Genomic DNA, 144,179 nt, shown 5'->3' on the forward strand with positions numbered 1-144,179 from the left:
CACCCGCGATGGAGCCAAAAGCAATGACATGGGCAGCCAGTTTTCTCTTCCTCTTCCCTGTAAAGTTCTTAACAAAGGCAACACATGGGCTGTGTGTATATTGATGCCATAAACTGCATCCAGGTTATTCTGACAGGCCAAGGCCCTACTCACATGAATGGGTTAGTCTACTGACAAGACTTTGGATCAGAGGGGTCTTTTGTAAAGTGATACACATGCCCGGGCCGATCCTTCAGGAAGTTTACAAAGCCTTTTTAAGTATAGGTCTGTAATATAACTCCAGAAGAGAGCAACATCATGGGGGCGGGATGTTTTCTGGTACAACATCCCCCTTCACCCCACCCTGAGAAGGCTTATAAAATGGCGCAGGAGTGGGATTGCGAGGTATTTTTCTAGGAACGAGGTGAAACTGTAAAGCTCTCTTGTTATTTTTGCTATTGGATGTTGTTTATAACACTGCTATGTTTATAAAACTGGAATTTTTTAATGTTTTTATATTTGCTGCTGTGTTGTTTCGCTGTTTTTCTGAAATGGATTTTGCACTGTTTGGTTTTGAAATGCATTCCTGTTTCCTTTGTTGGAAGCCACTTTGGGCTGAGATCTTTTTTGTTGCTGTGGTAGAAAAGTGGCATGCAAATAAAAGAAAAGAATGCATTATCACCTCAAGAGAGCCAAACCACCCCCCACAATAAGACTCTTACACCCAGAGTTTGAAAATACATAACTGCACAACTGAGTACAATGTCTTTTCATAGTGACTAATCTGTGTCACGGGGTTCGCAAGAATGGACGCTGCTGTCAACGAAGGCTCAAGTCCAAAAGGTTTCAGAGCATGAGAAGGAAATGTTGTGTTTTTCCCCAGTTTGGTAACTTATGAGGGGATTTCCCTGTACTGTAATCTGTATGGGCTCACCGTTCCCACCCACTCCCTGCTGTTGATTAGAACTGTTTGTTTAGTTTTTTTCTGGAAACACTCTTGGCCTTGTTCTCTGGAATTTCAGAAGCTGGCATTTCCCTTCCCTGTGATGGAGGGATAAGAAAAAGCATTTTTCTTAAAAGAGAAGGAAAAGTGACCAACTCCATATGCAAATGAGGGACCTACTTTGCAAATGACCAGAGGAGATGCAGAAGGCATGTGAAGCGATAGCAAGGCATGGTGATAAATGTAGAGAAATTCATGTATGAATAAACTAACCTGCAGCAAATACACCATGGGTATGCAAACTAAGTCCTGGGGGCCAGATCCTGCCCAATTGCCTTCTAAATCCGGACTGCGGACAGTCTGGGAATCAGCATGTTTTTACATGAGTAGAATGTGTCCTTTTATTTAAAATGCATCTCTGGGTTATTTGTGGGGCATAGGAATTTGTTCATTCCCCCCCAAAAAAATATAGTCCGGCCCCCCACAAGGTCTGGGGGACAGTGAACCGGTCCCGTGCTGAAAAAGGTTGCTGACCCCTGGTCTACACGCAATTCATAAACATGCAGATATAATAAATTAATAATAATAATAATAATTTTTTATTTATACCCCGCCCTTCCTGGTTCAGAAAAGCAGGCTTAGAGCGGCTAACAACAAATTTAAAACACGTAATTGTAGAAGCAGCATAAAATACAGTATAAAAACATGAATAACAATAAAATTCAAAGTTCAGAAATCAATTTGGGGGAAATCCATCTAATAAGCATTAGATAGTCACCAGGGCTAGCTGGCTGAATTAGTCCTACTTGGCCCAGTGAGGAGGCCAGGGGAGAATTAGCTGTGGGGTCTCAGAGCGGGTGATCTTCATAAAAGGGGAGGGGGAGCGAAGAAAAGGGAAATAAAAGATCAGGCTGAATTCAAATTAAAGGCCAGGCGGAATAGCTCTGTCTTACAGGCCTAATGGAAGGAGGTTAAATCCTGCAGGGCCCTGGTCTCATGGGACAGAGCATTCCACCAGGTCGGAGCCATCACTGAAAAGGCCCTGGCCCTGGTAGAGGATCTGATTTCCTTAGGGCCCGGGACCTCTAAACTATGGTTATTCATGGACCTTAAGGTCCTCTGTGGGGCATACCAGGGGAGGCGGTCCCGTAAATATAGATATGCCAACACCAGTCACAGGAAGGGTGCTGACCTGGACTGCTTCTCTTTTTCTAAAAGGCTGCTATTATTTTTTTTGCAAAATGCAACAAGCTGTTCTCTGATGTCCCCTCTCCTTTCTCCAGCTCTAATCAAAAGCACAGCCATCCCCTTTTAGCAATCAAAGGTCACTTGCTCCTGACTTTATCACGATGTCAGCGCATTATTTGCTATGACACTCTGATCTGCATCTGCTTTAGAAATATCTCTTTCCCCGTCCCATAGTGGGAAGGCTACCAAAGGACGGGTTAATGCTCCCAGTCCATGACCCGGTTCCAGGAATCTTGAAGCTTGGATATCCACTGCAACATTGTGCAAGCTGCATAAACAACTCCAGGGCCACCTCATGTCAACAAACAGTGTCTTTGCAGGGAATTCAGTGTAGCCTTATGGCAATTGTTCCATCAGTGCAAACATTTCAGCTTCCCAGACAGAACAACTGTCCTCTTCTCCCAAACCTGCCTTCCCCCAGCCTGTTAGAGGGTGCCAGGGGAGGAATGGGGATGGGGAAAACCCCCTGGGCCAGCAGAAGTCCTTGTGTGGGCCTCTGCTAACAGGTGAATCCAACCCTGAGTGCTATGGTGTAACCTGTTACAACATTTTATGTTGTATGCTTTTATGTTACATGCTTTTATACATGTTCAGTTGAGGTGTTGGGTTTTTGTTTAAGTCAGGGCCTCCAGTGGAACTCGCAGCCAAGAACTGGTGCAAAGGCGAATAGCGTGTAACAATCACACAACCTGGATTGCTCGGCTGGTTAGAGAGTCCTGCTGATAATGCCCTGGTTGCAGGTTTGATCCCTATGTGGGACAGCTGCATATTCCTGCATTGCAGGGGGTTGGACTAGATGACCCAAAGGGTCCCTTCCAACTCTGCAATTTAGTGGTTCTATGATCAGTCAATAACCTGCCTTGATTATACAAATGTATGTGGATTTTAAGGGACGTGGGTGGTGCTCTGGGTTAAACTACAGAGCCTAGGACTTGCCGATCAGAAGGTTGGCGGTTCGAATCCCCACAACGGGGTGAGCTCCTGTTGCTCGGTCCCTGCTCCTGCCAACCTAGCAGTTTGAAAGCACGTCAAAGTGCAAGTAGATAAATAGGTACCACTCCAGCGGGAAAGTAAACAGCATTTCCGTGTGCAGCTCTGGTTCGCCAGAAGCGGCTTAGTCATGCTGGCCACATGACCTGGAAGCTGTACGCCGGCTCCCTCGGCCAATAAAGTGAGATGAGCACCGCAACCCCAGAGTTGGTCATTAATGGACCTAATGGTCAGGGGTCCCTTTACCTTTATGTGGATTTTACATAAATGCAATGTAATAAAACAATCAAAGATGTATGTTTTTAACTTTTTATAGTTTTCTTTTGTGGCTTTATTGCTGCAATCTGCTTTGTTGTTGTTGTTTTAATGATATAGCCATATACAAATACTTTTTGTGCTCTTAAGGTTCTGTCTCTTCCAGACTTTTGCCACAGAATCTCTTTTACACGGGTCTCATCCACACTCCAGCTTGTCCTGTGTATAGAGACCCAAAACACTTGGACCTGTGCTTAGAAATGCAGTGCAAAAGGTAAGTGTGGATAAACCCTTGGTTAGCACCATAAGATGCCTTCAACTACAGCTCCTCAAGAGAAGTACCTATACGGAAGGAATTTAAAACTCTAATGACACTGGCACATGTAAAAGCAGTGCTATTTTTCCAGAAAAAGAGGTGCTGGAACTGAGTTTCCAGAGAGTTCCGGATGGGGCGAAAAAAAGCCCTGTGTAAAAGCACACTAAAATATAATTTTGTCACACCCTTCTGTGTCGGTTCATTATAACAAAATTGATGGGGATTCACATTGCATACATATTTCCCTTTAAATGTTTTTGGCTCATCTGGAGTAGGAGTCCAGCATTTGTGCAACGTGAAAACACTCATCCTCCTCTGTGAAAAATGACGGATCTTGATAAAGGTATTTTTACATTGCTGGCTCCATCAATTAAAAAACCACAATGCAGTAAAGTGATGGAGCTGGAGCTGAATTCATTGAATGCTGCACCTCCTTTGAGGAATTAGAGACCTCTTGAAATGCCCTTGGGGCCTCCTGCCTCTCACCTGCAGCACCTAGAGCCATAGATCACTTCTCACTCCCCGTGTTAGGACACTTGCTTTTGAGCAAGCTGTACTGAATGTTTGGCTGAAGTAAACACGCAGACATGTTGCGAAAGAATGTCTTTGGAGATTGTCCAAGCTCCGTTTCTGTCCAAATACCGTTGCCAAGAAAATAAACCTGTTACTGGAATCCAGCTGATGACTAGAATTTCCTGATTAACTCTTGATTGATTTGCATGGATAATTTGTAAATTGCTGTTTGTTTGACATCTTTTTTTATCTAGGAACTTTTATCTGCAAAGAGTCATCATAACCCATTCCATTTATTCCTTTGGCCTCCAAACATTCTTAAGAAAAAGCATAAAGAAGCAGTTAGAGCATGCGAGAAGATGCTGGTCTTTGTAACTTGCAAAGAGCTAGCTGCAAGTCTTCCACTGGCGAACTTCAGCAGAAGGGCCAAAATGTGTTTGAAAAACACACCTGACCATTCACAAGTTGTGATTATGCAGTTCCCATTTGCACTTTTAAGGAAATGGATGTACATGGGATTTTTGGAGCTCCCCCCACCCAAATTGTTCCCTAGCCATGGCTCTTTGCAGACATGATTTTCCATATGAGATTGCATTTAGGGCCAATTTAGGGACTCGCTTTGGACTTGCAGGACATTTGTGCACTCCCTTCCAGGTTATTTATTTAATAACTTTACATTCTGCACCTCCAACTCCCTAGAGTTTCCATGCTCACCATTATATATATTTTAAAAATAATAAAAGCAGAATATTCCCTGGCCATGTATGAGTAAACCCTATTAAAGAGATTGCCATCTCCACAGCTGTGTGTAACATTGTCTCTCAAAAAATGCCATTGTGGTGACTAGACATTGTCTTCAAGTTAGAGGACCTGGTACACGTTTTGTTGATATGCCCTCGGCATGAACATCTGAGGACCTGATATATTGAGTCTCTTGTTGCTGGGATTAGTAACAACTCTCCTTTAAGCAAACGTTTTGTTCATATTGGCTGGGAAAGATTGTTCTGTGTCATATAGGACTGACTTTAGGGAAACAGAAGTTGCTTACCCTATTATTATATGTTGATATCTGTAGGTAAGTTACTGAAATGGCATAATCTTTAATCATATTTTTGTATGGTTTAATGTATTCTAGCTCTGAGGGCCTCCTGGCGGTTCCCTCACAGTGAGAAGTGAAGTCACCAGACAGAGGGCCTTCTGGGTAGTGGCACCCACCCTGTGGGACACCGACCTGTCAGATGTCAAGGAGATAAACAACTATATGACTTTCAGAAGACATCTGAAAGCAGCCCTGTGTAGGGAAGTTTTAAGTGCTTGATGTTTCATTATGCTTTTATATTTGTTGGAAGCCACCCACAAACCCTGATTTAGAGAAGCCATCCCGGTTTCTGATTTGATCCTATAATGTCCCGCTTTTCCTTAAGATGTCCTTATTTTCATTGGAGAAATGTTAGAGGGTATGGAGTTATTTGATCTCCAAGCCATCAGAAGGCAATCCTGTATAGGGAAGGTTTTTAAAAAACGTTTTCTTATGTTTTTATATATGTTGGAAGCCAACCAGAGTGGTTGGGCAACCCAGAAAGATGTGTGGGGTATAAATAGTAAAATTAATCATTATGGAATGGGAAGTCCTTATTTTCTTTGGAGGTATGTTGGAGGGTATGCACCCAGAGAGGCTGGGGCAATCCAGTCTGATGGACGGGGTACAATGATGATGATGATGATGATGATGATGATGTTTGTATCATCTGGTAGACCTGTTGTCCCTTCCGCACACTTAACTTTTCTTTTTCCCAGTAGTAAGATAAGTGGGGGAGGAGAGGGGAGGCAATGGGTGAGCCCAAGGCCCACCCGCAGTCTCTCCCAGGTAAATAAATAATTGTGTGTAATAAGTAAAAAAAAATAACATTTGCATAGAGCTCTTGTGATACAAGTGTCTCAAGCCAAGATGCCAAGATGCCAAGAAGTTCAAAGCAATTGGAAAGACCTCTTGTTGCTATTGAGCATGCAAGGTTTCCTTCTTAGGGGATAGATACTGGTTGGGAAGCTGCGCCCCAGGACTGGACTCTTCAGTGGTGTGTGTGTGTGTGTGTGTGTGTGTGTGTGTGTGTGTGTGTCAGAAAGAGAAAGTTTTCAGTCGGCCTTTTGAACCTAGGATTGGCCCAGATCATATTTGCATAGTATGCCAACCCTCACCAGGATTATCAAGAGCAGGTTGCACAAACATACTGATTTAGCTGTTGCTGTAAGAAAAAAAGGGGAGGAAAAAGACAAATCGTGGTCATTTTTGACAGCCTTACTAATTTATTTTGAAATTCCCAGGTTGCTCAAACTCCTCCCCATTTACTGATTAAACACAGAGAGATTGCAAAAGGGCTTGGACAGGGGCTCAGAGGATAAATACTGAGACGGTAACCTGCCTCGCTTGTTCCTCCAGATCACCATGGAGGGAACTGCTCTCTACCTGGTGGCTGCCCTCTTGGTCTCTTTCCCGACTTCTTCTCACAGCCAACTGTAAGTACATGTCAGATGTCAGCAGTTCACACCAGCACCACATTTCTTAAGCAAGGGGAGTTTTCTGTACAGGGAAGCTGAGGAGATCCATCAAATTCAGGAATCTGGTCCTTCTAGGGGAGATTTAAAGTTGCTTCAGATGTAGTGTGAAGAGGTTTTTTTGTGAGGGGGGGGGGATTGCCTGCAGCAGAAAATCCAAATATCATTCTCCCCCTGGCCCCTCACCACCATAGTGATGGAAATATCATTTAAAATAATCACGAACCGGCTGCTTCCAGCCATACCCCTAAGTCTGCTGCCTGAAGCAAGCCACTTCACTGCCTACTGGCAGGGCCGGCTCTGAATTTCTGACATGCAGAAATGTTCTTTGTACAAGAAGTGTAGAAGCCATGGAAGGACAGAAGAATCCTGCTTTAGCAAACTGTGTCTCTGGGTCCATCTGATCTCGCATTTTGCCTCCCTGGAGTGGCCCACCTTTGGAAAGCTCTCCATCGGGGCATGAAGGCAACAGCCCTGCCCTGTTGCTCACCTCCAGTTTCTGATCACCTCAGAGCATGACATTTCCATTTAGCCATCCTGACTTAGGCTTCATGGTATGTCTGACAATTACATGTGTGTTTGCTCTGTTGCGTGTACATGTGTTGGAATGGTAGTCAGTTGTGGTGTAAAATGACTAATTACCAAGACATTTTATTTACCAAGATGTTTATTATGTTTTTATGGGACGCGGGTGGCGCTGTGGGTAAAAGCCTCAGCGCCTAGGGCTTGCCAATCAGAAGGTCAGCGGTTCGAATCCCTGCAACGGGGTGAGCTCCCGTTGCTCGGTCCCAGCGCCTGTCAACCTAGCAGTTCGAAAGCACGTCAAAGTGCAAGTAGATAAATAGGGACCGCTTACTAGCGGGAAGGTAAACGGCGTTTCCGTGTGCGGCTCTGGCTCGCCAGAGCAGCGATGTCACGCTGGCCACGTGACCCGGAAGTGTCTCCAGACAGCGCTTGCCCCTGGCCTCTTAAGTGAGATGGGCGCACAACCCTAGAGTCTGTTAAGACTGGCCCGTATGGGCAGGGGTACCTTTACCTTTACCTTATTATGTTTTTATATGTGTTGGAAGCCGCCCATAGTGGACAGGGTATAAATATAATAATGCAGTGGTACCTCGGGTTAAAGACGCTTCAGGTTACAGACTCCGCTAACTCAGTAAAAGTACCTCGGGTTAAGAACTTTGCTTCAGAATGAGAACAGAAATTGTGCGGCGGCAGCGGGAGGCCCCATTAGCTAAAGTGGTACCTCAGGTTAAGAACAGTTTCAGGCTAAGAACGGACCTCCAGAACGAAGTAAGTTCTTAACCTGAGGTACCACTGTAATAATAATAATTCTACCTGAGGCAAAGGGCAAGGTGACATCCCCTCTAGTTCTGTGTAGAGAAGCTTGCCAAATTGCCAGGGTTAATCTTATTTTTATACTAGTGACTGGACCTCCATTGCGCCGAGGGGCAGCAGGCTAGTTTAGGGGTTACAAACAGCTCCATCTTCCAACATTTTGCCATTGGCACTCACCCCCTGCCATCTGATTCCAGAGATGGCCACTTCCCTCTGCCTAATGACCAGTCCTGCATTTATGCACAATCAAAAAAGAGGAAACGCATCACCTTAAAAGAGGACACAGGTTTATCATAAAATCTGTATATGCTGCTGTCTATATAGAGATGCATCTTTAGCAGTGATTACTACAATTTATATAGGAATGAAATACCTCTCACCATAAGGTGGGAGAGGAAAGTGTGACCAGGTGAACTGCGTGCCTGTTTAAAGGTAAAGGTAAAAGGACCCCCGACCATTAGGTCCAGTTGTGGCCGACTCTGGGGTTGCAGTGCTCATCTCGCTTTATTGGCCAAGGGAGCTGGCATACAGCTTCCAGGTCATGTGGCCAGCATGACTAAGCCGCTTCTGGCGAACCAGAGCAGTGCACGGTAACACCGTTTACCTTCCTGCCAGAGCGGTACCTATTTATCTACTTGCACTTCATGCTTTCAAACTGCTAGGTTGGCAGGAGGAGGGACCAAGCAACGGGAGCTCACCCTTTCACGGGGATTCAAACCGTGACCTTCTGATTGGCAAGTCCTAGGCTCTGTGGTTTAACCCACATCGCCACCCGTATCCCTTGTGTGCCTGTTTACTATGCTGTTAATGGGCGATCTTTGCAAGGTCCTCGCTCTCCCTTGTTAGGTTCATTATCATTAAGTCAAACTTTGAACAGATAGCTCTTTGTATAGAGAACTCATTCAAATAATAGAGGGTTGTCCTCCAACAGCCCTTCAAACAGAGAAGTGTCCTTGGCACACTGTCACCCTTGGATAGAACATGAGACTCTTAATCTCACGGTTGGGGGTTCAATCCTTTCGTTGGGCAAAAAGATTCCTTCATTGCTACATTGCAGGGACTTTGGGCTAGAGGAGCCTTGTGGTCCCAACTCTGCAATTCTATAATTCTGTTGTACGCACAGCTATATGTCATTGATGCCACATGTGATCAACTCAGCAGTTAGGTGAGCTGACTTCTGTCAGATGCCACCACTCTGTGTCTGTTGTGATGGGATGTGGGGAGGGTATGGAGTAAATGTGGAAATCTCCTCATCAGGCATAAATCAAAAGTTAGAACATCCAAAAAGGGAAAAGTTACAATCAAAAAGTCGCTGAACCTGACCTGGACTCAAATTTATTGGTTTAGAGAGGGTTTCTTGAAAGTAAAGTTGAATTGAATCCAAACCTAAAATCTTTTTGTTGTCTTAGACTGAATAGGAACCCAACCTCTAATTCTAAAAAAAAGGTACACGAGAGCACACACATTAGGGAGCCAGACCCTCCCCCCCCTTTTTTGTTGACCTTCTTATGTTTGGCTAACATTGGAAGGAGTCAGGGATTTCATGAAGGGACCCCAACCTTATGTTTTTATACCGTGCTTAGAGGCAAAACCTTCTCAAAGCAATTTACAAAACTTAAAACAATAAAACATGCATCATATACAATCAACTAAAACAACAGCATTATCTAGAGTGCTGGTAAGTAGTAACTAGTTCCCAATTGGTGATTACAAATTACAAACATAAGAGGAAAAAACGAAGTGCAGTATCTAATGTCAAGACTTATGCATCAAATGACAGCTGGTGTTCACATCCAGATTACTGTTCTGCGACTCTGGAACAAATTGTGGTGTGGTCTCATAGGAGGAAGTAAGATGTTCACTTCACATTATGGCTGAGGTTAGAAAGTAATGATTGACAAGGGCCCTACAGTCATCCTTGCATAGGAGCCAACTCTTAAAGGCCAAGGTCCCTTTGCCCGCCACCCAAGTTGTTGGGCATTGCCATTCAAATGGTATGTGCGTGCCGCATCTTGTGATCGATTATGTGGGGTGGGGCTTACTCCCCAACCAGTATTTTATTCAAGTTGGCACCCCTGATTCCTTGGAATTTTTAAAACACTTCGTATACATGCCTAGGAGGTCACCTACATAAGTCTCCATCCTCTTCTGTTGTGAGTAATTTTGTTGTAAAACTAATTCAACCAGGCTTGTTTTCCTATTCAATGCAAGTGGACAGAGGATTGCAGGCAACATATATCATTCACCAATATAAAACTACAGCAATTACCCCAGTGTAATATGAGCTTCATGGCTGTGTGAGGTTTTGAAGCCAGGACTGGACTCCCAGGCACTAGCCCAACAATCTTATCTCTAGACCTTCACATAGGACAGTTTGCAATTTCAACAGAAGCCTCCAGAATTCTCTCATCTCCCCCACATGCCATTTCTCACAACCACCTAAGCAAAGGAAGAAAAACTGGGCTGCTGTATGAACTTCCATTATGCAGTTTTTTCACCCTAATTTTACAACAAAAGCAAAAACAACAGAAGAAGAAAAAACCCTTTTCCTCATTCTTACCTCCATCAAGAAATGTGCCTGGACAAAAATCCTTCCTCCTCATTCTTTCTGGAACTGTTTTCTCTTGATGGGGACAGAGGAGGGATCTTCTGCTAGTGGTTTTTATGACTGGCTAAGCAGAGAAGATGGATGGAAGCCTCTCTGTCACTGGAAATGTATTGCTATTATTCTAGGTGACAGGACAAAGACTGGACCATAGCTTTGGAGGTTTGGGGGGGGGGGATTCAGAATCTTGACAGGGTGATGCCCCACCCTTTTGCCCATAAGTGAGGGCCTCTTAAACCATTTGTTTCTTGAATATCCCCAAGCAAGAGGAGTCAGCAAATGCGGCATGGAGGAGCTGTGGTAAGGTATTTAGATGCAACAAACAGACTCACTGCAATGAACTTTTTCTCCTCTGTAGCCACTCCCTCATCACCCCAAGTGTCCTGCGGGTAGAGACCGATGAGACGATTGTGGTGGAGGCTCATGGAAGCAACTTTGACACCGAGGTCACCGTCTCTGTCCATGACTTCCCACAGAAGAAAAACACCTTGTATATGGTCAAAGTTCCCATGAACCCAGCAAATGGCATGATGGTGACGCCAGCCATAAAGGTGAGTGCAGAGCGATGGTTAGGGACAGTGCCATAATGTATGCAAAAATCAAGCTCCAGACCTGTGCACACTCAACCTAGGAGCAAGTCCCATTGAACACAGTAGAGCATGCATACAATTGCGCAGTTTGTCCATTATGTTTGGGGTGGGTGGGTTAGCATATAAAAAGAGAAACTCCGGGAGGGGTAAGGGAAGGGCAAATCATCTGTGCTATCAAGCCCGATGATGGGAAATTTAAAGTACAATGCTGTCTGATCAGACCTGAATATAACATAGGCTTCCTCAACCTCAGCCCCCCAGATGTTTTTGGCCTACAACTCCCATGATCCCTAGCTAGCAGGACCAGTGGTCAGGGATGATGGGAACTGTAGTCTCAAAACATCTGGAAGGCGAGGTTGAGGATTCCTGATATAACACATCAGAAGATCCAGATTGTTAGTTCCCAGGCCAGCTTTAGAGGTTAGTAAAATATATTTGTGAGGATTTGTGTGATCATATGCAATGGTCATATTTCAGTATCTGCTTTCTGGCAGGGTCAGCAGTAAATTTGGCCTGAAAAATGTCAAGGTTGACAACCCAGATAAATACCAGTCTCGCCCACCTTTGTGCCTTGATCTGCAGAAACTCACCCATGAAACTCATTCTTCGCACAAGGTCTAAACATAATTTGCCCATTGCAGGTGATCAAACTGCTGTTAAAAGTCAGAACTGCAAGATTCTTTTGAATGACTGCACTGTATAGTGTTGCCCTATAGCCGATTGGAGGGCAGTGTTTCTCAAACTTGAGTCTCCAGCTGTTGTTGGACTACAACTACTATCATCTCTAGCTGGCAGGACCAGGAATGATGGGATTTGTAGTCCAACAGCAGCTGGAGACCCAAGTTTGAGAAACACTTTTATAGGGTGTTATTCCTAATACTTAAGGAAGGATTCTAAGAATAGTGGTTTACCATTTTGATGTTTCATCTTAATGGATTTGACTTTGCTAGTGGCTGGATGCAGAGGAGTGGGGGGAAGCACCAGCTGGGGAAGCCCCAAGGTAAGAAGGCTCAGAGCCAGGGGGCTGGTGGTGGGACGATGATGAGTGGCCAGAGGGAGAAGAGGGAGGTGTCGGAATATGAAGAGGTAGAGCTGGAAGAGGCTGTAGCAGAGAGCAGTCCAGACTCAGAGGCAGAAGCGGAGGCTGAGGGAGCCAGGCTGTCTCCCCTTCCTGCAGTGCCCAGCTCCCCTCTCCCCTGGTATTTCAGAACCCAAAGAGGCATGAAGAGGGTGGAGCAAAGATAGACAAGGTGTTGGAGTCTCAGATTGCTTGGGAGGAACCAGCGGGGAAGAGAAGATTTAGAGAGCTGTGGGAAGCCAGGAACCTTCTGTCCTCACAACTGCCTCATTGGGGCAAGATCTACCTGGAAGAGTTGCTGTGCTCAGTGGGCCTGGCCTCCTGAGCTGTTTTGGCTTTTTGGTTAAAGAGAGTTAACTTCACCAACAGCATATGAGTTATTTTAGACCTGATAACATCTACCCTGACCTTGTGTTATCAAATTATAATCCCAGCATTTAGAAAATATGGGTATTCCAGTTAACCGCGTACAGTCGTACTTTGGTTTTCGAACAGCTTAGTTCTCGAAAGTTTTGGCTCCCAAACTCTGCAAACCTGGAAGTGAGTGTTCTGGTTTGCGAACTATTTTTGGAAGCTGAATGTCTGACGGGGCTTCCGCGGTTTCCTGCAGCTAATCAGGAAAGTTTCGGAAGTTGAACGGACTTCCGGAATGGATTCTGTTCGACATCCAAGGTATGTTTGTATAACTAGTTAAAGCAGAAAGAAAATAGGAACATGTTGCTACCTTAGGTGGAACATCAAATCTCCCCCTGCCCCCCAAACAAGTCAAAGTGCTTACTATCTGAGTCAGGTTGAGATCCTTGGCACTTGATGTAGAAAAATATCGGAAGTGTTTCTCTGTAAGGGGGAAAACACACACCAAGACGTTAAATAACAATTTCCTGCCTTTTAATGACACCCAAAGTCATATTCGTGAGCCCTGGAGTCTAGTGGAAGAGAGGAAGATAGCTTCTCAAAAGAGGCCAGATACATGAAGGTTTGTAGCATTTTTAAATCCATGAGTAACAGTAGTTTTGTGTCAGCATCAGTGCAGGATTTATATATAAGCTAAACAAGCTATAGCTTAGGGCCCCCCAAAAAATTAAAGAGGGGAAAAACTGGATGTACATTTCCTAAATATAAGATAAAAAACAAATAAAATTAAACCTACATACAGCAACAGTGGCAAATGGCTTTAGATACCTATTAGGTCCCTAAATTACCACATAGCATATATTCAACACAAAAAACAGCGACAATTTGTTGTTGACAAAGGACAGCTGGACATATAAAGAGCCCCATTACCTTCAGTGGCTTAGGCCCTCATCAAACCTGAATCCGGCCCTGGTTGGCATGGTGAGCAGCATGTATCTTGGTCTTTTATGAATACATACTTCAGGCCTTCTTCTATGATTAGTCACAGTTTGGCTCTGCCTTACGGTTTCAGCTGAGGGAACCCGAAATATCTGAATTCTATTTTTAACGTGCCTCTTTGGCAAGTTTATGTATTGTCTCTTTAGTCTGGAGTTAATGAAGTGTGCATCCATGTCTCTTGGCTTGTTTGCATTAAGAGCAGAAGAGAATGTCAGACTATGGACAAACTCTGTTGTCAGCACGTCCACAGGCATTTATTTGAAGTGTTCAGTGAGTCTGTCATGCAAGAATCACTCCGAGCTGCCATCTTCCAAATGCTCTGGGAATCATCTGAATAATAAATTATAGTAACAACTTATTTTCTTAAGGTCATCCAGCTTACTTATGCGCTCCTTAGTTATATCTCTTGGACACTTTAGTTTTACTTGCCAGTCAGCAGCTATATTTGATGCTGTGCCAACTGTTTGCTGAATGATCTGCATTTACCTTGTCAGAGGAAGGAGTTACACTTCAATTGGGCTGAGCTTAGGGATGTTATAGAATTCTGTCAGACACAGAAATGGAAATAGAAATTCCCACTATTTTCACGTTTGTCCGAGGTCAGGAATGAATATCATGCAATAGTACTCACTATTGTGGTGTGTGTTTTTAATGCGTAAACATTTTGTAAATAACTATGTTGTTTTTTTGGCATGTCCCTTCCACTGAAATGCATTGAAATTACTTATGTAAGTACAAGGCAGAGGAAGCTGCAGCTGACAGGGTGTCTCTGACCCAGTGACATGTGGCATCCTTCTTTCACTCACGTTAGTAAGTGATGTAGCAGAGCAAATTCCCCTCAATATAGCTGGAAGCTAGTTTGCAGATTCATTTGAATCTCTTAGTTAAGATTATTTCCTGGTGTCCCCTTTAATCCCTCTTAAAACAATAAAGGCACGAGAGTCTTTCTGAGTAAAGTAACAAAAGGTTTACTCACATTTCAGTTCACGATTTGATCCCTGAAAGGCAGACTTTACTTGGTAGTTACACAAAGAAAGAGTGAGTTTATCTCATAGGGAGACTGAACTCATGTGCTGCTGGCTGAGAGCCAGCAGACAGCAACATTACATTTAGATAACAAAATGGCTGCAGGAGAGCAGCATGGCAGCAAAAGATCAGCAAGAGAGCAATAAGAGACAAGACGAACTGAGAAAATGGCTGCATGGCTCTTTTGTGGAGTCAGCCAGAGCGATGCCCATCTCCCGGGTCACATGCAGGGAGAGGAAGCTCCAGACCAGTGGAACAGGAAGTTACACTGACTGGATGTCCCCCTGCATGTGCCCACTTTAAGGAAATAAGGAATGTTGCGTTTGACCATACCAATGGATTACATCCCACATGACAAAGTGTCAAGCAAACAGGAGAGTTAAACATCTGAATGAGTTTAGCTGCAGGGCAAGGAGGTCAGGGCATTCTATTCTGCCCCCCTCCAGCTCTTTGACCTAAACAAGTTTTCCTGATTCCCTCACGCAGGTTCCTGCCAAAGACATGAAAAAGGATTCCAAGCAAAACCAGTATGTGGTTGTCCAGGCCAGCTGTCCTCAGTTCACATTGGAGAAGACGGTTCTGGTCTCCTTCCACAGTGGATATCTCTTCATCCAGACAGATAAAACCATCTACACCCCTGGATCTGCAGGTGATGCCTTCTGCTAGCCCCACCTTATCTGGGACCACAGTAAGGGGGTATAGAGTGGATGACCAGCTTGGGATCAGCCTTTGATTTATCTTTCAGAACTTTACTATTATTAGATGCATCCCTAGGTACAACTAGAGCTAGACAAATATTAACACCCCCACCATACACACCTGACAACTCAAGTTGGTCTGAAAAAGTTCTGTGTATCATCACTCAGGTATTGTAGGGTTTTGTGTTCTTTAAAGAACCAGCAGCCTCTCTCCTGCAAGAGGCAACCGTGGGACAAAGCAAATGGATGTGCACCCCATGGGATGTGAGAGTAACAGATAGCTTGTTGGGACTGTGGCACTCGCCTGACCTCCCTCCAGCTGAGTTGTAGCTGCATAGTGCCCCAAAGAGGAGGAGAGGAGAGGCTGACACAGTGCAGACTACCAGAAGGAGCACTGGATTGGCTTTGCACCTTCCTCCCTCTGCTGCTATGCGGCAGTGACTCAGCCAGAGGGAGGTCAGGTGAGCAGTGCACCTTCACCATGCCATAGTCCACTACCAGAAATTGATTTACAGTGGTGCCCCGCAAGACGAATGCCTCGCAAGACAAAAAACCCGCTAGACGAAAGGGTTTTCCGTTTTTCGATGCGCTTCGCAAGACAATTTTCCCTATGGGCTTGCTTCGCAAGACGGAAACGTCTTGCGAGTCTTGCGATTTTTTCCGCTCCCCCCCCTTTTCTAAGCCGCTAAGCCGCTAATAGCCTTTTAGCCGCTAAGCCGCTAAGCCTTTAATAGCCGCTAAGCCGCTAATAGCCTTTTAGCCGCTAAGCCGCTAAGCCTTTAATAGCCGCTAAGCCGCTAAACCGCTAATAGCGCTAATCCGCTAAGCCGCTAATAGGGTTGCTTCGCAAGACGAAAAAACCGCTAGACGAAGAGACTCGCGGAACGGATTATTTTCGTCTTGCGAGGCACCACTGTATCTTCTGGTATTTTTTATCTTTAAACAATAAGAAGGAAAAACTTGCAAGATTTGTACATCTCAAAATAGGGATGTGAGCGCTAGTGCGCGCGCACGCACACACACACACTCAGACAAAATGTGTAGGATGGATGTAGTTGATGTTTTCCCCCCCTATTTCTTTTCAAACTTGAATACCTCTCTTTTATTTCTCAGTGCGCTACCGTGTCTTTTCTGTGGGCCACAACATGGAGCTTTTGGATAAGCCTGTGATTGTTGAGTTTGAGGTGAGAGGCATATATTTGTGTGTGTGTTGAGTACAGCATTGGCCTCCTGAAACTGCAGTGATGGTTGGTGCTTCACTAAACGTTCTGCAGCGATTTCGCAGAAAGAGTGATGGCCACTCAGTGTAGCTTTTCTTAGGAAGCATATTGCATGGGCATTTTTCATAACTCCTTAAATGCCATTTCAGACCTTGGCAGTGAGGGCTCATCCCAGCAGTGGAATCATGGGAAACTATCTCACCAAGATGAGAACTGGGATGAGGGGGGTGGGGCATCATTATTTCTCCTGCTCCTCCTTTAATGAGCCCAAAGTGGCAAGATGGGGGTTATCCTCTTCTGTCCTCCTGCCTGTATCTTAAGTGCTAGTTCAGAGTGCCTGCTTCAGTGTTTGCTAGTAAAGGCAATTGGACTGGTGTGGTGAGCGCACACACAATAACAGGTCTGGCGGAAGACCTTTTGGCGCCTGAGGTCAACCACAAAATGGCGCCCCTCCACCAGGGAAGAAGGGGTGAGAGAAGATCTGCATCAGAAACAAGGAGGAGAAAAGAAAGATTTACTACGGGAATAAGGGCGAAGTCCTATTTGCCAAGAGATCACTGTACAGGGGTAGATCTGGCCTCCAAGGAGCATCCCACAGCTGTAGCTGCCTCTGTGGCTGCAGGCAATACATTCCTTGGAGACTGGATCTGCTGGTCCTATAGATCCTGCCTCCTGAGGCAATCACCTCACCTTGTCTCATGGGCCGGCCCTGTATTGTTTTTCAGCCGTGCTGGAATATAATTGCTGCAGAGATTAGGTTGGCCCCATCTTTTGTACTACAAGGATAGCTAATTGAGGCAAGGCTGGAGATTCTTAAATGTACTTTTGCTTATTGTTACTGGTTTTGTGTTTTCAAAGATTGGTATTTTTAAATACGGAAAGCCACTTTGTGGAGGAGTTCCTCAAAAAACAGTGTGTGAATCTCCTAAACCAATTAATTAAATTAACTATCATCACAACGGTTTAGGCCAGAGCCATCCTGGAAGCTCTGTGGCTAAACCGAGGTCAAGGACTTGGTAGTGTAGAACTAAAGCTCTACCTATCTAGATAATTTGTTTTTCCACATTATGAATACTGAGTGCAATCATTTTTCATTCCTTCAGCAACCATTGAAACATGTTTTTCTCCTTCACAGACACCAGATGGCATTATTGTCAGCCAGAGTTCCATCAGCCCCACTTCAACAAACATCCGGCCTTACAACTTACCTGAGATTGTCAGGTATTTGACCATGAATACTACCATGCAGCATATTTGTACAGAAAGTGAGCTGAAACAGCAACTGGAGAAGAAAGCTCATCAATGTGCAAAGTGCCCTTTATCCTTCTTTTGGGGGTTTCATATGAAACAAAAATACACTCCAAGCTCTCATCAATATTAGTATATATTTACCACCCACAACCAGGGGACACGGGTGGTGCTGTGGGTTAAACCACAGAGCCTAGGACTTGCCGATCAGAAGGTCGGCGGTTTGAATCCCCACGACAGGGTGAGCTCCCGTTGCTCGATCCCTGCTTCTGCCAACCTAGCAGTTCGAAAGCACGTCAAAGTGCAAGTAGATAAATAGGTACCGCTCCGGAGGGAAGGTAAACGGCGTTTCCGTGTGCAGCTCTGGTTCACCAGAAGCGGCTTAGTCCTGCTGGCCACATGACCCGGAAGCTGTATGCCGGCTCCCTCGGCCAATAAAGCGAGATGAGCGCCGCAACCCCAGAGTCGGTCACAACTGGACCTAATGGCCAGGGGTCCCTTTACCTTTACCACCCACAACCACCCTGTGACATACACGTAGATGGGGTGTGAGAGTGTGATCTCATCCTCCACATATCCACATCTTAAGATTTTTGGGGCAGGCATTCTGCTCCAAGCTTAACAGCACAGTCCTTTGCATGTATGCCCCATTGAGCCCAATATGGCTTATCTCAGGTGTGTATGACTAGGAATGTGGCTGGGCAGAGTATGCCCACCCTGATCAGGAAGCAGTGATGTGGCAGATCCAACACTGCACCCAAAGGCCTGTCACTCACCCTGACCAGGGCGGAGGATGGGGAGTGGGTTTTTACACATATTTTGCTGAGCCAGCTCTAGACTGGCGCAGAAGAAGAAGAAGAGTTTGGATTTGATATTCCACTTTATCACTACCCGAAGGAGTCTCAAAGCGGCTCACATTCTCCTTTCCCTTCCTCCCCCACAACAAACACTCTGTGAGGTGAGTGGGGCTGAGAGACTTCAGAGAAGTGTGACTGGCCCAAGGTCACCCAGCAGCTGCATGTGGAGGAGCTGGGAAGCGAACCCGGTTCACCAGATTTTGAGTCTATCGCTCTTAACCACTACACCACACTGGCTCTCAAGCTGAGAGACTTGAGGATAGGACCCCTTGAGTGGTCCTTGGGGCTCTGGGTCCAATAGGCACGAAGTCACCAGTGCTCCACCGTGCCTCAAAATGGCGCTTTGGAGTTCTTCACAGAGTACTGCCAGCAAAGAGAGTTGCTGATGGGATCTTGCTGCCAGCTTTAATAATACAGTAATAATAATAATTTATTATTTCTACCCCACCCATCTGGCTGGAACAAGCATGGGAGGAAAGCTCTACATCGGGAACAAGAAGGGGGAAGTCAACAACAACAACAATTTATTATTTATACCCCGCCCATCTGGCTGGGTTTCCCCAGCCACTCTGGGTGGCTCCCAATAGAATATTAAAAACACGATAAAACATCAAACATTAAAAACTTCCCTAAGCAGGGCTGCCTTCAGTTGTCTTCTAAAAGTCAGATCGTTGTTTATATCAGTGACATCTGATGGGAGGGAGTTTCAGAGGGCAGGCGCCACTACCAAAAAGGGCCCTCTGCCTGGTTCCCTGTAACCTCACTTCTCGTAGTGAGGGAACCGCCAGAAGGCCCTTGGAGCTGGACCTCAGTGTCTGGGCTGAATGATGGGGGTGGAGAGCTCCTTCAGGTATACAGGACCGAGGCTGTTAGGGCTTTAAAGGTCAGCACCAACACTTTGAATTGTGCTCGGAAACGTAATGGGAGCCAATGTAGGTCTTTTAAGACCAGTGTTACGAGGTCTCGGCGGCTGCCCCCAGTCACCAGTCTAGCTGCCACATTCTGGATTAGTTGTAGTTTCCAGGTCACCTTCAAAGGGAGCCCCGCGTAGAGCAAAGTGGCACTTTGGCACTTTCTCCCCTCTAATGTATCATAATCATCCCCCTCTCTCAGCCATGGTGCTTTTCTCTGCTGGCCTCTAAGCACCATTTTACTTCCGACCACCATTGGGGGGAATGAGCATTAAGAGACATAGACTATATTCTAACCTTACCCATGGTGAGAAGAGACCCTGCAGCCCATTCTGATTTCACATTTAATATCATGAGTTGACAAAGCAGAAGCAGTGAAGATTCCTTCCTTTTCCTTCTCTAGTTTGGGGACCTGGAAGATTGTGGCCAAGTATCAAGACTCCCCACAGGAGACCTTCACCACACAATTTGACGTCAAGGAATATGGTAAGGAGGACCACCTCTGCTTAGCATTTCCCCTGGCCCATTACAGGCATTGTTTCCTCTTTAATCCCTTGGGTTGGATTCAACAGATGAATCTTGCCAGTGAAAGCCCTGCCCACTTGTGCAACTGGGCCTTCCCCCCTCTCTCTGCTCCTGAAGTTGGCTTGTGAAGGGGTCGCGAGAACCCCCAGAACAGTGCATTGAGAGGGATTGTTGAATTGCTCCCCTTGACTGTTTCCCAGGGAATACTCCCATTGGTCTTCCACCATGACACTTGGAATTGCTCATACTATTGAAATTGCTGGCACTGACCTGAAAGCTCACTACAATTATATATTCTCATCTTTCCATGAATGTTTATATGTTCATAGAATCATAGAGTTGGAATAGACCACAAGGGCCATCGAGTCCAACCCCCTGCCAAGCAGGAAACACCATCAGAGCACTCCTGACATATGGTTGTCAAGCCTCTGCTTAAAGACCTCCAAAGAAGGACACTCCACCACACTCCTTGGCAGCAAATTCCACTGTCGAACAGCTCTTACCGTCAGGAAGTTCTTCCTAATGTTTAGGTGGAATCTTCTTTCTTGTAGTTTGGATCCATTGCTCCGTGTCCGCTTCTCTGGAGCAGCAGAAAACAACTTTTCTCCCTCCTCTATATGACATCCTTTTATATATTTGAACATGGCTATCATATCACCCCTTAACCTCCTCTTCTCCAGGCTAAACATGCCCAGCTCCCTTAGCCGTTCCTCATAAGGCATCGTTTCCAGGCCTTTGACCATTTTGGTTGCCCTCCTCTGGACACGTTCCAGTTTGTCAGTGTCCTTCTTGAACTGTGGTGCCCAGAACTGGACACAGTACTCCAGGTGAGGTCTGACCAGAGCAGAATACAGTGGCACTATTACTTCCCTTGATCTAGATGCTATACTCCTATTGATGCAGCCCAGAATTGCATTGGCTTTTTTAGCTGCCGCGTCACACTGTTGGCTCATGTCAAGTTTGTGGTCAACCAAGACTCCTAGATCCTTTTCACATGTACTGCTCTCAAGCCAGGTGTCCCCCATCTTGTATTTGTGCCTCTCATTTTTTTTGCCCAAGTGCAATACTTTACATTTCTCCCTGTTAAAGTTCATCTTGTTTGTTTTAACCCAGTTCTCTAATCTGTTCTTCCCCTGTTTTTCCCTCTAGTACTGCCAAGCTTTGAAGTAATAGTGGAGCCATCAGATAAGTTTTATTACATTGACAGCGACAAGGATTTCAGAGTGGATATCACTGCAAGGTGGGTGTCTGCAACTATGGGAAGGTAAAGATGAGGTATTACCTGCATAACATGAAATTATCACGTCCAGAAAAACAAGAATTCACAGTATGATTTTAAACACGTTTATTTGGAACATTTTGAATGTTTAGAAACATTAGAATGCAAAATACAAAGAAGCAAAACAGAAGATATTGTAAAGGGGGAGAGAATAAGATCATGTTTTCATTATATTACAGAAAAGAAAATATACGATTTTATACTATCCTGAAACTTATTATTCCAGATTGTAACAACCAATAGCTATATTTCAGTAGATTTGCTTGGCTAAAAGGAACCTATAATTTTCCTGCTTTGGCTGCTAGAACACATGTCACATGTAGTTGGGTTGCTATGTGAACCCTTTGAAAACTGTCAATAGCAGCCGCTGGGGGGGCCCATCCAGTTGTTTTTACCTCACTAGGAACTTCCCTCTTAGAGTTTAGAACAGCTGGAGAGGGGAGGGGAAAGATCTGTTGGGATCACAGGACAAAGGCTAAGAGTAAAAACCTTATCAACACCCTCCATGGTGCCTGTCCTGATCAGGCTGCCCAGGAACTGCTATTTACAATTTTAAAATATTCACTGGGTCACAGCTACAAGCGATGTGCGTAGTGTCACAGGTAGCTTGGCCCTTAGGGCAAAAATAGATGTGAGAGGGACAGACACATTTGTTCGTGTACAAATCTATCCTGTTCTTTTATAAAGGGAAGAAATAGGAAATTCTATTAAACATCATAGGAGGCAGATAGGTAAGGGAATTGAACCCTTCCCCTTCCCCTTCCCCTTCCCCTTCCCCTTCCCCTTCCCCTTCCCCTTCCCCAAGTTGATCTCATTGTCATTCTTGTCACTGCTGTTATAAATAGACTATGTTTTCCACAGGTAAATCTGTATTCGAAGTGGTACATACAAAAACCAACATTCTAAGTACAGTACAGTCGTACCTCTGCTTACGTATCCCTCTGGATACGTAAACTTTGGGCTGCGAACATGGCAAACCTGGAAGCACTCTATGTGCTCGCACATGAGCAGAAGCACTCTATGGCACCACGCACATGTGCAGAACAGGCGCCCTTGGTTGCGAATACTTTGGGATACGTCCGGAGCTCCGGAACGGATCCTGTTCGCAACCGGAGGTACCACTGTATCAGAATAACCACACATAAGACATATAATATCACTGCAACATAATGCTAATAATAATAATAATCAGCAATTGCAGTTCCTTTAATATATCTAAACATACATCTGCCTATGGTTCTGGCACCGGTCTCCTGCTTTTCGCAGTCCTCTGATCCCTCACACACTTACCCCCATTTGACGTTGAAAACAGATCTTTAATTTCCCAAGAAAATAAGATAATAGGTTAATGACACTGATATTGATATTGATAGTTTTGCTTTCTCATTTGGTGAACTAACCAGAAATTTTATGTTAGGAAGAAAAGCAGATGAACTTAGGACTATAAAATATATGTTGGGTGTCTTACATTTGTCACAAAAAACACATACTTCATCTCTCCCAACAAATGAAAGGGAAATTCAGTATGTTTTAACTTTATTCTCTGCTTTGAGGTTCTTAGCATTAAGGAAATGTGGTATTAACAGAAATGTGTTTTACATGCATTGTGACTGATGTACACCACCAGGGTGCGACCGACATAGTCAGGAAAAGGGGAAACAAGCCTAAGCTGCCCGGTCCTGTGACTGAGCTGAACATGCAAGTTACAGAGAAATTTTGGAGTCTGCAAAACAGTTACATTTTTCTCAGCTTTTAAAATGCAATTACAGTGGAACCTCGGCTTACATTACCCTTGGGACGCGGGTGGCGCTGTGGGTAAAAGCCTCAGCACCTAGGGCTTGCTGATCAAAAGGTCAGCGGTTCGAATCCCCGCGGCAGGGTGCGCTCCCGTTGTTCGGTCCCAGCGCCTGCCAACCTAGCAGTTCGAAAGCACCCCCGGGTGCAAGTAGATAAATAGGGACCGCTTACCAGCGGGAAGGTAAACGGTGTTCCCTGTGCGGCTCTGGCTCGCCAGAGCAGCGATGTCACGCTGGCCACGTGACCCGGAAGTGTCTCCGGACAGCGCTGGCCCCAGGCCTCTTGAGTGAGATGGGCGCACAACCCTAGAGTCTGTCAAGACTGGCCCGTACGGGCAGCGGTACCTTTACCTTTAATGTAAACTTCGGGTTGTGAAAACGGCAAACCTGGAAGTATTCTTTCGGTTTTCACTGCTTGCGCATGCATGGGTGCTCTGCGTGCTCTGCATGGCGCACATGCGCAGAAGTGGCACCTTCGGTTGCGGAAACCTCGGGCTCTGACTGGAGCTCTGGAATGGATCCCGTCTGCAACTGGAAGTACCACTGTACAGGAAAGCATCTAAACTGTCAGTATTTTTTTTTTTTTTAAGGGAAGATCAGGGCAGTTAACAAAACAGTATACAGTTGTACCTGGAAGTCGAATGGAATCCATTCCGGAAGTCTGTCCGACTTCCAAAACGTTCGGAAACCAAAGCGCAGCTTCTGATTGGCTGCAGGAAGCTCCTGCAGCCAATCGGAAGCTGTGGAAGCCCTTTGGATGTTCGGGTTCCAAACAATGTTTGCAAACCGGAATGCTCACTTCCGGGTTTGCTGTGTTCGGGAGCCAAAACGTCTGAGTACCAAGGCGTTTGGGATCCAAGGTACGACTGTAATGTTAACTGAAGTTAAATAATATCAGCTAAAACACAAAACGTTAAGTAAAAAAGCTTACAAGAGTTATATTGGTCACTAGAGAATCACCCAAGGGCAGTCTCCCCAGTTGTGATTCTCTGAAACTGGTAGTCATCTTTATGTTGCCCCCAGAAAGTGGAGGTAGAACACGGCTTTCATGGCTAGTAGCTGTTGAGAGCCATGTCCTCTGTAAATTGACCCCTGCAATTCATTTTTGTTCTTTTAGGTTTCTCTATGGGAAGAATGTGCAGGGTGTGGCCTTTGTCCTCTTTGGAGTGAAAACAGATGATGTCAAACACAGTATTCCAGATTCACTCAAGAGAATTGAAGTAAGATAGGTGCCTGTGGGTGTGTTCTGTTGTGCGTACACGCATATGTGCCACATTGGTTACACTCTTGCTTTCCTTTCTTTCCAGATTACAGATGGGGAAGGGGAAGCTGTGCTGACAAGAGCAATGCTGCAGAAGCGATTTCAGAACCTCAACGAGCTGGTTGGGCACTCCCTCTATGTCTCTGTGACAGTGATGACTGACTCAGGTGAGCTATGATGCAAACAGGGCCGGATTTAGGTTTGATGAGGCCCTAAGCTACTGAAGGTAATGGGGCCCTTTATATGTCCAGCTGTTCTTTGTCAACAACAAATTGTTGCTGTTTTTTGTGTTGAATATATGCTATATGGTAATTTATGGAGCTAATAGGTGTCTAAAGCCATTTGCACATGTTGTCACGCAACCAGTCCATGCAGAATGTAAAAGGTAAAGGTAAAGGTACCCCTGCCCGTACGGGCCAGTCTTGACAGACTCTAGGGTTGTGCGCCCATCTCACTTAAGAGACCGGGGGCCAGCGCTGTCCGGAGACACTTCCGGGTCACGTGGCCAGCGTGACAAAGCCGCATCTGGCGAGCCAGCGCAGCACACGGAAACGCCGTTTACCTTCCCGCTTGTAAGCGGTCCCTATTTATCTACTTGCACCCGGAGGTGCTTTCAAACTGCTAGGTTGGCAGGCGCTGGGACCGAGCAACGGGAACGCACCCCGCCGTGGGGATTCGAACCACCGACCTTTCGATCAGCAAGCCCTAGGCGCTGAGGCTTTTACCCACAGCGCCACCCGTGTCCCAAATGCAGAATGTAGGCACCCTATATATAGAAATGAGCAAACCAGTGATATTTTAGGGAGCAGGCTAGGATCACAGGAGTTTTATTTGTTTTTTATCTTATATTTTGGAAATGCACATCCTGGTTTTTTTCCCTTTACATTTTTTTGGGCCCCCAAGCTATAGCTTGTTTAGCTTATATGTAAAATAAAGGAAAGGGAGCAAGGAGGGGGAAAAGGAAAAGAAAGAAGTGGACAGTTTCTCCAGCCAAGTTAGCAATCCCTTCCCTGTAGGAGCAGGGGCAGGTATTTGGAGAGAATCCCAAACAAGAACGAAACAGAGAGAGAGAGAGCATGCAGCAGAGTAGAAATACAGGACAAACTGTGTCCTGTATTGAATCAACGCAGGACATTGCATTCTGCATTGAAATACTGGATGATCCTGTATTACATGGGACAGGTGGCAACTCTACTCTCAGTACATAGAGCATTGTGTATGGAGGGGCTGACCTGTTCTTTGGCAAGGATCCTACGGCCAATCCGATGCACTGTCAAGCAGTCAAGCAGGTGTGTAAAGGATCACCTGGAGGGCAGGACATTTGTGTACTGGAGCTATTCCATTTGGAGCAAATGCTGAGGCTCCGAAACACTGTGAAGATTTCTCTCTCCCCGCTTGGCTACATTTCTTCTCTGTGTCCCCTCTTCTCCTTTCTGCAGGCAGCGACATGGTGGTGGCTGAGCGATCTGGCATCAGCCTTGTGACATCGCCCTATCAGATCCACTTCACGAAAACCCCCAAGTACTTCAAGCCGGGGATGCCCTTTGAACTGATGGTAATGTTCACCTGAATCTTTCTTCCTCTTGTGGCCCAATCCCAGGCTCTTAGAAATCCACAGTGGCAAACATAAGGAGCTGTGGGAAATCTCTTAAATCTATGGATGTCTTGGGGAAAAGTGGTATTGGCTCGGCAGAGGCGGCTGCATCTCATACTCATTCACCTCTTCCTTCTCAATTGCTTAGGTGTTTGTCACCAATCCTGATGGCTCCCCAGCGTCCCGTGTACCTGTGGTGACAGAGCCAATTGCAGCTGATGGAACCACCCAGGATGATGGGACGGCCAAGCTGATCCTGAACACGCCAGCAAACAGCCAAGAGCTCAGAATCACAGTGAGTCCCCCCTGAGGCCATGCCAAGTTCCCTTCAAATGAATTGTGCTATTGGCAGTTACTGTGTGTATCTTCTGCACACAGGACCCAAAGCAACTGAATTGTGATTTTTTTAGGGAGTGGGGATCTGTAGCTCAGTGGGAGAGAGCATGCTTTGCATAGAGGTCTCAGTTTCAGTCCATTTTTGATGGATATACTCTGTTTCCATGGTCAAAAGCTATATGCTTCTGAACACCAGTTGCTGGAAACTGCAGGAGAGGAGAGTGCCCTTGTGTTTGAGTCTTACGTGTGTGGTGCTGCGGTCTAAACCACCAAGCCTCTTGGGCTTGCCGATCAGAAGGTCGGTGGTTCAAATCCCCGCAACGAAGTGAGCTCCTGTTGCTCTGTCCCAGTTCCTGCCATCCTAGCAGTTTGAAAGCATGCCAGTGCAAGTAGATAAATAGGTACTGCTGTGGTGGGAAGGTAAACGATGTTTCTGTGCACTCTGGTTTCTGTCATGGTGTTCTGTTGCACCAGAAGTGGTTTAGTCATGCTGCCACATGGCCTGGAAAGCTGTCTGTGGACAAACGCCGGCTCCCTCAGCCTGAAAGCAAGATAAGCGCCGCAACCCCATAGTCGCCTTTGACTGGACTTAACCGTCCAGGGGTCCTTGACCTTTACCTGCTTGTGAACTTCCCACAGGCATCTGATTGGCCACTGTGTGAACAGGATTGTGGATTAAATGGTGGACTTGATTCAGCAGGCTCTTCTTATGTTCCCCTTGAGAGCAACACTGACTTGGTTCATGTGGTTTATTGGGACTTCAGTAGCAGTGTTTACTCTTCAACCTTAGATCCCAATAAACTATATTCTAATTTTCTTGTTTCTTTTGATGGCAGTTCACCAATTCCATCTCACCTGCACCTTTGGCGTGTTGTTCAGCCATCATTCACACTGCAGACTGGAGTTCACAAGTTACTTAAGGTGGCTTTCCCTCAAGAGCCAAGATAACTTGTGCTTTAAAGAAGTCTATAATGTCAATCTCCATTGGTCTGAATAGGGTTGAGAGACCACACTGTTCTCTTTTTATCCTGAGGTACTGAAAAGACCCATTGATGCCAGGCACAGTGCAGGACCCGACCTGAGCTTGTGTGGGGCCTGGTAGCTGGGAACGCAGTGATATATATACAGTATATATATAATTTCTCCACAACCTCTACATCCTATATTTGAGGAAGGGTGTTCTGAATTTCAGTTACTTCAAATATTCATATTAAAATGGAGTTATTTCTGGAGATACAGGTTACGTAACAGAGGTGTTTCATAGATCTTCATAGGCCCAAGATTCTATCCAATTTCTCCCCACTGGGGCATTGCCACCCCAGGCAGGATATAAATATGAATATAATAATAAATAAATACTCAACTGTGCTCCGCGTGGACCTTCTCTCACAATGTTGGATGTTAAAAGGACTAATGGATTCATGTCTGAGATCTGATCAACACTTTCAATTTTCTGTAGGTAAAAACCAGAGATCCCCAACTTTTAAATGAACGTCAGGCAACCAAGACCATGTTAGCTACAGCGTACCAGACCCAAGGAGGATCCGGAAACTTTCTCCATTTGGCAGTCACAGCTACGGAGCTCAAGGCTGGAGACAACTTGCCTATCAATTTCAACGTGAAGAGCAACAACCAACAAGTACTGAATCAGATCCAATATTTCACCTATATGGTAAGTACTGGGCAGAATGGAAGCCTGAGGGCCAAGTCTCTATACACCTGTTAATATTGAAGGTGTTGGTGAGAGAGGGAAGAAGGAAGTCCTCAGCCATGTGCCTAGTCCTCATGGAAAAACAGAGAGGTGATATCTAATGAAATGAGGGGAGGTATTTAAAAGGTATTTTGTAAAAAGACTGGAAGCCTTTCTTTTAGGAATAATAGGGTCAGATGTACCCAGAGATCAAAAGAACTTGTTTCTCTATGCAACTATGGTAGCCTGAATGATATATGCTCAGAAATGGAGGGAGGGAACAGTACCAACAAGGGAGAAGAAGCAGCTGAAATTTGTGGAGTATGTAGAATTAGCAAGCTTTAACTAAGAAGAGACCAGGAAGAAAAGACTTTTAAGGAAGATTGGAAAGTGTTTGTAGCATATCTGAAGAATCATTGTAAACAGGTTAAGGCATTAACAGGATTAGAGTAAATTCAGCAGTATAAATCAAGTAGAGAAATAATGAGAAAAAAGAAAAATGGGAGTAATTAGAATATTCAGTAGTAATTGATAACTAAAATGAACCATGTTGAGGGGGGGGGGAGTCAATGGTCAATGTATTGTTGTATTGGTTAATGTATGAATGTGGAAAATCTGTACCAGAAAAAAAAATATTTTAAAAAATTAAAGGATAAGTAGGGTTCAGCAATCTTTCCTACAGCACTGGCCCTTTGTGGGTTGAGGACAGTTTCATGTGATTAGGGCACTTATACGGAGCCCACAAAAATAAGTAAACTCTTCCATGTCACAGTTCTGCATGAGGTGGAGAAAAACATTTGTATGACACATATTGTTGAATGGAGCTTCTCCATGGCAGCATCACATTGTTCAAACAAATCAGTGCTTCTCTCCCCCCCCCCCCCCCCCGCAATTTTTAAAATTAATTTTCCACATTTTTAAACAAACAAACCAACACACATCATAACTGAAATTGGTCCAATGTTAATATCATAATTAAATGACTTCCTCAAATTCCCTTGACTGAATTTCATTGTATTTCATTGTAACGGTTTTCCAAAATACTGTCTCATAAAATTTACTTAATCCTCTTAACATCTTTATCTATTTTCATCTTAACTTTAAACATATTGTTTTATAATTTCACATATTTAAATCCGTAGCCTATCTGTTATTTCGCAAGTATTTCTATTTAATTTATCTCAGCATATTTGAATAAATAGTCTTTAAACAAATCAGTGCTTCTTAGCTCCCTTCATGTTAAACAATAATGGCTTCTTCAACCATCAGATCTTGACTAAGGGGAAGGTGTTCAGGGTTGGAAGGCAGCCCAAAGCACCAGGACAAAATCTGGTGACCATCTCCTTGCCCATCACCCCGGATCTCATCCCTTCCTTCCGGATTGTGGCTTACTACCAAGTGGCGAACAATGAGATTGTGGCCGACTCCGTCTGGGTGGATGTAAAGGATACCTGCATGGGAACGGTAAGTCGCTCTTCTCATGGATTCCTACAACATCAGCGCAAGCCTTCTTCCTACAGCCATATCAAAGGTGTAAAGTAACTCTTCCCCTACTCAAAGCTTTTCAGAACATATGACTTGAGAGTTTCCTCCACAAAACTGTTTGGTTTCTAGTTGGAAAATGAGTAGAACCTAACATGCATGCAAATATATTCACCTTTAATAACTTGTAAATAACCTGACACTAGGGAAGGGAGATGAATTCTGTTCTTATTTTAATGCAAACTTACTGAATTTGCACTTCCTAATACGATATGAGAACCAAAATGCAGCTATCATTGGAAATGCACATTTCTCTGAATTTTGTGAGGGAGTTTTCTTTTTAGAAACATAAATTTTATTAGAGTTTATAAAGAAAACTACAAAGATTATTGTCAATATAACATTTTTGGGTCCAAACTAAAACATTAATCCAGGGGCAAAAAGACGAGAGAGATAGAGGAAGCAGTGGCGTAGCGTGGGTGGTTGGAGGGGCTGTGGCCCCAGGCACATTTTTTTGAGGGGGCGCAATGAGGCGCCCCCATGACTGGCTCCTTCATCAAGGCCAGAGCTGTGGGGAGGGAAGCTGTGCCCAAGTCAGGCCTTCAGGGCCCAATGCTGCCAGCTGGCCTCAGTTCCACTCCCAAGTCAGGCCTGATCCGGGGGCAGAAGAATCATCCCAAGTTTTCTTGACTTATTGCTTAATTGTCCCTCCCCAATGCCTGGGTAAGGGAAATGAGCTAGAATGACAAGTTTATATTGAACTGTGGAATCCAGGTAGCAAGAGTGGCTGCAATCCTAGCCTCACTTAAGTTGGAGTAAGTCTCGCTAAATGCAATAGGACTTCCAAGTAGACATTGTTCGGTTTGCCGCCATATATGGCTTTGCGATTGGGCCCATAGCCACTAAATAAACTTTGTCTGTGGTGTGCAAGGCTCTTGTTGTTGGAAAAATACTAAAAGGGCTATTCCTTTGGGAATTCATTTATTTGGAGATGTGCAGGGAAAGTACCGTATTTTTCGTTCTATAAGACTCACCAAACCACAAGACGCACCTAGTTTTTGGAGGAGGAAAATTTTGGCGCAGTGAAAGCAGAAATCCCTCTTGCTGTTCTGGCTTCTGTGATAGCTGCACAGCCTGCATTCGCTCCATAAGATGCACACACATTTCCCTTTACTTTTTAGGAGGGAAAAAGTGAGTCTTATAGAGCAAAAAATACGGTAATTGATTTGTAAATAACTGTTGATGACTGAGATATGCATGTTTATTGTGTGCTACATATGAAATAGTTCAAAGTATGTATATTTCCACATCAGCAGAATACAAAACAGAACACAGATTTGTGCAAAATATACTAATTGCAGCTGAGCGGAAAATCCCAGATGGAAATGGGAATGAATATCTGAATGGATATGTATGAAACTAAACCACCTGGTTGTCTTTGTCCAAACAGCTGGTTGTGAAAGGTGCAACTGAGGCAGACAACCGGATTCACCAGCCAGGAACTCAAATGAAAATCAAACTGGAAGGCGATCCTAATGCTCGGGTTGGTCTTGTGGCTGTGGACAAAGGCGTCTATGTGCTGAACAGGAAGCACAAGCTCACCCAAACGAAGGTGAGGCGAGAAATTCCTTGGGGTGGGAGCAGTGGGATTTTGATCCTCCCCTTACAACTGGAAACATGCTGGGCATATACATTTATTTTTTCTATCACCTTGTGCCTCCTCCATACCAGATATGGGACTCAGTGGAAAAGAGTGACATTGGATGTACAGCTGGCAGTGGCAGGAACAATCTGGGTGTGTTTGAAGACGCTGGACTTGCCCTGGTGACCAGCAATAAGCTTTCCACGCCACAGAGATCAGGTATTATTGGGGAAGGTGTTGGCGCTGGTGAGATGGCAATGGAGTTCCAGTGTGAGAAAGACCTTTCACCTTTAATTTGAATTCAGCCTGATCTTTTCTTTCCCTTCTCTTCCCTCCCCCTCCACTTTTATGAAGATCACCCGCCCTGAGACCCCACAGCTAATTCTCCCCTGGCCTCCTCGCCGGCCCAAGTAGGACCAATTCAGCCAGTTAGCCCTGGGGATTAGCTAAAGCTTATTTCCCCGCGGCGGGGTGCGCTCCCGTTGCTTGGTCCCAGCATCTGCCAACCTAGCAGTTCGAAAGCACCCCCGGGTGCAAGTAGATAAATAGGGACCGCTTTCTAGCGGGAAGGTAAACGGCGTTTCCGTGTGCGGCTCTGGCTCGCCAGAGCAGCAATGTCACGCTGGCCACGTGACCCGGAAGTGTCTCCAGACAGTGCTGGCCCCCGGCCTATAGAGTGAGATGGGCGCACAACCCCAGAGTCTGGCGAGACTGGCCCGTACGGGCAGGAGTACCTTTACCTTTACCTATTTCCCCTAAACTGATTTTTGATTTTTGAATTTTATTGTTATTCATGTTTTTATACTGTGTTTTATGCTGCTTTTATAATTAAGTGTTTTAAATTTGTTGTTAGCCTCCCTGAATCTGGTTTTTGAACCAGGAAGGGCGGGGTATAAATAAAAATTTATTATTATTATTATTATTATTATTATTATTATTATTATTATTAGGGCTTAGACTCTCTTCTGGCTCAAGCACTAGCATGACATTGTCTGCAGATTATGCCCCAGGATGCCAGGCAGGGGGTGGGGTGGGGTGCAGGTTCTTGAACTGAACTGTCCCACTACTCCCCACTTTGTGATATGCAAATACACGTGACGAATCTCAGAAGACTGCTATTTCTAAGAAAGAGCTTCAACAACCAGGACAATCGGCAGTACTCCACATTGCACTCCCTGTAAGATATCTTAATGAGAAATGGCAGCTATCAGGAGTTCATTGTCACATGTGTAACATGTAGTTAAGCCTTACATGGGAGTAAGCACCGTTGGACTCGGTGGGAGCCACTTTTACGTCTACACGCATAAAGTCAGTCTCCACAAGAATTAGAATACAGTGGCGCTTATTTCAGTTCCAAACAATTACTTCCTGTTCCTCCCTTTTCTACTCCAGATTCAAAGTGCCCTCAGCCTGCAAGACGCCGCCGCCGCTCTGTACAGCTCATTGAATCCAAAGCAAGCAAAGGTATGCGATGCACGGCAAAGGCTCCATTTGCCACGGGAAATCAAAATAATTTGAGCCAGATTGAAAAGGTAACATCTAATGCGCACAAGAGTGGAAGAATATTGTGCCTGTTCAGCTTTAGCACTGGGGATTGATTGTTGATACTCATGCATGGTCCCCACTGTGGGTGGATTTTCTTCTCCCTTTGAGGTGGCTTCCAGTTCCTGCTCTCTTAAGGAACAGGCTAGTGTCTGACAGAGAAAGATCACTGTCCATCAAGCAAGTATCTCATTGTACCTCAGTATCAACAACAAGAGGAAAAGCCAAGTTCTCCTGTAGAAATTATTGTGGAGGACCTCATTGTGTAGTGAAGGAGCACGCACACTGCATGCAGAAGGAATCAGGCTCAATCCCCAGTAACCCCAGTTTAAAAATATCTCAGTAAGGCTGGTAAAGACCTTGAAGAGGAGCTGCCAGTCAGAGTTGACAGTGCTGTACCAGTGGCCTGACTCTCATTCTCTCTAATATCACACTAAGCAATCCACTGCCTATCGGTTTGGAAGTGAATTGGGCAACACACACACCCCTCAATGGTAGTAATTTCTGCTTACTCGGGGGACTCCCTAGGTATGTAGGAGTATAATAGTTGGCATTTGAAAAGGAAATGGAAGTTTGAATTCCTACCTGCAAGATGGCCTATTAAGGACATATATGTAGAAACATTCAGGACTTATGGAAATTGGGAGGCTCCTTGGAGTTGAGAGAAAGAGGTTGTGGAAAAGAAGGGAAGGGAATTAGCCTGCCAAGGGCCCTGATGTAAACAATAAAGCAGTATCATAAAATGGCAATCTATAAAAACTAGCAAAAATTCGAAGCACATTTCGTATCTCCCTGGAAGCAGACCAGAATAGGACGTGGTAATTAGTAGCTTATTCATAGCATTTATCTGTATTTTAGCTTTCTTCTGGCTCCTGTTATGAGCAGTAGAACAACACTGGTGTGGGGAACAGACATTCTTTGATATTTCATGATGTTTGCATGTTGCAGCCGGCCAATATCAGGATCGGGTGCTAAGAAAGTGCTGTGAAGATGGAATGCACGACAACCCCATGGGCCACAGCTGTGAGAAGCGGGCACAATACGTTGTAGATCAGACTGAGTGCCAGAATGTCTTCCTGGAATGTTGCCGCTACATCAGAACCATAAAGGATGCAAACAGACGGGAAGATGAACTGCAGTTGGCAAGAAGCAAGTAGAATTTTTGTGAATAATAAAAATTCAGGGGCGCAATATTGGGGAGATGGACAACTTGGTTAGCGAGCTGCAAAATCCTTTCCTACGAGGGTGCCAATCTGGCTTGCAGTACTGAGACCTGGGCAGTGTTGAGCTGACCCACCTGCGCCCACCAGAATTCAAGTTCTGGGTCCATTTTTGTCACCTCTTCAAGAGACATAGCTTGCTCAAGTAATCATAGCTTAGTTACATAGGGACACGGGTGGCACTGTGGTCTAAACCTCCGAGCCTCTTGGGCTTGCCAATTGGAAGGTCAGTGGTTCGAATCCCCGCAATGGAGTGAGCTCCCGCTGCTCTGTCCCTGCTCCTGCCAACCTAGCAGTTCAAAAGCATGCCAGTGCAAGTAGATAAATAGGCTTCAGCAGGAAGGTAAACAGCATTTCCATGCGCTCTGGTTTCTGTTGTGCCAGAAGTGGTTTAGTCATGCTGGCCACATGACCTGGAAAGCTGTCTGTGGACAAACACCGGCTCCCTCGGCCTGAAAGCGAGATGAGTGCTGCAACCCCATCATCGCCTTTGACTGGGCTTAACCGTCCAGGGGCCCTTTACCTTTAAAAAGGTAAAGGACCCCTGACAGTTAAGTCCAGTTGCGAATGACTCTGGGGTTGCAGAGCTCATCTCACTTTACTGTCTGAGGGAGCCAGCGTTTGTCCGCACACAGTTTTTCCAGGTCATGTGGCCAGCATGACTAAGCCGCTTCTGGCTAACCAAACACCGTTTACCTTCCCACTGGAGCGGTACCTATTTATCTACTTGCACTGGTGTGCTTTCGAACTGCTAGGTTGGCAGGAGCAGGGACCGAGCAACGAGAGCTCACCCCGTCGTGGGGATTCGAACCGCTGACCTTCTGATCGGCAAGCCCTAGGCTCAGTGGTTTAGACCACAGTGCCACCCGCGTCTTCCCTTTACCTTTACCTTTACCATTGATAAATCTGTGTCTCCTGTTTCCCCAGGTGACATTGACGATGAGTTCTTATCGGATGAAGAGATTGTCTCTAGGACTGAGTTCCCAGAGAGCTGGTTGTGGCAAACAGAAATTCTGACTGCACCTCCTAACGATCATGGGTATAAAGTTTTTTATGGCTGCATTCTCCTTTGGAGAACACTGTCTGCTCTATAGACTTAGGCAGCATTCCTATACTCCCTTACAGGAAGTAAATTCCATTTAGCACAATGGGAATTGCTTCTGGGTAGACATGTACAGGATTGTGCTGTATATCTAGTTTGAAAATAATTCCTTCTTCCCAAAGACTAGGAATCTTGAAAGGAATAATCATCAGTGCCTTCACCAAACTACAATTCCCAGGATCCTTTAGAGAATGCTATAAGGGTTAAGAACCTAGACAGCATCTTAAAGAGCAGAGACATTACCTTGCCAACAAAGGTCCGTATAGTTAAAGCTATGGTTTTCCCAGTAGCGATGTATGGAAGTGAGAGCTGGACCATAAAGAAGGCTGATTGCCAAAGAATTGGTGCTTTTGAATTATGGTGCTGGTGGAGACTCTTGAGAGTCCCATGGACTGCAAGAAGATCAAACCTATCCATTCTTAAGGAAATCAGCCCTGAGTGCTCACTGGAAGGACAGATCGTGAAGCTGAGGCTCCAGTACTTTGGCCACCTCATGAGAAGAGAAGACTCCCTGGAGAAGACACTGATGCTGGGAAAGATGGAGGGCACAAGGAGAAGGGGACGACAGAGGACGAGATGACTGGATAGTGTTCTCGAAGCTACCAGCATGAGTTTGACCAAACTGCGGGAGGCAGTGGAGGACAGGAGTGCCTGGCGTGCTCTGGTCCATGGGGTCACGAAGAGTCGGACATGACTAAACGACTAAACAACAACAACAACATCATAAGGGCTAAGATGGGATAAAGCTTATGTAAACGCATCATGTAAATTTAGCTTTCAGTTTATCAAAGAGCAAAAGCAAGGATGATGCAAAACTTAATTGCTCTGCTTTTGAGGCAAATTTGCCTGTCTCACACAATGCAAGCATGGATGGGAAATCAGTCTTGTCTCTAGAGATGGCTCTGCTTCCAGGTTCCTCATCCTAGAAATGGAATGAAAAGGGAAGATCCTCCTCCCTGACTACGTGAGCTCTTGCCTGCTAGTTTGAACACCAAGCTTCGGAAAGGGTGGATTTCAGTTAGGTGTGAGGAAGAAATTTGGTTCAGTTTCAAATTAAAACCTACCTACCATATTTCAAGAGGTAATAATCCAGACACAAAAAGAACCACACCAGAACCACACGCAATAAATTGAAACCAGGACATTTCCTTTAAAATTCCCCCCAAATGGGAATGTAGGACCCCCCCCCCACCCGCCAAGAGGACATGTCTGGGAATTCCCAGGTATATGACAACTCTCCCTAATTCACACTTCCTGAAACAATATGGAAAACAAAGAACAGCCTTTCTTAGCGATTCACACTTCTCCAAATTGTGCTTGCGGTTCTCTAAACAAGTAATGTGTACACGATGCACATGCTAGGTGAAGTATGCATAAAAATCCCTTTATGAGGGAAAAATGGTTGCAAAAATGTGTATATTAGAAGTTTGCATTAAAATACTGATGAGTTTTTATGGTGACTTAACAACAGGACTGTACAAGGGTCCCCGATTATAAAATCATAGAAAACGGGAAATACGTAGCCACTCCAGCAACATATCTCTATTTCCTCACATCCAGAAACGCAAGAAGGGCTTTCACTCTTGCTAGAAGCTCGGCCTTGCCCTCACCGGTTCTGGAAGGCTCCTATAGAAGAGTCCCGTACGCACAGTGACTTTACGCCTGCCCATTCGGGGAAATAGGAAGTCCCGAACATATATATTTTTAGATGTCCTTTTTATGTTGAGATTCATAGAGACACCATTGATCCTTTGCTGAAGAGGCTTGCCAATCTTTCAGACAAGTCTAAACTTAATTCTCTCCTCTTAGGCAAAGATCACAAGATAGCTGGTAGCCAGATTCTACACCCAGATTTGTAGGCACAGATCATCCTCTAGAATAAAATAGCTTACTAGGGAAATGCTGAAGTCGCCCTTTGGGGTGCCTCAGGGTCAAATTTTATGGTAGCCCAAATCTCAGTTGTATATATCTGAATTTTAACTCATGAGCTATTGCTGCAATCTGCTCTGACTGTATATTTTATCTTTATGAACGCTGTTTTTATTGTGTTATGCGAGCTGGTCTTTGACCGTAATAAATTATCTGGTGACTTAAAAGCAACAACAATAAAGGATGGTGCGGAAATGTGGGCAACTGAGAGATCCTGAAACTGGTCGATTTGCCCATCCCTAGCTTCTACTTGCTGGTTAAAAGCCCCTGGGATCACAGGGCACCTGAGCCACCATGTCCCTTCCAGCTGGAGGGCGCCTGAGAAGGATGCAGTTGCCCCCTGTCCCACAACGTGGTGTGCACCCCTGCCCAGGCAGCCTCCTGTGTTCTTGTTCCATCTTAGTCTTCAGCTACACAGAAATATAACGTGGCACCTTTCTCTCTGAATCCAGGGTCTCATCCAAGACAGTGTCTCTTTTCCTGAAGGATTCCATCACGACTTGGGAGGTGGTGGCTGTGAGCGTTTCAAACACAAAAGGTGAGGAATTCTCGACAGCAGGTGGAAGGCAGGGGCTGGGGAGATGAAAGCAGGCTATGTCCACCTCAGTAAACACCTTAGGTAGGTGTTGTTCAGCTTCTTTTGATTCTCAACCTCCTTCCTTTCCCATTGGCTCTCCTTGCAGGGATCTGCGTGGCTGACCCTTACGAGATAACTGTCATGAAGGACTTCTTCATGGATCTACGGCTACCTTATTCAGTAGTGAGGAATGAACAGGTGGAGATCCGAGCTGTTCTCTACAACTATAGGCATGAAGATATCGTAGTAAGTGATTACCTTTCAACAGGGTTATTTGATAGTGATGATTTTATGTTTTGTTTTGTGCAGTTTGTTTTGTGGTGTGTTGTGTGTTTATTTTTACACTGTCGGGTTCTTAATGAAAAGTGGCTTAGATATACTCTAATAGGTAAGTTTGTACTACTACTGATATTTGTGGTAGTGCCCCATCTAAATGTTCTTTTTTATTGTACATTCATAATTTGTGTTCATGATGCTATCACGGCAATCATATGTTAAAAAGTACTTGTCAGAGCTGCCCAAGGTCCCAGCTCACAAAGGACCAATGCCCGTTCGTTGTTATATACAAAAGTCTTTATTGAAGTTCAGTTTTGCTTTCACAGCCGCGGCGCGCAGCTCTACGTCTCAAACTCTAGACCGCTGAAGCTCCGTCTGAGTCTCCTCCCCCCAGACACCAGTTTAAGACTCTAGCCTTGCTCCACCTCTTCCTTTGCTCTTTCCTCCTCTGGTTCCGCCTGTCCGCTGGGGTCTTGCCCTTCCTAGACTCTTCTGACGCTGAGTCCCCTGAGTCTTCCCCCTGCCTCCGGCGGGCTTTAGGACCTGGTTCCCAATCCGGGTTTTCTGCTGTCCCGCACGCCTGTACATTCGAACTTGGCGCGCGCGCCCAGCCGGCAACCTTCCTCCTGACCATTACACTGCTCCTGTCACTGCTCTCCCCTTCGGGGATGCTAGCTGGACCTGACCTCCCCTCCGTTCCCCCACTCTCCGATAGAGGCGTGGTCAGCCCTGACTCATCTTCTCTCCCTGCTGGAGGAGACGCTGGCCCTGACACATGGGACTCTTCCCCCCCACTACGCTCTGGTGGGGAAGCTGGTCCTGATCTCCCGCTGCTGCTTTGGGAGTCCCCGCTGGCCCCTTGCTTCTGGTGCGTCCCCCCTGGGACCCCCCTTGCCCTGACAATCGGCGCCCCCTTCTGGGAATCTTCTGATTCGCTGGAGAAGCTCATGGAATCTCTCGGGTCACTGTCATACTCCCCTACGCTGCCCTCAGATTCTTCCCCTTCGCTCTCCATTTCCTCTCTCCCCTGTGCCTCTGCTCCTGAGCCCCTGACAGTACTGTTTGTGCCTGCAAAGATTTCAGGGCGGTCACACTGATTCATTTCCAATCAGAGCCTGTTCTGTAACTTCTCCTTTTTTTACTTTATTCCCCCAAGCATTTGAGAAATTCAGTTAAGATCCTATAGCATATGAACTGAAGTAAATGATCTTGCTAGCTTTAATGTGGAAATGTGGAAAAGTCCATTCTTCCTCTGCCAGTGGTGAGGATGTTAATAGTACATACACTATCCCACCTCCTGCCAATCCCTAAAGAAGGTTAAAAACACAAAAAATAAGATGAGCGCTTATGCAAAATCACACTTATGTGGTGTGTCTGTACATCAGGCAGCCTCCTGGCAAGACCTCGGAGGACTGACTCACTTACTGATCCAGCATTCAGTTTGGTGGCGAGTGTGTTTGTAGCACCAGCTGTGAAGTGGTGGTACAAACATGGTAGAGCAGATGCGGGTGGTGCTGTGGTCTAAACCACGGAGCCACTTGGGCTTGCCGATCAGAAGGTTGGCGGTTCGAAACCCCATAACGAGGGGTCTCATTGCTCTGTCCCAGATCCTGCTAAACTAGCAGTTTGAAAGCATCCCAGTGCAAGTAGATAAATAGGCACCTGCAGCAGGAAGGTAAACGGTGTTTCCATGTGCTCTGACTTCCGTCATGGTGTTCCTTGCGCCAGAAGCGGTTTAGTCATGCTGGCCACAAGACCCGGAAAGCTGTCTGTGGACAAACGCCGGCTCCCTTGGCCTGAAAGTGAGATGAGCCGCACCCCATAGTCGCCTTTGACTGGACTTAACCACCCAGGGACTTAACCACCCGGGGTCCTTTACCTTTACCTTTTACAAACATGGTGATTCATGGTGCAACAAAAGAACCTACAGTGGTGCCCCGCAAGACGAATGCCTCGCAAGACGGAAAACCCACTAGACGAAAGGGTTTTCTGTTTTGGAGGTGCTTCGCAAAACAAATTTCCCATGGGCTTGCTTTGCAAGACGAAAATGTCTTGCAAGTTCCTGCAGGGGTTTTTTCCTCCCCCCCCCCTTTTTCCCAAGCCACTAAGCCACTTATCAGCTGATCCGCTAAGCCCGCTAAGACGATAATAGCGCTAATCCGCTAATGGGCTTGCTTCGCAAGATGAAAAAACCGCAAGACGAAGAGACTCGCGGAACGGATTCTTTTCGTCTTGCGAGGCACCACTGTATAATGAAAACAATGTGGTTCACTAAGGGGAAAGCAAAGGAGACACAGAACCGATCCAAGAGGGAACACTGCCTTGGCAATGGACCTAGTAATGGATCACCGCCCTTTCTCTTTCTCCTCAGGTGCGGGTGGAGCTGATACACAACCCAGCCTTCTGCAGCGCCTCCACTGCCAAGGAAAGATACCGACATCAGGTCACTGTTAAAGGCCAGTCCTCCAGGGCGGTGCCATTTGTGGTTGTTCCGCTGCATTTGGGACTGCATGACATCGAGGTCAAAGCAGCTGTCAGGGGACAGTTTGTGTCTGATGGTGTGAAGAAGAAGCTGAAAGTTGTGGTATGTAACATGTCCAGATCCTCCTTGGAGAAAAAGAGCCAGAGGCACTATGCTTCTGAATACCAGCTGCTGAGAATCACAAGTGGGGGGAGTGCTGTTGTGTTGATGTCCTCCTTGCACACTTTAATATGCATCTGTTTGGCTACTGGGACTAGATGGGCCTGTGGACTGAGCCAATGGGGATCACCTTAGGGAGGCAGTAGGATGGGAAACAATGGCTTTAAACATGAGAAAATAATTGGGGAAACATACTCCTGCCAACCTAGCAGTTCGAAAGCACGTCAAAGTGCAAGTAGATAAATAGGTACCGCTCCAGCGGAAAGGTAAACAGCCTTTCCGTGCGCTGCTCTGGTTCGCCAGAAGCGGCTTAGTCATGCTGGCCACATGACCCGGAAGCTGTACGCCGGCTCCCTCGGCCAATAAAGCGAGATGAGCGCCACAACCCCAGAGTCGGTCACGACTGGACCTAATGGTCAGGGGTCCCTTTACCTTTACCTAGGTGGTGATTACAGACTTTTTTGCACCTTTACAAAAGTATCTGAACACCATGGAAATTCAGTAGAACTCTGGTTTGCACAATAGTGCGTGAGCCTATGAACTTCTTCAATTCTAGGCAGTACATTCAAACCATCGCCTATTTTCCAGTGCCTGTTGTCTGTCAGTTGACCACACGAGGGCACATCTGCATTTTTCTTTTTTAATCCAAGGAAGTACAGCTGGCTAGGGCAGTTTAAGTTTAACTGGATATTTTGGAGAGAAATCCTGTTTTCGTTCTTTGTAGCCCTACGTAACTCCACATCAGTGGTGCTTCCTCAGCATTGTCACGTTCTGTTATTAGCTTTTTTCAGTGCCATGCCGCTAATTTAACACACTTACCTCAGTGCCCATGGAACCTTTGTCATCAGCCCATAAACCTGGGGACACTCTGTTCTGTCACTGCTTCCAGCAAAAATAAGAAAAACACATGTGATCCGCTTGCTTCTCTTTACCCCCACATATTTCCCTGGCATAATTTGATTACTGCTGCACTTTGACTAAACGTTGTTTCCATGTATAGCTCAGAAGTAGGCATCACTAAGTGCAAAGGAGCTTCCTTCCAGGTACATCTACCCAGAGAGGAGAGTGAGTTCCATCTGGGAATAAAGAGTAGCAACAATAAAAATGAAATGGGATGGAGCGAGCACTATGTGGAATCGTGGTGGGCACAAGGAGGTGGGGGCATGAAAGCCCTGAAACCTGATATAATCCGAAAACTAGGATATGCCAAATGCACACTGCATGGTGCAGTGGAATGTAATTGTTTTAGAAAACCTTTTTGCACTGCTATCGGCGGCAGGCCTTAGCTCTAGGAAAACCGAAATTTCAGTAGGAAAGTGTAAACATTGTATATGAGGCTTTTTTAAATCATCCATAACTCACTGAAACACAGTTATCTCAGGTGGGCACCATTGCCATTTTAAGAGAACAAGGGAGGTGGTCATGGCGAGTTCCGGCACCTCTTTTTCTAGAAGAATTTTTACTGAGTATGGTTCATACCCTAAAAACACAGGAACAGGCAGCCTACAAGGCACGTTTTGAGACCTGGATAAGCCCAGAATGTGTGCACTGTACTTGGGCACTGTACATACCTAAGACAGTTTTTACTTGCTCTGAGCCTTTGGGGGAGGTATATAAACTTAATTAAGAAAATAAATGGGAACAACTTTAGCTATTCAGGGTATTTAATGATAACTGCAACCTCCATGTGAATAGCTAGGGGTGGGGAAATGTTTGCAAAACAATGCAGATCCCATGACTTTCTGTGGGGTTTGCTCAGGATGAAATTCTGCTGCACTGAATGCACTGTTAATTGGTGGGTGGGTGGGTGTTTTGCACGGCGTGCCATTTGGATTTCCCAAATTTAGATTACTGCTGTAGAGGAGGATGCTTTTCACAAGTACCTGAGGGTCTGAAAAGAGCTCTCTCTTCTCCTGGTGGTCTCTGTCAGCTTGCTAGGACACAGGTGGGCTTCCTAGGGCATCAGGGCTGACCTAAGAGTTGACAGAATGGAATCTGTGACTATCCAGCTGTGGTGGCAAAGCACCATTAATGACAGGTTGGTGCTGCCTATGGATGAGGGACTATGGACCCCAACCCAGGATTGCTACAATGCCTTAGCTACTGGGGATTTATGGGGCTGACCTGAACCTATTCCTGTGTTATATTCAGGCACAAACATGTGACTGAGTCATACTGCATTTGCAACAGAAGCTAGATCTGATGCATATGTTTGCCCTGTCTTGATGCCCTTTTGAATTGCTCTTTGATGCCATGTTAAGTGATATTTGGAGTGAGACTTGTTCTGTTCTTTCTTCTTGCCCCAGCCTGAAGGGATGCAGAGAAAACTTGTGACTGTCATTGAGCTGGATCCTGCTAGTAACAGAGGTAACACTCATTCTCCAGGAGGGCTTCCCTTTTCCTTCTCTTTCTTCATCCTTGGAAAACTGGATTGACTGGAACCCAAGTCAATCCTAAACTTACTTTAAATTGTATATTTTTCTGCTGCTGCTTCCTCCCCTGTTTCCCCCTTCTTAAATAAATCTTTATTCATTAACATTTCTAAACATTTTTTTTAAACTTTCATTTTAACCCAACTCTTAAAGTTTCAAGTTAGTGCCAATGTATTTTAAAAACTTAAATATTTATACATAGTTAGACAAGTAGTCTAACTACTTTTAAAATGAAAGTAAAAAAAAAGTTTCTTTTTAGTTAGACAACTTATATTTGTAATAGCTTAACCAAAACTAGTTCATGCCAACCTAGCAGTTCGAAAGCACGTCAAAGTGCAAGTAGATAAATAGGTACTGCTCTGGCGGGAAGGTGAATGGCGTTTCCGTGCACTGCTCTGGTTCGCCAGAAGCGGCTTAGTCATGCTGGCCACATGACCGGAAGCTGTACACCGGCTCCCTTGGCCAATAAAGCGAGATGAGCGCCGCAACCCCAGAGTCGGTCATGACTGGACCTAATGGCCAGGGGTCCCTTTACCTTTAACCAAAACTAGTACCAGTAACTTTTCCAAAGAGTATACAAGCCACACTGAACACCCTGGGACTTATTTCTGTGTGACCGAGAATGAGTATTACTATGACGGGCAATTGCCCAATTTATTAAAACAAGAAAACAGAATTGACTCTAGATCCAAAAATTCCTTATATCTGCTGTTTGTTAATGAAAAGGCTTGAATTCTGTCATAGCAACCTAGGGGTTACAGTATCTGGTCCCATATTCCTCTGGGTGAAGGAATGCTCTTTGAGGGTGTCAATCTCCATAGAACCATTGAGTGTTAATAACTGCACATGCACAAACAGATCAATCAATCAATCAATCAATCTAATTCTTGGGGAAAATAAGAGGGAACATGGGAAGGTGAGGATTCCTGATCACATGGGTATCCTCCACAGATGCAATAGGCTCCCCACTGCAAAAGCAACTACAATGGTCCCTCTGGTTGCGAACAGGATCCATTCCGGAGCCCCATTCGCAACATGAGCAGAACGCAACACACGTCTGCAGGTCATGATTCGCTGCGTCTGCGCATGCGCGTGATGTCATTCTGAGTGTATGCTCATGCGCGAGCGGTGAAACCCGGAAGTAACCCATTCCGTTACTTCCGGGTCGCGGCAGGACGCAACCTGAAACGCATAACAAGAGGTATGATTGTAATGTTTCTGTCTCGTAATTTTCCTTCTTTTCCTCCCTTTCTTCAGATGGAGTCCAGGAACAACAGGTCCAAGCCAAAGATTTAAGTGATATCGTTCCCGGCACAGAGCCTGAGACCAAAATTACTCTCCAAGGCAAGAACCAGTTATTTTAACATGCAGAAGACTAGACTTGTAGAACTGAGAATGATCACAACCCCACCATGCTCTACCTTTGCCAGCAGCCCACTGGCACGAGGAATACCCTCGGTGCCTGAATTGACCCATAGAGCAGGCAGGGCCTCTACTGCTGATCTCAGTGAGTGTGGGAGGTGGACAAAAGTTGAAAGGCTTTCAAGGGAATAACCCTTGAATTCGTCCTGGAAGCTAACTGTACCAAGCTCCTGGTGCAAAGGGACAAGGGTGACAGAGAAGGAAACTAGCTGGAAGGAGGAGGCAAGAGCTGTCTGTGCTTAGGATCCAGCTAGGCTAAGAATGCAACCCCTACAAGGTCCCTAGTGGCTTTCTGCATGCTTGGGTTCACATATTTGCTGCTGTTGTTCTTTTTGTGACCAGGAGACCCCGTGGCTCAGATTATTGAAGACTCAATTGATGGGACCAACCTGAACCACCTCATTGTAACGCCCTCTGGCTGTGGGGAGCAGAACATGATCACCATGACGCCGTCGGTTATTGCCACCCACTACCTCGACACCACAGGGCAGTGGGAGAAGCTTGGGGTGGATCGCCGCTCCGTTGCAGTCAATCAGATCATGCAAGGTAAGACAATCAGGGGTCTCCAGAGCAGTGGCGTAGCGTGGGGGGTGCAGGGGGGGCCGGCCGCACCGGCCGCAACATCTGGGGGTTAGGGTTAGGGGGCGCAAATCCACGGGTTAGGGGGCGCAAATTACTTGCCTTGCCCCGGGTGCTGGCAACCCACGCTACGCCACTGCTCCAGAGCTGTTCTTCCTCCAGCTTGCGCAAAGGTCTGTCCATGGCTTCTTGAGTTGTTCATCCATAGAAACACTGAGTTCAGAATCCTCAAGAATGCCACAGAACTGCCTACGCCTCATAGTGGCGGTGCCTGTTCTGCTCTTTGTTAAGATCTTGATGGGGCAAAGCAGCTCTGTTCCTCAATTGGTGTTCTGCCGAAGCTACAAAGAGACCAGAAGGGAAAGCTGAAAAGGACACAAGGAAAAAGGCATATGCAAAGGAAGAGCAGATGAGGCAGTGCAGCAATTAAATACAGTGGTACCTCGGGTTACAGACACTTGAGGTTACAGATGCTTCAGGTTGCAGACTTTGCTAACCCTGAAATAGTACCTCGGGTTAAGAACTTTGCTTCAGGATAAGAACAGAAATCGTGCAGTGGCGGCACGGCGGCAGTGGGAGGCCCCATCAGCTAAAGTGGTGCTTCAGGTTAAGAACAGTTTCAGGTTAAGAATGGACCTCCAGAACGAATTAAGTTCTTAACCTGAGGTACCACTGTAAAAGGGGGATGGAGCAAAGTTTATTTCTGTGCAGGGTGAGTGCCAGTTGCCTGTCTGGATACATTTGTCTAAGCCAGGCATGTCCAAAGTCCATTTTGGGGGCCTAATCCGGCCCGCCAGTCAGTTTAATCCGGCCCCTGTGGCAGTTTATGTCCTGGGGTAAAAACCTCAACAACTTCAGTCCTAAACAAATCTCAACAAGTTTGGGGGTAAAATCTTCACTTAATCAAAATCTGGCTCTCTTTGAAAAAAGTTTGGACACAACTGGTCTAACCATGGGTAGGCAAACTAAAGGCTGGATCTGGCCCAATCACCTTCTAAATCCGGCCTGAGGACAGTCCGGGAATCAGTGTGTTTTTACATGAGTAGAATGTGTCCTTTTATTTAAAATTTAAATGCATCTCTGGGTTATTTGTGGGGCATAGGAATTCATTCATATATATTTTTCCAAAGTATGGTCTGGCCCCCCACAAGGTCTGAGGGACAGTGGACCGGCCCCCTGCTGAAAAAGTTTGCTGACCCCTCTAAGCAGCTGGAGCAGCATTACAGAGTTCTGTTACTCCTCCTCTCTTTCTAGGTTACGCCCAGCAGATGGTGTACAAGAAAGCAGACCACTCCTACGCTGCTTTTAAAGACCGCAAGGCTAGCACTTGGTAAGGGCAGTATTCGTATGGCTGTATACTTTCAGATCTCCAGTAGACTTTGCAACAGCTTTCCCCCCTTGCATACTATTGACCGTCTAATATTTTCATTCTCTTGCTCCCACTAGCTAACTCTTCGCCTTTTCCTTCTCTTCACTCCTTTTGCATGCTTTGTCCAAAATGCCAATTCCCTTTCCCCCAACTCTGCCGTTTTTTGTCTCGCTGCTCCCTACCATTGGAACAATCAGATATTTCAGGCAAAAATACCTAATACAGCATCCATATTTCCAGCTACTCAGAGTTCCAAAGCTCTGCCCCAATGTTAGAGGTAGGGGACATATTTGTCCAGTTTGAATTTTAATGTGAACCTACCAAATTTTCACTTCCCATTCCAGTATGCGTTGAAACAAAAGCTCTTCATGCTTTTCCAACTTTCGCTATTGTTCCCCAACCAAGGAATGAGTAAAAAAGAACCTTGGTGAAAAGTACATGTAACAATGAATTGGGTTACGGTACTACTTACAAAGATGCATTCTATCCAGGGGAAATGGCTTGCAAAAAGCACATGCCAGGCAAAGCTCTCACCGAAATGTATACAAATATTAATGTAGACATCCTTAAAAAAGCAAATCACCAATATTTGTGGAAATGGGCCAACAGAAACCAACAGATAAAAATACAGTACAAAGGAGCAAAAAAAAAAACCACATTGTGAAATAACCCACAAATTACTCACGAGTTTTAAAAATCCATGTTTTTTTAGAAGGGTCTGATAGCATCACAATTAAACTCACCCCTCTCCACTGAAATACCCTTTCTTTCTCTTTTTTAAGGCCAGTCACGAGGTGGAGGGCAATCAGATCTGATCATTTATTGACAATGTGATATAAACATGGCACCTTTGTGGACTTGAGGATGGCAATATTTAGCATTTATGTAGCATTTTTGAGTATTAAAAGCATTTCATGTACATTATCTCAGAAATTTTTGCAACACTCTAGGGCCGGTCACTATCTTTAACTTCTATATGCAGTTAGTAGCTGTGATTCCTGCACTGCAGGAAACTAGATGATCCTTCGGATCCCTTTCCAACACCACGATGCTATGATTCTATGAATGTTACATTTAACATATATATGAAGCCATAGGGAGTGGTCATTAGGAGAACAGGGGTGCAGTATCAGGATGATGATGATGATGATGATGATGATGATAGTGGTGGTGTTTATGATGCAGAGCTATGCCCACCCCCCATACCATGTGTATTTAAACCTACACTGCAGGATAGGACACCCAGCACCTGAAGAAGTAGACTCTAATTCACAAAAGCTTGTGCCACAATACATTTGCTAGTCTTTACAGTGCTAAAAGGCTCTATGCTGTTCATGATCAGATGGTTGAGCTGAGGCATCTTATTCTTTGCAGGCTAACAGCGTACGTTGTAAAGGTCTTTGCCATGGCTTCCAAAATAGTAAACACTATTAACAACGAGGTGGTCTGTGGAGGTGTGAAGTGGCTAATTCTGGAGAGGCAGAAACCAGATGGAATTTTTCATGAAGACGCCCCTGTGATCCACGGAGAGATGGTGGTACGCTTTCTTTCTGCTGCTTGTCCTTTCTGATAATAAATCCATGTATTTTCTGGTTCCGAATTCAGAAGAATCAGTTGATAGACTGTCTTGCAGGCAGGTGGTCCTTCAAGCCTTTTGTCCAATGACAGTTTCCTGCAGGCCAGGTTCTTTATGGAGGGGTTCACAAAGAGGACATGGGGGTGAGACACACCCCTACCTACCACTGTGGCTGCTGTGTTACTTTTCTGCAGTGCTATTGTTGTGCAAACCACCAAGGCAAATAGCTTCCCAGGGGATATGCAATCTGCAAAAGATGGGAGAAAGTGGAAGACATCTTTTAAAATACGTTGGGTTCTTAATTTTCTAAGGTGGTCAAATTTCTGGTATGTTCAGGCTTGCTTCCCCTGCCTCTACACCACCCCAACTGCCTGTACTTCTGAGCTATGTTTTTGGTAGGAGATCTGTTTGTGTGAACCAAACACATTCAATTGTTCTCCCCCCCCCCCCTTTGCTTCCTTCTAGGGAGGTTATAAGGGCGCTGAACCAGATGCATCATTAACTGCTTTCGTCCTGATTGCATTGCTGGAGTCCAAAGACATCTGCAAGGAGCAAGTCAATGTAAGTATCCTTGAAGTGGCAAGAGACATTATAAGATATGGTCACCTTGAAAAGCAATGACTTCCCTTCTTCTCTTTCCGTGGTTCATTTTGCATACCATACATCCCTGCATATTTCACATGAACTAAACCAATTTGGTAATCCATTGTTGCATCCATCAAAACTGATTTACACTGTTGAATTTATCTTAATGCTACCAGTGTTTTTAAATCAACGCAATTTTCACCCATATATTTAATAAACATTTCCCAGTCTTCTTTAAACGTACATTCTTCTTGTTCTCTTAATCTATAAATTAAATCTGCAAGCTGCGCGTATTCCATCAGTTTAAGTTGCCATTCTTCTTTCATTGGGACCTCGCTTGTTTTCCATTTTTGGGCTAACAAAACACAGGCCACAGTAGTAGCATACACAAACAGTCTTTTTTGACACATGGAAATTTTCCTCTGAACTATCCCCAAAACAAAGGACTCTGGGTTTTTTGGAAAGGTACTTTTAAACATTTTTTTTCCAATTTATTATATATCATTTCCCAATACTCTTTTACAACATAATCACATTCTCAGTTCTTTCTCACGTTGTCCACTTTTTGCTACTTCCTCCCTGTTAACCTAGTCATAAGCAGAACCATAACATTAAAAGCCTTTGGGACCCAAGGGAGCGACTAAACTAGCACGGCTGTGCTGCATCATGCCTTCATTTCAGTAAGGCTTTGGGTGCCTTTTAGTGAGTTGCATAATCGCTCTTTCCCCCCATGTAGCGCTAGCTCACAGTTTAGGGGATGGGGAGCTGAAAGGAGAGCAGAAATTGGAGACCACTTGCAGTGATGTAGTGGTCAATAAGCAGCCAATATGGTGAGGTGGCACTGTGGGTTAAACCCCAGAGCCTAGGGCTTGCCGGTCAGAAGGTCGGCGGTTCGAATCCCCGCGATGGGGTGAGCTCCCGTTGCTCGGTCCCTGCTCCTGCCAACCTAGCAGTTCGAAAGCATGTCAAAGTGCAAGTAGATAAATAGGTACCGCTCTGGCGGGAAGATAAACTGCGTTTTTGTGCACTGCTCTGGTTTGCCAGAAGCGGCTTAGTCATGCTGGCCACATGACCCGGAAGCTGTATGCCGGCTCCCTCGGCCAATAAAGCGAGATGAGCGCCGCAACCCCAGAGTCAGCCACGATTGGACCTAATGGTCAGGGGTCCCTTTACCTTCACCTTTATGGTGAGGTAGAACCGTCTTTCCAACTCCAGTATCACTGCAGTTTAGCTGGATGGGGTTAGGCAGGGCAGCAGCGAGGTTGAGGTTGCTCAGGCATGCCACTTGAGCCAATCCTGTGCTTCCACCAGTGAGCTGGTGGCAGCCCAGATGCTGTCACCTCCCTACTTGAACTCTATCCAGGTAAGCTGCAGTGACAGTGGTGGCAGCATGGTTTTCTGTTTAGTTTTGGTGATGGAACTCCTCATTTCCCTTCAGAATTTAGCATCATTCTAGATAAGAATAGTTATCTCCATTGATGACCACATTTGCAGCAGAAATTAATCCCATCCCCCTCCTTTGCCTGGGGCCGACACTGTCTCTGGGAGGCAGTGGAAGCGCCACTCCTCTCTCCCCAATGGGCCGTCCCATATTTCACCAGCCACAAATGGGGTTGCGAGAGAGGAGAGGGCATTTTGGCCTCACCTTTCTTCAAGCCCAAAGCACCATACAATTATGATAGCTGCAGATATTTGTGTGTTTTACATCTGGTTAGATGTGACTTAATTGGCTTTTGCTTATGGAAGTTGTCTTGGGCATTTCTATAGGTTTTGAAATTGGAGAGTTGGGGTATTAATCTATAAACGAGGAAGATTATGGCTGAGATGGCTGCATAAGATGGTCTCTGAGGATCTGCTGCCTGCCGTAGGAGTGCCCGTTTCTTCCCATTATGCTTTGCTTGTATATTGTTTGTAGATTTCTAAACCAAAGGAGACTGATCTCAGTAGTGCTTCCCCTGGAACTTCTCACTGCTCAGAAGCGCAGGAGCACATAACAATGTGTTTCCTCCCCCAAACACTCCTAGCGTATCTACTTCTCTTGTCTTCTCTTCATCCAGATTCTAGAGAGCAGCATCACCAAAGCTTCTGAGTATTTATTAAAGCAATATGGGACATTGCAAAGACCTTACACCGTGGCCCTCACGGCTTATGCTTTAGCCCTGGCAGGAAGGCTTAATGATGACAAGGTACTCATGGCAGCATCAAGAGGTACGTTTGCGGCAGCACACTCAATGCAAGGAAAAACATGGTCAGGTTTTGAAGATGAGCTGCTCATGTAAGGAGCAGCTTGGAAGACTTCTAGGAAGGAGGACAGTGGTAGCAGCCAGGCCAAAAGCAGCCCGTAAGCGGCTGCCCTGTGGGAACTGGGAATGCTTTCCAGAGTACCAAAGAAGTATATCCTGACTCCATGCACCCTTCCCTCTCCCTCCTAGCTGCCTTGTTCCTTCTGCTGTTGGGGAGAAATGGAAAGGTTGTGTTTGCAGAGCAGCACGAGAAGGAAAGGGCCCCGTGGTGGTTGTGGGTGCCAAATGAAGCCAAATCCAACAGTGGAGGGGAAAGGGACTTTTTGCATTTGCTTTACTTGTTGGAAGGGGATGCCTGAGCCGACGAGGAGCAGAAGCAATGTTTGAGTCCCAGACTCTAAGTTTATGGAATCAGTGTGTGAAGCCTGAAAAAGAATGGCTGAAATGCTGTGTGGTTGTGGGTGTTTGTGTTTGTGTGGATGAGCCTCAGGGCTGTCTTTTAATTGTTGCTGGCTTCTTCCTTTAAACAAGGGGGATGGTCTAGATCAGTGTTTCCCAACCTTGTGCCTCCAGCTGTTTTTGAACTACAACTCCCATCATCCCTGACTAGCAAGACCAGTGGCAAGGGATGATGGGAATTGTAGTCCAAAAACAGCTGGAGGCACAAGGTTGGGAAACACTGGTCTAGATGACACTTGGGATCCCTTCCAATTCTACCATTCTATGACAAATGGATGTTTTGTTTCTTGCACTGGTTTTCAAAATTCTGCGACTCATTAATCCTCTTCCATAGCTGTTGCAAATTTGTTCATAAACATACCATAGCATCACAGCAGCTTGGCCAATGGCTGGGGGAGGTAGGAGGCTTGCAGGCAAGTGAGAGGCAGTTTTTAATTTATAATGTATTGTATAGTACATTGATAATCTCTGAATGGAAACTGGTGGGAATTGGGTGGGTCCTTAGGACATTGAGCTCATCCGCCCACCGGGATCTGTTTAATGAGGCTCTGTTTCATTGCTGATATATAGATAAGAATCGCTGGGAGGAATATAATGCTCGCACCTACAACATTGAAGGCACATCCTATGCTCTGCTGGCCTTGCTGAAAATGGGAAAATTTGATGGTGTTGGTCCCATAGTCAAATGGCTGACAGAGCAGAAGTATTATGGAGGGACATATGGACAAACCCAGGTGATTGTTTGCTTTATTCTCCTTCTGCTGCTGCCAACAGCAGTTGGACTGCTTAAAAACTGAACTGTAGCCTGTATTTGCACCTAGTTCTTAGTGCTCAGCCTGGTCTAGGCTATACCACTTTAGTTTGCTGGTGGGGTCTCTTATGATAGATGCTTTACCTGCAGAATAAAAGAGACGCGGGTGGAGCTGTGGTCTAAACCACTGAGCCTCTTGGGCTTGCTGATCAGAAGATCAGCAGTTCGAATCCGCACAACGGGGTGAGCTCCCATTGCTCTGTCCCAGCTCATTGCTAGGTTGGCAGTGAGTAGATAAATAGGTACCACTGCTGCGGGAAGGTAAACAGTGTTTCCGTGCACTCTGGCACTTGTCAAGGTGTCCTGTTGTGCCAGAAACTGTTTAGTCATGCTGGCCACACGACCTGGAAAGCTGTCTGTGGACAAACGCCTGAAAGCAAGATGAGCGCCATACCCCAAAGTCGCCTCTGAGTGGACTTAACCATCCAGGGCTCCTTTACCTTTTTACCTTTACCTGCAGAATACAAAACAATTCCCTGCCTATTTGCTCTGATTTAGCACTAAAGAGCATTTTTTCCCTGGGAAAGGACGGGGGCAAGGGAAAGATTGTTCAGACCCCTGCTTTCTAGGAACAAGGACATAAGAAAGTGTGGAGGAGCCCTAAATTAGACATGCCTATTAATTTTGGTTTTCCAGCCAAACAAAATGGCCTGGATTCATCTAAGATGCTGCATGTGTGTAACAAGGTTTGTTTGTGCAGGGGGCTTTTCTAGAGGATTCGGGGAACTCACAGAACAGGTTTAGGGGGAACAGGTGAGGGGGAGTCCCATTATACCAGTACAAATGGTTCTGTGTAGTCACTTAGAGCTTCATTGAATTCTACCCTGTGTAGAGAAATTCATATATTAGGGGAAAGTGAACAGGAATGCATATATTAGTAAAAATAATACACAAAAGCACACTATATTAGGAGAACCTATTTGTAAAAATGTTTCAGAACACACAGAAAAGTAGGAGAAATTTTCACCAACTTATAAGTTGTTGTGGAAATGTGAAGAAGTGAATTTAAGTTTGGTGAATTGAGAAACTTGAGAGAGACCAAAATTGACAGATTTGTCCCTGAGTGTGCTCCAGTGGCGTAGCGTGGGGGGTGCAGGGGGGGCCGGCCGCACCGGGCACAACATCTGGGGGTTAGGGTTAGGGGGCGCAAATCCACAGGTTAGGGGGCGCAAATCCACGGGTTAGGGGGCACAAATTACTTGCCTTGCCCCGGGTGCTGACAACCCACGCTACGCCACTGGTGTGCTCCAGTTTCCTGGTAACCTCCATTAGCAAACTGTTATTTCCTCTATGTCTAGGTGGGCACCACAAGCTGAACTCACTGAACTCCCATCTTCTTCCTCCCATTTCAGGCAACCATCATGGTATTCCAAGCTCTTGCCCAGTATGAGATCGACATCCCTACCCATAAGGACCTGAACTTGGATGTTTCTATTAAACTGCCAGAACGTCAAAATCCATTTACTGTCAGGATTGAGTATGCGAATGCCCTCGTTACCCGGTCAACAGAGGTACAACATTGTATTTACTTCCATTGTCTCCTAAGACACATACACACTAAATGTTTATTTATTTGTATCCCACCTCTAGTTCAAGCCACGCTACAACAGGGGGGAAAACAACAGTGACAATAATCAGTACAATGACATCAGTCAGTAGAGAACACAATCCAAAAGCATCCTAACCCTCTTTGTTTCTTTAGACCAAGCTCAATCAAGATTTCACTGTGAAAGCAACCGGCACTGGAAAGGCAACTATGACTGTTGTGACGGTATATAATGCAAAGATACGGGAGGAGGCAGAGCAGTGCAAGAATTTTTCTCTGCGAGTTTCTGTTGAAGACGTCCCACTGTGTAAGTTTGAGTGGTGGGCTAAGATTTTCTAGAACTACATGTGCTTCCCAGAAGACTGATGGGCTAGGGGGTTGTTTTCTGAAATCAGTAAAATAATAGAATGGTAGAGTTGGAAGGTACAACAAGGGTCATTCAGCAATGCAGGAATCACAGCTAAAGAATCTGTGACAGATACCAACCTCTCTTTAGAAACTTCAAATGCAGGAGAATCCATCACCTTCTGAGGTAGTCTATTACGCTGTCAAACAGCTATCACCATCAGAAAGTTTTTCATAATTTTTAGAATTCCCTTTATTGTAATTTGAAACCCTCTGGAACCCGTCTTCCATGTGGCTGCACTTCAGATACTTGAAGATGGCTATCAGATCACCCCTCAGTCTTCTTTTCTTCAGACTAAACATACCCAGCTCCTTCAACCATTCCTCATAAGGCATGGTTTCCAGACCCCTGATCATCTTATTTGCCCTTCTCTGCACACATTCTATCTTGTCAATATCCTTCTTAAACAACGGGACCCTGAACTGGGCACGGTACTCCAGGTGTACCTGTACAAAGAGTGGTCTTGCTTGTTTATCTACTGCTTAGAGAAATTCGTACAAAAATTAACCAGGTGAATGGTGCAAAAAAACCCACATTTCAAACCCACATTTGAAAACTAGGTCAGGGTACAGAGAGAAGAAAAAGGCAAAAGGGCTTGGAAAAGGAAGGTGAGACAATGCCAGAAGGAGGGATAGTGCAAGATTTACCCAAGAACAATCCTATAAATAGTTGTATCTTTCAAAAATATTAGCTAGAACAAAAGAAACAAAAAAAGAATTCATACAGTGATGAATCGTAGTGTGCCCTGTATAATCTGCCAGTCTGAACTGAGACACTGCTTGGCTTGTTCAATACCACTCACTGTAATGATCCCAGAAAATGAACTTTGAACAAGTCCTCCAAACAACATCACAAAGCACCTCCAGGGAAGAGAGCACTGCAGACTTCAGATGTCAAAATGTCCAAATTGAACAGCAATTGCAAGGGCCAAGCTAGATGTGACAGCAGCAAATGTTTGTCTAGTTGTGTGTCTGGGATGGGTGGGTCTGGTGTTAAAATAAGTAGGGACATGTGGGTAAAGGAAGCTGCCTTCCCCTCCCCTCATTGCCCTCATTTGCCCCACCTCCTTTTCCCCGACCCCAGTCCAGTTGTGATACTGGAAGCAAGCTTTAGACCAGAGAAGTTGTTGGGCTCCAAGTCTCATCAGCCGCACGCAGCATGGCAAGTGGTCAAGGATGAAGGGTTGTGGTCCAACAACTTCTGGAGAGCCACACATCCCCGGTCATGACCACGGCATTCTCTGGGAAGGAGCCTATTAGTTGGATAGGCCAGCAATGGCAAATATGGATCTTAGTTGGACAATCAAGCCTGTGTTACTCTTTTTTGAGTCACACAGCAAGGAATTTCCACCAAGTGACCAATTCTTTGTGCTTTCCCCCCCAATTACAAGTTAAAGGGCAGGAAAAGGGAGGAGCCAAAGGAGCAGTCAAGATCAACATCTGCACCAGGTGAGCATTTGGGGCTTTCAGGATAGACGTGGGTCACCATCACTGAACATTCCAACGACTGGGAGAAGCAGAAATTGTTGCTTAACAACCAAAGGCTTCTCTGGTTTCAGGAGTTTGAGATATTTGGATTTGTAGGGTGGTTGACTGCACCATACTCTCTGGTCTTATCTGCAGTTACCTTTCCTTCATGCTTTCCAGACATAGCTTGAACTTTATAGCTTCATATCCAAGTGCTCTCCCCACCCCCCTGGAGATTTCCCTGTGAAAACCCACTTTTACCACTGAATTGGAGCAAAACCACAAAGCTCCACAAAACCACTTGGACACGGAGCTTTGAAGCGTTGGCCTGTGCCTGGAAAGTGTGGGGCAAAAGGAAGGCATGGATAAGCCCTCAGCCTGCAAAAGGAACACAAGATAAAGGAATGATTCCAATTTTGAACACCAGAGAGTCTTTTGAAATAGCTAAACAATCGAGATTTTAAGCCACGGTAGGTTGCTCAATTGTGGTTTTGCAGTTTGTACTGCACACCTACATAACCACTGTGCATCAAGCAAGCTGTCCAGGGCATATCTTAAGCATATCCGGCACCGTGGTGCAAAGATCCCTCCGGCGTCCCCCCCCCCCGGCAACTCCAAAACAAGGGAGGGGGTGGTAGAAAATGTCCTCTGCCTCCCCCACTGCTCTGATCCCCAGGGTGGTGGCGGTGATCAAGCAGGAAAATGTGCTGGCGGGGACTTCCGGGTTGGCGCCATTGTTTAATGGCGGATTCCCTCCGAGCTCCGGAGGGAATCGGCTCTGCAGAGACTGGGTCTTGCCGCTGCGGCGACGCGGGGACCCTTAAAATCACAGGCGCAGAAGCCTGTGAGCGTAGTGACTCGGCGGGCACCATTTGCGCCTCCCCAATCCGTGAAGGAGCCTTTTTAAAGGCTTCATAACGGGGACGGGGTGCGGCGCAGTGCCGAGAGTACTCCTGCTGACTTTTTCCTTGGAACATTCGGACTCTAAAACATCAACCCGTGAGTAATACGGAAATTGGAACTTTAAAGAAAATTTTTGCGGATCAGGAACGAGCGGGGAAGGGTTAAAAAGGAAGTCTACCCCCCCTCTTTGTAAACAATTTAAAGCAAAGGACCTGCTAGCTAAGGTCGAGAGAATCTTTTCTTTTTTTTTAGTAAAAGACTTTAATTTTACGGTTTTGACATTATAAGAATTTTTGCTGGAGGATAAAAAGATTAATTTTGGGAGCTGAAGTTTCACCCCCCCCCCGTACCCGGGAATGTCCCACGAGAGAGCCTGTTGATGAAAGACTGGAAAGTTTGACAGCTGTCAAGTTGGCTGTCAAGACGGAAAAGGAGAACTTTGTTTTTGTTGCTTCTGTTGGTTAATTTGTAATAATTTGTTGAAAATAAGGAAGGGCTGATACAAAATAATCTGACTTTTGGACTTGAGCTGAAAGGAATACTAAGGAACTAAAATCCCCCTAGAGGGGTTTAGTGACATTACAGGAATGGCTGCGCGCCGCTTTTCACCAGGAAGCAAGAGGAGGAAAATGACCAGGAGCAGGGGCGTCTTCAGCAGGTGCAGAGGCTAAGCCTCTGCGGGGATCGATCTGCTCCTGCGGAGGCTTGGGAAGGAAGCTGCATGCCTGCCAGGCATATAGTTGGCGGGGCACATCTGGCGGGCGTGCAGGGGAAGGGGAGGCCGCCAGCAGAGCCGTGCAGCTCCCCCACTCGCTAGGGTGCCCCTGAGAGGCCGGCGCCCTGGCGCAACGAACCACTAACACCAATGGGAAAGATGGCTCTGAAGCTGTCCAAATTTTTTTAAAGGAAAAAAAGAGCACAAACATGAGGTGTTCAATGACTTTCCCCCCAAATAACAGAAAGAACACCTCCTCCCACGCCAGCCTGCCTGTTTGTTAAGATCTGCTTGGTGGAGTGAGGTTCACATACAGTGGCCCACAGAATGGCCTTGCGAGGCATACCTTGCCTTTGCATTATTTTCATTTAGATGGGAGGGAGAGGCACACTTTTTTGTCCCGATGAAATGGACAGCGATGCTATATTTTCACTTCTGCTGCCTGTTCTGCAATTGCAATTGACTTTAGCATGCTGGTTGACGTATTGTTTTAAATTGCTATTGTTAATTCTGATGTTAATGGCAATGAAATCCATTCTGGCGTCATTTTCCCTGTCCCTCATTCTAGGTATCTTGGAAAGGTTGATGCTGCAATGTCAATCATTGATGTCTCCATGCTTACTGGCTTTTCACCTGACACTGGAGATCTTAAGAGGGTAGGTGAGCTTTCCTTGGCGCTGGAGATGACTGCTTCAGTTGTTCTTTGAGAATATTGCACTAGAAAATTCACTGCGGTCAGCAAAAAAACTTGGAATTAGATCCACAGGGAGAATGGATTAGGGTTTGTCATAAATGTGCCACCAGTTCTCCTGCTATGAGGCAGCAGCTTACTAGACTGGGTGCAACAGAGGACCAGAGAATCATAGAGTTAGAGGGGACCCAAGGGTCATCTAGTCCAACCCCCTGCAATGCAGGAATCTCAGCTAGAGCATCCATGACAGGTGGCCATTCAACATCTGTTTAAAAACCTCCAAGGAAGGAGAGTCCACCTCCTCTCCTGGGAGTCTGTTCCATACAGGAATTTCAACATTCCTCCTGCCTTGGGAGAAATGACTGAGGGTTCTGTGGAATTTCCCTAAGAAATTTCTCTAACCGTATGAAAATTCATCCTACCTCTCTTGAAATCCCTCAGATACATACCGTGTTTTTCCGTGTACTGGATGAGATTTTTTGACACAAAAAAGGCAAAAAACTGGGGTTGTCCAATACACTGATAGTGTCATGGGGGAGGAGATGCTGCTGTGTGTGGGGAGTGATCTGGGGGCACTGGCTGGCAGTGCACAGTGTCCCCCGACGCCGCTGCACATGGGAAGCACTCCCTGGATCGTTTCCCGCTCGCAGCAGCGTGGGGGAAGGTGCCCTCCAGCCAACCGGCTGGCTGGAGCGCAACTTCCCTCAATGCTGCTACGTGAGAGAAACACTCCCTAGATTGTTTCCCGTGCACAGTGGCATCGGGGGAACGTGCCCTCCGACCAATCTGCTGGCTGGCTGGAGCGCAACTTCCCTCAATGCTGTTGCACACGGGAAATAATCTAGGGAATGTTTTCACCTGCAGCTGCATGGGGGGAGAGGCTCAACAACTTTGGGCCATCTCCCCTCATTTTCTTAAAATTGAGTCCCCCCAAATAGGGGGGAGTTTTATATATGGAGGCGTCTAATAGACAGAAAATTACGGTATATTGAGCCTCCAAATTTCCTCTAGATGAAATGTTCTACCCCTGAGGGGTTGCATGCTTGGGTTAACTCCAACCCTTGGTGCCAATGATGTGAATTGTTCTCATTCTGTGTTCAGCTTTCTGAGGGAGTCGACAGATACATCTCCAAGTTTGACATCAACGACGCCATGTCTAAAAAAGGGAACCTCATCATCTATCTGGACAAGGTAAACACTTGCGGGAGAGGTTCTGGGAATAACTGGCATAACTAAATGTAACTGTAGCTAGACTAGCACTGGCGTGCATCTGTGAGTTAGAGGGTGGGTTATGCGTATACATTTTACAGGATTTTTTTTATTTTCTTGAGCTGGCACAAGAAACATTTTGTCTTCATGGGAATACACACTAGTCCCCGTGTAATTTGAGAAGGTGTTACCATTCTGTATTTTCAATCATGAGGTAAATTATTTGCTTCAGTGTGCCTTAAGCACAGGTCTTCCCAGCTCAAAGTAAAGGCCATTTTGTATCTTTTAAGAATAGCTTAGGACTTAGACACGGGTGGCGCTGTGGTCTAAACCACTGAGCCTAGGGCTTGCCGATCGGAAGGTCGGCGGTTCGAATCCCCACGACAGGGTGAGCTCCCATTGCTCAGTCCCAGCTCCTGCCAACCTAGCAGTTCAAAAGCACGTCAAAGTGCAAGTAGATAAATAGGTACCGCTCTGGCGGGAAGGTAAACGGCGTTTCCGTGCGCTGCTCTGGTTCGCCAGAAGTGGCTTAGTCATGCTGGCCACATGACCCGGAAGCTGTACGCCGGCTCCCTTGGCCAGTAAAGCGAGATGAGCGCCATAACCCCAGAGTCGTCCACAACTGGACCTAACGGTCAGGGGTCCCTTTACCTTTACTTAGAATTTCACTATGTGGCTTTTTCTATCTTAGACCTGTGTAGTGTAGGAGGAAGCTACAGTTGGTAGTTTTTTTCTTTTCTACACACAACTCTTAAAATTATAGGAGCACTCTCAGGCTCAGTTTAGGTGCACAGTCTTAGGGTTTAGGAATCATGAACATATGGAGCTTGTATGGATTTTCTTCTCTGGTGGAAGACTGGCACCCAAAGACCTGTTCTTTCTTTTCTCTTCCCATCCTAGGTTTCTCATGAAGAAGATGAATGTTTTCAATTTAAAGCTTACAAGTATTTTGAAGCTGGTCTCATTCAGCCTGGATCTGTCAAGGTGTACAGCTATTATAATCTAGGTAATGGCAACCTCAGCAAAAGTTGAAAGCTGCCCTCAGTTGTGTATCTTAGGGCCTGATCTCTACAGCTTTGTGTAAAACTTGGACTTGGGCTCTGGTGAACTTGAGGCGTGTCAGTGTGGAAGTAAGGACCTCTCTTTTCATTCCTCCTTTCAGATGAGCAATGCACCAAGTTCTACCATCCTTCCAAAGGGAGTGGCCTCCTCGATAAGATATGCCATGGCGATGTTTGCCGGTGTGCTGAAGGTAAGGCAGGGGGCGAAGCAGAGATGCTGCTTCCAGTCATCCAAACACAGCTCTGGAGATGCGGGGAGGGTTGGTCAGCATGAAAACAAACGTCCTGTAGACATTTGTGGTTTCTGAATTACAGGAATTAATCTAGGGTGTATCTATTATCTAAGGTGGCATAGCGAGGGATGGGGTTGCTATTAAAAGAATCTGGTCTTTACAAGATTTGGCAAAATCACTACTGATGGGTTTGGACTTGGTTTGAGCTCTAGCACTTTATATTATCTGATGAAAAATAGCAAATTTTTCAGCTCGAGAGAGCGGCAGGTTTCTTTCTTTTACATTTACCAAATATATATTTCAGTGTATAGTATATTTATAATACTAACGGGTAATGCACAATAAAAATAATCTAAAATACAGTCAAATGTCACAATAATATTGAATATATTCTTTTTTACTGCTATAATTAACTTCAAGTATCTACATACCATCTCCTAAAATATTACAACCCTCCCAACAATTTCATTTCAGTGGCAAGAAGGTGTCAAGAAGAATAGTTCCATTTTAAACTTTCATTTGATAAATGTAAAAGAGGGATTTTTCAAAGCTGAAAATTCTTTTCAACAGGCAAAGACGTCACTAGCCTCACAGTTATATATATATACATAAAATTGTAGGGCTGTCATCAGGGTGCAGTTTGAGTGGATGAAGACAGTATGATGGCAGTCAGGTGAGTGGGAAGCATGGGTGGCTGGTGACTCAGGCGAGAAACACCTGGCGCGGCCTGTAAAATGCAACTGCGGCAAGGTTTGACGGGGGAGGGCTGGTGTTTCAGAAAACCGCTCTCAGAAGCGCATGCCCACCTTCAAAAGGTAGGATGAGCTGTGACGGACGAGGGAGACGCTTGGACAGGGCTGCGGAAGGAGGGGTCAGTTTGGGGCAAGCTACGAGAGGAGAGGGTGGGATGAGCCATGAAAAGATATTTGGGTGAGCAGAGGCGGTTTTAGAGTGATGTGACCATTGTGGTTGCACCGTCAGCCGCACTGCAGGGGGCGCCAAAACAATGCTATAGTATGGGGTACAGCAAGCAGGGGGTTCCAGATTTTAGTGGTGCACAGGGCTTCGCTGAAATTTGGGAGCCCGAAGTCTGCCACTGCAGGAGAGGTGGGTGAGGTAGGGTTTAGGTTTGGACTCAGGGCCGGATTTAGGTTTGATGTGGCCCTAAGCTACTGAAGGTAATGGGGCCCTTTATATGTCCAGCTGTCCTTTGTCAACAACAAATTGTCGCTGTTTTTTGTGTTGAATATATGCTATATGGTAATTTATGGATCTAATAGGTATCTAAAGCCATTTGCACATAACAAAGTACGTATTTTATCAAAGTAATTGTTGAACTGAAATACAATTAAGAAGAAATATATTAATAGTGAAATACAATTAAGAAGAAGTATATTAATAGTGAAATAATTATTAAGCTCTAACTTAAAATGATTGGGGGCCCATTACTTACATCATAGGAGCCAACACCACAACACAACACAACACAACACAACACAACACAACACAACACAACACACAGTTACTGTATGTAGGTTTTATTTTATTTGTTTTTTATCTTATATTTTGGAAATGTACATCCAGTTCTTTTTTCCTTTAATTTTTTTGGGGGTCCCCAAGAAGTGGGGCCCTAAGCTATAGCTTGTTTAGCTTATACGTAAATCTGGCACTGGTGGCACTGGAAACGGAGTTGGTGGGTAGGTGAGCAGAGCCACCATTTGCAATCAAAAAGGTGATGTCTCCTCACTGAATTCTCTCTGCAGTATCTTAAAATCTCCTGGGGTAGACTTATGACTATGGTGAATAATTGTTAGGGCTGCTGCTGGAACCCAGCCCTAATTTGAAAACCCGGCAGCCGCAATTATCACATCCGTTTAATAATACTCCCAGAGACAATTGGGGACTTCTAGAGAAATCTTCCATCTCTGCATTCATTTTCTCTCTCTGCTCTTCTCCCAAAGAAACTTGCACCATTTACAACACGGCAACGAAACCTGTGGATCTGCAGCTACGAATTGCAGAAGCCTGCAAGCCAGGAGTGGATTATGGTAACTAAAGTTTACTCTGCTAGATGAGGCAATGGCTGTGCTTAGGTGTTAATAGCAGCTGCATCTGGTCAACCCTGGACATTGTGCAGTGATATGGCTAAGGAAGTGGCTGAGCTATCACTCCCATGAGCCTGTAAGGCCAATGTTCAGGAATGATGGGAGTTGTAGAGTTGTAGCTCATGAGGTCTGGAGGTCAGCCCCCTCTGCTTCAAAGTCCTCATAGGTTTCAGTTGAAGAATTAAAAGCATACCTGTTTTTCTTATTGAAGCATGTGGGCTTTAAGGGTGCTGAAATTATGACTGCATCATGCCCTATTATTTATTTAAGATTTTTTTAAAGACTATAAGGAGATTCAGATCCTATACCCACTTGTAAGAATCTTCGTCTTGGTGAACTCAATAGGGATTACTTCTGTGTAGCCATGTATAGAGAGTTGCGCAGCAAAGGGAGAAGATTGAATTCAAGAATTTCTCCTTCAAATTTGTACCCACTTACCTGGGAGTAAAACCTACTGAACTCAGTGGGATTACTTCAGAGTAGGCAATGTAGTCAGAGTAGAGAGAGTAGTCAAAAAGATGGTTTTTGCATGTGCTGTAGAGGGAACTGAGGGGCAAGTTACCTTCAACCTGGGAAGGTAACACCATCTCAGAGAAGGAAAACTCTGATCCTAAACCTACCTTGCGGGATCTCTTCAGGAGTAGAAAAGCTAAGGATTAAATCCTACACAAATCCAGAGTGGGGTCCCTAAGACGGTTGGATGGTGCCTTGTGTGCCTCCTTCTGGCAACTCCTGCAGCCAAACTGGTGCCAAACATATTGCTCTACTTTCCTTTGGAACACATCAGTGAGGCCAGAAGGGGGGTTATCGTCTGGGCAGTCCAGGACTTCCATGCACACTGCCCAGGCTTGCCCTGTGGAATGCTCTCCCATCAGATGTCAAGGAAATAAACAACTATCTGACTTTTAGAAGACATCTGAAGGCAGCCCTGTTTGGGAAGTTTTTAATGTCTGATGTTTTATCATGTTTTAATATTCTCCTCGGAGCCGCCCAGAGTGGTTTGGGAATCCCAGCCAGATGAGCGGGATATAAATAATAAATAAAATTATTATTATTATTATTATTATTATTATTATTATTATTATTATTATTATTTGGAGTTAAGGGTTTTTTTTGGTGGGGAATCATACAAATCATGCAGAATCATGCAAGTTCACTAGCAAGGTTAAGGCATATATGAGGAAAACATGCAGCCATCTTAATTAAAACCTTTCTCTGTCTTCATTTTTAAGTGTACAAGACCAAGCTGATTCTAATAGAAGAGGAAGGCGATTATAACAACTATATCATGGAAGTTCTGGAAATCATTAAATCAGGTAAGAATTTGCACCCTGAAGGGAAACTTGCCGTGGATCCAAACATAGCAACATTTACTTCAAAGAACTGTTAAAAATCTCACATTAAGTCTCTAGGCCATTGATTTTCAGTCAGTCCGACAGGCAACCCTGGGTCTCCTCAGAAGCTTCCCTGAAAGATGCCATGCCCAGCACTAGGAACAAAAGAAACTTCTGTTAGCCATTGAGACCATTGGCCCATCTAGTTCAATATTGTCTACACTGACTGGCAGCAGCTCTGCAGGGTTTCAGGTGGGGGGGGGGAGAGGGGTGTCTCTCCCAGATCTACCTAGATTGGACTAGGTATCTTCTGCATTCAAAGCAAGTGCTCTACCATTGAACTGTGCCCACTTCCCCATCACTGCTTGTATTTTCTTCCCACCAGAGGTTGTTTCAGAATGTACGTGTTCTGCAACATGCAAACCACAAGGAAAGGGTTTTTGGTAGCTAGAAACTCTGAAAACCATGAGCCTCACTTACTAACAACTATTCTTTATATTAAATGAATACCACACTTTTTAGTAATGCTCACCTTGATTCACCTAACAGCAGATGTTGCTGGAAATGTGTTTCTGTTTATGTCTCTTACTGGATGAAAGACTGAGGGTGCAAAGAGGTCCAATCCAGAAAATAAACCTAGGCATACGTAGCTCAGATCAGATCATTGGCATTGCCAATAACACTGGTCCTCTATTTCGAAGAGGAAAGTAGGGGACTAAATTTACTCTTCTCTGCTGTTCCATAAATGATTTCTTAAAAAAATATTTTTATTTTTAAACACTTTGCTCTACAAGTGACAGATTAGAGAACAGATTAATGACCCTTTATTGTTCTGATGCTTTTGTGTGTGTTTTTTTCATTTGGTGAAATGACAATAAATTTTAGGAACAAAATTAGAGGCGCTTAGGTTGAGAAAACTTACATTGCTTAAACATGTTACATTAGTTACAAAAACACACACCCTTTTCCCCTCCTCAACAAATGAAAAGAAAAGTAGGCGTGTTTAATTTTATTCCCGTCTTTGAAGTTCTTAGCATTAAGAAAATGTGGTGAGCTATTAGCTGAAATGTGTTTTACATGCAACATTTACTGTGACCAATGTAACACCACTTGTGCAACTTAAAGACCATCATCTATTTTCTTCCCTGATAATTTAATAAAGGATTAAGGGAGAAATTCTACGCATTAGAAACTAGTATAAAGCAAGCTACTATAAATTAAGCTGGAGTAAAGTTACACCAGATCCAAATTCTGTTCAGCGGGGAAAACTTCAAACTTTAAAATAGTACAGTGGTACCTTGGGTTAAGAACTTAATTCATTCTGGAGGTCCGTTCTTAACCTGAAACTGTTCTTAACCTGAGGTACCACTTTAGCTAATGGGGCCTCCCACTGCCGTGCGATATCTGTTCTCATCCTGAAGCAAAGTTCTTAACCCGAGGTACTATTTCTGGGTTAGCAGAGTCTGTAACCTGAAGCATCTGTAACCCGAGGTACCACTGTATTCTGCACCAGGTTGCCAGGTCACGTGGCTGAGCTGAACAGACTTGAGATCCAGCCTCTCTGGTCCCACCTTTGGCACACCTCCAGATTGCCCCCTTTTTGGACTTACACCTATGTCAGCTCAGTCAGCTTCAGCTCAGCTGACCAAGCCCCACTTGAGCCAACAATAGCAAGTTACATCAGTGTATCTTTGGCTGAGCCAGGGATTTCATGTTGATCGAGATCCAGTTGCTCATTCCAGTGGATCTTGCCCCCAAAGCCAGATATGTGACAATCTGAAGGATAGTGGTTTGCATATTGTTTCTGACTAATCATGAACCCAAAATTAAAAGGACATATGGGAGGCCTCTTAGACAAGCCACTCCTTGAGCTTTGATCCTTTGCATATGAGAATAGTAATGCTAATGACCTACTGAGTAGAAGTGTCTCCACCCCCATCAATAAGCCCAGACGCTGAGGTCCACCTCTGAGGGTCTTCTGGCAGTTCCCTCACAGGGAACCGGGCAGAGGGCCTTCTCAGTGTCAGCACCCTCTCTGTGAAATGCCCTCCCATCAGATGTCAAGGAGATTAAGAACTACACAACTTTTAGAAGACATCTGAAGTTTTTAACTTCATTGGGTAGTTTTTAACGTTTTATTATGTTTTTATATTCTGCTGGAAGCCGCCCAGAGTGGCTGGAGAAACCTAGCCAGATGGGCGGGGTATGAATTATTATTATTATGCAGATTTGATGCGTTCATCTTTAAATGTGTATTGGATCCAATTTCTGCTCATGGACCTGATTCAAATATTTCTCCATGTTCTGTCTGGTTCCTCCAGGGAGTGATGCAAATCCACAAGTCAAGCCCCGCAAGTTTATCAGCCACAAGCGATGCCAGGAATCTCTGCATCTGGGGGTGAACAATGAGTATCTGATCTGGGGTCTCAGCACTGACATGTGGCAAACCAAAACTGAGTATGTATTTAATTTCACTTATTCATTATATCCATAGCCTGCTTCTCCACCATCAGGTCCACAGAGTGCCTAAGAACTGAAGATTCAGTAACAGTTACGCTGCAGCTTTTAAAAACAGCAATCAGCCAATGAAACAAGCAAGAAAAAGGGAGAAAAAAAAGGTTTTTGGGGGCCACTTCCATAGAGAACTTTTTGTGATCACAACTGACATTTTCTTGGTACATAGATGGGATTGTTAAAGCCACCTTAACCATGCTGCTGCTAAGAACCCTTTATATATACCAGACTTGTATTCACACCCTCATCATGGTTGCTTCCACGCCGTCTCGCTAGATATCTGGAAATATAGAAAGCTTTCACCCATGTGCTCCCGCATTGCAGAGCTTATATGAAACTCAGGAGCTGTGTCTTCTCCCAGGGGCCTCAGGTCCCATATCCTTATCTCCTAGTAAGGATGCAGGTGGTGCTGTGGTCTAAACTACTGAGCCTCTTAGGCTTGCTGATTAGAAGGTCAGCAGTTCGAATCCCTGTGAAGGGGGGAGGTTTCCGTTGCCCTGTCCCAGTTCCTGCCAACCTAGCAGTTCAAAAGCATCCCAGTGCAAGTAGATAAATAGGAACCACTGCGGCAGGAAGGTAAATGGCATGCACTCTGGTTTTTGTCACGCTGTTCCGTTGCGCCAGAAGCGGTTTAGTCATGCTGGCCACATAACCCGGAAAGCTGTCTGTGGACAAACGCTGGCTCCCTCGGCCTCAAAAGCAGAAATGAGAGTTGCACCCCATAGTCAAATTCGTCCAGGGGTTCTTTACCTTTACCTTTTACCTTATCCCTATCTCCTAAATTATTATCTACACCTTTGCTCCCACAGCAAAAGCATGAAGTGTGAATTGCACATAGTTGATCCTACCTTAACATTACATACCAGGTAGACTTGATCGACTGTTGCAGGTTTCTCTGGATATATGTACTGTACACTGTAAGAACATGCACCTGCCACTTCACATGTTTGCTTTGGGATGCACCAATGTAGCACCACTGCATATACAAAATTCAAGCGTAAAGCTGTTTGTATTCTAAAATTTCCTCTCTCAACCTGCATCTTCTTGGAGACTATTCCTGGGTTTCAGGCCTCTAATGGAAATGGAAGTGTTTATTGGTTGGAAGCTACAGTTGCCTTAGTTAGAACAAGCCTGAAATTTGGTCCCCATGACTAACAGGGCCCATCTTGGCTATGATTCCATTAGAGGGGCCTTTTCCCCTTTTGTGTTGTACCTTTGTAAGATCGCAAGAGGTGTTAAGGCCATTGAGCATGCCTGCTGACAGGGTTGGCCCATCCACGAGGCAGACTGAGGCAGCTGCTTCAGACAGCAGAATATAAGGGGCAGCGAGGAGAAGCAGCTGCTGCAGCTTCTGGGTTCCAGTGAGATCTTGTAAGAGCCCCGCGAGATCACGTCGAGAGCTCCTTGCTTACTGGGGTCTCGGGAAGGTCGTGCAAGGCCTCTGGAGGCCTCCTTGTAATCTTGTGGGGCTCTTGTGAGATCTTCCTGGAAGCTGAAGCTGCATGACCCAGGTAAACCCTTCATGGGCAGGCAGTCCCTTCCTATTTCTCCACCTCTACCTGCTGATCTAGAGAAGCGGGTGGCGCTATGGGTTAAACCACAAAGCCTAGGAAGGTTGGCGGTTCAAATCCCCATGACGGGGTGAGCTCCTGCCAACCTAGCAGTTCAAAAGCACATCAAAGTGCAAGTAGATAAATAGGTACCACTCTGGCGGGAAGGTAAACGGCGTTTCCGTGCTCTGCTCTGGTTCGCCAGAAGCGGCTTAGTCATGCTGGCCACATGACCCGGAAGCTGTACGCTGGCTCCCTTGGCCAATAAAGCGAGATGAGCGCCGCAACCCCAGAGTCAGCCTCGACTGGACCTAATGGTCAGGGGTCCCTTTACCTGCTGATCCACGATGTCTCTAGATTCACCTGCAGCACTTAGGCCAGCCGGTTTCCCTGTGGAGCAAAGATTCAAAGCTTTCCTTCCTTTCCAGGGTGAACTACCTCATTAGCAAGGACACCTGGATCGAGAGATGGCCAAATGAGGACGAATGCCAGGATGAAGAATTCCAGGACTTGTGCAATGACTTCACTGAGTTTTCCAACTCACTGATCATTTTGGGCTGCCAGGTCTAATGGCAGAGGCATCGGCGGCAGCGAATGATTCCCATGAGATGGGTTTGAACCAGGACTTCGAAGACACCTTCCCTCCTGAAGTTCTGCTTCCTATTCTTTTTGCTCTCCAAGTTCCTCTTCAAATTGTTTATATTGAAAATAAAGAACCGATTTCTTACTGTTGGGTCAAGTTAATTATTTTCATTTAAATCCTCAGGTTGTTAAGGCTGTTGCGGTGTTTGTTTCTATAGTGCCATCAGTGCGAGTGACCCTTCACAGAGGGCAGGGGAAGAGCAGTCTAAAATTTAGCACAGGGGAGTCAGTCCATCTATCAGTCAAACGTTATTTGCTAAAACCCATGGGTAATCAAAAATGAAAACAATCAAACTGAGAGATACATTTTAACAATACAAATATACAGGATACGTCCATAAGTGTGACATAAAGATACTGACTCCAGATGCATATCTGGCAATCAAATGGTCCAAAACAGGGCATAAGGAGTAATAATAATAATAATAATAATAATAATAATAATAATACAGTGTCACCTCAGGTTACATACGCTTCAGCTTACATACGCTTCAGGTTACATACGCTTCAGGTTACAGACTCCGCTAACCCAGAAATAGTTCTTCAGGTTAAGAACTTTGCTTCAGGATGAGAACAGAAATCAGGCTCTGGCAGCGCGGCAGCAGCGGGAGGCCCCATTAGCTAAAGTGGTGGTTCAGGTTAAGAACAGTTTCAGGTTAAGTACGGACCTCCGGAACGAATTAAGTACTTAACCTGAGTTACCACTGTAATAATAATAATAATAATAATAATAATAATAATAATAATAATAATAATAATTTATTATTTATACCCTGCCCATCTGGCTGGGTCTCCCCAGCCACTCTGGGCGGCTTCCAACAAAGTATTAAAACACAGTGGTCTGTTAAACATTAAAAGCTTCCCTAAACAGGGCTGCCTTCAGATGTCTTGTAAAAGTCTGGTAGTTGTTCTTCTCTTTGACATCTGGTGGAAGGGCATTCCAGAGGGAGGGTGCCACTACTGAGAAGGCCCTCTGCCTGGTTCCCTGTAACTTGGCTTCTCGCAGTGAGGGAACCGCCAGAAGGCCCTCGACGCTGGACCCCAGTGTCCGGGCAGAACAATGGGGGTGGAGATGCTCCTTTAGGTATACTGGACCGAGGCCATTTAGGACTTTAAAGGTCAGCACCAACACTTTGAATTGTGCTCGGAAAGAATATATGGCATGGTTTCAGTATCCTTAGGCTTTGTTACAGCTTTTTACTACTTAAAAGGACCAGTGAATGGCCTGGAAGCACCACTGATATTCTTGTTTGTCTATTTGCGGGCTCAGGGGTGAGTGGCGCATATATATAGGGAGAGCATTGCAGGCTGTTGCACTAGTCACTGATTTGTTGGAGAGAGGAAAGAAAGAGAGGCCCTCCTTTTGCAGGGGGGACGGGACTCCAATCCTCTTTTTCATATGAGATTCAATCCCCTGCTGGCAAATTCAGGTTGCCCAGTTAAAGTTGATATGGAGTTCTTGCCCATCTAACCTGTTTCTCGAAATATCAGACTTCTTGCAATAAGGGTTATGGAGAACTGCACGAAAAGAGTGGGAGAGCACTTGCTTGACACAATGTCATGTAATCTCCCTGTGCCACGAATCAGAATGAATGATCAACAAACGACAAGTCCTATTCCTCATCATCTGAATGTTTTAAAACTTTGTCCCTTTATCTTTGGACTGCAGTCTGAAAAACTACAGCATCTGCCAAAGGAACCCCCAAGAGGTTCGCAGCCCTTTGGGGCAAACGAACGTTTTCTTGAAGCGGAAATGCTTAATTTGTAGCTTACAGGCTTAGTCTTCTCAGTTTGCAGGACCTCATCCAATTTGTAAGGAAAGGGCAAGTCATCTCCAGAGCCCTGGCTTTCTGAAAGAGAGACAGCCACTGATCTTGAAAGCTGAGGCTTGGAGTTGTTCTCTCCTTCCCACTTTTCCACTTGATAACTTTTGAGAGGGTTATCCAAGTGGGTTGGGTAACCCCCTCCCAGATTCAATACGTGTTCAAGCAAAACCTTAAACGCGTTCAGAACTAAAAAGTAGTACCAACTGCTAAGTAAACCACAGAATTCAGGCAGATACCCACCTTTCCTCCCTAAAGGTAAAGGTAAAGGTACCCCTGCCCGTACGGGCCAGTCTTGACAGACTCTGGGGTTGTGCGCCCATCTCACTCAAGAGGCCGGGGGCCAGCGCTGTCCGGAGACACTTCCGGGTCACGTGGCCAGCGTGACAAAGCTGCATCTGGCGAGCCAGCACAGCACACGGAACGCCGTTTACCTTCCCGCCAGTAAGCGTTCCCTATTTATCTACTTGCACCCGGGGGTGCTTTCGAACTGCTAGGTTGGCAGGCGCTGGGACCGAGCGACGGGAGCGCACCCCGCCACGGGGATTCAAACCGCCGACCTTTCGATCGGCAAGCCCTAGGTGCTGAGGCTTTTACCCACAGCGCCACCCGCGTCCCCCTACCTTTCCTCCCTACAGAGAAGTAAATTACTCACAATAAGTACCAATGTTCATTTCTTCTGCAGGGAGGAAAGGGTTCCTGTGTGGGATACACTGCAGAAGTTTCCAGAGCAGGCAGGAGCCACTGTGGGTTGTGTCTTGGCAGTGCTCCCTACCTGTTGAAGCTGGGCAGGAACCAAGTGTGTTCTTTTATTTTTTCCCTGCCAGTAAACGGTTAATGAACAGCAGCTTATGATTGGCCGGGGTTGCAGGAAGGCGAGTTGAAAAGGAGAGGATTTGGAGCAGGCATAGGCAAACTCGGCCCTCCAGATGTTTTGGGACTACAATTCCCATTATCCCTAGCTAGCAGAACCAGTGGTCAGGGATGATGGGAACTGTAGTCTCAAAACATCTGGAGAGCCGAGTTTGCCTATGCCTGGTTTGGAGAGACAGTGGGAGTAGGTTTTTGGAGTAGGTTGGGATTGAGGTTGGGACAAACTTATACTGGTTCTTCTGCCTGCATCTTGGCAGCAGTTGAGTAATAAATGGAGTGTATACTTTAAATGCCTGTTGTCTTTGTCCATGGAGTTTTCTTGGCAGGGATACTGGAGTGGCTTGCCAGTTCCTGCTCGAGGTGGATCACGTTTGATCAAAACTCTCCACTATGACCTATCCATCTTGGGTGGCCCTGCACGGCATAGCTCATAGTTTCTCTGAGTTATTCAAGCCCCTTCGCCATGGCAAGGCAGTGATCCATGAAGGGGACCTTGCCAACAAAGGTCCGTATAGTTAAAGCTATGGTTTTCCCAGTAGTGCTGTATGGAAGTGAGAGCTGGACCATGAAAGCTGATCGCCGAAGAATTGATGCTTTTGAATTATGGTGCTGGAGGAGACTCTTGAGAGTCCCATGGACTGCAAGAAGATCAAACCTATCCATTCTTAAGGAAATCAGCCCTGAGTGCTCACTGGAAGGACAGATCCTGAAGCTGAGACTACAATATTTTGCCCACCTCATGAGAAGAGAAGACTCCCTGGAAGTTGGGAAACTTCCAGAAGAGAAGACAACCCTGAAGTTGGGAAAGATGGAGGGCACAAGGAGAAGGGAACAACAGAGGACGAGATGGTTGGACAGTGTTCTCGAAGCTACCAGCATGAGTTTGACCAAACTGTGGGAGGCAATGGAAAACAGGAGTGCCTGGCAAGCCCTGGTTCATGGGGTCACGAAGAGTTGGACACGACTAAATGACTAAACAACAATAATATTTTAAATCTGAAGTTTATTTGTTTTTACTTCTTTTTTGGACAGGTCGTCCTTCTAGAGTGGCTTTTAAGATGTTTAAAAACATCAACGCATAAGAATAAGCTTTTTTTCACTCCTCTCTAAATAACGGGGTGTGGGGGTGTGGGAAGCTGTCTGGAAGATCCTTGAGGGCATTGGGCCCTCTCACCCACACCCACACCCCGGCTTCACATGTTATTCCGTTCCAAAAAGCCCCCACATTGTGGCTACCAGTATGAATCAAGTCTCACCCACCAGACCTCAAGACCAGCTGAAGGCAACAGTTGATCAGCAGAGATATTATTTGAGCAAATACTAATTATAAAATGGAAAATTTCCTTCCAGGAAACTGCAATCAATAGCTCTCCCCACCTTCCGGAACTTAACGTGCTCAGCGCACTACAACCTAACAGTGAATGTCTATCTCCGCAGCCAGAATTTTAATTGCAACATATTAGAACAATGAAATTACACCTACAAAATCAGAATGGCAAGTTAAACTGTTAGAATATCTGCAAATGGCAAAAACGGCAGGGAGGGTAAGAGGGTATTTGACACAAAATGTAAATCAAGAATGGATTATATTCAAGGAATATCTGAAACATTACTGTGACAACAAAAAGCTCCTGGCAGATCTTGAAAGAGTCTTGCGATGTATAGATAATATATGTAAATTTAATGCTTCTATTTAATTTCTCCTTTTCCTTTTCTTTCTCCAAAAGACTTAAGAAAATAATATAATAATATCATACTGTGTAAAATATAACAAATGTAATTTATGGGTTTGGGGTTTTTTTTAGAACAATCAGAAGTCTAATTTAGGTCTTTTTAAATGTCTTGTATTTTTAATTTTTTTGGTGTATGGGATGGGATACAAATTGTAATACAGTAATACCTCCATGAACGTCCGCCTCGTCTAGCATCCATTCTGGCGAACGCCTGCATCAAACCCGGACGTACCGGAATATGTTACTTCCGGGTCTGCCTCTCGCGCATGCACAGAAGTGCAAACCGCTCTGTGTGCATGCACAGATGCAGCACTTTGCCCTGTGTCCTTTTTGGCTAGCGGCTGGGGCTCCAGAGTGGATCCTGGTTGCAAAACAAGGTACAACTGTATAGTATATAGTATATTGCTGTATAATTTTGTGAAATATGCTTAATAAAGATTGTATTTTTAAAGCAACAACAGTAAATGTCTATGTCCTATCAGTCCTTTGGGGGCTGTAATATAATACTGTACATATCAATGGTTGCCAAATGTTTTTGGGATGGTAACCCACAGGTCCAAATTTACTTGCTGTGCCGACCCATCACTCTATTGCAGCATGAATTTTGAAGCTTATGGGCTTCAGTAGCTGTCCATTTCATGCATTTTTAACTGCAAGCTTGCCTACTTTGTAACTGGGACTGTCCCTGGAAAGCAGAGACACTTGGAGGGTCTGCTTCTGCCACAAGGTCCCATCTGCTCATTGATTGTTAATGTCACATGTGGAGTCCCTTCAGTCTTGGGAGCTTGATTATGTTCTGATTCTCTCTCTCTCTCTCTTAATCAACCTAAGAAGAGCTCCCTGGATCAGACCAAATGCCTTCTACTCCACCTCTGAGACTGGAAGTAATACGCAGCCATTGTGGCTAGTGGGCCATTGATTGTCAGGAATGAGCCAGCTCCAAGCAATAGTTTGCAGCCAACGGCAGAAACCGCCAGTAGCAGAGAAGCTTAGATGTTAGTCAGACAGGGAAGAGCCGGTAGCTGCAGCCTTCGGCTCTTCCTGACCTTGATGCGCAAGCTGATAAGTAACTGGGAGTGCGCTAGAACACAGCCAAAGCTGGCTGGAAGCACAAACATGAGTGAACAGACTCAGAGACAGCCTCTCAGAACAGGAAGAGGTAGGAGCTGATCCAATAAATCCACATTGTCAGTGAATGGGAGGGCTGTTAGACAGGACGCAAAACAAGAGACATAAGGTGCAAACGTTTAATATACTGTGTCGACACAGGAAGGGATCTTCAGAAGGGTCATCTTGAGTAATGATGCCAGAGGCTTTGTTAGAGCCGTCCAGAGCTTTCTGTTTGTTTTTGCAACAAATCCTCCTTTTTAATTACCCACGCTTACTGTGTTTTCAAGCTGGGAACCTGGACTCCTGACATTGATCCTCCATGAATATATCTAACCCCCTTTAAAGCCATGCCATGGGCTACACCTGGTGGAAGCAAATTCCACAGTTAAATCATGTGCTCCTGTCTGAAGAAGTACTTTCTTCCAACCTTAAACTTCATTGGGTTCTTGCTTCAAGAGTGAGGGAGAACAACTTCTCTCTATTCACTTTCTCCATTCCATGGCCCCTCTTTGAGCTTATCAACACATACTGTATTTTTCGCTCTATAAGACGCACCAGACCATAAGACGCACCTAGTTTTTGGAGGAGGAAAACAAGAACAAAAAATATTCTGAATCCCAGAAGCCAGGACAGCAAGCGGGATCTTGCTGTCCTGGCTTATGGGATAGCCATGTACAGCCTTTCCCGGGCAGGGGGAGCCTTCATCCCCCTGCCCGGGAGGGGCTGCGCATGGCTAAGGCTCCCCCAAGAGTTGTGCTCCCTTTAAAGAGCGTGTGGAGCATGTTTGCGGCTCTTGGGAGCTTTCCCCCCCCCAAAAAAGGGCTGGCCTTCTTCCTCCTCAGGGAAAACCCCCCAAGAGCCGCACACACGCTCCTCACAGCTCTTTAAAGGGAGCGCTGACCAGAGACTCCCACCTGCATTCGCTCCATAAGATGCACACACATTTCCCCTTCCTTTTTAGGAGGGGAAAATTGCGTCTACTAGAGCGAAAAATACGGTAACTTTCCTCTGCTCTTTCCAGGCACAGTCTGGTCTGCAATTTAAAGCTCCATGTCTGGGAGCCACTTTTTTTTTGTTTCAGGGCTTTCTGCCACCAATCTTTATTTCTGCCACCCTCAAATTGCAGAGGGTGACCATGTGAGGGGGAACCCCCCCAAAAAAACCCCTCATACCTCTCTTTCCTGGTTTCTAGGTTTTAGAACATGGGGAGCCTCCACAGATACAAGAAATGCTCTGTTTCTCTCACACCACCAGTTGCAGGCAACAAAATGAAGATTGAGGGGAGCAGACCTAGCCTGTTTACCCTTGCTGGCTCCATTCAAGTGATTTCAATATCTGAAGAGGATTCTAGACACGCACGAATGCAGTCGGTTCCCCTCATGTGTCTAATCGTAATCATGAAAGGAATACCAATCACATTAATATTGATCAGGACTTCCCACATATTTATTTTATGCAGGAAGATTAATACAGTGGTACCTCGGGTTAAGTACTTAATTCGTTCTGGAGGTCCGTTCTTAACCTGAAACTGTTCTTAACCTGAAGCACCACTTTAGCTAATGGGGCCTCCCGCTGCTGCCACCGCGCCACCACCGCACAATTTCTGCTCTCATCCTGAAGCAAAGTTCTTAATCTGAGGTACTATTTCTTGGTTAGCGAAGTCTGTAACCTGAAGCGTATGTAACCTGAAGCGTATGTAACCCGAGGTACCACTATAATAATAATAATAATAATAATAATAATAATAATAATAATAATTTATTTATACCCCACCCATCTGGCTGAGTTTCCCCAGCCACTCTGGGTGGCTCCCAATCGAGTGTTAAAAACAATACAGCATTAAATATTAAAAACTTCCCTGAACTTTCCTTCAGATGTCTTTTAAAAATAAGATAGCTGCTTATTTGCTTGACATCTGATGGGAGGGCGTTCCACAGGGCAGGTGCCACTACCGAGAAGGCCCTCTGTCTGGTTCCCTGTAACCTCACTTCTTGCAATGAGGGAACCGCCAGAAGGCCCTCGGCACTGGATCTCAGTGTCTGGGCTGGACGATGGAGGTGGAGACGCTCCTTCAGGTATACAGGACCGAGGCCGTTTAGGGCTTTAAAGGTCAGCACTGTGCACTATGACAAGACTTAAACAATGGTTTGCTGTTCTAGAATTTCTGAAGGGTGAAGTGGCTCTCTTGAAAGTGAGGGAAGTTCCTCTCATGGTAGAGAATAAGAAAGCCAGTGAGAAAGGATGCAGGGAATGTACATGCCATGGTTTTTTTGTTTAAAAAAAGAACCCAAAATATGCTTTCAAATGTCTTGACACCCTTCTTCTCCATCCACCCTTTCCTATCCCTCTCAGAGTTATTCTGGCCAGATTCCGTATTCTTTTCCTTTAAACAAACAAACAAGCGAGCAAAAATGCTTTTTCCCTCAAGCACAATTCTGCTCTTCTGAACCAGTGTTTCGGTTTGGTTTTTTTGGTTTTTATTTTTTAAAAATGCAGAAGTCTGGAAAAGGACAAGGGGATATCCCATACCACCCACTGGAGCACACAAAAAGGACAGAGGGAATCTCCCACACCCGTACAGAGTGAGTCTTTCAATCTGAAGCCAAAACCAGATTATTATTTTTGAAAGCTAACCTGATCTTCCTCTTCCACGAGGGACCATAAGGAGAGACAGGGAAGTTGGATGCACATACGTAAATGTCACTGTAGGCAGAAAGGGCCACTTCCAGGAAGTCTCTAGATATTTATAATTTCTGCAGAAACCAAAATCACAGTTGGCAGATACCCCAGATGCACCCCCAAAAGTGTTTCCAGGGCAAAAGGAGTACAGTGGTACCTCGGGTTACATACGCTTCAGGTTACATACGCTTCAGGTTACAGACTCCGCTAACGCAGAAATAGTACCTCAGGTTAAGAACTTTGCTTCAGGATGAGAACAGAAATCGGGCTCTAGTGGTGCAGCGGCAGCAGGAGGCCTCATTAGCTAAAGTGGTGCTTCAGGTTAAGAACAGTTTCAGGTTAAGAACGGACCTCCAGAACGAATTAAGTACTTAACCTGAGGTACCACTGAATTTGAAAAATGAGCGATTTTTGTTCCCTAAAATGTCTGCTAGGAACCCCACCTTCCACTTACCTGCAAGTCAAAAACGCTTCTCTGTCCGTGGTCATGAACTCAGTTCCCACTGACGGCTGGCAGTATGAACAGGTAAAGCTCCTGACTGGGGGAAGAATTGGGGCCAGCCTCCCTGCACCCTTCCCCTTCCCCCTCCATGGCAATATGTGTGGGTGATCAAACAGAAAGTTTTGTACACCCACTCAGGAAAGGACCAGGAGGGGAGTGGCTTCCCTCGAGGAAGTCCCAGCCCACCAAAGCAAGCGTAGAAACCTAGTGTGTAGGGGCCAGTTGGGTAAGATTGTGGTTTCCTCTCCAGGGATGTGGGCGTTGCACTCTCTCATGTACATAACTCGGGCCACAGAGAAGCAACAAGCCTATCTGCTCGGCAACACATCCCCCTCGTGCCACAACCATCCTGCTGCCAATCTACTGAGAGACAAGAGTTATGGAGGACAGAGTGGGCTGCCCATCTGTTTTTGTCGTGGACGTACCACAGAGGGATGTGCCCTTTGTGCCACCCGTGCGGAAGACCCAGAAGAAACGGCCGTATGGCCAGCTGTTGCTGGGAATCCTGGTGCTGCTGGCGTTGGCTGGTCTAGCCATAGAAGCTTATTTCCTTCTCTGCTTCCGCAAGGAACTGGACAAAGCCACATCACAGGTCATAGCAAGTGCACAGAGAGCAAGGGGCGATGGGGAGTGGGAAGAAGAACGTGGAGGGTGGCTCTGGGTGTGGATGTTGAATAGTGAGAACGAATAGAAGCTGCAAGGATGGCAGGACTTGTGCATTGAGGGGTTAGATGCACTTTCTTTCTTTGTTTGTTTCTCATTGGTTGAGATGCTAGAGAATTTTGTCTGGGTGACATTTTAAGCACTGATCTAATTCACCACCTCCTGGAGAAATATGTGAATCAGAATGTAAATTACGCTTTGGATTTTTCACTTCTCTGAGTTTTGTGATATGGTTCTCAGATTCCACCTTTAAAAGATATGCCATTTAATCCAGAAATGAGATGGAACAGGCTTATGAATAAGCACATGGCAAAAATTGACACAGAGCAGAGTAATGTAAAGATCTCCTGTGAGGATCTTCTGTATGTAGAGTCAGCCCAGGTTTTATGAAGGGTTAGGAATCAGGATGTGGGACTAGATTATCCTTTGGTGTGATCCAGTATTGCTATTCCTATGCTCTTTTGTTTGTGCGAATTATGTACTTAGAGTTCAGTGCAGTGTGTGTGTGTGTGTGTGCGTGTGTGTGTGTGTGTGTGTGTGTAAGAGAGAGAGAGAGAGAGAGAGAGAGAGAGAGAGAGAGAGAGAGAGAGAGGGGAAGGATGCATGCTCAGGTACTATGGGTGCAATTAGGTTTTTCAGGAACAATTTCTATGAGACAATGCAAAAGTTAGCTTTTAAGATCTGAAATGCTTTCCATTGCACAGAACGTCAGGTAGCTACAGATACAGTATAAATAACCAGCTGAACCTCAGACCAGTTCATCTGAAGGATTTAGAGTTGAAAGTTGATTGTGGTTTCATTCAAGAACATGCAGCTGCTCTTAAAAATGAATTTCACTTTCTTCCAACTTACCAGACTAAATAGCATATGGACCGTCCTTCCTTTAACGATACCTTATGCAGAAAGACAAAGGGATCTCCTAACTTAGAAGGCGTGGGGATGTACATGGAGTGTGGAAACTAATAATTCTCTCACACTTCATCTGATGTGCTTGGATGCTCTGTGCCAAGAGAGAATGGCACAGATTTTATTGTGCTTATTTTGGTATACTAAATTCTCTGGAAACAGGGAAGCAACTAATACCTGTTGCAGTAAGCAGGGATGTTGTAAATTGAGCTTTAAGAGTGTTCCCCACATGGAGACCTCGGGTGCAAAACCCTGAGCACTGCCAGAATTCTCTCTTTCCCTTGGGTGTGTGAGACTGGACTGTATTGTATTCACTAAAATAAATATACTAACAACGTTGTTAATTCATTATTTCCATCCTAGAAAGCATTATTTCCACCCTAGAAAGCTGCAACTTGCTCCTAGCTTCTAAGTGCATATAGACTGGATGCACATGAAGCAAAATTCCCATAGGTGCAGCTGAGGCCGTCCCTGCCATGAGGCAGAATGAGGTTGCTGCCTCAGGCGGTAGATACTGAGGCGCAGGGAATGAGCAGAACTTTGTATGACCCCCTAAGCTAGGCCACATTCACACCATACATTTAAAGCACTATGACACACCACTTTGAGCAGTCATGGCTACCCCCAAGAATTCAGGGAGCTGAATTGTTAAGGGTGTTGAGACTTCTTAGGAGACCCACATCCCACCACAGAGCTACAATTCCCACTGTGATTTTAACCCTCAATCCCTCTTCACAGGGAACTCTGGGAATTCTAGCCGCAGGAGAGAATAGGGGTTTCCTAGCAGCTCTTAGCACCCTTCACACGTCACAGCTCCCAGAATTATTTGAGGGAAGCCATAACTGTCCAAAGAGGTATGACAGCTCTTTAATGGTGGGCTGACGCCATCTTGTCGTTGGCCTCAGGCAGCGTAATTTCTTCAAGATGATCCATCTGTGGTTTCTGCTCTTTTTCATGCCAAATATGTTTTCCAGGAAGGATGTCTGCAATATCTGAAGTGGCCCTACATTCATATATGTTGATATTACAGACTTTTCACAGAAACTGAAGAACAGCCATTCCCGAATTATTATTTTTTTAATAGATTCCGGGTGTATGTTAGAGAAGCAGTGGGAGAAGGTAGGAAGATGTGAGGTCCAAACTGTGATTCATCCGCTTACTATGTCTATCTAGCATTAGTTTCCCGTATACTGATGAAAAACAAATAATTCCGTGAGAAATATTTCAGAGATGGGACCTCTGTCAGCACTATAGTTGTTCAGACGTGAGTGGAATGCTTTTTCAGACAGCTTGACTGGAAATTGACTTCTGGATTTTATTTTTTCCTTTTTTAAAGGGATCTGCAGATGCAACTTTTGAGAAATTTGTACAAGGTAAGTTTGTCTTGCCCTTTATCTAGAGCCTTTTGGTGCTCCTGAGGCATTGCTTTTCTGCAGTTAGCTAGAAGTGGAATTAAAAGTTTCACACAGTATATTAACGTAGCGGCATATTATCCAGCAAATCCCTTCCCCATAATGATACAATAGTGTCTTCTCACAAGTAGATATGAGATCAGCAACTAATTCTGTCCCATTTCAGTCAAACTGGCACTCGAACATATGTCTATTCTATCTCATTTTGAACTGATTTTTTAAAAATGCACAATAAGTGTGCAATTATATTGTACACTTTTTCGATACACTTTTTACACAAAACACTACTTCTCAAACATAAAACATGCAGTTCTCAAAATTAAGATATACACCTCTCAAAATGTGTACTTCTAAATGCTTTGCAAAGCACTCGTTCATAAAATATGCAGCTTAAATATAAAACATGTATCTTGTTTGTGCTTTTCCAAACTGAAACCACATTGCAAAATCTGAGGAAGTCTTTAATTCAACTGGGAGTTGCATTCCACAGGCAACATTATTGAGTCAGGATGGTGTGCTGTGAAAAGTGGACCAAATACGCTCCTCCCTCAACCCTGCTCACAAGTAATTTCCATGCAACAAAATTAATTTCCAATGCTAATTTGCGAGTGTAGCCCATTTTATTGTATCTCTGCTTAGTGAGGCAGAGAAAAGAATGCTGAATTGTCCCTTATCTGATTTTGTTCAGATTCAGATTTGCAGTGTGTGCGATTCAGATTCAGATTACCAGTTTCTTTCCATTATTTCCTTCCTTCCTTTCTCTTTTAGTGTGATTTTGCAACAAAAAGAAACTAAATAAGATCCAACTGACCTTGTTCACCAGCAGTTCACTAGGGTAGCAAAACAACAACAACCTGTGGGTACCTACTAACATTCCCTCTCCCCTCAGTCACTACTGTACTTTCTTTGATTATGCTATTTCACCCAGTGCCCGATTTACATATAAGCTAAACAAGTTATAGCTTACGGCCCCACTCTCTTGGGCCCCCCCAAAAAATATCCTTCTTCTTAATTGTGTTTCACTATTAATATACTTCTTCTTAATTGAATTTCAGTTCAACAATTACTTTGATAAAATACATATTTTTTATGTGCAAATGACTTTAGGTACCTATTTGATTCATAAATGACCATATAGCATATATTCAACACAAGAAACAGCGGCAATTTGTTGTTGACAAAGGACAGCTGGACATATAAAGGGCCCCATTACCTTCAGTAGCTTAGGGCCTCATCCAACCTAAATCCGGCCCTGATTTTACCCCTTCCATACTATAAGGGAATGTTGCATAACCCATTTGTGGAATTAATTACAATAGCTTAATTATAGCCACAGATAAATGTAGTGTTGGTGTGTGTATCAAGGTCTGTAAATCAAAGATGAAGGAAACATTGAAACTTGGAAGTGTCCGCAGGTACCTCATTCCCTGCTTTCGACTAACTGAAACCACAATACACATTTAATCCCAGCTATAAATAGTGTTGGATTTTAAAACTGTTGTGTGGTCATGCAGAGGTTGCTCTCACATGAAGAAATGTAAGATTCAGATTTGTTTATTTGAACCTGATCATCAGACTATCATAAAGTAAGACTTTGACAGTGTTCCAGCTCACATTAGAGGGCCACAAGTCCAAATGAAATCACATGCAACCTAAACAAATGTCAAGGACGCGGGTGGCGCTGTGGTCTAAACCACAGAGCCTAGGGCTTGCCGATCAAAAGGTCAGCTGTTCGAATCCCCGCAATGGGGTGAGCTCCCATTGCTCGGTCCCTGCTCCTGCCAACCTAGCAGTTCGAAAGCGCGTCAAAGTGCAAGTAGATAAATAGGTACCACTCCGGCGGGAAGGTAAACGGCGTTTCCGTGCACTGCTCTGGTTTGCAAGAAGCGGCTTAGTCATGCTGGCCACATGACCCAGAAGCTGTATGCCGGCTACCTCGGCCAATAAAGCGAGATGAGCACTGCAACTCCAGAGTCAGTCACGACTGGACCTAACGGTCAGGGGTCCCTTTACCTTTAAACAAATGTCAAACATTGAATTTCCCTGGCAAATCACAACCTTCCCCTTTAAAAATCTGGACCCTAACATATGTTAAAATAAATAAAATGTACACAAACCTAAATAAAACAATAGCTAAAGGTAAAGGTACCCCTGCCCGTACGGGCCAGTCTTGCCAGACTCTAGGGTTGTGCGCTCATCTCACTCTATAAGCCGGGGGCCAGCGCTGTCCGCAGACACTTCCGGGTCACGTGGCCAGCGTGACATCGCTGCATCTGGCAAGCCAGCGCAGCACACGGAAACGCCGTTTACCTTCCCGCCAGTAAGCGGTCCCTATTTATCTACTTGCACCCGGAGGTGCTTTTGAACTGCTAGGTTGGCAGGCGCTGGGACTGAACGATGGGAGCGCACCCCGCCGCGAGGATTCGAACTGCCGACCATGCGATCGGCAAGTCCTAGGCGCTGAGGTTTTACCCACAGCGCCACCCGCGTCCCTAAATAAAACAATAAATAACCTGAATAAATTAAAAGTGTGAGGTAGCTTCCTTAGTGATAGGTTGTGGGCCCTTCGATAAAGCACCTGGGCATTTGTGGGGGTCTTTCCCCTTGGCTGTTTTGCGTGCCAAGGCCCCGTGCCCTGCAGTTCTCCATTCATTAATAACACAGAGACACCAGTATTTAGGATTATGGGCTAAAACAGGCCACCACTTTATTGGTTACACATGCACTTGGTTTAGCTTAGGCATTGGGTGAAACCAGGCAACATCTTGACTCCTGTAGGGAGTGGAACTAAGGGTAAATCACCAGAAGGGGGAGCCCTATGACCTACATCAAATAGGGGCACCCCAGGGATCCCCATTGGCGTTGTGGACAGGATCCACACCCCCAGATCCCTTTAACAGGATACCCTTTTCGAGGAGGGGCAGGCGGAGGCTACAACCTCCCTTCCATTAAACAAAGGCCTAACCCAATGCCTAACCTTACAAAGTTGTGAGGATTGCTACAAGGTAGGCGAAAACCAAATGGCAGGTGCCAGTTCGCCAAGTGGAAAAATTCCTACCCAGCCCCAACAATAAGGCGGCCGACATTTCTCCATAGCGAGGTCATGTCAAACCAAAGCTTAAAAAGAGGGTGGATGGGTTGGGAGGTCTGACAAAGAGGTGAGAGATTGGAAGCCCCTGGCTGCCCACGGTTTAAAACACCTGCGGCCATGCCCCCCGCTGGCATAGATTGGCTGGGTAGGGGTGACGCAGCTGGAGTTGGTGCAACGGGGCATCAATCGCCCGCCCTTGAGTTGGATCATGGCCAGGGCCAAAGGCCTGGCCGCAACACCACCCACCACGAAAGGTGAGCAGTCCTCTTAAGCAGGGCAATCCTTCATCCCATGGGCCAAGCAAAGCTCAACAAGGATTCTGATTGGCCCGTGAGGTCAAAAACCCCAAGACATCTGCCCTACACCTGCCCTACACTTTGGGAGTTCCCAAGTGGAACCAATATCTTCTGCCATCTGCTCAGTTCAGCTGCATTTGGGCGTTTTAAGTACAGTATAACCTTTCCCTCATGGGACGTGGGTGGCGCTGTGGGTTAAACCACAGAGCCTAGGACTTGTCGATCAGAAGGTTGGCGGTTCGAATCCCCGCAACAGGGTGAGCTCCTGTTGCTCGGTCCCTGCTCCTGCCAACCTAGCAGTTCGAAAGCACGTCAAAGTGCAAGTAGATAAATAGGTACCAATCCGGCCGGGAAGGTAAACGGCGTTTCCGTGTGCTGCTCTGGTTCGCCAGAAGCGGCTTAGTCATGCTGGCCACATGACCCAGAAGTAGTACACCGGCTCCCTCAGCCAATAAAGCGAGATGAGCACCGCAACCCCAGAGTCGGCCACGACTGGGCCTAATGGTCAGGGGTCCCTTTACCTTTACCTTAGCCTTTCCCTCCTGAAGGTGAAGCTTTTAGTCAGCGCTGATGAAAGCCCCACTTTCAGCAGGCCTCTCTCTTTACTGCCTGGCTTGAGTTCAAAGCAAAGGCAGGCCTTGCTTGGCCTGCCTAAAGCCAGAGGCAAGCACAGGCTGAGGAACAGGATCTGACTGGTGGGCTGGATCCTGAACTCCCAACACCACCATAGGGAAGTTTATGGGTGGGGCCACTGACTTATCCATCACCTGATGTCACCTCAATGCCAGGTAACTCAACTTCAAAGGAAAGAGTCATTTCTTCCTTTGCAGGTGTGGCAACATCCATCAAGGTGCCGGAGGATAGAATTGTAAATGCTACACAGTCTCTTCTAGACACTCCAAGGTGTGGAGGAAGATGCTATATTATCACAAGTGTAGAAGAAAGATTCAACCGCCACTCTGTCTGTGGAACGGAGCAGGTGCCATCTTGTTGTTTGCCTCAAGCAGCAAGATGACTTGGGTTTGCCCCGAGTACAGAAGCCCCACTGGGTAGGGGGCTATATAGAACTCTTCTTGAGAGTGAAGACATCTGATGACCAGAGCCAACTGGGGCAAAGTGGGCGACTTCCAAATTCCATGGGGCCCACCATTGGAGGAGGTGCATAGGAGAAGCTTAGCTTAGCATCTCCTCGGGTGTTCCACTGAGAACCTTCCGATATCCACCTGCTGCCTACACCATTGCCCCAGCTGCGCAAGGGAAGAACGTAAACAAGTGAAAATAAGAAAATAGTATATTTGGCTGTGCACACACCATACATACATTTAAAGACTCCTGAGAGCTGAAGTTTACCCTTTACAGAGCCACCGTTCCCAGCACCCCTAACAAACCACAGGATTCATTGCAGGGGTCGGGCGGGCAATGCATTAAGTGTGCTTTAAATGTACGGTGTGTGTATGACGCTGAAATAGACTCAGAGTCGAGAGTGGATTTCATGCTCTTTATTCAGCTCATAGTGGTGAGGAGGAATGGAAGTTCCCACAGAATGTCTGCTTTATATACATTATTTACACAATGGGCCCCACGTGATTGGCTAATTCCAGGATTCTCCTGCAGGCCAATCAGGTTGCGGATTCGCTTCCACCTGGAGCTGGATTGGGTGGCTCCTGTGGACCAATCCGACTGCTGCATTCTGGGTCCTATTGTTCTAGGACCAATCAGACTGCTGCATTCTGAATCCTATTGTTCTAGGACCAATCAGACTGCTGCATTCTGAATCCTATTGTTCTCAGTACATAACAGAAGCCCTAGTCAATTCTGGATGATGTAACGTGCTATTACAATGCTTCTCACTCCCTCAGAAGATGGTGGGCGCTCCTTCCTCAGAGGCTTTCAAGCAGAGGTTGGATGGCCATCTGTCATGGATGCTTTAGCTGAGATTTCTGCATTGCTGGGGGTTGGACTAGACGGGTCCCGTGCAATTCTACGATTCTATGATTTAGACACAAGGGAGTAGCAACGTTTTGTTCCTCTAAGAAAAAAACCCCCAAAACCTTGGACTGTTCCTTTTAATGACGCCTACACCACCCTCCATTCCCCACCCCCTCAGACTACACATCATTTCCTCTGGTTACATGCTGCATCAACCCTTCCGTGTGGTAAGGAAATATTGCACAATGCATTAGTAGAATTAATCGCCATCGCCTATAGGCACAGAGGAATCTTGTGGGTCAGTGGCTCTAGGTGCGTGTGGATGTCTATAAATCAAATGGAAACCAGGAAATGTCTTTTAGAATGAAAACCACACTAGCTAACACTTTAGAGCAAGAAAGCACACAATTAATCTCAACTGTAAATAGCACAGAGCTGTGCTGAGTATCCATCTTTTTCACCGCGTGATCATGCCTGAGATGTGGCTATGTGAGGGAACCTTTTCGGATGACAGATGGTGTGTTACTTCCCTTAAGAGCAGCAGAATGGATGTGACAGACAAGGTCTGATTCCAAGAAACGCAAGCCACTGGGAAATTTTCTGCACATGTCCCACTGAAGTTCTACAAATAATTTCTCCCCCTCTCTCTCTCTCTCTCTCTCTCCCCCCGACACACACACAACAATTGCACATATAAAACAACCACACATAAAACAATTAAAAAGAACGAAAAGGAATTCCAAATATAAAAACAGTTTCAAAGCCAATAGCCAATTCAGATACCCAGGGTTGACGCAAAGCATTTTGCTGCCTGAGGCGAAGAATGTTTCCCTGGCACATACAGAAGCCAACTGGACTGGTAGTTGAATCTTAGTCCAATACTTGTGTAAGGATAGCATCCTTCACAGCACTTGAGGGCTAGAGTACTGGGCCGGCCACATGGCACTCACAGTTTGGCCCCTCCCTGCACCTTGGCATGTGCCACCTGAGGCAACTGCCTCATCATAGGGCCGGCCCTGCAGATACCAATTGGGGTAACAATCTCTACTTCAAAGGCTTGTTGAAAGAGGAACGTCTTTACCAAGCATCTAAGAGGCAATAGAAGTTAAGGCTTGTCTGCTATATAATGGGAAGCACTTTCCCCTCCAGACTCTCCATGCCCGGAAGCTACCATGCCTTTGTTTTTCTGCCATTTGGCCACCCAGGGCATGTCACATGGCACAAGGGGCAGAGAACCCTCTCCAAACTCCCATGTCCCTGCTGGCAGAACTGGGTCTGGACTGGAGGGAGGGAGAGACTAAGTGGGCAAGTGAAATGGTGAGCAGCAAGGGAGTGGCTGCAGAAAGCGGGATATCAAAAAATAATAATAATAATAATAATAATAATAATAATAATAATAATAATAATAATAATAATAATTTATCTCCCGCCCTCCCCAGCCAAAGCCGGGCTCAGAGCGGCTAACAACATCCAAACTCTTCTCCTCCTCCTCCTCCTCTTTCTTCTCAGGGAGGTCAAATATTTCTTGCTCTCACGCTACACACCCCTGGTTCATTGTGGGCTACAGGGAAGCACAACAACTTGAGATGGTGACAATAATTAAATAAAATGTTACCTTTTTAATGATGTGATAATCTTTTAATTTTTTTGTGCCGCACGTATCTAGTTTCTGTGATGAGAAAAGTAGGGTCCTGGTGCCTGTATCAGTTACATAAACTGGGCAAATGTGCATAGGTTTTCTTGTGTCGCAGAATCTATTCTGCTATGTTCACTCTTTTGTGTTATTTATTCTGGCTTTGCTATAGAGAAGAACAAAAAGTCATGCAAGATACCGAAGCCTCCAGCAACCTTTTAGGGTTCTGAGATTTTAGCCAGCGCTGCCCACACACTTTCCAACATTTCTTTGCATCCCTAAGCGCTCTATGTGGGGCTACCTTTGAAGGTGACCTGGAAACTACAACTAATCCAGAATGCGGCAGCTAGACTGGTGACTGGGGGCAGCTGCCAAGACCACCTAACACCGGTCTTGAAAGACCTACATTGGTTCCGAGTACATTTCCAAGCGCAATTCAAAGTGTTGGTGCTGACCTTTAAAGCCCTAAACGGCCTTGGCCCAGTATACCTGAAGGAGCGTCTCCACCCCCATCATTCTGCCCGGACACTGAAGTCCGGCGACGAGGGCCTTCTGGTGGTTCCCTTGCTGTGAGAAGCCAAGTTACAGGGAACCAGGCAGAGGGCCTTCTCGGTAGTGGCGTCCATCCTGTGGAACGCCCTCCCAACAGATATCAAAGAGAAAAACAACTCTCAGACTTTTAGAAGACATCTGAAGGCAGCCCTGTTTAGGGAAGCTTTTAATGTTTGACAGACTATTGTATTTTAATACTTGTTTGGAAGCCGCCCAGAGTGGCTGGGGAAACCCAGCCAGATAAATCCCCACCAAAGGATCATCTGAGATTCTTTGCACCCAGCAGTACATTTCTATACTTGTTCCTCACTCCCACAGAATTGCAGCACTTACAAATCCCTGATCACGGTTACCTGCTGCTCAGAGAAGTTGCTTCACAAGTGCCTCTGCTGCGCACAGCTGCCTGCAGACAAAAGGAACCAGCAAAACTCATTTTTGCCTTATTCATTTCCACAGGTCACAAACCTACCGTTGAAAAGCCAGCTGCTCATCTGACACTAGGTAAGAAAACTCTCTAAGTGAATTACAATTATACCATTTGCCAAGCTTTTCCAAGAGGCTGAGTGCTGTGGGCGCGATCCAGAACCAGTTGACCGGAGGGGTGCAGGGTGTAAAGGTTTAGAGTAGCTAACGTTGCAGCCAGGCCACCTGGAGCCTCTAGTCAGGCTTGTGAGGTATACAAGATGGATATATAAGATGGCGGATCAGAACCATATAAGGTAGATATATAAGATGGTGGATCAGAACCGATGGCCAGCAGGGCAGTGGGAGAGTAGACACTGGCTTTGGGCAAGCGGGGCAGATTAGGGATCCTGTTGATGTACTGCCCACCTCGCTGCCCAGCAGTCTTCCTGCCCGAGCTGGCAGACGTGGCATTGAGATTCTCCTGGAGATTTCCGTGTCAATGCCATTGATCCTGATTCCAAGGCAGCTCAGGACTTCATGGCCTGCAAGGCAGCCAGGAGAAGGGAACCTGGGCTGTATCATGGTCCTACTCTTTCTTAAACCTTGGCCCCCCAGCTAGAAGGTATCCAGGAAGGCGGGGTGGATGAGTATTCAAACCATCATTTTTAGGTTTGATTTAGGGGTGGATGAGACTCTTTCAGTTTCTCTCGGTTTTGCATTTGTCTAGTCTTACATTTGGTCTGCCCCATAGCAGAAAATTTCTGCAATTTTAAAATAAATGTCCCCATGTGAATTTGTTACATCCTCATGTGCATTTCTCTTCATGTACGCATTTTTCCATGAAATTTTGTCTAGTATATGCATTTTTGCAAGTAACACGCGCCCCGCTCCCTGTATATTATTTTCAACAATATGTGCATTCTTGTGCGCCCTCTTCACAAATATATGCATCTTGCATTTACTCTGGAGAGCTGCATTGCAAAATCTGGGTAAATTTTGAAGGAGAGCTGTGTTTGCCTCGCTTCTTTGCTTGCAAAGTGTGGACTTGACAGGTTTGCATTAAAACATGAAGCAAATGAAGCTCTCCCCCAGGCCTAGTTTGATCTCATTATCATTTCACTGCTGAAAGGGACAGGATCTGTTTGTTTAACCTGACCTCCACCACAAATGAAGATACGGGGTGTTGTGTTTTGCAGGTTCCTCTGTCACTGTGGCTCCGAATGGATCTCTGCAGTGGGAACCCACAAATGGCTTGGCCTTCCTACAGGACATGAACTACAGTGGTGGTTCCCTGATTTGCAGCAAGCCTGGACACTATTACATCTATTCCAAGCTCTACTTGGGGCATTCAAACTGCCCAGACATGCAGCAGAACAGCCAGTTTGTCACTCATTCCGTTTACAAGAGGACTTCTCAGTATCCTGATCACATGGTGCTGTTAACCAACAGCATTCCTTACTGCAACTGGAAGAAGAGCAAAGATTGGAGGCATAATAGCTTCCTCGCTGGAATGGTGCAGCTGGAGGAGAAGGACGAGGTGTTCATCAAGGTGTCTCAGCAGCAGCTGGTGTGGGTCAAGGATGATTCAAGATCCTATTTTGGAGCCTTCATGATCTGAGAGCTATTAGAGCTGTGTACAGACAATTGAATCTGTGGAACAACCAGATGGCTTCCTTCTTATACTGCTGTGGCAGAATTGGCCTCAATCCTGCTTCAATAGCTTGATAACTTCTCAAATATTATGAAGGTGAAGGGGAGCCTTACTGGGGAGCTGGGTCCACCTTGCTGAAGGGAAGAGACCTGTTCACTCCTTTTGGATAGAAAAAGATGGTCCCTTGTGCTGGATAACAGCACACTGACCAAACGTTTGAAAACATTTTGGTGGTGGGCAGGGGGGGTTGCTGGGACACTGCTGTGAGAGGGAGGGTAACTTTGTACTTATCCGCTTTTGTGGATAAGCCCTCAGACTTCCCCAGACTGCCAAAAGATAAGAAGAAAAACAAGAGTGTTATTTGTCACCATAGGCACTAGCCAACAGGTGCCCACGACTGCCATACCACAAATACGTTGGAGCAGTGCTGGTTGTTTTTCCAGGGCTAGTTTTGCCTTTTCCTGGTTACACATTAAAATTCTACAAAAATCCACTTTGACCAGGAACTATGGTGGGACACAGAATATGAAAATGTAAGGTGCCACCTCAGAGTCTCTACAAATTGGACATCTTTGTACATAGCCTCAGCACTGGTGACAGAATAGGATGGTTTTATTTTTATTTTGTTTGCTTGCCACTGAACGCATATGTCTTAAATGGGATTCCTAGCACAATCCAGGATGCTGCTTTGCAATTTCAGCTTGTTGCTCAGCTAAGGAAGATCCTGGGCTGGAGACCATATTTGACCTCTGAGGTAAAAAGTGAAGCCTTCTTGCTAAGACGTGAGGTCCGTAGTCAGCTATCAAGACACCGCATTGTGATCTCTTGGAGAACCAAAAAACAATCTGACCCTTCTGTGCTTTGCGCCTTTATACCTTGTTTATTTTCAGCGTCTCCTCCCGCAACCAACCTCCTTCTCCAAGTATTCCAGGGATTGTGCATATTATTATTATTATTATTATTTTAAAAAACCATCACTTTATGAACTCTCCTCCATGTGCAAGTATCTGCTTTTCCTATAAGATACAACTGTAGAATGAGATTTGACAATGGGATGGTGTCAGTAAGGGCAACTGAGGCTTTGGGCATTGCTTCCAAGATTAGTTATTCCTGCCAATCAGGGGTCAATCAAGCAGTGAGAAGAGCAATCTCACAAGACAGTACAAAGTAAACAACAAGATTTGTCTGTGTGAAGTCACTGAGGGCAAGAGAAGGCAACATTCATGAATGGGTCACCGTTTTCGTAGGAAGTGCTGAAAAATCCTAGTGAAACGGAGGCAGTGTGTCATGGCTAAAAATACTCATTAAAAACTGCCCTACTAATAGAACATATGAAATGAAATTAAAATATCTGCCAACAAATGGTCTGTTTGCCCATGTGTTTGGGATAGGGAGGGAATTGACAAAGGAAATGCCCTTTGCTATACTGGGAGAGAATGTTTTTCTTTTCTGAGGAAAAGTCATTACGTTGATACTGGAGAATTTCTGAGCCAGATTAAGCATAAGCCGCGGACAACTCACAAACAATTTTAATGGGGTTACTTTGCATGTTAACTCAGAAGATACGGTAACTCCCACTGACTTCAATGAAGACTTCATTTTCAACAACGTTTTATATCTTGTTTTTCCTCCAGAGACCTCATAAAGTTTTATTCTCATAAAGTTAGGCTGAGATACAGTGGTACCTTGGGTTAAGTACTTAATTCGTTCCGGAGGTCCGTACTTAACCTGAAACTGTTCTTAACCTGAAGCACCACTTTAGCTAATGGGGCCTCCTGCTGCTGCCGTGCCGCCGGAGCACGATTTCTCTTCCCATCCTGAAGCAAAGTTCTTAACCTGAAGCACTATTTCTGGGTTAGCGGAGTCTGTAACCTGAAGCATATGTAACCTGAAGCGTATGTAACCCAAGGTACCACTGTATAGTGACTGACTCAAAGTCACCCGGTGAGATTCCTGATTGAGTAGAGTAGGCATGGGCAAACTTGGCCCCTCCAGATGTTTTGTGACTACAATCCCCATCATCCCTGACCACTGGTCCTGTTAGCTAGGGATGATGGGAGTTGTAGTCCCCAAACATCTGGAGGGCCGAGTTTGCCCATGCCTGGAGTAGAGATTTGAACCTGTGATCCACGCTAACCACAATACCACAATGGATTTCCCAGTAAGAGTACCTCATTATAGTCTGCCTGGTACTGTTATCTCACCCACCTCTGAACATACCTGCCACATGTTCCACTGCCATTTGCATTTGAAAGCTAGGTCTCTATGTGTGGGTACAAAAGCCTTGCCTAGCAGGGTCACTACTCTGGTGTGGAAGTTTCTGCCTAATCAGAATAGCTATGATATAACAGCAATAGCAACAACAACAATGAGCATGGTGTAGTGGTTAAGAGCGGTGGACTCGTAATCTGGTGAGCTGGGTTCACTTCCCCACTCCTCCACATGCAGCTGCTGGGCTTGGGCTAGTCACACTTCTCTGAAGTCTCTCAGCCTCACTCACCTTACAGAGTGTTCATTGTGGGAGAGGAAGGGAAAGGAGATTGTTAGCCACTTTGAGACTCCTTAAGAGGAGTGAAAGGCGGGATATCAAGTCCAAACTCTTCTTCTTCAATTGGGTACCTACTTACAATTTTACACATTATGATCCACCTCTCCAGATGCAAGTGCTTCCAACACAGCTTAAATGCCATAATAATGTAGCAATAAACAATATCAAAAACATAGCAAGCCATTGGGAACCTTCCTACAGGACAGGTTTTGTCAGAGGGGGACATTTAAGCCGACAGAGAGACCCCAATGTCTTCTTTGCCTGCCTCCCCCCTCTCTTGGAATCGTTCCTGTTATGTACTGAAGTTCTCACCCTGGGCCAGCAGGGGGATACTGTAGATAGTTATGCAAATAAGGGATCGAAAGTGACGTTCAGTGATTGGATAGTTTTAGAAAATTCTTACAGTTACATTGTACTGGAGCTCTATATAAGCAGGCTGACTGAACCCTTCAGTTCAGTTCTGTCCTGGCCTGTGAATAAACAAGAGCTGTTTGAAGAATCGCTGTGTCGTCTGATATGTTCGCCCACAACTTAACAGTTCCCACAGGGACCATTGGTGGTAAATGGCCGTTTGAGAGGAGAAGCGGTCCAGCTGGAATAGGAACAGGTTCTCAGCACTGACCCCCCACCTGCCTTCCTCTCTCTCTCCTGGAAATCTTCCCACAAGGCAGCGAGTGGTAGGTGGCTCCTGGGGTAGGAAGGTAGAACAAGGGTTCTGGTCCAAAACAAGAGGATTTACAAGCCCTGTCAGTTGATGAAAAGATAGGCAAGGTCAGGGAGAACAAGTTGCATGGAGAGGAGGGTCCAGGGTGGACGATGGAGCACATTTTGAATGTTGTACCACACCCAACTGCAGCTTGGTCCGGGTGGCTGGTTTGTCTCCAACTGGGAGAGGGAGTGCCGGATTTATGTATAAGCTAAACAACCTACAGTGGTACCTCGGGTTACAGGTGCTTCAGGTTACAGACGCTTCAGGTTACAGACTCCGCTAACCCAGAAATAGTACCTCGGGCTAAGAACTTTGCTTCAAGATGAGAACAGAAATTGCGCGGCGACTGCGTGCCGGCAGTGGGAGGCCCCATTAGCTAAAGTGGTACCTCAGGTTAAGAATAGTTTCAGGTTAAGTACAGACCTCCAGAATGAATTAAGTTCTTAACCCAAGGTACCACTGTATAGCTTAGGGCCCCATTCTCTTGGGGCCTCAAAAAAATTCAAAGGGAAAAAAATGTACACTTCCAAAATATAAGATAAAAAAACAAATAAATTGTATTTCAGTTCAACAATTACTTTGGTAAAATACATATTTAGTTATGTGTAAATGGCTTTAGATACATATTAGGTCCATAAATTACCATACAGCATATATTCAACACAAAAAACAGTGGCAATTTGTTGTTGACAAAGGAGAGCTGGACATATAAAGGGCCCCATTACCTTCAGTAGCTTAGAGCCTCATCAAACTGAAATCCGGCCCTGGAGAGGCCTCATTAATGAAAGACACCTTGCCTGACTCCTGTGGCAGAGCAGGTATGGGGAACTGCTTCTACTGAATCTTATGGGTGGAAGTCTGAAGAACTGCTGACAAAAAGAGTTCCTGCGCTGGAGCCTCAAAGTCCAAGCCCTGATGGTTTTTTAGCATGTCTTCCTTGGTGGCAAAGCTCCTCAGATGTAGTTGCTTTCCCCCCACCCTTTTCCCCTTTGAGCCTGTCTCCACCCAGACCACACTGGATTTTCCCAAGAGAAAGGTGGGCAGGGAGAGGATGCCCTGCGTTGGGTCCTCCTGAGCTGTTCTGCCAGGACTTTGGACAGGATGCAGTTTGACTTACGGTACTTTCCTTTGTATAAAGCAAGCCCAAAGGAGGCCCCCAACCCACTCACAGGTCCTTGTACGATCAGTGGAAACAGTATGGCAAGTATTAACCACTCTCAATTCCAACCTGATAATTGCCACTCGCCAAGATTGTAACTTGTTTGAATTAATTTTAAGATGGATTTTAATTAATTGATGTCTGTTTTTGTGCATATTATGTTGTTTTTATGATGTTAGCTGCTCTGAGCTTATGTTATTATTATTACAGTGGTGCCCCGCAAGACGAATGCCTCGCAAGACGAAAAACTCGCTAGACGAAAGGGTTTTCCGTTTTTTGAGTCGTTCCGCAAGACGAATTTCCCTATGGGCTTGCTTCGCAAGACGAAACGTCTTGCGAGTTCTTGCGCGTTTGTTTCCTTTTTCTTAAAGCCGCTAAGCCGCTAATAGCCGCTAAGCTGTTAATAGCCGCTAAGCCTTTAATAGCCGCTAAGCCGCTAATAGCCGTGCTTCGCAAGACGAAAAAACCGCAAGACGAAGAGACTCGCGGAACAGATTAATTTCGTCTTGCGAGGCACCACTGTATTATTATTATTATTATTATTATTATTATTATTATTATTACTATTATTACAAGCAGTGCCATAAAGCACACACTCCTCTTGCCTTTTCTGCTCTAGAAAAAGCAAGCAGGTGGGGCAGGGGGGAGAATTGTCATTTCAGCCCTGCATGGCCATTTTCTCTGGCTCAGAGAAAGCTGCACAGTTGCCAGATAACCCCAACCTTCTCCAATCTGGGAAATTAGGGAGGTGGCAGGGTCGGACCACCATGCAAATATGCGGGGGAGCTCTGCCTACTTCTGAGTCTGTTCGGCACAGTTGCCAGAGGACAGCACCACACTTGCCGTGCCATACGAGGTGATTGAAGCCTGCCTATGATGCTTGCAGCAGCTACAGGTGAGCAGAGAGCGGCCCGAATGCCTCATATTCCAAGAGAAACAGCGAACTGTTCAGACAGCGGCTTCCATTGCTTGCATTACTCAAGAGGTGTGGAGGGTGGCAACACGAGAACGGGGCCTTCTCTGCAGTGGCTCCCCGTCTGTGGAATGCTCTCCACAGTGAAGTTCGCCTGGTGCCTTCATTATACACCTTTAGGCGCCAGGCAAAAATGTTCCTTTTTAACCAGGCCTTTGGTTGGTCTGATTAACATCCTATGCCCTTTTAAAATGTGGCTCTTTTGGGGCGGGGGTGTTATTGGGTTATTGTTTAGATAGATAGATAGATAGATAGATAGATAGATAGATAGATAGAGAGAGAGAGATAAATAGATAGATAGACAGATAGACAGACAGATAGATATAGATAATTTATTATGGTCGGAGACCAGCTTATAAAACACACTTGGGGGTACAATCCCAGAAGGAAAGCAAACATTTAAAACAATGTACAACAATAAATTTACAGTGGTGCCTCGCAAGACGAAATTAATTCATTCTGCGAGTTTTGTCGTCTTGCGATTTTTTTCGTCTTGCGAAGCACAGTGTCAGGAAAGTTTTGGAAAAGCTTCAAAAATCACCAAAGTCTTTAAAAACCTCAAAAAAGGTTACCATGCTGCGTTCTATGAGTTGCTCCTCGAAGTCAAGTCGCAACTGTATTAACGGTGTTAAGAAAAAGGAAACAAACTTGCAAGACGTTTCCGTCTCGCGAAGCAAGCCCATAGGGAAAATCGTCTTGCGAAGCAACTCAAAAAACCAAAAACCCTTTCGTCTTGCGAGTTTTCCGTCTTGCGAGGCATTCGTCTTGCGAGGTACCACTGTATAAGTTTATAAATGCGATAAGTGTATAGACACTTAAAACTTTAAGATAAACTATCACAGAGAGATGACTCAGAGTCATCCATGGAACCGAGTTTGGGGATTTTCTTAACCAACTAGTTTGGGTTGGGGTGATGGTCTGCGCCTACAGATCTGCACACAGAATCTGGCGACCATCCGGGTCCTCTTATAATCTTTGCCTAACAGGAAAAGGTCAAATTTTTGCTTTTCCGTGAGGTCAGTGAGCCTCACCAGCAGGGGATCAATGTTCTCACTACGTGCCTCTTCATAAAAGGGACATCTAAAGAACAAGTGCTCTGGGCTTCCTATATCCCCCAATGAACAGGCACAAAATCTCTGAGCATATGGGACTTGTTTAAAGGATCCTTCCAGGACCGGCGAGGGCAGTATTGTTTCTATATATTGTGATCTTTTCTGTGAACTGCCCTGAGACCCCGGGTATAGGGTGGTATATAAATTCAATTAACAACAACAACAACAACATTCATTTTCATCCAACATTTCCATTTTATCAGCATTAATTCTGCATCCTCACAATTTGCCAGCGCAGTGGGGGCATGGCTAGCTAAACACTTTTTGCCCTCACTTGCCCAGACTCAATGCCCAAAGGAAGCTTACATGGCGTACTAGTTGAGTCAGCAAAGGAGGGCGAGGGGTTTGTGTGGCTTATTGCTTTCTGTATTACATTGTTATTGACACTCCATAAACAGTAAGGGCTTTGTGGGGCATCTGTACAGCTACGGGTTGTATAGAAAGCAGAAAGGAACATTTGGGTCACTTGAGGAGTCGTACGAAACTCTGCCGCACAGAAAGCTCTAGATACCTCAGGTGCTAAACACCCCAGCTCATGTCGCTTCTGCTGTGCCTCGTGCAGGCTTCCTCTCAGCCAAACCGCACTGGAGGGGGCTTGTTAGCATCACGAAGAGGATTTCCTGTGGCCTGTAAGTAACACTTGGCTGGAGATGCTTCAAGCGGGGGCTGCCGGGTAGGTGAAGAGCTGCTTGCATTCTTGGAAGCTGTGCTGAAATTAGGCACCCTGTAGCACTGAAGCAAAGGGACGCGGGTGGCGCTGTGGGTTAAACCACAGAGCCTAGGACTTGCCAATCAGAAGGTCGGAGGTTTGAATCCCCGCGACGGGGTGAGCTCCCGTTGCTCGGTCCCTGCTCCTGCCAACTTAGCAGTTCGAAAGCACATCAAAGTGCAAGTAGATAAATAGGTACCGCTCCGGTGGGAAGGCAAACAGCGTTTCCATGCTCTGCTCTGGTTCGCCAGAAGCGGCTTAGTCATGCTGGCCACATGACCCGGAAGCTGTACGCTGGCTCCCTCGGCCAATAAAGCGAGATGAGCGCCGCAACCCCAGAGTCGGCCACAACTGGATCTAATGGTCAGGGTTCCCTTTACCTTTACCTTTAGCACTGAAGCAGCACCATCGGGCACATGGAGACATGTGGTGGAAGGCAACCTCAGCTGGAGCATGACTTACTGTGAAGCTGCACAGATCCCTGGAAGAATAAAAGATTGACGGTTCTTAGTAGTCAATATTGGTGCTGGTTCCCAAGCAAGTCTGGGTGAGGCAAGGTGAAGTGACCACCTTGCGCAGCAGGATCCACGGGGGCAGCTGATCTGGCTGCCTGTTGTCACCTGCTGTCTCAGATTTGCCGCTATCCTGTCCTATTCATTTAAATGGGAATCCTCACCAGTAAGGGAATCCAGCTGCCTCCATTGCTGCTGTATGGCATAAAGCACACCTTTTACCCAGAGTCTCTGGACAAATATCTTGGAAAACATCCAGAGCAGTTTTGCCATATTTTAGCTCCTGCCGGATGTGTGGTACCTTAAAAATCAGTTCTTTTTGTTGGTAGCATTCAGACTTAAGCACTATAGCCCTGGGAGCATCTTCTATGTTGCCTCTTGGACCCAAGACCCTACAGTGGTGAGGGGATGCCTATATTCAAAGTGTCTAACCAATCTGCAATGAATTGGGACATAGAAGAAGAAGTGTTTGGATTTGATATCCCGCTTTATCACTACCCAAAGGAGTCTCAAAGCAGCTAACATTCTCCTTTCCCTTCCTCCCCAACAAACACTCTGTGAGGTGGGTGGGGCTGAGAGACTTCAGAGAAGTGTGACTGGCCCAAGGTCACCCAGCAGCTGCATGTGGAGGAGCGGAGACACGAACCCGGTTCACCAGATTACGAGTCTACCGCTCTTAACCACTACACCACACTGGTCCCTCCCTCTACTTTCTCCAGAAGGCTTCTCAAACGGAAATTCTCAGAAAACTTCCCATTTCAGTTCCAGATCATCAGCTGCCATTTGCAGGAGTTGTCTCTCTGACTGATCACTTGGGCTTACATTTAGGGCAGAGCCGTCTTTCCCATTGGGCTTACTGGTGCGTTGCGCCAGGGCGCCAACCTTTCAGGGGTGCCCCAGCGAGTGGGAGTGCTGTGCGGCTTTGCCGGCGGCCTCCCCTTTCCCTCCTGCACCCCCGCCAGCTGCGCCCCATCAACCATATGGCTGGCGGGCGTGCAGCTTGCTTCCCAAGCCCCCACAGTAGGAGAGCGATCCCCGCAGAGGCTTGGGAAAAGGTCGACAACTCTGGGAAACGGGGTTTGGGGCGCCGGAAGGATCTTTGCACCACGGCGCTGGATATGCTTAAGAGGGCCCTGATTTAGGGCCTCATTTGCCATCTGAGAAATGTCTGAGATCTAGGTTGTTTAAGTCTCAACTTTTGTTTCCAGTGGTAACAGAGCTGCTTTTCTCACTTTTGTATATATTTTACTTATTTGGAAAAGCCCAATTCTCTTCCATATCACAGGCTGTTTTCACTCCCTTTTGTCAATGGCAACCTCCCCTCATCATATCAGAGTCAGAGGCCTCATCCAAGAGCTCTGAGAAAACCCACAAAGTTTACCCAGGGGGCCAAGTAATCCCCACATCATCAGCCTGATGAGAATATGTGTATTTTAGGGCAATGAAGCACTAATTACTACCATGTGCATACATGTGTTGGGGAAAGAGGTTTCTAAAGCAACTTTCTAATCTTTGCGTAATTTAGAGAGAAAAGTCCTCCATGCTCATTTATTCTTACTTCCAAATCTATATACAGCAGCTGCTCTGCCTGCTCTCTTGAAGCATTAACAGCTGCATATCATCTTTTTTCATATTAAGGGCAAGGGGACGACCTTCCCCCCAAGAAAACTTCCCACAAAACCTTGTCTCTTTTGAGTCAAAATTAGATAGTCCTACAGACTAGATAGTTCACAGATCCTCCAAGTGTCCCTATTTTCCAGGAATGTCCCTGATTTTAGAGAAGCCATCCCGGTTTCTGATTTGACCCCAAAATGTCTTGCTTTTCCTTAAGTATTCCTATTTTCATCAGAGAAATGTTGGAAGGTATGGAGTTACCTGACCCCTGAGCTGTCTAAAGGCAATCCTGTATAGGGAAGGTTTTTTAAAAAATGTTTAATGTTTTATTATGTTTTTATATATGTTGGAAGCAGCCCAGAGTGGAGAACGGGGCTGAATACTATCCAGAGACTTTGGAGAAGTGGGGTGAATACTATCAAGAGGCTGTGAATCTGTAAACTCTCTCTCTTCCAGTGTTTCTTCTGCTAGCTATTCCCCATCCAGTATTTCCCAGCTTCTGTCTTCTGAACTATGCCCCTCTGCAAACCACTGTTCCAAATCTATACTGTCCTCCTGCTCCTGGGAAGATTCAGGATCGGGGGAGGGGGTGGCTCCCACCATTCCTCCTCAGTGCAGCATAATCTCTGACACAGGGTAACTGGGTGTGAGGTGGCAGGAAAATAGGGGGAAGACAGGCTGGCTGAAGACAGGTTGGGAAAGATGCCTTGTGTTAAGTTGTGGGTGAACATATCAGATGACACAGACAGCTCTTGTTTATTCACAGGCCAGAACAGAACTGAAGGGTTCAGCCAACCAGCTTATATAGCGCTCAACTACAAAGCAACAGTAACAACTTTCTGTAACTATCCAATCACAGAACGTCACTTTCAATTCCTTATTGCATATGCAGACCTGAGGAGAAACTATCTACAGTATCCCCCTGCTGGCCCAGGGTGAGAACTTCAGTACATAACACCTTGGACTCCGACACTGTACTGCTGTGGGGAATAAACCCCTTGAGATGACCATGCTGCAATTCCCTTAATCCAAACTCAGAGTTTACGGGGAAATGATATATAATAAATTTAAAAAGATGTTTAAAATAACATTTGTAACAAAACAAAACAAAACCAGAAGCTTTCCTTTTGGGAATTATAGTGACAGAACTACCTAAACTGTATAGAAATTTATTCATGCATGCGACTACAGTGGAAAGAATGTTATTTGCCCAAAAATGGAAAGAAGAAGTCCCAGCAAAAGAAGAATGGATACAAAACCCAATGGAATACGCCGTAATGGCGAAACTTACCAGAAAAATATGAAATCAAGATAAAAGACTTTTTATAAAAGAATGGATAGGGTCTGTTGAATATTTACAACCAAACTGTAAACAGATAAGAACATTGGCAGGATTACTGTAATGACCTAGAGTTTTATAAGAGTATACATTTAAAGTAGATGAATGAATGTTTAAGTTAAGTTAATTTGGAATATGCAGAAAATATAAAAAAAAATTAATTTAAGGAACTGCAGAAAGAGGGGGAAAGGAAGGCGAGTTTTGAAATGTTAAGATGATTGTAAAATTATTGAAATGTATAAAATTGAAAATCATAAATTATTATTTTTTTAAAATCCAAACTCAGGTGTAATTATGTGAATAATTCAGATTTCTTAAAGCCACAACAATCTCCACTGTGTCTTGATTCTCAAAGGAACACAGACCTTGGGTAAGGACCTAGAACCCCCAGGAATCTGGCCACAGTGTGACAGATTGTGGGAAGGGGTGCCCAACTTTTGTAACAATATCTCCTCTTTTTCAGACTAAACATGCCCAGCTCCTTCAACTATTCCTCATAAGGCTTGGTTTCCAGGCCCTTGGTCATCTTGGTTGCCCTCCTCTGCACATGTTTGAGCTTGTCAATATCCTTCTTAAACTATGGTGCACAGAGCAGAACACAGTATTCCAGATGGGGTCTGACCAAGGCAGAATAGAGCGTGGTTCCAAGCATGGAATTTGCCCTTATGCCGGGTCAAAATTAAGTTTTCTCTGAGACTTTACTGCCCTTTACTGCATGTATTACTATAATAATAATAATAATAATAATAATAATAATAATAATAATAATAATTTTATTTATACCCGGCCAGAGCTGGGCTCAGGGCAGCTAACACCAATATGAATTACAATAAAACGTAATAGAAACAACAACAAAAAACAAACAAACAAACAAACAAACAGTTAATTAAAATACGGCTTAAAATACAGCTTAAAATGCAGCCTCATTTTAGCAGTAGCTCATAAATCAAGACCATAAAGGGAGGAAACACCAGATATTAGCCCGAGCCAGCTATCCATGCTGGTCCTACATGGACCAGCAAAAAAGCCAAGGGAAAATTTATATACGAAATCCCATATAAGGGGTCAGAGTGAGTCTAAGCTGAAGGCCAGGTGGAACAGCTCCATCTTGCAGGCCCTGAGAAAAGATGTCAAATCCCGCAGGGCTCTAGTCTCTTGTGACAGAGCATTCCACCACGTCGGGGCCAGTGCTGAAAAGGCCCTGGCCCTAGTTGAAACCAATCTAACCTCCCTGAGGCTTGGGACCTCCAAAGTACTTTTATTTATGGACCTTAAGGTCCTCTGTGGGGCATACCAGGAGAGGCGGTCCCGTAGGTACGAGGGTCCTAGGCTGCATAGGGCTTTAAAGGTCAAAAAAGTTTTACACTTGTTTCATTTGGAGGTTTGGGAACCTGAGCATTTCAGAGTGAGTTTTTATCATTGCCCACTGCAAGCGGTGCTACTAGCAAACCTCAATGTAGGTCAGGGTTTGCATGAAGCTCAGAGTCGCATGCAGTGGGAACAGCCACAAACCATTAGAGTGCCTGAGGCCAACTTAACTCAGAGTGACAACCAGCGCTGAGCCAAACAAGGGGTGCTATTCATGTGCATTTTCAGTCATCCTGGAAAGTGACCAGGGATGTAATCCTTATCTGGGGTAAGACCCTTTAACTCCATGGGACCCACTTCCAAGGAAATTTGCTTAGGAGTTATAAGTTAAGGCCGCAAACCTAAAGACACTTACCTGTACGCATGAGAGCAAGTCCGACTGAATTCAGCAGGACCAACTTCTGACTAGACATGCACAGGATTGCTTATGGCCTAAAAATATTAAAATCATAGAGTTGGAAGGGATCTGGAAATGGCGGAAATGACGAAAACGGGGGCTAAATTGTGCTGTAAAAAAAGCTCCAAAACTCAAAAATTCTTGTAAGGTAAAGTTAAAGGGACCCCTGACCATTAGGTCCAGTCGTGGCCAACTCTGGGGTTGCGGCGCTCATCTCACTTTATTGGTGGAGGGAGCCAGCGTACAGCTTCTGGGTCATGTGGCCAGCATGACTAAGCCGCTTCTGGCGAACCAGAGCAGCGCACGGAAACGGCGTTTACCTTCCCGCCGGAGCGGTACCTATTTATCTACTTGCACTTTGACGTGCTTTCGAACTGCTAGGTTGGCAGGAGCAGGGACTGAGGAACGGGAGCTCGCCCCGTTGCGGGGATTCGAACCGCCGACCTTCTGATTGGCAAGCCCTAGGCTCTGTGGTTTAACCCACAGCGCCACCAGCGTCCCAAAAGGAAGTTAATTCCCATCAAAGATTAGGAGGGTAGAAGATACAGAAGAAGTCTCTATATCAGTGATTCCCAAACTGTGCTGCTGAGGCGTCCTTTGAAAAATTAGCAAGAAAAGGAAGGCTGTCTTGGCATCCACAAGTACTGGGATGGCTGTGCAAGAGCTGCAGTGATAGCACAGTAATATAGTCTGCGGAAAAACTGGTCGCTGTTTGCTCCGATTGAGTGCTAAAGAGCTCTTTTCTCTGAGGGAAAGCAGAGGGACAAGAGGAAATGTGGATAAACCCTCAGTCTTCCCTAAGCAGTGTTTTTTGGGGAGAGAGTTTTCCCCCTTAGTTTTTCTTCCTCTTCTAACCATTTCTTGGCACAGTGGTACCTTGGGTTACAAACACCTCAGGTTACAAATGATTTGGGTTACAAACTCTGCTAACCCGGAAGTGGTACCTTGGGTTACAAACCTTGCCCCAGGATGAGAACGAAAATCGCATGCCGGTGGCACAGCGGCAGTGGGAGTCCTCATTAGGGAAAGTGCACCTCAGGTTTAGAATGGTTTCGGGTTAAGAACGGACCTCCAGAACGAATTAAGTTCATAACCCGAGGTACCACTGTACTCCTGTAAACACTGAGCTTCTTCTGAACCTACTGACAACAACAGGCTCCTGTTTGGTTACAGTCCTGCCAGCACACAGCAACTGAGTTCACTGTTAGAGAAAGATAGATCTTTCCAATATGGATTCTACTTAGAGAGCAGAGGCGGAGGACATTTCTGCTATTGCTGCTGAACTGCTTCTCCCAGCAGAGACAGCTGAGTCCAAGGATTTGGAGCTGGAGGAAAGTCTCCACCTCCATCGTTCTGCCCGGACACTGAGGTCCAGCGCTGAGGACCTTCTGGTAGTTCCCTTGCTACGAGAAGCCAAGTTACAGAGAACCAGGCAGAGGGCGTTCTCGGTAGTCTTGTTATAGTGCACAGTGCTGACCTTTAAAGCCCTAAATGGCCTCGGTCCACTGTACCTGAAGGAGCCTCTCCACCCTCATTGTTCTACCTGGACACTGAGGTCCAGTGCCGAGGGCCTTCTGGTGGTTCCCTCACTGCAAGAAGCGAGGTTACAGGGAACCAGGCAGAGGGCCTTCTCGGTAGTGGCACCCGCCCTGTGGAACGCCCTCCCACCAGATGTCAAGGAGAAAAATAACTACCAAACTTTTAGAAGACATCTGAAGGCAGCCCTGTTTAGGGAAGCTTTTAATGTTTAATAGGTTATTGTACTTTAGTGTTCTGTTGGATGCCACCCAGAGTGGCTGGGGAAATCCAGCCAGATGGGCGGGGTATAAATAATAAATTATTATTATTATTATTATTATTATTATTATTATTATTATTATTATTATTATTATGAAGCTCCAAACAATGGGCATCATAATGCTAAGGATCCGTTCTTCACCTGGAGCTTAGACTGGAGGAGGACCAGCAATGGTATAAATGCCACCAGTAGGTCCTGGGGCTCACATCCCTGCTGGGCTGAGCAGAACAAATCATCATGAAAGATCTCTTCAGACATCACTGCTCATAGTTTGCAGCGGCCAGCAAGCCAGGGCAGAAACTAGTCACCAAAACCAAGACTGCACCCTGGAATCCTTTGCAATGCGAGACAAGTTTCCCTCTCCGAATTTGGGGGCTGCCGCTCCAGTTTCCACCAGCAGGTGATAGATTAGTGGTCACAGCAAAGAAGAGCAAGAGGATGTGGGGAAAGCCACTAACTTTCAGCCCATCTCCTTTCACCATCATACACCCACTAAGTTTAGGAAAGAAAAAGAAAAGAAAAGACAACGGTGCGGTTTGAGCACAGAAAACTTTGTTCCTCTTCTTTGTCATGGGATTTACTAAAGACGGATTCTATTCTTGATTTATAGCAGCTGGGAAGTTCCACTAAGCAAAGATGGGTCAGTCACGTTCCTCATGAGGTTGTTTTTTTTTGGGGGGGGGGTAACCAGAATATTCCTGCAAATAATTCCCCTGGCCAAATAAAATAAAACAAATGAGATGATAAAGTTGAATCTGGGCTATATTGTTTGATGCTACAGGTGCAGGTTCATATAACTAAATGTTCCTTCCAAATAAAAAATAAGTAATATCCCTGAAATGGAGGTAGTGAGAGATTTTACTTTCTTGGGCTCCATGATCACTGCAGATGGTGACAGCAGCCACGAAATTAAAAGACGCCTGCTTCTTGGGAGAAGGGCAATGACAGGCCTAGACAGCATCTTGAGAAGTAGAGACGTCACCTTGCCAACAAAGGTCCGTATAGTTAAAGCTATGGTTTTCCCAGTAGTGATGTATGGAAGTGAGAGCTGGACCATAAAGAAGGCTGATCGCCGAAGAATTGATGCTTTTGAATTATGGTGCTGGAGAAAGGAGAGCCATAGATAATCTCAGAAACAACCAGACATTATAATTAAAGAAGCAGACAAAGGTGGAGCTGTCGTCATCATGAACAAAACTGACTACATTCAGGAGGCTCACAGACAACTTTCCAATACCGCCTTTTACATAAAATTGGACTCAGACCCCACACAAGAATACAAAAAAGAACTGAACAAGATTGTTAAGGAGCTACCCCCACACATCCAAGAACAGATCCTCACCAACACACCAACAGAACCTCGACCAGGAACTTTCTATCTTCTACCTAAAATACACAAACCAGGAAATCCAGGACGCCCCATCATTTCAGGCATTGGCACTATCACAGTGGGTGTCTCCGGTTATATGGACACTGTTCTGAAACCATATGCCATCAGTGCTCCCAGCTATGTACGTGACACCACAGATTTCCTGAGGAAAATACAATCTTTAAATAATCTTCCCAACAATACTATACTAGCTACTATGGATGTGGAATCTCTGTATACCAACATCCCACACAACGATGGTTTACAAGCTATAAGGAACACCATTTCAGATAAAACCACAGCGGACTTTGCCACCAAACTCTGCCAATTTGTCCTTACCCACAACAACTTCAAATTCGGTGATGACCTGTTCCTTCAGATCAGCGGCACAGCAATGGGCACCCGCATGGCCCCACAGTATGCCAACATCTTCATGGCAGATTTAGAACAACGTTTCCTAAACTCCTACCCACTCAAACCTCTCTTGTACCTGCGATACATTGATTATATTTTTATCATCTGGACACATGGTCAACAGACCCTGAACACCTTCCACCAGAAATTCAATGATTTTCACCCCACAATCAACCTAACAATGAATCAATCTATGCAAGAAATACATTTTTTGGACACTACTATAAAAATACAGGATGGGCGCATAGACACCACCTTATACTGTAAACCAACTGACCGACAAACATATCTACATGCCTCTAGCCACCATCCCAAACATACCAAACAGTCCATTGTTTATAGCCAGGCACTACGTTACAGCCGTATCTGTTCCAATTCTACAGACAGAGACTCTCACCTAAGAGATCTACAGCAAACCTTTTTAGAACTAAAATACCCAGCAGATGAAGTTAGACAACAGATCAACAGAGCCAGACTGATACCCAGAGAGAACTTGCTGCAAGACAGACCCAAAAAAGAAAATAACAGAACTCCTCTAGTCATCACATACAGCTCCCAAGTTAAAACAGTACAACGCATCATCAGAGATCTACAACCTCTCCTGGACAATGACAGTTCACTTTCTCAAGCTCTGGGAGGAAGACCTTTCATTGCCTACAGACAGCCACCCAATCTTAAACAACTCCTAACCCACAATAATACTACAACCAGACTTAACACGGACACTGGCACCAGAGCCTGCAATAAACCCAGATGCCAACTTTGCTGCCACATACACCCGGACAACACCATTACTGGCCCCAACAACATCACACATACCATCTCGGGACTATTTAATTGCTCATCGTCTAACATTGTGTATGCCATCAAATGCCAACAGTGTCCTTCAGCTCTCTATATTGGACAAACAGGCCAAACCTTACGCCAAAGAATAAACGGACATAAATCTGACATCAAGAATCACAAGACAGAGAAACCAGTAGGAGAACACTTCAATCTCCCAGGACATTCTATACAAGATCTCAAAGTAGCTGTTTTACTACAAAGGAATTTCAGAAATAGACTGGAAAGAGAAGCTGCTGAATTGCAAATCATTACCAAACTTAAAACCATGGAGACACCTGGCCTGAACAGAGACATTGGATTCTTATCTCACTATACATGACAAAGCCATTTTTCACCTTCTCACCCCTTGCTTTTTCCTGTAAGACCTACTGCAGTCGTTAAGGGTCGTCAACAGACTCATCACAGCTATCTGCCAATCACCCATTCCCACCCCCCTCTGAGTAATACCCCTCCCCACCTTCTCACTATATAGAAGGATCTGGCAACTTCTGTTTCAGTGTATCTGAAGAAGTGTGCATGCACACGAAAGCTCATACCAAGAACTAACTTAGTTGGTCTTTAAGGTGCTACTGGAAGGAATTTTTTTTGTTTTGGTGCTGGAGAAGACTCTTGAGAGACCCATGGACTGCAAGAAGATCAAATGCATCCATTCTTAAGGAAATCAGCCCTGAGTGCTCACTGGAAGGACAGATCCTGAAGCTGAAGCTCCAATACTTTGGCCACCTCATGAGAAGAGAAGACTCCCTGGAGAAGACCCTGATGTTGGGAAAGATGGAGGGCACAAGGAGAAGGGGGCGACAGAGGACAAGATGGTTGGATAGTGTTTTCGAGGTTACCAGCATGAGCTTGACCAAACTGCGGGAGGTAGTGGAGGACAGAGGTGCCTGGCGTGCTCTGGTCCATGGGGTCATGAAGAGTCGGACACGACTAAACAACTAAACAACAACAACAATATCCCTGCCACCCCCTTGCAAAATAATGTCATATCAGAGACAGTGCAGTTTTAGCCTAAGCTTTTTTCTTGACAAGCTGGTTTTCTACTTGCAGTGAACTTCTTTTCTCGGGAGGAACATTTCCTCATGTGAGCTTCCACCGGCAATCTGAAGTGGTATGGTCCTGTCACAAAGCTGGGCAGGTGTGGATAGTATAGAAATTATGGAACTAATCCTGAGCAGATAAGCCAGAGATCTACAGTTGCCACGATGGTGATTCTGGTCTTGAGACTGACTTTTGAAAGTCCTCCAGCAAACAAAAGTTTAAAATACTAGGAAGTAGCCTTGAGAGGCTCCATCAGGCTAACGGCAGTGGTGGTGAGTTTATCCCTGTGTGTACATTAATGTTTTACTTGCATTCATGAAAGCTATGTTGTTGTTTAGTCGTTTAGTTGTGTCCGACTCTTTGTGACCCCATGGACCAGAGCACGCCAGGCACTCCTGTCTTCCACTGCCTCCCGCAGTTTGGTCTGACTCGTGTTTGTAGCTTCGAGAACACTGTCTAACCATCTCATCCTCTGTCGTCCCCTTCTCTATACGGACCTTTGTTGGTAAGGTGATGTCTCTGCTTTTTAAGATGCTGTCTAGGTTTGCCATCGCCTTTCTCCCAAGGAGCAGGCGTCTTTTAATTTCATGACTGCTGTCACCATCTGCAGTGATCATGGAGCCCAAGAAAGTAAAATTTCTCACTGCCTCCATTTCTTCCCCTTCTATTTGCCAGGAGGTGATGGGCCCAGTGGCCATGATCTTCGTTTTTTTGATGTTGAGCTTCAGACCATATTTTGCACTCTCCTCTTTCACCCTCAATAAAAGGTTCTTTAATTCCTCCTCACTTTCTGCCATCAAGGTTGTGTCATCTGCATATCTGAGGTTGTTGATATTTCTTCCGGCGATCTTAATTCTGGCTTGGAAAAAAAGCTATATTAAGTATTACAATGAGAAAGCTATATTAAGTATTATAATGAGAGCAATGATCAGTATTACTGTTACTAGTGCAGACCCTGTGGCAGAAGTAGGCTAGGTGGGATTCTGTTCTTTTTTATATAAATTTTATTTTTAAAGTTTTTACATACATTATTATTTGCATTAGTCCACAAACAATGTCAGTGCAATGGTACATTGGGTTAAGAACCTAATTCGTTCTGGAGGTCCGTTCTTAACCTGAAACTGTTCTTAACCTGAGGTACCGCTTTAGCTAATGGGGCCTCCCGCTGGGCTGCCACCACACGATTTCTGTTCTCATCGTGAAGCAAAGTTCTTAACCCGAGGTACTAATTCTGGGTTTGCAGAGTCTGTAACCTGAAGTGTCTGCAACCCGAGGTACCACTGTATCTTTATGGGGGTTCTTCCAACCCCCAGACTTCCCCCCACCTGTCTCCCCAGTTTATTAAATTTCCTTTTGAATATCCTTTGTCATATTATATTACAAGTGCCAGTCCAATCCTGCTAACGTTTTTAGATGTTTGTAGTGCTCCTTCATATATTCTATAAAGTTAATCCATTCTTTTTTAAATTTATTGTCCTCTTGGCATTTAATCTTCCCGGTCAATTTTGCCATTTCAGCATAATCCATCAGTTTCAATACCCATTCTTCCTTTGATGGGTTATTTCTTCTTTCCATCCCTGGGCATACAGCATTTTTGCTGCTGTCGTCGCATACATTCGACTTCCAAGGTACGACTGTATTTGGAAAAACAACCCCCCAAAAAAGGTCTTCAGTACTGAGAGCAGAACACATGGCCATCGACATCAGTGACAGGCAACTGACTCACCACAGACAAACAAAAGTGTTTCTTCAAATAGCAGATAACTTGTGGCGTTCACTCCTGCATGATACAGTGATGGTCATCAGCTTAGATGCCTTTACAAGCTGATTAGACAGATTTGTGGATCCATGACTCATGGCTAAGTGTCACGGGGGCTGTATGAAATCTCCAGCATCAATGGCAGTAAGCCACTAAATAACATCTGTTGGGGAGAAGTAACTTCGGGTGGCTGCTATATTGCCTTAATGCTCTATTTGAGGACTTCTTGGAAGCATCCGCTTGGGAACTGTGGGCAAGAGGAGGCTGAACAACATGGAGAACTGACCCAGAAGGTTTATTGCTTTTACTTTTTTTTTTTTTACATTTTACCTTATTGCTTAGCAGTCTGGTCAATATCAATCAATCAGTAGCTGAACTGGGTTCCACACAGTCACAAAAACGAATGAACCGAAAAAGCCTCAAAAACAGAAAAGTAAAATAAATAGCAAAAACAAAAGCGCCAAACTTAATCCATTCTGGAAGTCTGTTTGACTTCTGAAATGTTTGAAAACCAAGGCGCAGCTTCTGATTAGTGCAGGCGCCCCGGAAACAATCGATGACAGCCGCATCGAACATTCGGCTTCTGAAAAACATTCGAAAACCGGAACACTTACTTCTGGGTTTTCGGCATTTGAAAACCAAGGCGTTTGAGAACCAAGGTACCACTGTATTGAATTTGCAAAACAAAAGTAACACAGCCGCCATAAAGTGATTCACTTTTACGTTGTGGCACAGGTGTGTTTGCAGGCTTAGTGCAATATCTTGTGAGCATCACTATTGGAACCAATTCCTCCTTTCCTTGTGGCTAACATGCCTTGCCCAAGTGCTAAATCATAAGCAGTAAGTACAACGTGCACACTGATAGTTTGTGGTAGGATTCATATGAAACCAGCAGTTTATTTTAAGTGCAATTCTGCAACGAGACACTAGAGGGGCTCTTAGCTGCACAGCAGCCATAGGAGTTTGGCACTAAGAAATCCACTCCAAATGGACAGGGCCGGAGCTTCATGCTCTGGCACCGGGGGGGGGGGGGGCAGAGAGCAGGCGGGGGCGTGGCTGGCACGTGTCCTGGGGCGTGGCACCCAGCACGGGGGGGGGGCGCTGGGGGCGGTGCAAACAGATCTCCCCTTGGGCTGCAATTGCATTTACTGGGTCCAAAACCCTATCTAAACAGTTATGGGAGAACAGTGTTATAAGAAAAAAAAACCCTGTTCCTTTATCCCTTATGAGGTATCCAAGAGCCCTCATAGATTCTTTATGTAGGTTTGCTATTGGTAGGAGGAAACAACACAGGCCAACCAGAAAATATTGAGAAGCTAGAAAGCCTAATCTTTGGCCACCTCATGAGAAGAGAAGGCTCCCTGGAAAAGACCCTGATGTTGGGAAAGATGGAGGGCACAAGGAGAAGGGGACGACAGGACGAGATGGTTGGACAGTGTTCTCGAAGCTACAAACATGAGTCTGACCAAACTGCGGGAGGCAGTGGAATACAGGAGTGCCTGGCGTGCTCTGGTCCATGGGATCATGAAGAGTCAGACATGACTAAACAGTTAAACAACAAATCCCTTAAAGAGGGCACATATTGCGGTGAGACCTGGCAAACTGACACCCTGTGTTGTGGGTGGATACGATTGGTCAGCCACAACACCCGATTGGTAGGTCCCTCGAAGCTGGGTACAATCTGGCCAATGGGACGCAGTCCAAATGGTTCGAGGGACCTATTTATGCCCATGCACGTGACCCAGAGCTTCCTTTTTTGCCGCTTGCATTCGGAACACCCGGCCACCTTTCCCTACTTTTAGGGCTTTGTGCTTGACCATGCTATGCCGTCATGTGTTGTCTGTCATTGGGACAGGAGCACGGCAGGAATTTTCCTCACTTGGCTGATTGGCTGTTGTCATTTGGGTTTCACCTGCCGCGTAGCAAATCATCGCAACTTGTAAGGTTGCGGATAGGCTCTGGTTCAGGTGATAGGGATGAGAGAACGCTCTCGCCATTCCTATGTGAAGGGTATTCCGTTAAAGGAATCCAGGGATGGTTTGGTCAACCCCTGAGAGAGGGTTGTGCCCGTGCCTGAGTCCAGGGGGACATTTGGGTGGCAGAGTTAGCCCGTCCCAGCTTTCCGCTTAACCAGGTGTTCACCCTTGGCTGACATATGCTGGCACCCTGGGTCAGCGCTACCTGCATGGCAGGGAGCTAGTCGAACCAGAGCCTATGCAACCAGTCACTTTCTGTAATCAATAAAGTGGTGGCCTAAATTCTGCCAAAAACCAAACCAAAATTTTGAGTCATATGTGAATTTATTTAGGGGGGAGATTTCAGGGTCTGAACATGCAAAAGCCTGATCTTTATTAAACAGGGCTCCCACTCCTCCCACTCAGGGAGGGAGGAGAAGAGCCCAGAACATTGGTGTGCAAGCTCTTATATAGTCTTTTGAATTTGCCTACCCTGTAGCTCAAGACCACCCCACAAACCATCATATACATCACAGAAAGAGGTGGCCCCCAGCAGAAATTTGAGTGTGTTGCTTCTCTCCTGTCTGCCAGAATACCTGATAATGCCTTATTATCTGATTGCCTTTTTTGGGTAGCCTGGCCATTCCTTTGAGATGGTAAATAGTTCCTGAATCTCTTGTGCATATTTATGGTGTGCTCAGCTTAACAGATACTTGCCAGACTGTATTTACAGAGAAGTGTAAGCCCCTACAGTCCAAAGACAACTGGAAAGCTTTTCCCATTTCCTTCCTTCTCGCAGAGAAATATTTGAGGTCGATTTGAGAGAGTCCAAATGGCTTCAGGATTGTTCTCCTGTACTGTTTCAGACACGTAGTTTATATACTTATGTATGTGTTTGCCTTGTACATTTATGAAAATTTATTTTTTATATACAAGATCTTAGAATTCCTATAACAACAGGAAATTTTCGTTTCACAAATCACTCCTCCTGAATGCTGAAATACAAATATTCATAAAAGAATCTTGTGGTGCTTCAAAGACACACACACACACACACACACACACACACACACACACGTCTGCTACCTGGGGAGAGCAGTTCATGCACCAGATGAAGTGGGTAAGGTAAAGGTAAAGGTACCCCTGCCCATAAGGGCCAGTCTTGCCAGACTCTGGGGTTGTGCGCCCATCTCACTCAAGAGGCCGGGGGCCAGCGCTGTCCGAAGACACTTCCGGGTCACGTGGCCAGCGTGACATCGCTGCTCTGGCGAGCCAGAGCTGCACACGGAAACACCGTTTACCTTCCCGCTAGAAAGCGGTTCCTATTTATCTACTTGCACCCGGGGGTGCTTTCGAACTGCTAGGTTGGCAGGCGCTGGGACCGAAAGACGGGAGCGCACCCCGCCGCGGGGATTCGAACCGCCGACCTTACGATCAGCAACTCCTAGGCACTGAGGTTTTACCCACAGCGCCACCCACGTCCCATGATGAAGTGGGTACTAGTTGGCAAAAGCGCATGCTACAAGAAATATGCTTGTCTTTGTGAGTGTATGCACAGTGATGGCCAAACTTGGTCCTCCAGCTGTTTTGGGACTACAATTCCTATCATCCCTGACCACGGGTCCTGTTAGCTAGGGATGATGGGAGTTATAATCCCAAAACAGCTGGAGGGCCAAGTTTGGCCATCACTGGTATGCATGCTTATTTAAGAGACTGGCATGGCTAGCACTCTGTAAAATATATTTGAGGGTCTTCAAATGCCCAAATGTTTGATATCCATATTGTTCTCTTTGTCACTGAATGCTAAGGAAATTTTACGGGAGAATACCGTAATTCATCTTTCTCAGAGACTATTGTTCTCCCCTCTCCCCAAACAACTTTATAATTATTACAGTAGGCGTTTTTTCTTTCCCCCAGTCTGTGGACCTGTGATGCAATAATAATATTTTTGCACCACACCACGTGCTGGGAAAGAAAAACCTCAGTGCTTTTTCTTTTCCTAAACTCAGTGGGTGTCTAATGGTAAGAAGGCACTGGCTGAAAGTCGCTGGCCTCTCCACATCCTCTTTCTATTCTTTGACACGACCAGAGACTAAATATATTGCCTGCTGGTGGAAACCAGAGCAGCAGAAAAGAAGAGGCAAGGCAGACCAGTCTGATACACATACACACTGCCAAATGATGAACACAAAAGCTGTTGTTGTGTTACTGTTTTTGTTTTTATTTTATATACAGTGGTACCTCGGGTTACATACGCTTCAGGTTACAGACTCCACTAACCCAGAAATAGTACCTCAGGTTAAGAACTTTGCTTCAGGATGAGAACAGAAATTGTGCTCTGGCAGTGCGGCAGCAGCAGGAGGCCCCATTAGCTAAAGTGGTGCTTCAGGTTAAGAACAGTTTCAGGTTAAGAACAGACCTCCGGAACGAATTAAGTACTTAACCCGAGGTACCACTGTATTGTGATCTTTTCTGTGAACCGACCTGAGACCTCCAGGTATATGGTGGCATATAAATTCAATTAAGAATAAGAATAAGGATTTAGCCTCTTGGTCCCTAAGTGGCTTTTAGAGAGCCAGTGTGGTGTAGTGGTTAAGAGCGGTAGTCTCCTAATCTGGGGAACCGGGTTCGCGTCTCCGCTCCTCCACATGCAGCTGCTGGGTGACCTTGGGCCAGTCACACTTCTTTGAAGTCTCTCAGCCCCACTCACCTCACAGAGTGTTTGTTGTGGGGGAGGAAGGGAAAGGAGAATGTTAGCCGCTTTGAGACTCCTTAAAGGGAGTGAAAGGCGGGATATCAAATCCAAACTCTTCTTCTTCTTCTTCTTCTTCTTCTGGCAGGATGGACTGAACTCAGATGCACAACAGAGGACCATTGAGTGCATCCTGGATTTAGATGGAGAAACAGCAAAGCCTCTTTTGTCCTGGATGATGCCCCATCCATGCAAACCAAAGGGCTGGGTGATTTTCTTCGCCCTTGCCCACCAGGGAAGTGAGCTCCAGGACCTCTCAGCAACTGGGATTTAGGTGAGCTATTCTCACTCCTCATAAGATGGCCCCAGAAAATCCAACTGGCTGCTGAAGCCATATAGCAGAGTCCGTGGTGGGCATTTAGAGGCAGCGAGCCTGCAGTCCTCACATGGCCAGTTCTGACTGACAGCGCCAAAATGCCGGAGCATTGCATTCTAGCCCCACAAACTGGATCAGATGGGGTGCGTTGCCACTATTTTGCTTGAGCCCGAGGTGGCATTTCAGATATTGCTCACGGTGATCCAAAACATGTGCTGAATTGGAGCAGATATCAGTCAGGTTTTCAGTGGACTGATGTTTGTTCTGATTCACTGGTAAAGAGCAGGTTTTCTGGAGAAAGCAGCAGCCAAACATAAAACAGTGGACGCTTGGGTTGCGAACGTGATCCGTGTTGGATGCACGTTCGCAACCCGCGTCTGCGCATGCACGGGTTGTGATTCGGCGCTTCTGCACATGTGCAAAGCACGATTTAGCACTTCTGCACATGCATGACTGCCGAAACCCGGAAGTAACCCGTTCTGGTACTTCTGGGTTTCGGCTGTCCGCAACCCGAAAAAACGCAACCTGAAGCGGACGCAACATAAGGTATGACTGAACCGCTCAGGGAGCATGAGATAAGCAGAAAACATCTTGGCCTCGTAAATTCTAGGCGTGGGAGAAGTCTCTGTGGATCATTCATAATCTTGCATTTGTGAACTTCCATGTGTTTGATGTTTTGAGTTTTGCTATATGGTCTGCTTGTCAAACACTTTCCAGAACCAAACGAGAGAAGTGCACATATGCACACATGCCATGCTGCTGAACAGAATCAATGCACTGGGGGGGGGGGGCACGCCTATCTCTGCAACTGTTTTTGACCAGATTAGTTTATCCTGTTGTTGTTTTTGGCATTTGACCACTTATGAATCTGGAAATGTCTTGGAAGGAAAAACCCATCAGAATGATTGAAAATATTTGCTGAGATCCCCCACCACAAATACTAAGCCAATTCCTCACATTTTTTCAGCCCACCCATTTCCAGTGAAGTACTGTACTAAAAACAGCCAATTTACAACAGATGGTCAAGTATTTAAACAAATTAGTTAAATGAAGAACTCATCTTTCTTTCTTTCTTTCTTGCATAACTTGAAGCCATTGTTTCCTGGGGTTCCTATGCACTTTTAAAATGTGGGGGTTTTTTGGGCGGTGTTATTGGGTTATTGTTTTTATTTTAATTATATATTTTGTGGTTTTATATTTTGATTGTGTTCTGTGAACCATCCTGAGACCTCCGGGTATAGGTTGGCATACAAATTCAATAAATAATAATAAATAAATAAAATAATTGCTTTTTATTTTTGAGTGACAGGTTGCTAAAGTTTAAAGCCATGTGTTTTAGATTAGGCATGTCCAATTCCTGAGAGACTGCAATCTACTCCCACTATGAAAAAACTGGCAGTGATCTTTGGGGGAAGCCAAACTTGTTGAGGTATTTTTTTGTTTGTTTGTTTTTGAGAGATCGATCAGGATCATTGACCAGGATCGACTTGAGTCCCCCAGTAGATCACAACCCTGGTCCCCCGTAGATCGCAACCAGTAGATCGCAATCGACCTGTTGGACATGCCTGTTTTAGGGAATGGTTCTCAACACCTTTCCAGAACGTTGGGAGCATAGCTGTCAACTTACAGATTTGAAAATAAGGGACCAGCAGCCTCGAAAATAAGGGAATAGCAGCCAAAATAAGGGATCAACAATTACTTGGATAAAATACATATTTTGTTGTGTGCAAATGGCTTTAGATACCTATTAGGTCCAAAAATTACCATATAGCGTATATTCAACACAAAAAAACCAGCAACAATTTGTTGTTGACAAAGGACAGCTGGACATAGAAAGGGCCCCATTACCTTCAGTAGCTTATTTAAGGGACATCATCAATAAGGGACAGCAGCGGGACATGGCACTGGGATAAGGGACTGTCCCGCCAAATAAGGGACGCTTGACAGCTATGGTTGGGAGGTGGGTGGTAACAGTGTTAAACAAGGTGGGATTTCCCCCAGATTTGCTTACCTCCCTTGCAAGCTTTCTCTGCCTGGATATTATGGTGGGAGTGCTACAGGCACTGGGCAATCTGAGCACGCTGATCTCTCACTCCTGTTTTTCAGCAGCCCCATTTTGGCTACAATCCTGTTGGCATTCACCATCTGAGTTTGGGGACGACAAAGCAGAAGTGGTCCATTGATCTTTTCTGTCAGTTTACATGTGAACTAGGCAGTTATTATGGAACTGCCATGCTAGGCATCTTTCAGTCCACATACCGCATTTCTGTTTGGGGGGGGGGGGTCTGGAAATTTTTGAACTGGAAAACAATCTCAGTTTTTTAAAAAAATATATATGCAACTAATGCGCTAGTAAGTTTTCAGTTTACATTGGAACATTTTTCTGGTGCTCTAGACAATGATCTAATTTAGCATGCTTATTCTGCTTGTTTATTCTTGACAAGAAAGCTGCCAAGCTTGCTTAATATTGGATTTGCAATAAGCATCTATTCATTGTCAGTAATGGATTGATGAAATGGATTTTTTTCCACAGAAACACAAAGCACTAAAAAAACCTGCACATAAACTCACCACCGCCATAGCCCATGATATCTTCATCCATTTGTAATCCTCCCATGATCTCCCACTGCTTATTTGTATTTTTTTTTAATTGTAGGTAAGAGAAAGATGGGACCCGGGTGGCACTGTGGGTAAAACCTCAGTGCCTAGGACTTGCCGATCGCATGGTCGGCGGTTCGAATCCCCACGGCAGGGTGAGCTCCCGTCTTTCGGTCCCAGCTCCTGCCCACCTAGCAGTTCGAAAGCACCCCTAAGTGCAAGTAGATAAATAGGTACCGCTTTATAGCGGGAAGGTAAACTGCGTTTCTGTATGCTGCGCTGGTGCTGGCTCACCAGAGCAGCTTCGTCACGCTGGCCACGTGACCCGGAAGTGTCTCCGGACAGCGCTGGCCCCCGGCCTCTTGAGTGAGATGGGCGCACAACCCTAGAGTCGGACACGACTGGCCCATACGGGCAGGGGTACTTTTACCTTTACCTTTAAGAGAAAGATGGAAGAGCAGCACGATCTCAACAGATGTAAACACTCTTAGTTCTTCATGTCCATCTTTTTGAAGAGGCATGGTTTTGATATGGGCAGTGACAAAGTGGGGAATGAACTTATCACAGCTCAGCACAGATTCACTAGAACCTTTATGGTGGGCACCTGCTTTTTAAAAATAAAAAATAAAAAAGGATGTTTTCATTTGTGCTAAAGCGCATTGCTGGCTACATATTTCTAATACTAAAATTTTGACAAACTAGTGCATAAGTGAAATGCTGATTTTTAAAAACAAAAGCAATAACACTTTTTAGGCACTATCCAATGTTTGCCCCGCTCCTACAAGAAGTTTCAACCTGCAGTTCTGATCCAAAGCAAACATTAAACATTCTGGACTGGATTTAAATAAGGAGCTGCGCTAGTAGGTGAAATGGGTTCCCACGAGGCAAGACACAGTGATAACAGCAATAACTTTTGTTGAACTAACAGAACTGGGAAACGGGGGCAAAGCAACTGCTTATATACATTTCTGCAAGCCTGGGCCATTCCCACTCCCAACGTGATTGGCTGTCTAAACTTCCAAGCTGCGAATCATGGGCCAATGGCAGAAGTCCACATCCTGAAATGTTCTGTGATTGGATCTCATGTATTGAATCAGAACACAGGAGCTCAGAATTCTTAGTCCAGACTCAAGCTCAGGCAAACACAGACCACTGAATGCAGTGGTACCTTGGGTTACATACGCTTCAGGTTACATACGCTTCAGGTTACAGACTCTGCTAACCCAGAAATAGTGCTTCAGGTTAAGAATTTTGCTTCAGCAGGAGAACAGAAATTGTGCTGTGGTGGCGCGGCGGCAGTGGGAGGCTCCATTAGCTAAAGTGGTGCTTCAGGTTAAGAACAGTTTCAGGTTAAGAACAGACCTCCGGAACGAATTAAGTACTTAACCCGAGGTACCACTGTACATAACAGTAGGGGCCAGAGATTTCCCTCCCTCTCTTCCCCCAAGTCCCAGCTAATCAATGGTGGGCCAGGGGGTGTCCTGGAGAAGCCCTAAAAAAGTTTGCAGAGGGAGAAGAGATCGTTCAGTCAGGTAAGCCAAAACGCTTGTAGAGGCAGAACAATAGTTAACAGTGTCACATGGACTCCACCCTGTTTTTCACATTTTGTGGGTAGCGTTTGGCAATCACACTTCAATGAATAAATGCATAGCACACAAGAAATGATTTTTTAAAGATAATCTCATTAATCCGAGCTCCCTTTTCTTTTCAAAGGGTAGCCCAGATTAACGGGACCTCCCCCACCCACAGCAGCTCTGTCACGCGAAATATAGCGAGATGGCCCTGCAGAAATAGCCCTGATCATGTGGAAAGTTCGTTGCAACTCCACTTGCAGCTTATAGCAGAAGAACGACTATTTATTTGTCCAGAGGCAGCCCACTATGCAGGTGTGCCAGCCTTAACTTTTAGAGACAAGGGGCTGAAACCTGACACACTTCAGGGCACGACTGTTGCGTGTTAACACATTGCAAAAAGTGTGTGTGTGTGTGTGTGTGTGTGTGTGTGTGTGTGTGTGTGTTTGTGAAATCCCCAGCATTTCCCCACAAGGCAAAATAGGGACAAAATAATGACACTGTTTTATAAGAGGTTAAAACCAGAAAGTAAGGGGACTCCCCTAGATAAGCTCCAAATAGAAAGCACCAGCAAAAACTAGAGTTTTTGGTTCAGCACACTGTCATCCAAGCTGAAACCCTAAACTTTTTCTTTCCTTGCCCACCAACACACAGCTGGAGGAGGAGTTTACCCCTCCCTGTCTTGCACAGGCTTGCCCTATGAATGGCTACCCGGATGAGTTGGTGACTGGCCATCACCAGCCTTGTTTCCCCTAAACGGCTTGTTATTGTTGTTGTTTAGTCGTTTAGTCGTGTCCGACTCTTCGTGACCCCATGGACCAGAGCACACCAGGCACTCTTGTCTTCCACTGCCTCCCGCACTTTAGTCAAACTCATCTTGGTACCTTCGAGAACACTGTCCAACCATCTCGTCCTCTGTCATCCCCTTCTCCTTGTGCCCTCCATCTTTACCAACATCAGGGTCTTTTCCAGGGAGTCTTCTCTTCTCATGAGGTGGCCAATGTATTGGAGCCTCAGCTTCAGGATCTGTCCCTCCAGTGAGCACTCAGGGCTGATTTCCTTCAGAATGGAGAGGTTTGGTCTTCTTGCAGTCCATGGGACTCTCAAGAGTCTCCACCAGCACCATAATTCAAAAGCATCAATTCTTCAGCGGTCAGCCTTCTTTATGGCCCAGCTCTCACTTCCATACATCACTACAGGGAGAACCATAGCTTTATCTATGGTTTATCTCTAATGGCTTATCTCCTGGCAATGCCCTGGTGCAGAAAAAGGTGGTCCTGCTTTCTTTACACTGCAGGACCCAATGCCCATCATCTTAATGCTGACAGCACAGCTCAAACCCTGGCACCCAAGAATCTAGAGAGGAACCCGGCACCTGCAACCCAGGGAAGTCAGGGCAGCCGCAAACCCATAGCAATATAATTTATGACGACCATTTGTAATTCCCACCTTTCATAAGGGCATAAGGATAGTTCTGCTGGATCAGACCATCTAGTCCAGCAGCCTCTTATTCTCACAGTTACCAATCAGACGCCCTTGGGAAGCCTGTAAGTAGGACCCAAGGGCAACAGCAGTCTCCCCTCCTGTGTTTCCAGCAACTGGAATTCGGACGTCTAGCACCTCTGGCTCTGAAGGCAGCCACCATGGCTAGTAGCCTTGTCCTCCATGATTTTGTCCAATCTTCTTTTAAAGGTAAAGGGACCCCTGACCATTAAGTCCAGTCGTGCTGATTCTGGGGTTGGGCGCTCCTCTCGCTTTACTGGCCAAGGGAGCTGGCGTACAGCTTCCGGGTCATGTGGCCAGCATGACTAAGCCGCTTCTGGTGAATCAGAGCAGCGCATGGAAATGCTGTTTACCTTTCCGCCGGAGCGGTACCTATTTATCTACTTGCACTTTGACGTGCTTTCAAACTGCTAGGTTGGTAGGAGCAGGGATCGAGCAATGGGAGCTCTCCCCGTCGCGGGGATTCAAACCACCGACCTTCTGATCGGCAAGCTCTAGGCTCTGTGGTTTAACCCACAGAGCTGCCCGTGTCCCAGTCTTCTTTTAAAGCCACCCAAATTGCTGCCAGTTGCTGCCTCCTGCAGCAGTGAGTTCCATAGTTTCACTAGGCACTGTGTGAAGAAGCTCTTTCTTTGGTCTGGCCTGAATCTTCCAACCTTCAACTTCCTTGTATGTCTCCAAGCTCTGGTGTTATGAGAGGGGGAGAAAAACTTCTCTTTATCTAGCTCTGTCTAAAAAGGTAAAGGACCCCTGGATGGTTAAGTCCACTCAAAGGTGACAGTGGTGTTGCGGCACTCATCTGGCTTTCAGGCTGAGGGACCCGGTGTTTGTCCACAGACAGCTTTCCGGGTCATGTGACTAGCATGACTAAACTGCTTCTGGCGCAACAGGACACCGTGACAGAAACCAGAGCGCACTGAAACGCCATTTACCTTCTCGTCAGAGCGGTACCTATTTATCTACTTGCGCTGGCGTGCTTTTGAACTGCTAGGTTGGCAGGAGCTGGGACCGAGCAACGGGATCTCACCCTGTCACGGGGATTCGAACCGCCAACCTTCCAATTGGCAAGCCCTATCTGTATATCACATCACCTCTTTCTTACTTTTTCTCTAAACTAAAAAGCCCCAGGCACTGTAATCTTTCCTCATAGGGAAGTCCTTGATCATTTTTGTTCCTCTTTTCCAAACCTTTTCCAACTCTGCAATATCCTTTTTTGAGGTGAGGTGACCAGAAATGTATGTGGTTGCATTATAGATTTGTGCAACGGCATTATGATATCAGCGGTTTCACTTTCACTTCCTTTCTGAATGATTCCTAGCATGAAATAGGTCTTTTCCCACAGCTGCCACACACCAGATTGACATCTCTATTGACCTATCAAGAAGGTCTGCAGCCAACACATCTGGTTTGACCTCGAGGAAGTAAACCTCAATTGGAGCTGAAGATTGATTTGCTTCCAATAAGTCACTTCCAAATTTGCTTCTCTCAATTCTGAAGTCAAATACACTCAAGGGATTCCCCCCCCCCCCCGACCATTTCCCAAATATTGCAGAGTATCTGATATTTGACTTCAGTATTTGGGGGTCTATATGCAACTGATATGCAGCAGCCGTCTGGGACTGTGTTTAATATCTGACAGCATTTGTTAACATGCTGTGGCACTGGGCATTTGATAACTGACAACTTAAAACATTGCATATTTGTTTGTTTTTTTGCTTCTCTCTTTCCCCTTCTCTCCATTTCCTTTCCTGCATTTACAGAGACATGACAAGGAATTGGGTGTGTGGCTGGATATATTGTTCCTAATTTGTTGGGGGTTAGCCTGCATGCCTGAGCCCCTTCTAATTCCTGGCTGCAGCACAGAATCAATGCCTGGAAGAGCCAGGCTAGCTTCTTAGTGTGGTAATGGCCCTCAGAGTTTGGGCCATTAAGGTAAGAAAGGAAGTGGCTCTGTGGCAGACTATAAATGGGTGAGCCCTCTCCCTTTCTTATAGTTAGAAAGACAAAGGCCAGAGCTGAGAGTTGAGTTATGTGAGCTAGAAGCTGGCAGGCTGCAGGCTGGGCAGCTGGGAGGCAGAGTGATGCCTGATTTCTGCTGGAATCCAAGGCTGTAGCTATGGGAGAAGCAAGACCCTCTTGAGGTGTTAATGGTGGGACCTCCCTCTTTCATAGACTCAGGTGGTATATATGTGAAAATCAACCATATATCATAAAGACATCCTGGGTAAGTCTTGGGGTGTTTAAAATGGAAACTCTGAATTTTCATTTATGGTTTTCAATCATGCAAGAGGACGCGAGTGGCGCTGTGGTCTAAACCACTGAGCCTCTTGGGCTTGCCGATCAGAAGGTCAGTGGTTGAATCCCCGCGACAGGCTGAGCTCCTGTTGCTCTGTCCCAGCTTCTGGGAAGGTAAATGGCGTTTCCGTGCACTCTGGTTTCCGTCCTGGTGTTCCGTTGCACCAGAAGCGGTTTAGTCCTGCTGGCCACATGGCCCGGAAAGCTTTCTGTGGACAAACACTGGCTCCCTCGGCCTGAAAAGCGAGATGAGCGCTGCACCCCATAGTCGCCTTAACCATCCAGGGGTCCTTTACCTTTTTTATATGTGAAAAAAAACCATATATCATAAAGACACCGTGGGTAAGTCTTGGAATGTTTAAAATGGAAACTCTAAATTTTCATTTCCGGCTTTCAATCCTGCAAGCCACTGACACATAAGACTCAAGCTTCTACATTGGTCGGCAAGGAAAAACAATGAAATTCACTTTCCAAATGGACAAAGAGATGCAGAGATGAACGGAAACAGAGTCGGTGGCTAGGCAGAGAGCTGCACTGTGTGGTGGCAGCTCAGGGCCTTTAACATGTGAGCAACCTTCCAAGCATCACTGCTGGCTGCAGCAACGCAGAGGAAATAATAATAGGCTTCTGAGCACAAGAAAAAAACAGCAGCTGCTGAATGATAAGGTAGCCAAGATGCTTTTTCAAAATGATCCCCAGCAGGGATGTGGTTTTCTCAGTTTCATTATGCTACACCGACTTTCCTCCCTGTTGTTTGTGAGCGGGGAGTTGGCAGCAGTGATGCAGACTGAAGCATCAATTTCCACTGTAGTGAATGGAAGCATTGGCCTAATCCTTCCACCCTCTCTGTGCAAGTTTGCACCTGCAGAGGAGCAAACGCAGCGCCTTTTTCCAAACAGTTGCCACTAAATGAAGAAACAAATCGCCAAGCGATGATCTCAGACTTGGTGGTGCACAAGTTGTAATGACTTACGCGGCAAACCTTCAAAAGGCTTCAGAAATATTGCTGAGTGCACATTTTCAGATATGTAGCCCATTCCTGTGAATGCTTACTTGGAAGTAAATTCCTCTGAGTCCAATAAGGCTTGCTATCATGTAAGTACAAAGGATCACAATGTGAGGCATTAAGATACACCCCCACACATTGTTATGATAGTAGTATTCTTTTTTTAAATGCCCATTGATCTGTTCTGTGTGTCTGTCTTGGGACACAGCAACATCAGTAAAAAAAAAAACACCCCACCCAAAACGCCCCCCCCAAACTGCTTTAAGTGAAACCAGGTGGCGCTGTAGTGTTTTGTCTTTCAGCAACGTGATTTCCCATTAGGAGGTTTACAACGCGTTTTCCTGAAACATTTTCCTGATGTGTCTAGATCCAGCCTTGATTATGATTTTTATCTATGCATTGTTTTATCTTTATTAGCAAAGTGTCTGGATAATCTTACTGAGGGATGAAACCAGACAAGTGTACTGGGGGTTTTGGCCTTAAATATAATAATAATAATAATAATAATAATAATAATAATAATAATAATAATAATAATAATTTATTTATACCCCACCCTTCCCGGTTCAGAAAACCGGGCTCAGGGCGACTAACAACAAATTTAAAACACTTAATTGTGAGACCAAAAAAAACCAGCATAAAATACAGTATAAAAGCACATTTTTGCACATTTGTTGCAACCTGGTAGCTGACAGGCTGAAGGAAGCCCCCAAACCCACTTTATCCAGCCTCTGGCATTCCTACCAAAAATATTTTGCAGTGTAGAGATTCTACTTCAATGTTCACACTTCAATGCTTGTTCTCTATTGGATTTTTGACATAATATGTTTGTGTGTAATATAATATGTTTGTGTGTAACACTTTGCCTGAACACATGTTCTCTAAAATGGTAGCCCCATGGCACCAAATTCTTTGGGGAACTGAGACTTCCTAGCCCCCACTGAATGGGCTCTGGAGAATAGAGTGGTCCTTGGAATAAAGACATTGGCCATACCTTTCTTACATACAACCTTGACCATCCATTTTCTGTGACAGACTGCAGCTTTTCACACACATTTTTCAAATAAAAAATAGCTATTTCTAGCAGACGGCTTTATAAACACAAAGGCAGTGATGGCATGCAAAGTTAGGAATTTATCACAAAATAAGGAAAGCGGCTCCAAACACTTGATTCATAGCACATTAGTCAAGGTTCCTTTGAGAAAGCCAGGTAAGTACTAACAGAAGCAGCCTTGTATCTTTGATACTTCTGTGGTTGTGGCAATCACAGTGGTTCTTTCATTTTAGCATTTCCCTGCCATGTGCTATCAGGGCAGGAATACAGGGGTGCTGATGTTGCTCTGAAATTGCTTGCTTCTTCAGGTAAAGTTGATGCATCTGCTAGCTGTTCTGATTTATTTCCAAGTTTCCAATGAGAAAATCAGTTTATGCCAAACATGACTTTAATACTGGCAGCAAAGTATTGATTTGAGGCCTTAGCAGGATGCAGATTCTGCTACAGCTGCAGCAAACAGGCTGAGGTCTAATCCTTTATCCGTCCCGCACATGTCAGAGCAGATGAGCAAAGAGAAACAATACTAGATGAGGGTTTCATTTTTGTTAGATAATGCTAGGTAATTCTTCTGCCACTGCTGCCGACTCAGGCTGAGCTCACTCTACTGTTTACTGTATACCCACTGCATTTCTGGTGTGGGGTTTATAATCCATGCTCCCAGGAAGTTATCCAAAATGCATGCATGCAGTGTACCTCGTTATGAAATACTGTCTGGTGTGTTGTTTCTTAAACCAGCTTCACATCAACTGGAGTCCTTAAGCCATTCCTAATTCATCTCTAGCCAAGGTATGGACACCTTTGCAAAGGGTGAAGACAACTTCACCCCATCAATTCCCCCTGGTGTGTACACTATTAGGACTGAATCTGACACTAATGAAGCCATGCGGATTTGAGCAGATGGGGGGGGGGAAGCACTGTGAAATAGATACAAAAACAAATTCACCAGCACTCTAAGGCAGCAATGTGAGCACATCCTCACTCTCCCTCCTCCAGGAGTGGTAAGTTGGCAATGTTGTCAAACAGGAGGAGGAAGAGCTGTCCATTTGCTCACTTGTGTATCCTCATAGTTTAAGGGTGCCCATATCCTCATAGTTTAAGGGTGCCCTAAGCTTGGCACTGAGATGATATGTGAAGCAAAAGAAGAGGGTGACTAATTGTGAAACAGACTGAGGTTTTGATCTATGGTTTTGGGTAATCAAACTGAGTAAGAGTTGAGTGTAGGAAATGCTATTGTCAGCACTTGGTAAGGGGAAAAGTGGTTTAGATTAGGGACTCAGTAAAACTGAATACACACTAGGGACATTTTCAAAGCCCCCAAATCGCCCTCGCAAGCTGTTATCTCTGATGGTGATTATTAACACCTCTAACCCAACCATAGCTGTCAACCTTCCCTTTTTTTGCGGGAAATTCCCTTATTCCAGCACCGTTTCCCGCTGCTCCCCGCTGCTATCCCGGATTGTTAGATATCCCGTAGACTGTCCCCGGGACAGGTGAGGCTGCTGATCCCTTACTGTATTTTCGAGGCTGCTGATCCCTTATTTTCAAATCTGAAAGTTGACAGCTATGAACCCAACACGTCTCCCCAGATGTTTCCGTGGGACTGGAGACATTGCCTTGGCTGATTGTTACGTCTCCTGTAGGAAATGAATGGATGTCAGGAGTTGTAAAAGGATAAAGGACTCATCTTGCCTCTGGTGTCAGTTTCTTGGACCACACCTGAGCAGAGCGTGAATCGATGGACAGGCCTATTGTATAATGCCAACATTTAGCCTTTTCTAAATGAGCAGTAACAAACAAAAATGTCAACATCTCCCGATGAGTTACACGTTGCAGAGTTACAGAGATTTTAAATTAACGAGATTTTAAGTTCTGCAGGTTTCTGTTGTCAAATGAGCCTCCCCAACTTGGGGAGAACTCATGTAATGTGTGAGAACTCAAGAGATTGGTGTCACCTTATTAGACATAAACTGGGTGAAACTTCAAGAAGCATGCAGTGGCCCAGTGACATTTTGTGTATACGCTCCCCTGTTGCACCTAGAAATGTGAAGAGTTCTGTTGAGCCTTACTTCCCTTTGAATACGCACATCTGTGCCCAGGTGTGCATGAATAGTCCCTCTAGTGCAGAGATGCGGAACCAGTGGCCCTCCAGATGTTGCTGAACTGGCTTGCATCAAAGCTGGCCATGGGGCTGATGGAACACGAAGTTCCATCGTATGCTGGGGAGAGAGAAGAATATACCCTCTGCTCCATTGTGTGTGCTTTTTCTTTTGTATTTTATACCATATGAACTTCAGAAGCAGTTAAGCTCTCTTGAAATCAGTGGTCTTCAGAATACTTGTGCGGCCATATTCTGGAACTGCTCAGGCACAAGAAAATTTTGCATTAATACTTTAGATGTACCAAGGGAAATGGGTGGCTGTGAAATAGCATTAGATCAAAATCTAATGTTAGCGATTTTTATAGGAAACCTGTGACCTGGAATTTTGAATATTACCAGCTGGTCCAAAAAGTATTGTCACAAAATGGTCATTTACTGAATGAAATACTAGCCATATTAATGAAAATATATAGGTACATCAATGAAACTGAGAAAACTATGTAAGATGTAAAGAAAAAGACAAAAATGATAAATTAAACAGTTTTTATTTATTCAATACCCAAGGGATAAATAAAATTTAAAAATACAACCTTTTTCTCTATGTTCCTTAATATACATTTGAACGGTAACAATAACAATAATAATCAGAGTTTATTTGATATGCCGTTTCAAAGAAATGAGGGGCTTTAAAAATAGCACCTTGAACCTCTTAACTCCACCATTTATTTACGTATTTACAAAACACACAGCTAACTTCTCTATGAAAAAGATAGCCCTCTTTTTAAATAAAAAAAAGGAATTGCACTAAAACAGGCAAGAAACTCCTATTAAAAAGAAAAGGCTGCCCAACTGGCCCTTAAAAAAAGCTACCAGAAATAAAAACACTTGAACCAGCTCAAGGAAAACAAACAAACAAAAAATATATACAGCAGCAACATCAAACATACCTCAGCAGAAATGAAATGTTAACGTTCAATAGTCTCATGTAAGCCAGGCTCTGACTGTTAAGTGCAGGAATTTATTAATTTTATTAATTTATTTAATTTGTATACCACCCTATACCTGCAGGTCTCAGGGCAATTCACAGGATAAAATGAGAAATGAAAAACCTATGGCCCTCTAGATGCTAAATTCTTGGTGCATTTTACAACCCTTGATCCTAATATAGGATCAAGACAGACAGATCATATCCCTTCAACAGAGTTTCCTAAAAAAAAAATATAACAGGATTTTCTCAGAATTACTACTGGCAGCACATTTGACTCATGTAACTGAGATGTGGGTGTTTATCCACAGCAGCCTTGAAAACACACACACAATAGTTGTGATTTTTCTTTCTAAACTAGCCAGCTAAAATGCATGTATCCTGCATTTTCAAGCTGGCCATGAAGAAATCTACTCTCCTCCCTCCTCCCATGGCCTAGCACAGAAACCATGATGCTGGCATGATCTGTCTCTCCTCTGTCAGCTGCTTGAGAGGAATTCTGTGTACTTGCTTACCTGAAACATCTAGTTGCCTGTGGCCTCTGGAGACTGATAAGCAAAGATGCTTTGGAGAGAACAGTATTGGTCAAATAGAAAGGCAGGAAAGCAAGCCTTCAAGACTGCAGAGGTATATCCAGATACACTCTTACAGGTGTGCAGGCTTAAGACACTGGTGTATGCAACTACTTTGCCATATATTAAATACAATTCAAAATAAAATACAAAGATTAAATATGTCAATAAAATACACTGTTGCAACATCAAGAAACATAAATAAAATATAAATTAGGTATGTTTCCCACCCCCCATTTTCTAGCCTGGATCTGGGCTATTAATTAGCGCTGGATATTTTCAGGGTGTTTTGTGGGATGGAAGAGAAAGCAAATCACTAATGTGCTCCTTTAGTACTTTTCTTTTCAGTGCTTTTGCTCCCCAGAACACAGGTGAATGCAAAAATTCACCAAAGCAGAGATCTAAGTCACTAACTGGGAAGGAATGGGCAAAATGGGCTGGGAACAGAAAGTGCAGTCATTAACATGCAGACAACAAGGGTCTTCGTGAACCTCAGCATCTCTTTGGAAGCTGGGCATAGACTAAGCAGAGGGAGTGGAGCCAGCCACCCAATCAAACGGATGTGTAAAGGTTTTGATAGTGTTTTCAGGAGCAACTTGTTAGAGATCCACCCATACCGTCTGAGGCAGAAGGAAAGAGAATGGTTTGTTTGGGATCTCCTGGAAGCCAGCATGCAACAAACTGAGTGACCAGCACCAGAGGCAACCAGGACTGCCGGAGCCTCCAAATGAGAAGAATCACAGAACTGTAGAGCTGGAAGGGGTCCCCCAAAGGTCATCTAGTCCCACCCCATGCAGGAATCACCACTAAAGACATGTCGCGCTGGACAGCAGTGTCAGGATGGGGTAAAGACAGGCACGCATCTGCTGGTGTCGATCTCATGAGTTGCATAATATTATTCCGGAATTGCTGCCCGACTGAAATCTGTCACATATTCAACTTGATTTTAGCTACTTCATACAGTAGATTAAGATATAAATCTAATAAGAATGAAAGGATCTTCAAAGGTCAGCAAGCCCAACCCCATTCTCAGGAGCGGATTCCCAAAACCAGCGCTAGCAGCAAAGCTTGCCCCCTTTTCTTCCCAATCGTACATAGTGATTGCCCCACAGTGAAACACAGGCACGACACGTGCCACTTATCCACACATTGTCCCAGTTGCCACACAGATCCATGCATTTCACAGCAGCACTTGGAACAGTCTTGAATGTCAAGTTTCCCACTGAAGTTCTGGTCCTGGTTCTCTCCAGACCCTGTAATCTGCATGAGCCTGCACACAATTACAGCTGTCATTTTTGATCCAGAGGAATTGTCTCAAGCGTTGTCTGAAAGTTCTTGAGCACCCTTCTCCATTCCACACACCGAAGAACGGCATTTGATTCCAGTTTCTTCTGAAATAGGCTCTGCAGGAACCTGGGAGATACCAAAAAAGTTACCCTTGGGACTAAGGGTCCAGCTCTTGTATCTTGTATTACTTGCCATTAATTCCACGGAAAGTTTATCATTCTCTTTCAGTTGATAAGACGAGACATCCATGAAAACTGTGACTGCAGTTTCCTTTGGATGCGCTGTAGCAGGGTAACTCAACGGGAGGGTCAGAATACGGAAAGAGTGTCCGTCACGATGGCCATGGATGATGAGGCTGACATTCACCTTCTCTTTAACATTAGATAACTGGTGTGAAATATTCATCTGGGCATAGATGCTGTACAGGCCATCGTACTTAATTCCCAGTCTTGAAGAATTGTATTCAAATATTGGGCTACATATTGTTCCGTCAACTTTACAATCCCACCAGTTCAGTTGCCTGTTCTGTAAGTGTGCTGTAAAAAGAGAGGAATCAAGTGGGAACATCTGTCACACCACAGCAACCAGTTCCTTTGCATCATCCCAGCAGGGACCCAACAGAGCCACCCACCAGTTTCCTTGGAGTCTCATAGAAGACTTATTTCTTGTATTTATAAGATTCTTTACCAACCTTTCACCTGTACAAAGCTTCCTGGGCAAGTTACATGAATGCAGTAACCAGAATAGTATAAATTCAGCAGAAGAGGCGATTCCCTCAACACAAAATACCTTATGGAGCTGTACAATGTACACATTCAACGCTGTGCGATGAAGGCAGTGCCGGATTTACGTATAAGCTAAACAAGCTATAGCTTAGGGCCCTACTCTTTTGGGGGGCCAAAAAAATTTAAAGGGAAAAAAATTGGATCCACACTTCCAAAATATAAGATAAACAACAAATAAAATAAAACCTACATACAGCAAGAGTGTTTTGTGTTGTGTAGGCTCTGATTTGTTATGTGCAAATGACTTTAGAAAATTAGGTCCATAAATGACCATATAGCATATAAACACAAAAAACAGTGGCAATTTGTTGCTGACAAAGGACAGCTGGACATATAAAGGGCCCCATTATCTTCAGTAGCTTAGGGCCTCATCAAACCAAAATCCGGCCCTGGATGAAGGTGCTAGGCACACCTCTGTGTGGAGGGAGTCCACCATTTAGGGGCTGTCACAGAGGAAACTCTCCCAGGCTGCCGAGAACGGCAGAGCCTCCTCTGCAGATCTTTATAGCTAAGAAGGTTGGTAGGAATGGAGGCAGTCTTTCAGATGTTTGGAGCCCCCCAAAATTAAGGGCTTCAAACACTGGTTTGAACACATTAAATCAGGCCTGGAAGCAAAACTGGCAACCAGTGTAGCTGTTCTAAAACAGGGGTTATTCTATGCGCTCCAAAGAGATCCCTGGCCCCTGCATTTTGAACCACCTTCTCCACAGTCCTAGTGCGTGACCCCTATCCCACAAGGGCTTCTTTGTGGACTCCAAGTGAGCACACGTGTTGCGGGAAGGGATACTTACTTGTACCTTCGCTGATCTTAAAGACGAGGCGAGTACAATTCTGAAAAAGAAAAGGGAAGTCTGGCGTTAGAGGCGTCGGAGAAGCAGAAATGGGGAAAGGCTTGTTTTGGCGCTGGCCGCCTCGCGCGGGGTTGGACTAGATGAGCTTTAGGGTACCTTCCCATGTTGCGATTTCTCAGAGCCAGAAGGCACTGGCGTCGGCGGCATCGGGGGCTGCAGCGCCCGCGGCGGCTCCTGCGCCCGACGCGCCAGGACCGTGGCGAGCGCCGCCAGCGAGGCAACCAGGGCGCACACGGCTAGCAGCAGAGCGCACCGCACGGCGAGGGAAGCGCGCCACACGCCGCGCCGACAGCTCTCGCTCTCGCCGGGGACATCCATCGCGCCGACCGCTGCCCAATTCCCTCGCCTGCCGGCCCGGCTCTGTTTAAGTATAGCCGCCTGCCCGCTCCGCCCAGCGCTGTCGACGGGACATCCCTGAAAAGGGGCCGGCACAGCTTGTCAGCAGCGACGAGGAGAAAACCTGTTCCTGTTGGAATTCCCTCAGCTATTAAGAGTGAAAGAGCTATTTTTGGTACTCTTTTTTTTTTTTTTTTTTGGTGATCGTTTAGTTTAGTTTAGTTTAGTTTTTTTGGTACTCTATTAGTTTAGTAGGGGGACGCGGGTGGCGCTGTGGTTTAAACCACTATGCTGCTTGGACTTGCCGATGAGAAGGTCGGCGGTTCGAATCCCTGCGACAGGGTGAGCACCCGTTGCCCAGTCCCTGCTCCTGCTAACCTAGCAGTTTGAAAGCACACCAGTGCAAGTAGATAAATAGGTACCACTCCGGCAGGAAGGTAAGCGGCGTTTACGTGCGCTGCTCTGGTTCTCCAGAAGTGGCTTAGTCATGCTGGCCACATGACCCGGAAGCTGTACGCTGGCTCCCTCAGCCAATAAAGCGAGATGAGCGCTGCAACCCCAGAGTCGGTCACGACTGGACCTAATGGTCAGGGGTCCCTTTACCTTTACCTATTAGTTTAGTTTAGTTGTCGGGGTTGGAGTAGAGAACCCTGAGGGTTCCTCCAACGATTACGATGCTACGATTTTTTCGCATTTTGTTTCTCTCCTTTCCTGGCTCTTTATCTCTGCCCCCTCCTCGCCCCATTGTTTGTTAAATGTTGGTTGCTCTCAGTGCCGGATTTACATATAAGCTAAACAAGCTATAATTTAGGGCCCCACTCTCTTGGGGGCCCCACAAAAAATTAAAGGGGAAGAAAAATGGATGTACAGTGGTACCTCCAGTTGCGAAAGGCATCTGTTCTGGAGTCCTGTTTGCAACGTGAAAAGCCCGCAACCTGAAGTGCCATATCTGCGCATGGGCATGGCACGATTTGGCTCTTGTGCGCAAGCGCGAAGCACGGTTTAGCACTACTGCACATGCATGAGCGGCGAAACCTGGAAGTAACCCTTTCTGGTACTTCTGGGTCGCCGCGGGACGCAACCTGAAAAAACGTAACATGAAGCAGATGTAACATGAGATATGACTGTACATTTCCAAAATATAAGATAAAAAACAAATAAAATAAAACTTACATACAGCAACAGTGTTTTGTGTTGTGTAGGCTTCTATTTGTTATGTGCAAATGGCTTTATTAGGTCCATAAATTACCATGTTCAACACAAAAAACGGCAACAATTTGTTGTTGACAAAGGACAGCTGGACATATAAAGGGCCTCATTACCTTCAGTAGCTTAGGGCCTCATCAAGCCTAAATCCAGCCCTGGTTACTCGCCTGATTCAAACCCACCTGTAGCCAGAGTGGGACCCCATGTTAATTCACAAAGGATCACTTTGATCTTCCTTGGTTGGGAAGCCAGAGGGATATATTGTTGCCCGCTCCCCAGGGGTTTGGTTTCCTTGCAAAGAAGATCAATGGAGATTGTGGTGTCTTTAGGATGTACTATATGGTTTCACCAGGGCTGGTGCCAGGCTAGTTTGTGCATTAGGCATGGCTACCTACTTGCATACATACCCCCCAACCCCCGCTAACTTCAGTTTTTAAAAGTTGACAGAATGGATTGCGTAAACTATCAAGGCATCTCTCTATTAGCTGCGACCAGCAAAATTCTTGTAAGAATCTTAGCAAACCATCTCTTAACAATATCTGAGGCGACCCTTCCTGAATTCCAAAATGGTTTTAGACCTTCTGGGGGACAGTGGACATGATTTTCACCGCTCAACAGCTTCATGAAAAATGCAGAGAGCAATACCAACCCCTGTATATGGCATTCAAGAAGGCTTTGTCACTGTAAATCATAATGCCCTGTGGACTGTCCTTCTGAAAATCGGCTGCCCAGATAAATTTGTGAACATCATTTGGATTCTCCATGATAATATGACAGCAACCATCGCAGATAACAATGGCTCTCAAAATGAACTATTCACAGGGGGATCAGGTGTTAAACAAGGCAGTGTTATCACCCCAACTCTATTCATTATTTTCATTGCCATGATCCTACACTTTGTTGAAGGGAAACTCCCCACTAGGTATGCTGACGACAGCGTAGTGTGCACACGCTCAGAGGATGACCTCCAAACCATCCTAAATATCTTCACAGAAACTTATGAAAAACTTGACCTATCACTCAACATCCAAAAAAACCCCCAAAGTGCTGCACCAACAAGTACAAAATAACCCCTCTGCAGTGCCACAAATCCAACTCAACAGTGTAACGTTGGAAAATGTACATGACATCTCCTACCTGGACAGCTATCTTTACACAAGGGCCAACATGGACGTCGAAATCCAGCATCATCTGAGCTCTGTGAGTGGAGCTTTCTCCCATCTGAAGTGCAGAGTGTTTGAAGACCGGAACATTCACAGGGAAACCAAAATGCTTGTTTACAAAGCTATTGTACTACCAACCTTACTGTATGCTTGCGAAACATGGATCACTTATAAACACCATCTCCAACTTCTTGAAAGATTCCATCAACGGTTTCTCCAAAAAATTTTACACATCACTTGGGAACACAGGCAAACTGATGCCAGTGTATTGGAAGAAGCAAAGATCACCAGTGTCAAAGCAGTGATTCTTCAACATCAACTTCGTTGGACTGGCCATGTTGTTTGGATGTCCGATTATTGCCTTCCAAAGCAACTACTCTATTCTGAACTTAAAAATGGAAAGTGTAATGCTGGTGGTCAACAAAAGAGGTTTTAAGGCTCTTTCAATGCAAATCTTTAAAAATGTAGTATAAACCCTGACAACTGGGAAACACTGGCCTGCGAGCACTACAGTTGGAGAACAGCCTTTACCAAAGGTGTCATGGACTTTGAAGACTCTCAAACTCAGGATGAAAGGGAGAACATGCTAAGAAGAAGGCTGTGATGGCCTGGGAATCCGATTCAGAGAGTGAACCGGAGGAATCCCAGCCTGCACAGGAGTCCCCGCCTCCAGGGCCAGCTGAACTGGGGCAGGGCCTTGATTCTGAGGAGCCTGCACCTGTGCCGGATCCTCAGGAGCAGGCACCAGGTGAATCCATTCTGGCTCCAGAGGTGGTTGAGGACTCAGTGCCTACAGGTGAGTCTCCCCCCTGGGCCCAGTAACCCTTCAGCCTCTCCTGAACTGCAGAGGCTTAGGGCAGAGAGGCGAAGGGAACTGGTTTCTCCCAGGAGGAGTGCTCGCCTTAAGGCCAGGAGAGGCGGGGCTCCTGGGGGCCGGGACCGCCCCTGGCCTCAGAGAAGATAAAGGCCAGTCAGCCCGGTCCCAGGTTGCGGGAGCAACGTCGTCATTGAAGAGCTGTTTCAGCCAGCATCCAGTCCTGTTCCTCCAGTGTTCCTGTCCTTGCCCGGCTCCTCGCTGTGGACCCCGCTTCGCCCGTGGAGGACTGTCCGCCGACCCTCGACTCAGGTCCTGGACCTCGCCCCACGGTAACCTCCCCCCGGGACCAGCACAGAGGCACATTTGGCAAACCCTCACCATGATCAACTCCTACCCAGAAACCTATGTCCCCACTGTGGAAGGACGTGTGGATCCAGAACTGGTCTTCACAGTCACTTACGGACTCACTGTTAAAACCGTGTTCATGAAAGACACTCTTACTTGTCTATGAGTGATCGCCAGAGAAGAAGGTAAGCAAAGGGGTGGGGGCTGCAGTATAGGACAGGAGGTGGCGTGAAAATGCAGGGGTGGTCTGTGTGCAAGGGAGAGTTGAGCAAGGTTCAAAGGAGGATAGAGTGAAGGTGAAAATGTAGGTGCAAAGAGGGTTGCAGAAAAGGAGGGAGTAGGAAGCACGGGAATGTGGGCAGAGATGAAAGCAAGGGCATGAAAGGATCTGAAGGAGAGGGAATGGCATCTTCAGAGTTGCACAGAAACTGGAAAGGGTGCTTACTAGTTGCAATGTGTGGAAGAAGATGCAAGAAGTTATCAGGAGAGTGTTTTGAGGGAGCGAGGGTGGCACAAAAGGAGTGGGGAGGCCTGGATGCGGAAGTGAAAACGGGGCAGAGCAGGACTGGAGAACAGAAGTAGTGTTGGCATGGTCAGGAGTGAGCTTAGTGGTTGCATGGGGTGGGAAGGGGAACTGCAGGAGGTTAATGCAGGAAGAAGAATGGCAGGCGTTGCAGTAGTTCAGGGTTCGCAGAAGCACAGTCCTAAGTAAAACCAGGACTGGTGCTATCATGAGGTCAACTAGATAGCTACCTTGGCTGCAGACCTTGCACTACTGACCTTTGAGGGGCACAGTTTTATACAGAATAGTTTTTGTTATATCTGTGCTGTGGACTTAAAGCAGTAGCTCAAAAGATTTCCAAAGTCCATGCCACCACCAGAGGTACTTATCCTCATACTATATAAATACTATGACATAAACTCTTGGATAGTGTCAGTGGCCAGTGGCTAAGTGCTGGATCTCTTGAGCTTTTTTCTATCCATCAGGTGTTCTTTCGTTCTCTGGTTCTTCTTTGAATCTCAGCCTTAGCGTTGGCATAGGTTTTTTTCTTAGTGGCGCAGTTTTGCCAGATCTGAAAGGCCTTCCTTTTCTTGTCAATAATGCATCCAGTCTCACTGTCATTCTCATCAAACCAGTCCTGGTGTTTCTTGGTTTGGTATCCAATAGTTTGTTCACAGGCTGCAATAATGGGTGTTTTTAGCTTGGTCCAGTGTTCCCTGACGTTATCAGGAAATTCCGGAAGCAGATGGTCCTTAAGAGTTGTTTGGAAGCAATTCCGCTTAATAGGATCTTGAAGGGCTTGAGTGTTCATTTTGTGCCTTGGTTTCATTCCTTGAAGCCTCTGTTGAGGTTTAATCTTGATAGCCATCATGGAGCGCATTAATCAGCGATCTATCCAGCAGTCAGGAGCACTCGTCATAGCTCTGGTAAGGAGCACATCACGGCAAATCCACTCCACTTCCCAGTGGGGAGGAGTTGCGGTGGACCACATGGCCACCCCCTCCCCCTCCGGGGGCAGGGGACGAAGTCCTGCGTCCCCTGGAGGTCCCAGCCATGTCATTCGCCTGCCAGCCAATCCACTGGCTGGGGGGCGTGGCCGGGCCCCATTTAAACTGAGGCACGAGCCAGAGAGCTTCCTCTTGGCTCAATTCCTCAATCTCCTTCCCTCCCTCCCTATTTTCAGGTTTCGTATTTGGCCTTGCTATGGACCTCGGTTGGTCGCCATTGAGGGACCTGGTAGGAATTTTTCCACTTGGCAAATTGGCATGGGCCATTTGGTTTTCGCCTACCTTGTAGCAATCATCACAACTTTGTAAGGTTTAGCAGTTAGGCATTGGTTGATCTCATGATGGGGGAGGGGAGGTGTGGCCATCACCTGCCCCTCCAGGCCTAAGGGTATTCCGTTAAAGGAATCCAGGGGTGTGGATCTTGTCCGAAGCCCAGGGCTAGGGCCATGACACGACCCCGACGGGAACACCTGGGGGAGCTTGAGTTGGTCTGCATTGATGGGGCTCTCCCTTCTGGTGGTTACCCTTGCCAGCAACGGGCTGGAGTCAGATATACAGTGGTGCCTTGCAAGACGAAAAGAATCTGTTCCGCGAGTCTCTTCGTCTTGCGGTTTTTTCGTCTTGCGAAGCAAGCCCCTTAGCGGATTAGCACTATTAGCGGCTTAGTGGGCTTAGCGGATCAGCTGATAAGCGGCTTAGCGGCTTAGCGGATCAGCTGTTAAGCATCTTAGCGGATCAGCTGTTAAGCGGCTTAGTGGCTTAGCGGATCAGCTGTTAAGCGGCTTAGCGATCAGCTGTTAAGCGGCTTAACGGCTTAGCGGATCAGCTGTTAAGTGGCTTAGCGGCTTGGGGAAAAGGGGGGAAGGAGGAAAAAAAACCTGCAGGAACTCGCAAGACATTTTCATCTTGCGAAGCAAGCCCATAGGAAATTCGTTTTGCGAAGCACCTCCAAAACGGAAAACCCTTTCGTCTAGCGGGTTTTCCGTCTTGCGAGGCATTCGTCTTGCGGGGCACCACTGTAGTCAGGTCCATTCAATGCCTAAGCCAATACCGCTCACATTCTATAATCAATAAAGCTGTGGCCAAAACTTGCCCAATAACATCAACCTAATATTCGTATCCTGTGTGTTTCATTTCAGTGAGGGAGTGGTTATGGGGTCTAGACATGCAATTAGACAGCATTTTCAACCTAGACTGTTTGAACAGAAGGTTCATCATACAGAAGGTTATGTTTTTATCATTCAGTTATCATAAGATAATGACTCAGGGAATGCTCAGGAACTTACTTGTGATGGATCAGTTGATACATCAACCACCTCACCCACAAATAGTTGTGCACTGATCTAGTTCTGACCAAAGAGTCGTGCTGTCAGTCCGCTGATCAGAGCTGAAAGCCCCTGCTAATGAAGCAGAGCTGGTCTCACGGGAAACAGGCATAAGCGCAAGCTGATGCTTAAAAACTGCTCCGTGCCTTCCCCACCGCAGGCACACCATATGCTGGTCTGGAACTCATTAGGTCTTCCTCCTCTTGGTTTGCTGAGAAAGTGGAATTGGCAGCCACCCAGGAAAGGAGAGAGAAGGGGAATGTCAAAAGGCAGTGGTAGATAGTGCCCCCCACCCCATAACTTTGCTTGGGACAGTTCTGCAGCATGCCCATGGCTTTGTTGGGCAGGGTGGTGGCCAGACTTCCAGGGAGTTCTGTTATGTACCGTATTTTTCGCTCTATAAGACGCACCAGACCACAAGACGCACCTAGTTTTTGGAGCAGGAAAACAAGAAAATCAATATTCTGAATCTCAGAAGCCAGAACAGCAAGAGGGATCGCTTCGCAGTGAAAGCAGCAATCCCTCTTGCTGTTCTGGCTTCTGTGATCGCTGCGCAGCCTGCATTCGCTCCATAAGACGCACACACATTCCCCCTTACTTTTTAAGAGGGGAAAAGTGAGTCGTATAGAGCAAAAAGTACGGTATTCAGTGGTCTGTGTTTGCCAGAACTTGAGTCTGGACTAAGGATTCTGAGCCCCTGTGTTCTGATTTGATACATGATATCCAATCACAGAACATTTCAGGGTTTGGGCCTCTGCCATTGGCCCTTAAACTCTGAGTCATGATTCGCAGCTTGGAAGTTTAGGCAGCCAATCAAGTTGGGAGTGGGAGTGGCCCAGGCCTGCAGAAATGTATATAAGCAGTAGCTTTGCCCTTGTTGTCTAGTTCTGTTAGTTCAATAAAGGTTCTTGCCTCGTGGGAACCCACCTTCACTTCAAGTTCCTCATCCAGAACCCTCCCTTTAAAATGTGTACAACCTGGAGCTCCTCTGCATACAGATTTCAATTGGAAAGGGTCAGTAAATGATAATGACAGGGGAAAGCTATCCAAAAGAACAACCTTTCTTTGCAACCTACACCCATCCCTCCCCCCCAACCATTTTTCTCTTAACAGGAAAGCCACAAATTCTCCAGAGGGAAGCCAGAGCACAGCTAAGGTGAGTTTACATCCTGGGACCCGTTGCCAGGTTTCCACCATCTCTTAATGTAGGAAGCTGAGGAAAGTAGTGAGACTCTTTTCCGGCCAGACAGATAAGGAATTCACCACAGAGCAGGGGTGGGGAGATTGTGGCCCTTCACAGGCGCTCGTTCCTCCTGACCGTTGGCAATGCTGGCAGGGGACAATGGGAGTTGCCGTTCAAAGAGTGGTATGGTGGCCCAGGCGCGGTTGCAGAACATTTGAAGAAAAAGGAGGTGAACTGTGGAGGGACAGAAATCCTCGGTGCAGAGCAAGCTTCACGAACAGTTTTGGACCAGTGGGCACACTTTGCTGGAATCTCTGCTATGACCGAGCTGGAAAAGCTCATTCTTCGGTTGAGTCCTTCGACATCGCCTCCGACGATGATTAACGACCTGAGCCTCTGATAAGGCTCCAGGCATGTTCCCTCATTACGCAGAGTATCCAGCATCAGGGAAGGATGAGAAATGTATGAGCTACATTGCTACGTTTTATTTCTAACTACGCAGACAGAAAAGAAATATACATGCTCTCTCTGTGAAAGCAGAGAGCAACTGAAAACAAAGGAACAGGAAACCAGTAAAACATCACATCCATCTCCCGTCTTCCGTGAGACTTCCAACAGCCTGGAATCTCTGGAATGTAAACAGAGTCTTGTGACTCCAAGCACTGCACAGTGGCACAAACAGAAACCAACACACTTCAGATTTTGAAAGAGCGTTGTGGGCACCTATCACAAAATGGCTGTCCGGGCGGCATAGCATAACACAACATTGGAGAGAGTGCTCACATTGCTGCATCTCCTTCCCACACCTGGAGACAACTTCCCGGAAAGTTAACATGGGAAGCTGGCTGTGTCTTGCCAGTCCTGATGGTGGGGAGACAGCTGTTACTGGCAGAAGACCCCTGTTTCCCCCAATGCCAACCCTAAACTAAAGCATTGGCTGTATTCGAAGATGTGTCTGTTATGAATATGCGTTTACCCCATAGCTGTCAACGTTTTCCTTTTTTTAAGGGGAATTCCCTTATTCCGAATAGGATTCCTTGCAAGAAAAGGGAAAAGTTGACAGCTATGGTTTACCCTCAGCCTACAAGAAGTGCGCACAGCAGAGGAATAAAGAAAGGTTGGTTTATTGCAAGAAATGAAGGTGGCAGAGCACAGCGATGCTGCTTTCAGTCAGTCAAGTTACAATCCAAGCAGGCAGCAAATTACACAGTATACATCCGTTGATCAAGAGTAAAAAGGATCCCTATCTTGCCCCCCAAAACAGTTGAGCATGACAGTTTGCCACAGACCCACACTAAAAGACAAGTGAGAGAGGGAGGGGAAGAGTGGTATACCCAGGGCCTTCTTTCAGTCAGAACTCACCCAAATTCAGTTCCGGCACCTCTCAGGTGGACGCCATTGCCATTAGAAGAGAACAAGGGAGGTGTTCATGGTGAGTTCAGGCACCAGTTTTTCTAGACAAAAATAGCACTGGTAATACCTGTCCTGAAGCAAACAGTGACACTGCTTCCTTGCGGGTATAGAGTGTCAAGGAAATAATCAACTATCTGACTTTTAGAAGACATCTGAAGGCAGCCCTGTTTAGGAAAGTTTTTAATGTCTGATGTTTTATTGTATTTTTAATATTTTGTTGGAAGCCTCCCAGAGTGGCTAGGGAAACCCAGTCAGATGGGCGGGCTATAAATTAATAAATTAATTTAATAATAATAATAATAATAATAATAATAATAATAATAATAATAAATAATTAATTGGAGTGAAAAGGGATCTATTGTTGGAGCTTTGAGAACTACAGGGTTTAATAACTATTATGAATCAATATTATGAATCCCTGAGAGGTTCTTTTTGAATGAATAAGTGGCATAACACCTTTATTTCATTGTTTATTTTCTACAAGTTCTTATCTGTTTGCTATTTTATTTACCTTACCCAGTTTGTAGTTGAAATAATGTGACCCTAGTGAGACATGACTCAGGTTCCTAACTTCTGAGTTTACCTTTAGAGGAAGATTTTATTGTCTATGCAGACCCTCTACAGCAAGCATAGGCAAACTTGGCCCTCCAGATATTTTGGAACTACAACTCCCATCATCCCTAGCTAACAGGATCAGTGGTCAGGGATGATGGGAATTGTAGTCCCAAAACATCTGGCGGGCCAAGTTTGCCTATGCCTGTTCTACAGGGTGAGGTAATTAAAGTTTGCAAATAACATTGGATTACTGTTCCGATCTTTAAGTACTGAGTTTTTAATTCATGTCTTCCAGAATATATTTAAGATCAGGGCTAGCACCAGGGTCAAGAGAGTTCATTGAGGGGCTCTATTTTATTCCAAGTTATTCCAGCTTTACTTATCCCATGATCTACAGATGTAAACCACAAAAAAATCAGATTGGCAGTCACCTTTGTAGTAGTATTTGCAGAAAATAACTTCTAAGTAGTACCTGATCTCAGATGAATCTACCACAGGATAGGTGCATTCTGATTTAAATCCATCTCATGCAAGGATTGTGGAGGTAATATCAGCTTGGCATATGTTCACTGGATGTGACAATAATTTATAGGGAGATTTGCAAGAAAGATAAAGCAGTGCCTAAAGTGCAATAGAAAATGGTGACACTTTTGTGATGGAATGTTGACTATCCATCTGATGCAAGGTTTGCAGAGTTAGAAAGATATATATGCTTGATTTACAAATCAATGACTGAGCTTGTGTTTAGATGAACTGTGCTGCTTCCTGTATGCAAAACAAGACGCTCAAGCCGAACAACTTCCTTCTTTGTTGGAATTACGATTCAAAGTAAGTCTGTAACTTCAATCTACCCACAAGCATAGATCAAACAACAGAGATAATATCTCCTACTATACTTTTCAAGTACGAGCTTTGCAGTTTGCTATACTGCACTTCAGATATTTCCAATGTTTCTTTGAATATGAAGCTTATATAGCCACAAAGTTTTAAAAAAACATGTGGCACAGCCTAATAATTTAAAGCAGTAATGTCAGCATTAGCAAACAACTTGTCTCTGTCTGCACTTGCATTTTATTGTCACCAAGAGCCTGAGCTCAACATGCAAACTGCACCCGGTTTCACCATAAAGTATTATAGTAATAAATAATCGTAATACTTAGCCTTTGAACTTTTAGGACGTTCACAGTGTTTTGCACCCACTACCTTGCAGTCCTTGCATCAATCCTGCAAGGCAGCTCAGTATTATTATTTCCAATGTGAGATGAACTGAGAATAAGAAATAATAATTCAGTGATTAAGGCCACCTATTGAATTCCTGTTAATGGTGAGATTTCTACCAGGAACTTCCTGATTTGTAGTTCAGTCTTTTACCCCCTTTGGGCTATATTACTGTGCTATCACTGCAGCTCTTGCACAGTCATTCCAGTACTTGTGGATGCCAAAACAGCCTTCCTTTTCTTGCTATTTTTTCAAAGGACGCATCAGCAACACAGTTTGGGAATCACTGATTAGAGACTTCTTCTGTATCTTCTACCCTCCTAATCTTTGCTGGGAACTAACTTCCTTTTGGGGCTTCCTTTTTAGAGTCATGCTGTCTCTGAATCTCCTAAGATCTCACCACAACAGATCTCTGAAGATGCACAGAAAACAGAGGAGGGGCAGCAAGTGAGTAATCCTATTATAGTATGGAATGGATGTACAGTGATACCTTGATTCTCAAACAACTTGGAACCCAAATACTGCAAACCCAGAAGTAAGTGTTCCGATTTGCAAACTTTTTTTGGAAGCCAAATGTGCTCCATTTCAACTGTTACGCTTCCGGTTTGAATGCTACACTTCTGTTTTGAGTGTTACGCTGAGGTCTGCCTGTTCTTGCTATTTATTTTGCCTCCATCCATTCTTCTCTGACTGATCATGGACTTAGGGGGACTCAGAGTCCCATGGGGAGTTGGGCAGCAAAAGCTAAACCCCAATTTTGACATCAGGGCCATGGACAGGCCACCTCTGCTTTGAAGTTTTGTTGCTTTCGGTGAAGTTAGTAAAGGTAAAGGGACCCCTGACCATTAGGTCCAGTCATGACCGACTCTGGGGTTGCGGCGCTCATCTCGCTTTATTGGCCGAGGGAGCCGGCGTACAGCTTCCAAGTCATGTGGCCAGCATGACTAAGCTGCTTCTGGCAAACCAGAGCAGTGCACGGAAACGCCGTTTACCTTCCCACTGGAGCGGTACCTATTTATCTACTTGCACTTTGACGTGCTTTTGAACTGCTAGGTTTGCAGGAGCAGCGACGGGATTCGAACTGCTGACCTTCTGATCGGCAATTCCTAGACTCTGTGGTTTAACCCACAGCGCCACCCGTGTCCCTTTCTTTGGTGAAGTTAAGTGCATGCTAATCTGTCTCACTGTGAGTTGTCAAGGTGCTTTAAAGCAACTAAGGTGGCAGGAAGAGAATTATCAGTGAGAGTAGGCAGGTTGGTGAGCAGAGCAAATGGGGGCATAGCTGTCAACTTTTCCCTTTTCTTGCGAGGAATCCTATTCGGAATAAGGGAATTTCCCTTAAAAAAAGGGAAACGTTGACAGCTATGAATAGGGGTGGGGGGTGGGAGAGCGTCCCTATATGGAAATCAAAGATTCAGTTTTGTTTATATGAACTGTGCTGCTTCCTGTATTCAAGTCAAAACACTCCAGCTTATTACTCGTGATCTAAAATGCTGAGTATGTAACAAGATTTCAGTCTACTCACAAACAGGACCAGCCCGCCCTGAGGTGGATTGAGGCAGTGGAATTCAGTGGGGTGAATTCCCCTACCCAGCGGTGGAGCGTGTCTTCATGTGACGCCACTTTGTGAGGCTGCGATGATCCCAGCCTTGCAGAGCAGCTCAGCGCAAGTGGTGTGAGAAGGACGCAAAGCGGGTTCTCCTTCATGGAGAGCATGTGTTGCGGTGGGGGCAACCATGACACCCCCTGTTGCTGGGCGGGTTATTATGGGTGGCCACGAATTTGATAGGGCACCTCCAATTGTTGCTGGGGAGAATTTAATGTTGCGAAATTGTTTGATTGACGGGGGTGCTATTTATTCCCTGTGCGGAGCGTTGAGCTTCCTCTTTTCACTGCACACATCGGATTACCCGCCCACCCTCCCTATATTTAGGGTTTGTTCGTGCCGACCTTGCTATGCCTGTCATGGGGTAGTCTGCTTTGAGGCAGGGGCCTGGTAGGAATTTTTACCATTTGGCTGATTGGCTGGTACCATGTGGTTTTTGCTTACTGCGTAACAAATCGTCACAACTTGTAAGGTTGCGGTTAAAGGTAA

At 45.5% G+C, this 144,179-nt stretch overlaps 3 protein-coding genes across 3 annotated transcripts; 2 read left to right on the forward strand and 1 right to left on the reverse strand.

Moving 5' to 3' along the window:
- Positions 1-6,601: 6,601 nt before the first annotated feature.
- Positions 6,602-68,549, forward strand: LOC114587731 (venom factor-like). Its single transcript, XM_028712398.2, has 40 exons — positions 6,602-6,758; positions 11,099-11,291; positions 15,274-15,436; positions 16,599-16,669; positions 17,841-17,926; positions 20,125-20,207; positions 21,396-21,486; positions 24,439-24,541; positions 24,629-24,749; positions 26,022-26,137; positions 26,325-26,471; positions 27,972-28,184; positions 29,472-29,666; positions 31,135-31,296; positions 31,416-31,545; positions 32,719-32,790; positions 33,817-34,017; positions 35,016-35,127; positions 37,572-37,657; positions 37,803-37,942; positions 40,344-40,556; positions 42,920-42,980; positions 44,303-44,389; positions 44,810-45,013; positions 46,301-46,376; positions 47,790-47,952; positions 48,457-48,552; positions 50,634-50,784; positions 51,849-52,012; positions 53,442-53,600; positions 53,792-53,942; positions 55,432-55,489; positions 57,694-57,781; positions 58,918-59,007; positions 59,926-60,031; positions 60,188-60,277; positions 62,281-62,367; positions 63,657-63,740; positions 66,080-66,215; positions 68,251-68,549. The coding sequence occupies exons 1-40, from the start codon at positions 6,688-6,690 to the stop codon at positions 68,390-68,392; spliced, it is 4,962 nt and encodes a 1,653-aa protein (XP_028568231.2). The 5' UTR covers positions 6,602-6,687; the 3' UTR covers positions 68,393-68,549.
- Positions 68,550-77,090: 8,541 nt separating this feature from the next.
- Positions 77,091-90,647, forward strand: TNFSF14 (TNF superfamily member 14). The gene is made up of 4 exons (XM_028712814.2): positions 77,091-77,776; positions 80,090-80,126; positions 88,123-88,167; positions 89,268-90,647. Exons 1-4 carry the CDS (start codon positions 77,564-77,566, stop codon positions 89,687-89,689), a joined length of 717 nt encoding a protein of 238 aa, XP_028568647.2. The 5' UTR covers positions 77,091-77,563; the 3' UTR covers positions 89,690-90,647.
- Positions 90,648-127,063: 36,416 nt separating this feature from the next.
- On the reverse strand, positions 127,064-131,422 carry LOC144325968 (uncharacterized). Its single transcript, XM_077921317.1, has 3 exons — positions 131,111-131,422; positions 130,955-130,994; positions 127,064-129,914 (listed from the first exon to the last, which is right to left on the reverse strand). Exons 1-3 carry the CDS (start codon positions 131,330-131,332, stop codon positions 129,406-129,408), a joined length of 771 nt encoding a protein of 256 aa, XP_077777443.1. The 5' UTR covers positions 131,333-131,422; the 3' UTR covers positions 127,064-129,405.
- Between the last annotated feature and the right edge of the window lie 12,757 nt (positions 131,423-144,179).

The sequence above is a fragment of the Podarcis muralis genome, chromosome 17, assembly GCF_964188315.1.
Source record: "Podarcis muralis chromosome 17, rPodMur119.hap1.1, whole genome shotgun sequence".
Classification (NCBI taxonomy): Eukaryota; Metazoa; Chordata; class Lepidosauria; order Squamata; family Lacertidae; genus Podarcis; species Podarcis muralis.

Bases quoted from the DNA above. Each gene is read 5' to 3' on its own strand.
- LOC114587731 (XM_028712398.2), top strand. From the start codon at position 6,688: ATGGAGGGAACTGCTCTCTACCTGGTGGCTGCCCTCTTGGTCTCTTTC. The intron at 28,185-29,471 runs GTAAGTACTGGG...TTCAACCATCAG, and splicing joins TCCAATATTTCACCTATATG to ATCTTGACTAAGGGGAAGGT. The intron at 59,008-59,925 runs GTAAACACTTGC...TTCCCATCCTAG, and splicing joins TCATCATCTATCTGGACAAG to GTTTCTCATGAAGAAGATGA.
- TNFSF14 (XM_028712814.2), top strand. From the start codon at position 77,564: ATGGAGGACAGAGTGGGCTGCCCATCTGTTTTTGTCGTGGACGTACCA. The intron at 80,127-88,122 runs GTAAGTTTGTCT...TCATTTCCACAG, and splicing joins TTTTGAGAAATTTGTACAAG to GTCACAAACCTACCGTTGAA. The intron at 88,168-89,267 runs GTAAGAAAACTC...TGTGTTTTGCAG, and splicing joins AGCTGCTCATCTGACACTAG to GTTCCTCTGTCACTGTGGCT.
- LOC144325968 (XM_077921317.1), bottom strand. From the start codon at position 131,332: ATGGATGTCCCCGGCGAGAGCGAGAGCTGTCGGCGCGGCGTGTGGCGC. The intron at 130,995-131,110 runs GTACCCTAAAGC...TTTCTTTTTCAG, and splicing joins AGAAATCGCAACATGGGAAG to AATTGTACTCGCCTCGTCTT. The intron at 129,915-130,954 runs GTAAGTATCCCT...CTCTTTTTACAG, and splicing joins TAAGATCAGCGAAGGTACAA to CACACTTACAGAACAGGCAA.